The sequence below is a fragment of the Phyllostomus hastatus genome, unplaced genomic scaffold, assembly GCF_019186645.2.
Source record: "Phyllostomus hastatus isolate PE091 unplaced genomic scaffold, TTU_PhHast_1.1 phas_contig_1, whole genome shotgun sequence".
Taxonomy (NCBI): domain Eukaryota; kingdom Metazoa; phylum Chordata; class Mammalia; order Chiroptera; family Phyllostomidae; genus Phyllostomus; species Phyllostomus hastatus.
Window position 1 is genome coordinate 48,738,305 of NW_025333498.1, and position 144,179 is coordinate 48,882,483.

General features: G+C 35.8%; 1 protein-coding gene and 1 non-coding gene across 2 annotated transcripts; one reads left to right on the forward strand and one right to left on the reverse strand.

Moving 5' to 3' along the window:
* Positions 1-42,971: 42,971 nt before the first annotated feature.
* On the reverse strand, positions 42,972-118,272 carry SPOPL (speckle type BTB/POZ protein like). Its single transcript, XM_045857847.1, has 11 exons — positions 118,022-118,272; positions 66,626-66,747; positions 66,323-66,444; positions 65,918-66,069; positions 62,977-63,104; positions 56,776-56,953; positions 56,640-56,695; positions 54,291-54,413; positions 50,697-50,839; positions 50,554-50,607; positions 42,972-47,229 (listed from the first exon to the last, which is right to left on the reverse strand). Exons 2-11 carry the CDS (start codon positions 66,698-66,700, stop codon positions 47,085-47,087), a joined length of 1,176 nt encoding a protein of 391 aa, XP_045713803.1. The 5' UTR covers positions 66,701-66,747; positions 118,022-118,272; the 3' UTR covers positions 42,972-47,084.
* A 21,534-nt stretch (positions 118,273-139,806) lies between these two features.
* On the forward strand, positions 139,807-139,995 carry LOC123814351. The gene has a single exon (XR_006784891.1). It is a non-coding gene; the product is annotated as a U2 spliceosomal RNA (small nuclear RNA).
* Positions 139,996-144,179: the final 4,184 nt, after the last annotated feature.

Genomic DNA, 144,179 nt, shown 5'->3' on the forward strand with positions numbered 1-144,179 from the left:
TGTGGAATAATTAGTACAATCAAGTTAATTAGTACATCAGTTAACTCACATAGTTACTTTTGTTTGTGTGTGTGTTCCTTGAACAGATTTAAGTAATAAAGTATTGTTAACTATAATCACCTTCTGCACTTTAGACTCTTAGAACTTATTCACCTTTTAACTCAAAGTTTGTACACTATGATCAACATCTCCCCCTTTCACCTCCTCCCAGCCCCTGGAAACCACATAGACCATTCTAGTCTATGGTTCTACAAATTCAACATTTTTAGTTCTGAAGGTATAAAGAAAAGGGAACCTTTCTACTCTGTTTGTAGGAATGGTAATACAGCCATTGTGGAAAACAGTCTCAAGGTTGCTCACAAAATTAAAAATAGAACTAGTGTATTACCCAACAATCAATCGTACATATAGAGGCATAGCCAAAGGAAATAAAATCAGTATTTCAAAGAGGTAATCTGTTCTCCCATGTTCACTGCAGCATGATTCACAATACCAAAGATGTGGAAACAATCCAAGTGTCACAGTGGATGAATGCATAAAGGATTCTATTGTGTGTGTGTATGTGTGTTAAATATTATTTAACCATGAAAAGAAGGAAATCCTGGCATTTTCAATAACATGGATGAACCTGGAGAACATTATGCTATGTTAAATAAGTCAGACACAGAAAGACAAATGCTGCATGATCTCACTTATACGTGTTTTTTACTTTTAAACTATTTATATATTTCATTTCCTTTATAAAACCACAGAATTTTAAACATAAAGTAATCTTATAATGTTTTATTGGATTTGGCTCTACATGTAGTTAGAGCTTCCATCTGGTCAAAAGTGGGGACTCCAGTGTTTTATTCAGCATGCTCTCCCCGTAGCTTTACAGTGTGTTTCACATTTAGGAGGCAGATAATAAAACACCCTAGTTCAAACCTTCCTTTGGGCAGAGTCCTGGGAGTTTACTAATGGCAGAGTCAGAAGTCTTAGCAGCTAAAATCACAGCACTGATAGGCCTCAGTGTGCTGTCTCCTGCTGTTTAAACACAGCAGGTCACGCATGGAAACTTCACCCACAACTAAAACTTGTCTTGTGGGTCAATCACCTGGTTTGAAAACTAAGAGCTTCTCTGACTATGTTTTTCACCTGTGTACCAAATAGAAGGTGTCTCTTTGGTCCAATTTTTCCTCTAACTTAAAAATCAAAGGCCTCTAGTAAAATAGGTAGAGAAAATAAACAATTTGTCTAGCCATCCACCTGGTTTTTCCTAGAGAACCATTTTGAATTTCATTCTTTTTTCCCTTCTCTCTCTCCCTTAACCTAGTACTTTAAATTTCCTTTTGGCATTTTATGCTAATTACAGATTTGTGAGGAAAGATCACGCATATCAACCTGAATTTCCTCACATCTATAACTGAGGAGACTGGCATGAAGGGAAGTCAGGCAGTAGCATGGAGCCAAAGCAGATGCAGCCTGCCTTGGAGAGCTAGTCCCTGAGGCTTTGCTCACAGTTGGGCCCATGGCAGCTGGTGACACTCTCTGACCTGGCTGGCCGCCTCAGCAGAGAAAACCCTGAAAACATGCCTCTCCACTATCTCTTTAACATGAGTCTTCATTGCTAAATCCCTAAGAACATACTCTTGCTTGAAAGGTTTCCATCTCAGCCAATTCTGAAGTCTAAAGCAGCATCAAACAGGCCACCTGCTCTCTAGGGGAGAAAAGCAGCAGAAGTGCCTGGGAGCTCAAGCACAGGCCCTGCTCATGTTCAGGAGTTCCAACTGGCATAATCACCACATTTCCAAGCATTAAAGCAGTGTGCCAGCCACAGTGACACCTACAAAGATGATGAAGGTGTGCTTTCTGTTTCCAGAGGAAACAGAAAACATTCCTCTGAAAACAAGAATGTTTTCATAGGCCAAGTAGGTTGTGTCTCTGAATGACGGGGCAAACTAGCATGTCCCTGAATAATAGTGCAAATTTATACGCGATCGACAACCTACGAGAGAAGATCTAAACAAGCATTCTAAGGGGGAATAATTAATTATATCCGGATGGCTCAGGAAAAGGTAAAAAAGCCAGAGTAAACACCTATCAATGACTAACTACCACATGCCTCGCATCCTTCCCCAAACAACCAACACTACCTACTTACACCACCTCGCTCATGGGGACAGGGCTTTCCACTCACCGCTAACCTCAAAGGAACACATCAAGTTAAAAAGAACAAGTCCTTCCAAGGGAATGTGTCACAACTTAATTAACAGTTATATCCCAGGAAGATTCTAGCACCCCAAGTAACATTTTTACAAGAGTTAGGAAAAAAGTGTCAATAATTTCACCCAATTCAAATTACTTGATATAGGTTTAACATTTATTTAGTATTGGTCATAGTTTCTCTGTAAGTGCACAGTCCCTGACAGCTATTTCTCAGAAATTTGTTGCATAGCTAAGTTGCTGTGGAAAGATTTTAAGCATTACCTTGAATGTATGTAGTAATTTGATATTTAGAATATATATATTAGACTATAGATATAAAAATAGGCTAAAATACTGTAGAGAAGCAAAATGAACTTTTCTTAGTGTTCATGAATTACATCTATTCAGAAAATATTCTTCCAATAAATAATTGGTAGGACTAGTTATCTATGTCAGGTCTCGTATTAGGAAATTTTGTATCTGACCCTAAGAACTAATAGTGAAGTCAAGAATAGTCACGGGCACATAAAATACCATTTCAAACCAACTGTGATGAATATTAAAACAATGGGCTATATATACATTTGAAAAATATTAGATACCTACTTCCTACAAATACAAAAATAAAATTTGCATGTTTTAAGTATCTAAGGAATAGACCGTTAAAATATCTAAAGTAGGCCCAAGGTGGTGTTGCTCATGCTGAGCCCTATCCGAGTAAACCAAAACATAACTAAGTTTCCATGCTCAGTTTTCCCTGAAAAAAAATAAGGTCTAGCTCAACCAATCACTGCTTGCTTGCTCAGCACAAGTTACCTAACCTTGCTCTGCTTCAACCAGTCAGCAAATATCCAGTATAACATCCTTGTTCCTGGTCACTTTGGTCTATAAATATCTCTTGTAGTACAGCTCTTCAGAGCTTCTATCTGTCTGCTAGATTGAATGCTGCACAATTCATGAATCACTGAATAAAAGCTTACTAGTAAATTATCTGCAGAAAATTTCCCTTTACCAAGACCCACTTGACATTTTGGTTTATTGAACATTACACTCAATAACTGCAGAGTACACATGGAACATTCCCCAAGGTAGACATGTGCTCAGCCATTAAAAAAGTCTTGCTGAATTTCAAATAAATCAGAGTACATTCATTGATTATAATGGAAGTTAGAAATTAGAATTCAATAACAGTAAGATACTAAAAATTCCTAGATATTTGAAAATTAAACAACCTGATAATTAAATATACTTGACTCAAAAATAAATCATACAGGAAATTAGAAGATATTTCAAATTAAATGATAATAAAAACAGAATCTATCGAATCTATCTCACAAGAGAGAACTTGAGTGTTAGAGAGAACTTGAGAGTTACTTAGAGAGAACTTGAGTGTTAAATGCTTATATCAGAAATGAGATAAGTACAAGATAAGCAACCTAAGCTTCTCCCTTAAAGAGTACAAAAAGAAGAGAATATCAAACCTTAAGTAAGTAGAAGAAAATAATAAGAATAAATCAAAATCAATGAAATAGAAAACAAACCATTAAAAAATCAACAAAACTATAAATTAATTCTTAGAAAAGATTAATAAAATTGACAAGCCCTGAGCAAAACTGTCAAAAAGAGAGAAAACAGAAATTACCAATTTCAAGAATAAAGAGGGGATATTACTAAGAACTTATGAACACTAAAGACACTTTTAAAAGGATGTTATAAACAATGAAATATAGTCATTCCTCAGTATCTAAGGAGAATTCATTTCAGAACTCCCACAGATAGCAAAATCTGAGGATGTTCAAGTCCCTTATATGAAATGGCCTAGTATTTGTATATAACCTGTATTGGCACATAGGCTACAGCAGGGTGTGCCTACACATCACTTCATTTGCATGGACTCAAGGCACATGGCAATTGAAGTTTTGCTTTTTGGAACTTTCTGGAATTTCTTTTTAAAAAATATTTGATCTGTATTTTTTTGGAGTGCTGATTATACCAATAAATTCAGTAAATTAGGTGAAATGGACCAATACCTGTAGAAACAGTTTACCAAAATGTACTAAAGAAATAAAAAAGTTGTATAGCTTTGTATTTATTTCAAAAATTGTGTATAAATAAAAACATTTGCACCACAAAACTACTCAATGGCTTTATTGATGAATTCTATCAAACATTTAAGAAAGGAAAAAACCAACTGCATACAAATTCTTTTAGAAAATAGGGGAGTAGGGAGATTTCCCAATCTGTTTTAAAAGGCCAGCATAACTCTTATTCTAAAATTTAACAGGGATATTACAAGACAAGCAAATTACAGATGAATATTACCCCAAAACATATGTATTTATCCTTAATAAGATATTTGTGTATGAAATTTAACAACAAAAAAGAAAAAACAGCAAGAAGGGTTTATCTCAGGAATGAAAGTTAGTTTTACCACTTGAAAAACAATCAATATAATTCACTATATGAAAAGAATAAAGTAAAAATTGAGTTATTATCTAAAAAGCTTTCCAAAAAATATATTTGGCAAAATAAATTACCAAAGAATAATAGTAATTTTAAAATCTCAGAAAACCAGTAACAAACATGAACTTTCTCAACCTGATAAAGGGTATTTATAAAAAGTCATCTGCTAATATAGTACTTAATGATAAATATTGAATGCTTTTCCTCTCAGACTGGGAATAAGGAAAGATGTATATTCCCACCACAACCTTTCTACATTGTATTAGAGATCTAAGAGAGGGAATTAAAGCAAGGAAGTGTAATAATTGTATTAAGATTGAAAAGGAAGAAGCAAAATTGTTATTTGCTGATGATATGATTATATACATAGAAAATGCTATGTGATCCACAGAAACCTATTTGAATTAGTATATTTGGTAAGGTCATAGGATTTCAGGTCAATATACAAAAATTATCTGCATTTCTAAATGCAACCAATAAATAATTTTATCATCTAAAAGTTCAAACTACTAGGAACAAATATAATAAGAGATGTCTATACTGAAAACATGAAAACACTGTTGAGAAAAATTAAGATGCCTTAAACAGTGAATACCATATTAAGGATTTAAAGACTCAATATTGTTAAGATGTCAATGCTTCTCAAATTTATGTATAGATTCAATACAATCTCAATCAAAACATTACCAAGCCTATAATAGACCAGATACAGAAGCAACCTATGTGTCTATCAATAGGTGAATGGTTAAGAGGTGGTAAATATATACAAATATACAATGGAATGTTACTCAGTTATAAAAAAAAAGAAATCTTATCATTTGAGGCAACATGGATAGACCTGGAGGGTATTAGGCTAGTGAAATAAGTCAGACAGAAAAAAACAAATGCTATATGATTTCATTTATATGTGAAATCTAAAAAAAAATAAATAAACAAAACAGAAACAAACTCATAGATACAAAGAACAAATTAATGGTTGCCAGATGGAAGGGGAGTTGGGAAGTTGTATAAAAAATGTAAAAGGGCCCTGGCTGGCGTAGCTCAGTGCATTGAGCACGGGCTGGGAACCAAAGTGTCCCAGGTTCGATTCCCAGCCAGAGTACATTCCTGGGTTGCAGGCCATAAACCCCAGCAACCGCACATTGATGTTTCTGTCTCTCACTCTCTCTATCGCCCTCCCTTCCCTCTCTAAAAATAAATAAATAAAATATTAAAAAAAATGTAAAAAGGGATTAAGAAGTACAAATTGCCAGTTATATTTTAAAAGTATATAAATTATAGCATAGGGAATATAGTCAATAATATTTTAATAACTAAACTATGTGTGGTGTCAGATGGGTACTACACCTTGAGGTGATCACATTATAAAGTATATAAATGTCTAATAACTAAGTCATATACCTGAAACTAACATAATATTGTATGTTAACTGTAATCGGAACATTAATTAATTTAAAAGTATATTATCAAACTTTATTTCAGTAGACAATAACAAACAAATTCCAAGATTTACATAGGAATACAAAGAACTTGGAATAATCAAGACAATCTGGAAACAGAATAAAGTTGGAAAAATTTTACAATATGATTCAAGACTTTTTCCAAAACTACAACATTTTTTAAATGGGATATTGGCATACAGATAGTTAAACAGTTGAACAGAACAGAATCAAGACCTGATCATATTCATCAGTTGATTGGCTGATTTCCAAGAAAAATATCAAGGAAACAGGGGATAGGGAGTGATGAAAATGTTTTGAAACTTGATAGAAGTGTTGGTTGCACAACACCATGAATGTTCTAAATGTCACTGAATTCTACACTTCAAAATAGTTAATTTTATGTTATGCAAATTTCATCTTAACAATAACAATGGAAGAGCATCAAGGGAACTCAGTGGAGTAAAGAAAAGTCTTTTCAACAAATAGCACTGGAATAACAGGATATCCATCTGAATTTTTTTTAAAAAAGAACCTTGACCTTTTGCCACATGCCATTTGCAAAAATCAATTCAAAATAAGCCCTGGCTGGCATAGCTCAGTGGATTGAGCGTGGGCTGGGAACCAAAGTGTCCCAGGTTCGATTCCCAGCCAGGGTACATTCCTGGGTTGAGGGCCATAACCCCCAGCAACCACACATTGATATTTCTCTCTCTCTCTCCCCCTCCCTTCCCTCCCTAAAAATAAATAAATAAAATCTTAAAAAAAAAAGTTCCCCCTAAAACTTAAAAAAGAAAAAAATCAATTCAAAATAAACATAAATCTGTATGTACAAGCTAAAATTTGAATGTTTTAGAAGAATAATGCCTCTCTGAACTTGAGATAGGGAAAAATTTTTCAGATATAATGCAAAAAGAACTAATCATTTAAAAAAATTAAAAAATTGTGTTTCATTGAGATGTAGAACTTTTTGCTCATCAAAGATAAACACTAAGAAAATGAGACAAGATTTAAAGTAGGATGAGAAAATGCATATATTTGGCAGAGAATTTGCATCTGAAATATACAAGAAGCTACAAATCAATAACAAAAATAATTAATAAATAATTATGTTAAAATAAAATAAACAAATCATTAAAAATCTTAAAGTGGGCAAAACATTTTAATACTTTACAAAAGAAGATCTGTGGATAACCAACAACACTTAGTGATCAATATCATTAGTCAACAATTACACGCCAGGTAAAAATCACAAAGGTACCATTTTACACACAGTAGAATGGCAGTAATTAGAAGGTCTAACAATATGAAATGTCAAGGACATAAAACAACTGTAATTCTCACACTTTGCTATGGGAGTGTGAATAAGTACAACTGCTTTGGAAAACTTTAGAAATGTATTATAACCCATTGAATAAAATAGAAAATCATGTTCATACCGATACAAATAAATACATTAACAAATAAGTAAAAACTTTCATGAAGTGTAGATACTTGGATGGTTTCAAAGTAAGCTCCTCACAAAATGCTTACTGTAGTTGATCCTTGCACAACACAAGTGTGGGCAGGGTGTGGAGGAAGGGAGATTCGGTGTATCTGGCCCCTCTCAGTCAAAAACCCAGAGGATAACTTTTGACTCTACAGTTGACGCTTCCCATCTGCATCCTCATATTCAACCAACCCAAGGCCAAAAACAGCACTTTTATTGTCTTTAAGATTTTATTTATTTATTTTTAGAGATGGGAAAGGAGAGGGAAAGAGAGAGGGGGAAATATAAATGTGTGGTTGCCTCTCATGCACCCCTTACTAGGGACCTGGCCCACAACCCAGGTGTGTGCCCTGAGAAACAAACCAGTGACCCTTTGGTTCGCAGCCCAGCACTCAATCCACTGAGCCACACCAGGCAAGACAAAAATCAGCACTTTTAATCTGTAGTAAGGAAACTGCAGTTAGGAGAGCAAAAATACCGTTTCATCCCAGGTTGATTGAATCTGCAGATTGGAAACACATTGATATAAAGGCCAGCTCCATTTATTGAAAAAAAATTAACATGTAAGTGGACCCATGCAGTTTGACCCATTCAGGGTCAACTGTGATTTAAGAAGGATAAAAGAATAACATAATAGTAGAAAAGCCCTACAGACAGCATCTTAATTAAATGATCCAAATGAGTATAATCAGCAATGGCACAAATGGGGAATCGCGTGCCACCAGATAAGAAACAATAAAATTTGCTTCTTAGAGAGTCCCACCAGTGTGTTCCTGTGTGTAACCTGAATGTAATCATAAGGAAAGAAAGTAATCAAATGAGCCCAAATTGAGGGAAATTCTACAAAATTAAAGAGGCATTACAAGTAAATGCAACATGTGATGCTGAACTGTATCCTTTTGCCATAAAGAATATTATTGGGACATTGGAAAAATGAAGAATGCAGGATTATCTAAGTTTAATGTGTTGATGTGGATTAGCTGATTATGATGATTCTATTGGATTACATCCTTGTATGTAAGAAATTCACACTGAATTTCCATATACAGGTTATGGAGTATCAGGTCAGTGACTTCCTCTAAAATAATTTAGGAAAATAAGTTCATTACTCTGTAGTTGTAACTGCTAAGTTTGCAATTCTTTAAAAATTTTTAAGACAACTATATAAAATAATAGAATATAAAGTACATTCCAAATATGAAAATAAAAAACAAAACTATGGGTAGTTTTACATACACATCTATGGAAATCTAAAGAAAAAGCTTTGGATGAAGAGTTGGGGAAGTTAGGAAGGATTCTTATTTGTGATTAAAAGTATTTCTGTATTGTTTTCATTTTTATACAATGATAACATTTTAATATATTCCTTATATAAAATGGGTAAGAATAAATAAAATTATCACTGTTGGCAAATGATATGATTATATACTTGGAAAATAAAATTAACTTGAAAACTACTACAAGTGGTAAGAGAATTCAATAAGGTAGCAGAGTAGAAAATTAATATACACAAATCAATAGATTTCATATATACCTGAAACAAGTTACAAAATGTAACAGGATAAGAAACCCATTTTTAATTACAACAAAATAGATATAATTTGTAGAGGAAAAATAACAACGTATTAGTTCTGTGTGAACTAATTTAGAAATGTAATATAATCTCAAAAGTGTCAATAGGTAATTTTTAAAAACTAAAAAAGGACAGAAAATTGTACTTGAATGATTAAAATAAAATTTTAAAAATTAAAAAAAAATTTAAAAAGTGATTTTGAAGTTTACATGGAAAAGTAAACAGAAATAACTTGAAAACTTTTGAAAATGTTATAGAACTATCATGTTAAAAACAGATAGTAAACTCTTCATAGTACAATCAGTGAGATACAGCTTGCTGTCAGGATAGACAATGGAAGAAAATAAATATGGAATAAAACCAATATCCAGAGATAGACCTAAAAACACTGGCATCTGAAGGGACTTGTGACTAGATGGGCCTTTCAATACGTGGTGACAGGAAATCTAGACAGCCACCTGAAAATAAGGATGGCTAAATTTTACATTCTACAATATGTTGAGTTCCTAAGGATGAAATAATTAAATATTTTTAAAACCCTTAAAGTTACTAGAAGAAAACTTAAGCAAAATCTTTTATAAACTTAGAGGAAGGCCTACATATGATTCAAAATCTAGAAGCTATTAAAGAAAAGTTAGATAAATGGTTATCTTCACCTCCATAAAAATAAAAACTTCTACTCAGTAAAAACAAAAATATAAATAAGATCAAATTAAAAATGATTACATGAGGAAAGTATTTAGAAGTTATATTAGTAATATATTGCTAATCTTTCTAATACATAAGGAGCTTCTAGAAAATATTTCATAAGGACAAGACTGATAGCTTAACAGTAAATGAAGAAATGAGATAAAGAGGCTTTCTGCAGGAGGGAAAATATATTTCTTACATGAATAAAATATATAAGCCTTATTCATAGTAATAGACATACAAATTAAAAGCATATTAAAATACAAATTTTTCCTATCATATTAGCAAAAATTTCAACCATTTCACAGCACAGGTAGGACATTTCCATGTATCGCTTGGCAGACCACACACTGACCCTGTGGAGGCAACTTGGCTGTAACTACCAAAGTGCAAATATGCTCAACATTTGACTGGGCAATTACATTGTAAAGAATGTATCTTTTTTCAAAGAATGTATCTTAATCATACATCTGCACTCATAAAATATAATGTCAATTTTTTTCTTAATAATTATTATTTTTATTCTTCTAAAATTTATTTTTAATTTTTTAATTATAGTTTACATATAATAGTTTCAGATGTACAACATAATAATTAGACATCTACATACCTTAAGAAGTGATCACCCCAATAAAAATAATACTCATCTGACACCTTACATAGTTATTAAAATATTATTGACTATGCATTCCCTATTCTGTATTTTGCATCCCCTTAACTATTTTTATAAATGGCAATTTGTACTTCCTAATCTCTTTCACCTTTTGTAATGTCAGTCTTATTTGTTAAACCATTGCTTATAATAGCAAAGTATTTGCTGATGATATTAATAGTCATCTTAAAAATATCATCAACCTGAAAAATCCATCAACTGGGGCCAGTAAGTCATATTACACTCTTACAATAGAATATGTAATACTTGTTTTTTCAAAGAAGGAGAAGCTACAAATAATATAGTATGTTATTAAGTTTTTTAAAAAAGCAAGGCACAGAACAGTGAATATGTTTAACAATGTGTTTTGCAAGAAAAATAAAAAAATATATACACTTTTATTTGCTTATTAGAGGGAAAGATATTCTAGAAGGACACAAAAGCAACCATTAAAATGAGCATTAGGTTTGAATAGAGGTATGAATAGAGCAGTTTTTCTCTATATTACTAATTTTAATCACTTCACAAGGTGTGAGATAAAATTGGCTGACAATATTTAACTATTTTGACCTACAAAAATGGCAATTTCTAAAAGTTAGTATTACTATTGCCATTTTATAGATTTTGAATACAGGTGAGACTGTTGGAGAATATAGGAGATGGTACAATCTGATTAGTTGCATTAAATCAAAATATAGATACATGTCATCTGAGAATTGGTATGTTTTCTTTCATGGGACAAAGTTAATTCCTGATCTTCTGCCTTGGCTAACTGAAATCTCAAAAATATATTGACATTTAATGGTTGTCATGTTTTCACTTGCTTTTTTCTTCTTAATTTTTGTGCATGCTTAAAAATATTTTTGTAATATTACAAAAGGTATAGTAGCTGGTAAAACTGATAATCTCCATACCTAGGGAAAATTGAAGACCTAAATAGTAGAGGTATATATCCTAATGAATTAAGTCTTGAATTTAGAAAATTTTATAAGAGGTACAATAGTCTCCCCTTATCCTCAGCAAACATGTTCCAAGACCCTCAGTAGATGCCTAAAACCACAGCTAGTACTGAACCTCATACTATATTTTTTCCTATACACACATACCCATGATAAAGTTTAACTTAGAAATTAGACAATTCCATGGATAGAAGATTTATATTTACCATAGATCTTAGAAACCTCAGCATACAAATTTTTTTCTTATTGAGAACCTTTGCCTTTTCACTTAAAGGAAGCACTTTACAAAGGTTTCTCTTCAGCATAATCAGAGTTTCTGGCATCACTACTCTTGTGCTTTAGGGGCACTGTTAAGTAAAATAAAGGGGACTTGAGCATAAGCACTGCACTACCGTGACAGTCGCCTGATAACTCAGATGGCTGCAGAGTAACTAATGGGTAGGGAGCATCTATAGTGTGGAAATTCCATACAAACCAATGATTCACATCCTGGGTGGGACAGAGTGGAACTGTGCATGCTTTCATCATGCTGCTCAGAGTAGTGAGAAATTTAAGACATATAAATTGTTTATTTCTGAAAATGTTCTTAACATTTTGGACCAAGATTGACCGCAGGTAACTGAAACTGTGGAAAGCAAAACCACAGATCAGAGGGGACTATGGTACTGGAGGTCAATGAGTATACTGTAATAAAAGGATCAAGATAAACACAAAGTTGTTTGTTGCCATTTGGAACTCTGAAGATATCTCCCTCATGGTAGCAGTAAGAACAGGAAGACATAGCATATAAACTATTAAGGAGAACCTTGAAGACTAGGTGAGAAATGTGGATTAAACATAAATAAAAAGTTCAGATTGGACCTCAAGTTCAGAGTCCTGGAGAGACATATGATATGAGCCAACATTTTTCTATGATTATCTGGACCATGAGTTAATATTTTCTCAAAAAATCATCTTAAGGCAGGAATGGGGTGACAGCTGTACCAGAAGTAGAGAGATAAACTTCCATTTCACAATTCTGATCGGTACTTCCCTCTAAGTCCACAGTTACTCACTTGTATTGGTGGCTCACAAAGTCTCCTCCTCTTATTATGATGTTCTGATTTTACTATGGTTTGTAAACAATACATCAGACCCAAATGGTCTCTAGGCAAAAGCTGTCTCCTGCCTGACGTTATCAGTACTCATCTTGTCAAGGTGAACTGAGTCCACTTCAAGTCCTGGACAGTACAATGACCAGCGAGTGGTTCCTCACTCTCCCAGTCTTTCTTTTTTAATTAATTTTTTATTGTTGTTCAAGTACAATTTTCTGCCTTTTCCACCACACCTCCCCACCACCCCAGCCCTTCCTACCTTCCTCCCCCATTTCCACCCCCTTTGTTGTTGTCCATGTGTCCTTTCTAATTGTTCGTGTAAACTCTTCACCCTTTTCCCCCATTATCCTCTCCCCTCTGATCACTGTCAGCCTGTTCTCAATTTCAACATCTTTGGCTATACTTTGTTTGCTTGTTCATTTTGTTGATTAGGTTCTTGTTAATGGTGAGATCATATGGTATTTGTCTTTCATCACCTGGCCAATTTCACTTAGCATAATGCTTTCCAGTTCCATCCATGCTGTCGCAAAGGGTAGGAGCTCCTTCTTTCTTTCTGCTGTGTAGAATTCCATTGTATCACTAGCCATCAAAGATACGCAAATTAAAACCATAATGAGATACCACTTCACCGCTAGTCAGAATGGCCATCATAAACAAGGCAACAAACAATAAATGTTGGAGAGGTTGTGGAGAAAAGGGGATCCTGGTGCATTGTTGGTGGGATTGCCGACTGGTGCAACCACTATTGGAAAACAGTATGGAACTTCCTTGGAAAACTGAAAAATGGAACTGCCTTTTGACCTGGCAATTACACTGCTAGGATTTATCCTAAGAACCCTGAAACACCAATCCAAAAGAACCTATGTACCCCAATGTTCATAGCAGCGCAATTTATAATAGCCAAGTGCTGGAAGCAACCCAAGTGCCCATCAGGAAATGAATGGATCCTAGTCTTTCTTGAATAACAATGAAATAAAGGGAAAGGAGCCAGGGAAAAGAAGCAACAACAGATAAGTGGAGAGAAAAGGATTAGAGGAAGATGGCTAAAAAATATAGGTCTGAAGACTCTAAACAGATGGTCACTTAATCTGAGCCAATTTTGGGAAAAAGTTCTCAGCACTCTTTAAACAAAAATTCAAAATGCTGAGAGGCACAAACATTGATCAGAAAGATAGGAAATCACCAAACTTAAATGTAGATGAGAGAAGGAAATACATTTGATTACAACCAAGAGCTACAAAAAATATACCCATCATTCGAGGCCTTCCTACAAACCTGAAAATAAAGAAACATTTTAGAGAGGAAGGGAAGAAATGAAACAAGCACATGTCTGATTCAGGCAGAAGGAATATAGACCATGTGAGGAACATTTAATTTACAGATTAGTGAATGCTGCAGCTTCATCTGTTTGCTCCTCTTGCTCTTTGTCCCCAGGGCTTCTAGCTCAGGATGTTGATTCAACATGCTTTTTTAGAGTTGAGAAATTAGAGCATAGGTCTTATTTAAAAAGGCCATTTGTTTCAGCCTCAATAAAGATGAAAGTGAAATTTAAAATAATTAGATCTTCCTTAAATTGATTGGACCTGTCCATCTACTTTTTCACTATTTATGGTATTGAAAGTCATTTTTCTCCCAGTGAAAAACCAAGGAATTTGTCCTTAAGAAGTCAGAAAGATTGATCTGTGAAATTCTGAATATAGGATATCACAGGAAACTATACAATGTAGGATAACAATGATCCCTTAAATGAGAATTGATCCCATTATAAATCAATCTATTGGGCTAGCCTGCCCTTTACAATTCTATGAGAGAAAAAAAGATCACAGTGAAAATAAAGTTTGTTCCTAACTTCCGACATATGCTTAATGACAGATCTATAGAAGTTTACAGAGATTCTTTTTTTAAAGATTTTATTTATTTATTTTTAGAGAGGGAAGGGAGGGAGAAAGAGAGAGAGAGAGAAACATCAATGTGTGGTCGCTGGGGGTCATGGCTTGAAACCCAGGCATGTACCCTGACTGGGAATTGAACCTGCAATACTTTGGTTCGCAGCCCGTGCTCAATCCACTGAGCTATGCCAGCCATGGCTGAGATTCTTAAAGCTAGTAACACAAAATGAGTTGAACCAATTTTTAATGGGAGTTTATATTTGAAACATTACATTGTGAATATCCATAATGTCAACATATCACTACAACTAAGAGCACCTCTTTTTTTAAAAATCTCAGAAACAATTCAAACCCAATTTCTGAACTGTAAGACATAAAGAGGATTTCCTAGGTTTATCTTATATAAAAGGAAAAAAAAAGAGAAGAGAGAAATTAAGACAAACTCTTTACTTAGAGCAATATCAGAACATGACAAAGTTTTCTTTTGGTATCTCAGGGTCTTGTGCCCTGGTTGCCACATTTTGCTGGGAGGAAACAAAAAGGCTCAAGAGGTCTCATGCTAATTTGAAAGAGAAAGTCATTAAGCATAAGGGTACCCAAAGGCTTTGGCCAACATCTGCTCTAGGATGAAGCTGATCCATTTTGGAGAATTAAGAGTCTGTAACTAGGTACTAAAAGTAAAGAAGTCAATTTCTGAGAGTAGTCCCTTCTGTGGAATGATTCATTCAAGTTTAGTGATTAACCAGAAGCTCTTAGTGGCTTGAGAAGTGAACTAATGTCCTTTTTCTGGAGAGAACTGTTCTGTTCTGCATTATTTCATTGTTCAGGGTAGTATCAAGTTTTGTGAGGTCTGAAATTTATACAACATAGTGGAGGGCATTTTTTTTAATTTTTATTTATTTATTTTTAGATAGGGAAGGGAGGCAGAAGGAGAGAGAGAGAGAGAAACATCAATGTGCATTTGCTGGGGGGTCATGGCCTGCAACCCAGGCATGTGCCCTGACTGGGAATCGAACCTGCAATACTTTGGTTTGCAGCCCATGCTCAATCCACTGAGCTACAACAGCCAGGCATGGAGGGCATTTGTTAAAAAAAAACAATTATTAATACAACACTTGTTAGAAAAGTCAATATTCTGAATGAGAATTTACAATAAATTATAAATTTATAAAAGCTGATAAACAGACATCACAAAATCAATATAAGCACAATGTTTTTATTAATGATCTGCTACACACTAAACTTCTTTTTCATATACTTTTCATAACCTTTGAAGAGTTCTTAATATTGGCAGTTCTGCAATATATTATCTATAGACTTAACAAATACATAATTCAGTCTAAAACATCGCTGATGAAATTGGTATTACAGTATTAATAGTTTAAAAAAAACAAGAGGGTAATAGGGCTGGGTGAAAAAGGTGAGGGGATTAAGGAAAAACAGAGAAGCACCCCATAGACACAGATGACAGCATGATTCCCAGAGAGAAAGAAGCAGGTAGGAGTGGTCGAAGAGAGTATAGGGGGTGTATATGGTGAAGAAGGAGACTTGACTTTAGGTGGTAAACACACAATACAATATGACTATGATATACTGTAGAATTGTATACATGAAACCTGTATAATTTTATTAACCAATATCACCCCAACAAATTCAATAAAAATTTAAAAATGTAAAAAAGTCAGTTTCAATACTTGTTATTTGTAATGAGGTGAGTTATATATTGCGATGCATAAAACATGACTTCACACTTAGCTTTACTGTATCTGTACTACTACTATAGGTTTTATGCCCTACATACATAGAAATGTTGATAAATATCACACAAATTTCATCAAGAAAGAGAAAACAATTGTGCACTGATAATTTTATGTGGTGCCATGTATATCTTATAGAGCACAACTCCCATTTTTTGTAGGTAGTAATGAGAACCTAATTCACCTCTTAAAAATTTTTATGTCTAAGGGTTGGAAGACTTTTCCTATAGGAGGCCATTCTGTGTGGTTTGGGCCCAGCTCCCACTTGGAGATGCACAGGACCCACACCCATAAATAGGTTCTCCTGTGGGGAATAAGACCTGCAATGTACCTAGGCTGCTATGAGTCTTGCTTTTTGCTAAAATTCCCTCACCCTGAATTGAGGACATTTACTGCAAAGTAACTTCCTAAAAACAATGCTAACCCTTCCAAGGATGAGTGTAACCGGTTCAGCCACTATTACCTTTTCATATCCCTCTTCTGTGATGTGATTAGCAGCACTGGCTCCCTTGTTTTCTGTAAAAGGTAACCACCTAAAGCAAACATGTGTATAGTAAATGAGGACCATCATGTAATGAGCAGAGAAACCCAATAAAGGCCTGTCATGGTGGAGGCCATGGCTTCTGCTCCCCTTGAGAGAAAAGCCATGCTGTCCCTTTTCCTCCACCAGACTCAGTAGGCCATGTGAAAGTCTCATTTCATCCATAATGATGTGGACACTGCTGGCCGGTGTCTACATCATTTTCCATAGGGAATTTGGCTTCCTACACTGCAAACATTATTTCTCATTACTCATTCATGTCCATGCCAGGAGTGGTAGGGCATGTTTATATCATAATGCAACATCTGTCCTTGCACTCTTCTTACATTGCTTCAGTTGGCATGGTGGCCAGTAGGATTATTCCTGAAAGCCAATCCTATACCAGAACAGCTAACAATAACTTAACTGTACATGAACATGTGACCCACATACATAAATCCCATAAAAATCAAAACTAAAGTATTCCAAACTCATCTTTCCTTGGCTGAAGCCTGAAAATGCCTGTGGTCACTCCAATATTCCCTCAATATGAGGGGAAAATGGACTAAGAGGTAGAATCAAAAGATGCTAGTCTTAACCAACTGCAGTCAAAACATTTTATTTTGCAAATCTCATGAAAACACATGAATGTGCAATCACATTACCAACTTCTCTCCCAGAGCCTTGCAAGGAGCCCATCTGCGCAAGCTAGGGGCTTTAAAGCTAAAACTTCATTAGTTTCATGATAAGCCCACGTTACACACTGGCCACATTAACACAGTTTAGAAATAATGGGTTTGCCCCTCCATCCATGCTCATGGACAAAAACGGCAGTTAGGACTTCAGCATCTTTGTTCAACAATTGCTCTTGTACTCTCCTGTCTCAAACTCCCACCTCTTCTTTTTTCTAACCTTCCACATTATCTCATTGTTCTCCATTTGTTTTCACACTTCTCGCATCAGGACCATAAACTGATTGCTAATTGCCTCATTAGAAGGTGAAGAGTTTTGATCCTCTAAAGAGCAAGTTTTCTTAAGTTTAGAAGAGCTGGAGATTAGTTTAACTGTTGACTGATGAGTTGGTGGTGGTGGGTAGGTGATGAGAGCTACTTTTTCCAAGAGACAGATATGTGACCAGGTATGATAGTTGTATTCACATTCACTCTCTCATTCAGTCCTCACAACATTCTTATGAGGTAACAAAGTAATCAACATTTTTAAAATTTAGGCAATAAATTCAAAGTTTCAGTAATTTTCCCAAGAATACATTGTTAGTAAGCATTGGAGGATTCATCTTCAGTGATACAGACTCCCACTTGCTTAATTAAATCTGTGCTGAGAGCAGGTTGGCGGAGCCGCATGCTACTATAGGGCTTAGGTTGAATGTGTCCCTTCAGTGTTTATGTGCACACTCTAGTCACTGTCATCAGATACACCAAATCCCTCCTCTGGGTCCAGAGCAGTCTGGCTGTCTCTGTAAAACAAAGGTAATCATAGAAGGAGACTTTGTCCTATACTACCATTTAATTTTAAGCTTCCTTATCATCTTGACAGTATACTATCCAAAGCACAGAAGGAGTTCAGAAATTATAGGGATAATATGGACATGTGTTTTTCTTTAGATATAGCCATCAAATATTCATAAATAAATTTCATTATGTCTATTCACAGAGAAGAAAAAGGACACATTTTTGAAGGACTACATGTGCTTTTTCAGGGGAGTATGCCTGAAACTATGTAGATGAAAAAGAGAAATTCCAAAAGAAAATACATATAAAATAAACTGAGAAGTAAAGTATCAGAATATAGGGATGAACATGGCAACAGAAATAATCAAAAGAAAATTAATGGAAAACTTTTAAATGATTAAAAACATCATCTGACCTTCACCACTGCAAGCCCTCTGGGATAAGCAGCAGACACCGTGCTTCCATGTTCCTCTCGTACTGATGTCTTTGTAGAGAAATAGAACCAACTACCCTTCCATGTCCTACCACCCACCATCATCTGCTCTGATCCTATGATCCTTCCCTCTTGCTAAATGAACCAGAGAAACCATCTTTTCTTCTACTTAAGGCCACTTACTTTATTGAATATCATCCCAATGTATGTACTCCAAAATCTTACACAGTTCATTAGCCTGTTTCTTATATTCTTATGTTTTCCCTCTCCCTGGGATATTCTCATTAGCTTAGCAATTGTTTTGCTCTCAGAGTAGTACACATGTATAGTATAAAAATTCGAACAGTAAAATTAAACATATTATGGGAAGGAGCAGCCCCTACACTTTGCTTCTCAGAGGCAATCTCTGCCAGCTCTGAACTTTTCCCTTTGAAAGTCACCTTCCTCTTTCCAAACTCCAAATTGCTCTTATGCCTATTTGTTTGTTTGTTTGTTTGCTTGTTTGTTTCAGACATTAACTATTGATTTCCCACTAAGAAAAATTTGTGGTTATGGCAATATTTACTGTTCATACTATTGAGCTACTACAAAAACATAGCTCCTGGCTGAGTCACATAGCATGGTCTGATTGCATTTCCTCTCTGAAGAATTTTTTTTCATTCCCTGGAGTTAACAAATGTTTTCATTCATGTATTTGCTTAACTTTCTAGTTATCCATCATTAACTTATCCACAAAGTCTCTGCTAGAGTTCTCTAAATAAATATAAAACATCTAATGGAAACTCAGATCTATGGGAAGAAGCAAAAAGCATTGAAATAGAAAATATGTGGGTAAATGGACAATATTTTATTTCATTTTTCTTTTCTTAATTACATTATAAGCTATTGACTGTTGAGAACAACTATAACATGATATTATAGGGCTTTAATGTATGTAGAAATAAAGTATTTAACAAGAGTGGCACAAAGGATGGGAGGTGATAAATGAAATTAAATAGTTGTATTTTTTTATAGTTTCCAGGAAATGATACAACTTTGTAAGTGCACTGATAAGTTGGAGCACACTTTTCAATGTCTATAGAACAACTAATACATATGCAGAAAAAGTACATCTAAAGGTAAAAGAAAGAAATAAAATAGAATGTTAGAAACATCTTTTTAAAATCACAGAATAGAAAAGGGGGCAACAGAGGAACAAAAAATGTAAGAGAAATACAAAAAAGAAATACGAAAATAATATGTATACATTCAAACATATCATTAATTACATAACATAATTTAGGTAACATAGTATACACATACCAATTAAAAGCCAAAACTTCTTAGAATGAGTGAAAAAGTAAGACACAACTAAATGTTGTTTACAAAAGACTCACATTAGATATGAAAACACAAAGGGGTTGAAAGTGAAAGTGTGGAAATATATATGTACCATGCAAAGTAAGCTTTACAAAGCTAATAAACTATGTTAATATTACTAAAACAGACTTTGAGTTAAAGAGTATTATCAAAAATAAAGGGGAGTATTTTATTATAATAACAAGAATAAGTCATTAGAAAATCATAAAAGTCATAAGTATCTGCACATCTAATAAAAAGAACTTCAAATATAAGAAGTGGGCATTGACAGAGACTGAAAGGAGTAATAAACAAATCCACAATTAGACTTGGTGAGGTTGAGATTAACAACCCTGTCATTAACTGATGAAAAGGTAGACAAAAATTTGAAAAGATATATATTTAAGTAGTATTATTAACCAATTTGATCTAATGATATTTATACATTGCTACATGAGAAACTAAATAGTACATGTTCTTTCCCATACACATGAAACATTTACCAAGATAGACTATATGCTGAGTAATAAAAGAGTATCAGTAAATATCAAAGGCCAGAGTATGTCCTCTGGACACAACAGGATTCAGTGTTTTTAAAAAAGATATCTAGCCCTGGCTGGTGTAGCTCAGTGGATTCAGCACAGTCCTGAGAACCAAAAGGTTGCTGGTTCGATTCCCAGCCAGGGCATATGCCTGGGTTGTGGGCCAGATCCCCAGTAGAGGATGTGTGAGACACAACCACACATTGATGTTTCTCTCCCTCTCTCCTTCCCTTCCCCTCTCTATAAAAATAAAAATAAATAAAAATTTTTAAAAAGATATCTAGACACAAATCCTAACTATTTGAAATCAAGATAAAACACTTCTAAATAACTTATTGGTCAATGATAAGAAATCACAGGAAAATTAGAAAATGGTTCAATGGAACAATAATGAATCAAAACAAAAAGAGATTTGTAAGATAAAGTTACAAGATTGTTTTAGAGGGCACATTGTAGCTTTCCATGCTTATGACAGGAAAATTTTAAAGTGTTAAACCCATAATCCAAGTCTCTACCTTAAAAATCTACAAAAAGTTGAAAAAAATTATTGTAACTAAAAAAGAAGAAAGTAGTTAACAAGTTGGAAATCCAGTAAATGGAAATAAACAGTAACAATAGAAAAAATGCAAAAGGATATTTTAAAAAACAAAATTGGAAATTTAAAAAGATTAATGAAAACTGATAAAAATCTTAACATACCAATCAAGAAAATCAAAGAAAAAAAAATGCCAACATCAGGAATGAAAAAGGATTATCACTGTAGATCTTACCATCATTAAACAGATGAAAAGTAAATATTATGTTGCCAATTAAGTTTGACAACATTTATAAAATGGTCATAAGTAAAATACAACTTAACCAAAATGGGCACAAGAAAAAGTACAAAATCTTAATAGCCTCATATTATTAAATTGCTAAAAAAAATCTTTATTGAGAAAATTTCTGGTTTACATAATTTTTCTCATGAGTTCTTTTAAACATTTAAGAAGGCAACAATGCCATACCATACAATCTCTTTCAAAAAATAGAAAACAAGAAAATACTACCTAACCCATTTGGGATAATTTAACTAGGATGATTGTAATACCAAAGGCTAATACATTATTATAAGAAAAAACAAAACACACACCCCAATATCCTTCATGAACACACACAAAATTTCTTAAACATATATTAGCAAATGTAATATGGTAATATAGAAAAAGAATAATAATACATCATACTCAAGTTGGGTCTATTCCAGAAATTCAAGGTTGCTTTAAAATTTTTAATGTTTTTCAGTGCATTTCACCACATTAAGAGGATGAGAGAGAACACAGACAGCAGCGGGGTGACTGTGAGAGGGGTGGATGAGAGTATGCAAAAGGGGACTAAATGGCAATGGAAAAAATACAATAAAAAATTTTTAAAAAGAATAAGAGAAAAAGATATGTAATCACGTCACTACATTAAAAAGAGCATTTGACTAAATTTGACACCTATTTATGAGAAAACTGAGCAAAGCAGGGATAGAAGGCAATTTCCTCAGTCTGTTAAAAGCATCTGTGATAAACTAGCATCATACTTAATGAAAAAATAGTACACATTTTCCTCTTTAATTCAGTAACACCCATCACTCTGTTCAACATTGCATCAGAGGACTTAGACAGTGAAGCCAGCCCCCAAAATAAATTAATAAAAACCATAAAGAATAAAAAGCTAGAAGTAAACTTTTTTTTTGTCACACAGGACAAAAATTTATGTAGAAAATCATAAAAAATATACAAAAACAAAAAAAACCAAAAACCTCTAGTACAAATAAGTGAACAGAGAAGGCCATAAATATAGATCAATAATAATAAAAAATAATTGTATATTTATATCTTAGAAGCAAACAATATAAAATAAAATTTTAAAAATATCGGGCTTCTTACTTCCATTTAGTATTTAGATGGCTGCAAGAGCCTATCACTTTCACCCTAACCACCAAAATAAGCAGAGAGGTGAAGTACCATAACTTACCATAACTTTTCTAAATTTATCAAGAACTAGGAATGCAAAAATGAAACAAAACAACAACAAAAAATACCTAAGTAATGAAAATTCCAGAAAGTGACTAACTAGCTCTTTAAGGGAGCTGTTCCCACTCCAGGTAAAGACCAGAAGAAAACAAAATCTACCATAGCTATAAGGTGACACTGGCTTTTTTTTTTTCCTACTACTTAATGGCTGTGTGAGGACTGACATGACAATTAGAATTTTGAGAAGCCATAGTCACAAATCAAGTTAGGCACCAATCTGCCAAATCTTTCCTATGGTACCTTACAGAGTACTAGGACAGTATATCAAATCTGAGAGTAGGGCAGGGCAGGAAGAACACCTTTAGGGGTACAGAGCCTCTCAAAATGTAAGGCAGCCACTTACTGAATTGAATGATTAGAGCAAGCAAAATGAGAGACATCAATTCAAGTGCTCAGGACTTACCTATAAAATGTTGGCATCAGAACTGAAGAACTGAGAGAGCACTTTCCCTAAAACCTCCATCTCTAGGCACTCTAGACTCTCAGCTATGAAGGTGTGACGGTGAAATAAGGTATATTTCTCCACTATGTTCTAGACAGAAAGGCATCTTCCATGAAATTGAAGCCTGAAATAAAACTGAAGAGCAAATGATACTTCATAGCTGGCAGCTTGGCTATAAACTGTACACATATCTGGAATATTGCCACTGCTCAGAGGGGAAAACCTTGATCTTTTTTCAAAGTACTTGAAGCCATTGGTGAAATGCTTTAACCCAAATCTGCAATAGAACCTAGAACAGCATCACTACACATCATATTGACAAAGTCTTACTTAGTGGCATGACACAAGATCATGCACTTTTGGGGAAACAAATATCATTTACTGTAATTTCTATGGTTTTTCATTTATGTGTGCCATAGAGTCAAACATTACATTAAAAAAAATTAAGAAGAAAGAAAATGTGACTCATCATCAAGAAAATAGTCAATAAAAGTAGATCCAGCTATAGTTCAGAAGTTGGAACAAACAGTGACTTGAAACTATACTAAAAATGCTGAAGGAAATGGGAAACTAAATAATATATTTGAAGAGAACAAGCAACTTCTGAAGGAACATTGAAACACTGGAAGAATCAAATGGAAATTTTCTAAGTGAAAATTATATCATTAGGTGAGATAATAGTAAACTAAATTCCTTTAAAGAAAGAATCTGTGAACTTGAACATAGGTCAATAGATAGTACCCAAACTAAAATACAAATAAGATAAAGAATGGAAAAGAAAACCAAAATAGAGCATATGAGATATGTTAGGCAATATTAAATGATCTAACATACACAGTTGAAGTCACTAGAAAGAACAAAGAGAGAATGAGAAAGAAGAAATATTTAAAGAAATAATGACTAGGAATCTTTCAAAATTGATAAAAGATACCAACCTATACATCAGGAAACTCAGGAAACCCTAAAGAGTGTCAATTCAGAGTACACATACCTAAACATTTTATAGTCAAACTTCTGAAAACCAAAGATAAAAAAACAAATTTTAAAAGCAAACAGGGTTGGGGTGGGAAGACTTATTACACACACAATGGAAGAACTACAAATGTCACCAGACAACAGAGGTCAGATCACAATGCAATAACATCTTCAACGTGCTGAAAGAAAATAAGCTTTAGCATTTTACATCCAGTGAAATGGTAAGTTTTTAGAAAGGAGAAATAGAAACCATTTTCAGGCAGACAAAAGCTGAAAAAATTTTAAATGCTAATAAAAATTCATCAGACTAAATGAAATGATATCAGTTATAAACAGATACCTGAGGAAGAAAAAAATGGACAAAAAAGATAAATACAAGGGTAAATAAAAATAACTTTAAAATGTCCATACATACACATTTGTAATATTTTAAATGTAGTCAAAACATTATTACCTGTTTAAATTAAAAATTAACAATGTATCGTGCAATTTGTAGCATATATACATGTAATATATAAGCATACAAAAGCCCAAAATGTGAGGCTGAGTTTTATACTGCTGTATTTAAAATATTAGTTGAAGGTAGACTGGGACAAAGTTGCAAAATGTAAATTTTAGAGCAATCACGAAAACATATCAAAGAAACTACATATCAAGAATTTCATAATGGAAAGTATAATAAAATATTTTTTAAACTCATGTGATTCACTCCATAGAAAGCAGAAAAGAATGAGGAGAAAGCAAATAAATAGGATAAACAATAGATATCAAGATGGGAGAGTTAAACTCAATTATTTCAATTATCACTTTAGTTGGAAATGGACTAAATACTCTAAGTAAAATGCAGAGATTTTCACACTGCATAAAAGCAAGATCCAAATGTATGCCATTTATAAGGACATACTTTAAATATAGAGAAAAAGGTATAGTGGAAGTATTGTAAAGGAATGGAAAAATATGTACCATGTAAACAGTGTAGGGAAGGTTATCTGGCCTCATAAAAGTGACCTCAAAATGAAGAGTGTCCCTAGAGATAAAGAAAAATCTTTTATAATGATAAAAGGACCAACTTATCAAGAAGACATAGCCACTTTAAATGAGTGCTCTTAAAAACAAAGTTTCAAAATGCACAAAAAATTAACAGTTAAGGGAGAAGTAGACCAATTCACAGATAAAGTTGGAAAATTTAATATTCCTTGTTCAGTAAGTGCTACAAAACAGTAGACAAAAATTAGTGAACATATGAAAGATTTGATAAATCATCATATAAATGATAATTAGGTCAGATACTACTAGCCAGCATGATCTAATCATCATTTATAGCACACAACATCCACAATTGCAGAAAATAGTTTTTAAGTTCATATTAGAACCTTTATTCTGTGTCATAAAACAAGTACCAGTAAATATTAACTGATTGAAATCAAAGAGAATATGGACTGTGACCACCATAGATTTAAATTAGAAATCAATGAAAATATGATATTTAGAAAAATCCTCCCAAATGTAAAAAGCAAACCCACAGTTCAAAGAATAAATCCAAGGAATATTCTAAGCTGTTGATAATGAACATACAATAAATTGTGGGATGTAATTAAGGAGATGCTTAGAGAAAAATCAGTAGCTTTACATGATTATAAGACAAGAAGAAACTAACTTCCAGTCAAGATGGCAGGGTAGGTAAATGCAGTATTTGGATTTTCCAAAAACCACATCAAAATTACAACTAAAGTACAGAACAACCAACTTTCAAAATCATGTAAAATTTAGCTGAATGGGAGTTTGACAGTTAGGAAAGTAAAGAAAAAGCTATGTTGAGACTGGTAGGAGGGACAGAGATACAGAACAGGCTGGGCCCACACTCATGTGTGGAGAATAAAACTCGGGAAGGGCATTTCAGCAGCAGAGCACTCCACTGAGGAGCAAGTGATCCCAGCCCCACACAAAGCCCTCAAGTTCAAGGTTCCAGTGCCAGAAAGAGAAGTACCCATAACCTCTAGCTGTAAAAACCAGTGAGGATGTGGCTGAATGAGATGGAAGGCTCCTGGAGTCCCAGATAGTTCCTCTTAAAGGGCCCATGCACAGGCTTACTAGAACTCACTTCCTCTGAACTCCAGTGCTGAGGCCACAGCTTGAAAGGAACTAGGGACATACAGGGAGGAACTGAATTTCAGGGAATTAGGGTGTGGGCTAAGGGAGCAGTTTTCTACCAGAAAAATAATACTGATGCCATTGTTTCTTTTTGGAGGCCCCCACCACTTGCCAGCAGGTGGGCACCATATCTGAGAATCCATCAACCTAGCTATCACTGTTTGCCACACCCCAATGATTCCCTGAGGGCCTGCTCCACCCAAACTGTGGGTCCATCTAAGCTGTTTCTAGTGGCTTTTCCATACAAATGTCCTGTCTTACCTCATACATCAGACTTTCCTAAAACCTCTCAAACAAGGGGTACCTGGCCTCAGTGTGCCCTGTACCTCTCACCTATTGTCCCTAGGCCCAGCACTAGCAATAGCCAGCCTTCGTTCATAGCTGGACCTTGCCTGGGCACCTACAAGCATAGCACAAATATGAGCCATCTGCAGATCACTTTGTAGCTCATATTGGGTGGCCCAGAACAGAACACAGGCAGTGGCTGACTTTGGCCTGCACCTCCTAGGAGACCCCAGAGCCAGCACACCCAGTGGACAGCATCAGACCACATGAATCATCACCAACCAACCACTTCCATAAGCAACACACTCAAGATGTGGACTCAGTGGGCAAGAGAGCCCCACTAAAGTAAGTGCTGCTCTGTGGGGTGGGCCCCATACACAGCTAATCTTCTACAGTGGTTGGTGTTCACAGACAGTCCTTGCAGCTGATCAAGTTGGGAACAAATCCCCACATTGATGTGCCAACAGCAGTCAAGGCTGAACTACAACAGGAAGGTATACACAGCCCACACAGGTGTTGGGGGTGCAACTTAAGTGCCCATCTTGGGTGATCAAGAGAGGCTGCGCCACATACTACACACACTCCTGAAGGCCAATCTACCAAGCCTGGGAGATGTAACAGCTCTACCTAATGCATAGAAACAAACAGTAGAAATAAACACAGGAAGATTGCCAAAATAAAGAGACAGAGAAACATGTACTAATTGAAAGAACAGAATATGGGATCAGGATGGTGAGTAGTCAGACATGGCTCACCTCTTCACACAGCCACATCAAAATTACAACTAAGTGTCACAGGTTCGATTCCCAGTCAGGGTACATGCCTGGGTTGCAGGCCATGACCCCCAGCAACCGCACATTAATGTTTCTCTCTCTCTCTCTTTCTCCCTCCCTTCCCTCTCTAAAAAATAAATAAATAAAATCCTTAAAAAATTACAACTAAAATACAGAAAAACTGTCACACAGGAACATCAGAAATCTAGTTGAATGGAAGTCTAACAACTACAGAATTGAAGAAACCACATCCATCTAAACTGGTGGCAGGGGGAGGGGGCATGGATGTGGAACATTCTGGCCCCACACCCACTTGTTTAAAAATTCAGGGGGAATATCTTGGGATCGAAGACCCATACCAGCACCCCCAGCTCAGGATTCCAGTACCAGGAAGATAAGTCCCTACAACTTCAGCCTGCGAAAATCAGCAGGGATTGAGTCAGTGGAGGAGACTGCTGGAGCCCTAAACTGTTCCTTTTGGGGAACCCACATATGGACTCACCTACTCAGACTCACTCCCTTGGAGCTCCAGCACTGGCGTGGCAGCTTGAGGCACCAGTGGTATAAGGGAGAAAGTGAAATGTCTGGCATCAGGGTAAACACAGGCCATTGTCCCTTTGCTGATCTCTATCTCCACAAGGTCAGTAGGCTGGTGCCATATCTGAGACTCCATCAGTCTGGCTAACACTGTGTGACCCATGTTGGAGATTCACAGAGGCTCTACAGTACCCAACCTACTGGCCCACCCAAGCTGCTTTTTCATAAGAATGTCTGGCCTTGACTCCTAAATCCTATCAAATAAGCAACAGCTGGCTTCAGTGAGCCAGCCAGCTTAGAGTCATAGCTTGGCTTCACCTAGGAATCTCCAAGTACAGCACAAGTAGCAGCCATTTCAGATTATTTATAGCTCATGCAGGGTGGCCCCAAGTAAAACACAGGGCTGATCTTGTCCTGCACCACCCAGGAAACCCCAGGGCCAGCTCACCCTGTGAACAGCCACAGACCATGTTGGAGCACCACCACCCTGCTCCTGCACAGCTTATCCTTCATGGAAAGTGGAGGTTGGTGGTCAGTTGTCATAGCCAATCCTCACAGCTGACTGCCCTGGGTAAATCTCTCCCATTGATCTCCCAACAGCAACCAAGGCTCAACTACAAGAGGAAGGTGTACTCGGCCCACACAAAGGGCACACTTTGAATACTCAGCTTGGGTGATAGGGGATGCTGTGCCACTGAATCCTACAGGACACCTACTATATTAGGCCACACTACCAAGACATGGAGTCCAAGCAGCTATACCTAATACATAGAAACAAATACAGGGAAGCTGCCAAAACTAGGAGACAAAGAAACATGGCCCAAATGAAAGAACAGGTCAAAACTCCAGAAAAAATAGATAAATGAAATGGAGATAAGCAATCTGTTAGATGCAGAGTTCAAAACACTGTTTATAAAGATGCTTAAGGAACTTATTGAGGACCTCAGCAGCATAAAAAAGACCCAATTAGAAATGAAGTATACACTAATGAAGTGATTTACAGGGAAACAACAGGAGAATGGATGAAGCCTAAAGTTAAATCAATGATTTGGAACATAAGGAAGCAAAAACAACCAATCAGAAAAACAAGAAGAAAAAGAATCCAAAAAAATGAGAATAGTATAAACAGTCTCTGGGACAACTTTAAGAGGCCCAACATTCACCTCATAGGGGTGCCAGAAAGAGAAGAGAAAGAGCAAGAAATTGGAAATCTATCTGAAAAAATAGTGAAAGAAAACTTTCCTAATGGTGAAGGAAATAGACATGCAAGTGCAGGAAACACAGAGTGTCAATTAGGATGGATGCAAAGATGCCCACTGCAAGACACATCATTATTAAAAGGCCAAAGGTTAACAATAAAGAGATACTCTCAAAAGCAAGAGAAGAAAAGTTAGTTACAGGAAGTTTGCCAGATGGGAGGGGGAGAATGGTGAAGACATGAGGGAATTAAGAAGTACAAATAGGTAGTTATAGAATAGTCAAGTTTTCTGGGGGTGTAAAGTACAGTATAGAAAATGGAGTAGTCAAAGAACTTATTCACATAACCCATGGACATGAACAATGGTGTGGAGACTGCCTGAGGGAGTAAGGAGCTCCCTCAGGTATGTGTATGTGGTAGCAAAGGGGGTAAAATCAGGACAACTGGAATAGCTTAATCAATAAAATATAATTTAAAAAAGAACAGAACAACACTTCAGAAAAAGAACTAAAGAAAATGGAGACAAGCAATCTACTAAACACAGAGTTCAAAATGATGGCTATAAAGATGCTCAATGAATTCAGTAAGAACTTCAACAGCATAAAAAAAAAGCCATGGAAACTGTAAAAAAGAACCAGTCAGAAATGAATGATACACTAACTGAAATAAAAGATAATGTACAATGAATCAACAAAAAGTAGATGAAGCTGAGAATCAATTCAGCTATTTGAAATATAAGGAAGCAAAAAACACTGATCAAAACAGCAAAAAGAAAAGTTTCCAAAATAAGTGAAGATAATGTAAGGAGCTTTGGGACAACTTCAAATGTACCAACATTCACATAATGGGGGTGCCAGAAGAAGAAGAGAGAGAGCAAGGGAAAAAAATAATGACCAAAAACTTTCCTAACCTGGTAAAGGAAATAGACATACAAGTCTAGGAAGTGAAGAGCACTTCAAACAAGATGAACCCAAAGAGGCCTACACCAAGAACATCATAATTAAAATGTGAAAGGTTAAGATAAAGAGAGAATCTTAAAAGCAGCAAGAGGTTACCAATAAGAGAGTTCCCAAAAGACTGTCAGCTGATTTCTCAATAGAAACTTTACAGGTCTAAAGGGACTGGCAAGCAAATTTCAAAGTGATGAAAAGCAGGGACCTACAACCAATATTACTGTCCCGATTCTAAAGCTATCCTTTAGAATTGAAGGACAGGTGAGGAGCTTCCCAGACAAGAAAAAGCTAAAGGAGTTCATCACCACCAAACCTGTATTGCATGAAATGTTAAAAGGTCTTCATTAAGAAGGAGTGGAAAAAAAGGTTTAAAATATAAACAATAAAATGGCAATAGATACATATCTATCAACAATTTAATCTAAAAAAAGAAAAAAATGAAATAAACAGGCAGGACAGAAACAGACTCATAGATACATAGATAATTTTGATGGTTGCCAGATGGGAGGGAGGTTGGAGGGATTAAGTGAAAAAAGTGGAAGGATTAAGAAGTACACACTGGTTGTCACAGAAGTCATGGAAATATAAAAGTACAGCATGAGGAATATATGAGGAGGATACCCCCCAAAACACAATTTATTTATTTAAAAAGTGTGTATTTATTCTTATTTGTTTAAACTTCAGTCACCTTCAAAGTCTTTCCATTTGATACAACACACCTATCAAGTCATTTTTTTCCACTGCTCTAAACAGTTTTTGAGCTCTTTGATTTTGATACTTTTTACTGTTTCTGACACTTTTTGTTTTGCTTCTTCTATATTAGCAAAATGTTTTCCTTTGAGGCCTTTTTAAATCCAGGATAACAAAAAAAATTTGCGGGGGTAGGACTGGGTAAATTGGGAGGGTGGCATATGGGGGTCATGCCATTTTTGGTCAAAAACTGCTGAACACTCAAAGTGGTGTGGGCAAGTGTGCTTGTAAATCAGCCATCTGAAATAGGTGAATGTGCTGAGTCTTCAAAAATAATTCACTGAAGCCAAGTACAGCCTCTCACAGCAATGTCAGCTGGTGCACTGATACAGATGGGTTCCTAGAACACTCACCTGGGGCGAGGGGCTAAGCCTGTAGTACAATGGGTCCACCCCCCAGAAGATATTTCTGGGTTGGGGAGGGGGTTCCCCCTTGTATATAAAAATAAATGATCTAAGCTTCTACCTTAAGAGGCTAGAAAACAATGAAAAATAAAGCTAGGTGGGGACATCAATAAAATAGAAAATAGACTAATAGGCAAAATCAACAAAGTCAAAAGTTTGTTTTTGATATGCATCTAGCAAAACTGATCATTACTGATTAATTGCTCTACTAGTCTGTGAGCATGATGTATGAGAGTATAAGCCTGTCTTTGGCTGTTTTGTTTTACCATCACTGTATCCCCAGAAATTTGCACAAATTGAGTAAGGGCTCAATTGCATAATTGTAACTAAAGGAAACACTCCTTTACAGCCTAAAGTCTTAAATCCCAAGAGGAATGGATCAGATCAAGACACCAATGTGTTAGGTTCACCTATGCTTTAGTGTTTTAAGTTCACATTTGGAACAGATCAACATTTAACTATAATTCATTTTTTGGAAAATGCAAGAATAAATTTTACGGAAAATGTATCTTTCTAAAATAAGAATTCACACCATTCCAGCAATTGTATGCCACTTTATTTCCAAATGATTGTAAATGATCTCATCAGTAATGATGGTCTGCATGAGAGTTAAGTACAAACTAGCAAATGAAATATTACCTTCCCCAAGCTGAGTAGCCAATAGTCTCACTAATTTATTGTTCTTGATTTTACCACCTTTACCATTTTGGATAGCTTTAAAAAATCAATTTGTTGACTTTCCCAGAATATATATTTTTAAATGTTTACCTTTTTTTATCTCATTAACAATGTAATACACATACATTGTATGGAAATTTTGGAAAATGCAGTCCATCAAAACAAATGATTCCCAGCATTGCATAATTTAAAGACAAATAGTTTTATTATGTTTTTATATTTCCCTCAAGTATATTTTTATTAAATATTATTTTTCCTATTTTTTTCTTATCCTTCAGTATAATTTTGTAGTGAGTGCTCTTACACCTCAACTAAGATCATTCCTAGGCCCTTTCCATTTCATTTTCTGCCACTGTGATTGGGATGTTATGTTTCATAAATGATTTCTGCCTATATATGTATATATACATATTACTAAATTAGCTAAATTAGCTAATTACTAAATTAGCCTTACATTTTAAATTTAATTTGGGTCTTATAGGAAAAAATTATATATAATTTTCAAATATAGGCCTTTTCCATACTTATATTGAATATTTGTTTCATAGAACAAAATTTCTAGAATAATTTTAAATAATAAACATGTTGTCTCCCATACTTGGTTTGTAAAAATATCTTGTGTGAAATAAATGTGCAATTTTGTAGAGTTCAACTAATGACAATGGCTTTAGTTTACATTTGGTGTGGTGTAAAATTGATATCCTTATACTAAACCTTTCTCAGAGTCCTAAATTAACATTAGGAGACTTGGTTTGTTTTACTTCTATTACTACATTTTAGCTATTAGAATTTTATTTAGGATTCTATCTTTCATATTTTAATTGAAATGGGTCTGTAAGTCTAACTTGCTGGTTATGCAGTAAAAGAACAAAAGGGAGTGGGAATAAACACTTACTAGGGCTACTGCTACCTTTAGCACACTGCATTAGTGTCTTATATGATCTAGTTTATTTTTTTAAAATTTCTAACACCATCTGGTTTATTTTTTAAATATATTTTATTGATTATGCTATTATACTTGCCCCAATTTTTTCTCCCTGCCCCCCTCAACCTAGTACCTTCCATTCCCTCCAGCAATCCCTCCCTTAGTTCATGTCCATAGGTCATGCATGTAAGTTCTTTGGCTACTCCATTTCCTGTACTGTTCTTGACATCCCCCTGTCTATTCTGTACCTACCAGAGTGTACTTCTTAATACCTGCACATTTTCCCGCATTCTCTCCCTTCCCCCTTCTAGATGATAACCCTCCAAATTATCTCCGTATCTAAGATTCTGTTTCTTTTCTGATTGTTTGCTTAGTTTTTTAGAGTCAGTTATTGATAGTTGTGAATTTATTGCCATTTTAATGTTCATAGTTTTGATATTTATTTTCTTAAATAAGTTTCTTTAACATTTCATATAATAATGGCTTGGTGATGATGAACTCCTTTAGCTTTATCTTGTCTGGGAAGCACCTTATCTGCCTTCAATTCTAAATGATAGCTTTGCTGGAAGAGTAATCTAGGTTATAGGTCCTTGTCCTTGCTTTTTATCACTTTGAATACTTCTTGCCAGTCCCGTCTAGCTTGTAAAGTTTCTTGTCAGAAACCAGGTGACAGACTCTGCTCTTCTTTTGCTGTTTTTAAGATTCTTTATCTTTAAGCTTTGACATTTTAATTATGATGTGTCTTGGCATGGTCCTCTTTGGGTCCATCTTGTTTGGGACGCTCTGTGCTTCCTGGACTTATATATCTATTTCCTTCACCAAATTAGGGGAGTTTTCTTTCATTATTCTTTCAAAGAAGTTTTCAATTTCTTGCTCTTTCTCTTCTTGTCCCAGCACTCCCATGATTCAAATGTTGGTACATTTTAAGTTGTCCCAGTGGCTCCTTAGCCTAAACTTGTTCAGTCAAAAAAACATTCTGACTGAATGTTTTTTTCTTCCTTATGTTCCAAATCATTGATTTGAGTCTTGGCTTTATCTCCTTCATTGTTGATTCCATGTAGATTTTCCTTTATTTCATTTAATGCAACCTTCATTTTTGTCAGGGTCCTTTTTTTGCTGTTGAACTACCCAGTGAGTTCCTTTAGCATCCTAATAACCAGTGTTTTGAACTCTGCATCTGATAGATTGCTTATCTCCATTTTCTTTAGTTCTTTTTCAGGAGTTTTATGTTCTTTCATTTGGGCCATGTTTCTTTGTCTCCTCATTTTGGCAGTCTCCCTGAGGTGTTTTTAATGTATTAGGTAGAGCTGCTTTGACTCCCTCTGTCTTAGTAGCATGACCTATTGTAGGAAAATGCACCACTAAGTTGGATGGGGCAGAGCCTTAGGTAATCACCAGGGTGAAACAACCAGTGTAAACTAGGTTGATGGATTCTCCAACTGGTGTTGCCACTCTGTGGGTCTATGGGGGAAGGCTCAGAAAGGGGACAATGCTGCTGCCTGGTCTCTGGAGTTTTGTCCAAGAGGAAGCTGTCTCCTGGCACTCACCTTGATGCCAGGCACTTCAATTTCTCCCTGTATGCCACTGGTGCCCTTCCAGTTGCTGCCCCATTGCTGAAGCCCAGAGGGAGTGAGTCTACATAAATCCTAAGTTTATTGTGGGACTTAAGTTTATAAGTCTCCCTTTAAGAGGAGACTCCTAAGAATACTGCAGTTTTTTCTACCACCTACCCCCATTGGTTTTTACAGCCAGAAGTTATGGGAACTTATCTTACTGGCACTGGAACCACGGGTTGCATGGCCTGCTGTGGGGCTTGGATCCCTCACTCCAGAGGTATCCCTCTTGATTTTTATCCACCACACTTCTGTGTGGGACCAGCTGCTCCATTTCTCCAGGTCTCTACACCACTCCACACATCTCTGTGTCTCTGCCCCTCCTACATGTCTGGATGAATGTGACTTATTCTCTGGTTGTCAGACTTCCACATTACTCAATTTTCTGATGATTCTGGATATTTGTTTTGTAGTCTAGTTGTAATTTTTGCTGTGGTTGTGCAAGAAGGCAAGCTGTGTTTACCTACATTTCTATGTTGACTGTCCTCTCCTAACACTATCTGGTTTATACCAACTTGATTAAAAGTGCTCATTTATTTTTTCAGTATTTACTTCAATTTCCATATCACGGGAATTATCAGTTCCTAGAAAGTTTAAAGTAATTTCTATATAAAGCCAACCTAGTTCCAACCCTTCTGTGGAGGTAATTATTTTATAAATGTTTTCATTTTTTCCTTGATTTAGTCAATTTGGGCAATTTAGAATTTAAACTGGCTTTCCTGACTTAGTCCTCCCAGAGTTCTCTCACTTGAATTCCCATCAAAACCAGGTATACACACACCCAGAGGCACTGTATATCAGCAAAAAGCACTACCTTCCAGCTCAACCACATTTCAGTAAAATCATCACCCATCACCTCTAGCCCCTAAGCCTTTTTTGCACTTGGTCCCTTATAAAAACATTTCCTCCCTATGCCTGGCCAGCAATTATGCACTGTTGAGGTGTGTGAGACAACGTCCTTTATACTTCCCCTCCCATACGGTTATACTTTGTTATTGATTTCTTAAATTCCATCAGAACAAGTTACCTGAGATCATTGCTGAATAAGATTCTCTTCTAGTGGGTGTGTTTAACCTGTTCTATTTGTCATCCATGTTCTAGAGCTTTGTCATGTTACCCTTGCCTTCTTTTTTGGTGTCCTAATTGATCTCTCCCCTTGACTTGCCAAGCACAGGATGTTTTGTGCTTTGCAGAATATACATTGTCTATTTTAAATTGCACCAGTGGATAGTTAAAGCGTCTTAATTACTTTTTTAAAACTCTTAAATCTTCATAACCAAAGTTTAAAAATCAGTAAAGAGACATTTTTAATTCCTGTTTATGGAAGAGGAAGAATTTCACACTTTTATTTCCCAATCTGTTTCCTCTTGCCTCATTTCCTTTTTCTTTACAATAGATGATCACTTTTACAATTATATTCGTAATATTTTCATGTTTACATTTTCTAGTTCATATTTCTAAACCAGCCAAGTTCCTCAGGGTATCACGGCAGCCCCTCTGCAGGGAGATAAGCACTATCTCCACGTTTCTTAAGCGGGTACAGGAGGAGCAGGTGGGGAAGGAGAGTGCTAGAGGGGGTTGTGATCAACTTTTACATTAACATTTGTAAACAATGTTATAGTAAGTTAGATTTCCCCCTAAGTTTAATACTCACTGCCAGTCCTTTAAAGCCTCAACTTCTATGCTTTGATTAGTTTTGATCAATTTTCAGCATTACCTATGCTTTAGATACTACAATAGCATACAAGTATATTATTTACATACTAACTTTAGATGTGAAACATTAAATGGCTAAGGGTTCTTGAGTCAAAATTTATTTCACATAAAGTATTGTCAGAGATTATATGACTCTTAAATTCTTATTTATTGCTTAGATGCCCACACTGCTTATCTTTGTAATTTATAAGTGGCACAGTATGTCTGGGTTTGGATATCTATTTATGAGTACCACCTGGAGCACTGTACATTTTCTCATTTCTAAAATTTGTTTTTTTTAATTATTTTTTCCATTACCTTTTAGTTCACTTATACCCCTCTCCCCTCACAATCACCACGCTGTTTTCCATGTCCATGCGTCCTTTTTCACATTTGCTTCATCCCTCTACCCCCTAACCTCCCACCCCCAATAGCTATCAGCCTGTTCTCTTTCTCTAAGTCTGTTTCTGTTTTGCTTGTTAGTTCATCTTGTTCATGAGATTCCACATACAAGTGAAATCATATGGTATTTGTCTTTCTTTGACTGGGTTATTTCACTTAGCATAAACCCACATGTAGATGAGTGGATCAGTAGATGAGTGGATAAAACAAATATGGGACATTTACACAATGGAGTAATACTCAGCAGTAAAAAAGAAGAAAGTTTTACACTTTGGAGAGACATGGAAAACATTATTTTTTAAAAAAATTATTACCATCTATAATCATTGCTTCTATTCCAATTATGTATTTGGTAACATCAATATAGAAATACCGGGTCACCTCAGCTTATTATCGGTAAAGTCATGGCCTCCAGTCTCAGCTGGGCCATCTATGTTTTCTTTCCATGTTATTCCAAAACTCATCTGTACTTCTCAAACCTATGAACTCAGAAAAGTATATATAGTACAGGGGTCAATTCCAGTCCATCACGTGCTTTGATAAACACTTCTAATGGTACACATATGCACTAATTTATTTACATATTGTCTGACCAATATATAAATTCTGTGTGGCTGCTTCCACACAGAAATGGAATAGTTGAACAGGTAAAATATTTACTAAGTCCTTTACAAAGTAGGTTTGCTGATCCTGCTCTAAACCCATCACCTACAACCTTTACTCTGACTTCTCAAGGAATAATAACATAAAATCAGTATATCAAACTTCAGGCAAAAAAAAGAGTATAAATCTGACTGTGCATTCATGAAATTCCCCCTCACATGTTAGGGACAATCTTGTCTGGCATCTGATTTCATTCATCTTCTTTTCTTATAGGACCTCAGTAATCCTGTCTATATTCTGTTTCCTGACTCCTCATCATTGTCTTAACATACTGATACTTCTCCCATCGTAAAGGAAAACAAACCAACCAAAATAAGAAACGAGCCCGCAACCCCATCCCATAGCTACAATTTCCTCTTTGCCAAATGTCCCGTGTTGCCAAATGTCCCATGTTCTATGTCTGCAGTATTCATTTGCTCAATCCAGTCCTACTTCTTTCCCCACTCCAAAGATTCCTATCATTTCCAATCTTAAACCTTAAATTTGTATTTTAGCTTCCTGACTGATCAACAACAATGGACACTCTTCTTGGTTTATCTTTGTGATCTATCACCTTTTGCAAGCTGCTCTTTCTGTCCCTTTCTGCCCTGCCTTCTGTTCACCTTAGCTCAGCCTATACATACCAATTGTTACCTGTATATTGGGAATTCCTGATTTTAGAACCCAGATCACTCCCACATTTAACTTTCACAGATCCAACCAAAATGCCCAGTAGGACCTTTAAACTCAACAGGCTCTAAATCAAGCTAACTTTTTTCTCTCAAAACTGCTGTTACCCGTGTGCTCTCTGTGTCAGTGAACAGCAGTATTCTCCATTCAGTTTCTAAAAAATCCTGGGAGTTGCACTTGACTCCTCCTCCGTCCCTTCTACCACATGTGGTTATTTTTCGAGCTCTCTCAGCATTCCCTTTCAGATCTCTCCTTTGTCCATACCAGTGCTTTTACCCTAGCACAGAGGACTATCATTCCTCAACCCTTAAAAGGGTCTTTCTACCCTCTTTGAGCCTCCTACAATCTATCTGGAGATTGAGTTTTTACTTCCCATCATCCCCTCCCTCCCCTTTAGATTATCATGACATCACCCCACTTAAAATTCCTCAACACTCATAGGTTAAGTTTGACTCCTCCAATAAGGACTTTTTAAAAAAAGCATGACCTTCACATACTGGTTTAGTCTTCTCTTCCCTTTACACACTAGATTGTAGCCATGCTCATTTCATTCCTGTAAGTGTTCCATATAAACCTTGGTCAACTTTTGAGACTTTGCATAGTGAGTTGGGTAACACTCCCACTAAGCGTCCTAACTTCCACCCAAACTCAGTGCAGACACCATTTCCTAAGGAAGGCTATGTGGCCTATCCACCCCTACCCCAGCGTTGATGCACTTCCTGTACTTGTAGCACACTTCACACACTGGATTGTGTAATTGCACTTTCTTTCAGAACATAGACTTCATGGGGATATGGCACATTTATACCGTGTTTATCACTGTAAACATGATCCACACAGCGCCTGGCACTTCATTTAATTTGTTTATAGAAACCAAACTGCATCACCAGTATTTTCATCTCCCTTTTCTTGTCCTTGTGATCTAGGAGCACTTCTGAACCTTGTCTTCTACTAACTCAGACTGCTATTATCATCTCTGGTGATTATCAAGTTTAATGCATCTATTTTACTACTCTTTTTCAATTGCATGTTATTTTTATTTTTGTCATTTTTGTCCAATTTTTCTCATGTCCTAAAGATCTTTTAAGCACTGTAAAAGTATACATTCCAAACACCTTCAGCTATGGCAGTGAATCTATATTAGAGCAAAGTGAATAGTAGAGTCATCAGGACAGCGACTATTTTGGGTTTTGGTGCCACAGTTAGTATTCCTAAATATTATACTTTTTCTTTCATTTCTTGTATTTATTAAGGCCTGTCTTAAATTTGGGCAAAGGTAAGGTTAGATATTACAGGAATTGTTTGGCTGTTATGTCACAGGACTACATCTGAATCCTGTATAAAAGGATTAAGGGTGGAGGACAAGAGACAGGAGGTGAAAAGGAAGCTCTCAAAACAGGACTGACAAACTCTTTTTGCCACTATCCCTGCATAGGCATGCAAACCTCCATTGCCAAGAGAAAAAAAAATGTAGCAAAAGCATATTGTATGAAAGATTTCTACCAATATGTTTTCCATTTTAAAATAGTGATCAAAAGAAAAGGCACTCAGGCTACTCTTAGAAACAAATGATTCTGAGGTGGTAGAACAGACAGCATTCCCATGTACTTAATCATTAAAGGCACTGACTGCATTAGACTAGAAGATTTTAAGTTTAGGATATGTGAGCACTTGCTGTATTTTAATATAATCACATAGACAACATTCTTAAGTTTTTTGATCTTTTATTCTTTTCAGGGGAATTCACTGTGCACACACATGTATGTTCATGTTGGGCATATGAAAGGTTTTCCACCATGTACTGGTACTGTCACTTTGGCCAAGACTTTTTAGCAGTAATTGTGTCACTGTTATTAAGCTGGTCCAGGAATGTCCTGCCCCAAATCAGCTCTTTTAGAAAGCAGCAAATGATTAAGTTACTACTTGAAATTAAGAAGGGGTAGGCGGGCTCTGGAAAGGTCATCTTTAGTGCTACATTAAAGTTACATGACATTAGCATAACATTCAATATTGATGGTATGCATTTGCCAAGGCAGATACATATGCAATACCTCACAGTTAAGCAGTAAGTTTTTAGTAGGTTCCAAAAAATAACTAGATTGCCTATGTAGAAAACACAACTACTCTGCAAAATTGCAAATTACCATTTAAAATATATGGCTTTTCTTACAAAGCACCATAGTAATCTGAAGAAGAGTTAAATATTATTGTGATTCATTTGTTAAATTCCTTTACTCTTCTGAGTTTGATTTTTCTTTTACTTATCAATTTGTTGGTCCAGGATAGACTTAAGACATGTTTCCCTTGAATTGAACGAACAGGTGATTTAGGTCCTGGGATATTCTCTTGATGCTTTGAATAATTCACAATGTCCTTTCATTGGCATAACACTCACAGGACATGTGATGGTCCTGAGCCCATTTGCACTCAGATCCATCCTCTGTCCTCAGCTCTACCTCTCAGCCAGCTCCACCAGGCTGTTTTCCAGGCTCCTGCTGGGTTAGGCTAATAGAAGGGACTGTCAGGAACCTGGAAGGCAGAGGAAAGGAAAAGCCAGTACATTTACTCTCTTTCTGCCTTAGGCACCTTCCCCAGCAGCAACTGTCTGCTCCCAGGCCCCATTTCCTGTTGGGCAGTCCTAGCAGAGAATCAGCCTTGGGCCCAGGCAATATCATGTTTTCCCTCATGCCTGATTAAAAGTGTAATGGTTTCCTCTGGTTGCTCAAGCCTGCATTCTTCTCATCACCTGTGCAATGGATTCCTTCTGTGAGATTCTCTGTTGGAAGTCATGAGTGTGGTTTCTGTTTTTCTGGTTGGCCTAAGTACATTTGTCCTTTTGATATTTTCATAAGGGTCTTATCCCATTTAGAGGGGAAGGAATGATTTTCACAGGGAAATAGTCTCATTAAACTGAGGAACCTGACTCTGCTCCTCCACTTGGCTTGACTAATGTCATTGTTTCTCTGCTCCTTGCCTCCCATACTTGCTTCCACTTCCCATAACACCAACCCCCACACCCTGACCTCTCTCTTCATCCTCAGAACAAATTACATCTGTCTTCTGGAGTCATGGACCACAGAAGCATGATGATTTGATTTTTACATTTTTAAATCTTTTTATATAATGTTCTTTACAAGAATATCACAACTGGTGGGTAGCAGAAAGGTCACTGGATAGTCCATGCACATTTTGGAACTGTGTGACCTTGCTTGAATCACTTGGCCTCTTCCTGAATGACAGTGCTTTTGATAGTAGAAAAGGAAGATGACTTACTAGAGCCATGAGAAGTGAGATTAAAGCATATGAAAGGATTTTGTAAATGGTAAAATGCTAAACAAACAAGGTTATTATATAAAAATAGTAAATAGACTTTTTCTTGAAACAAATGTAATTTTAAAACTTAGCATCAAAGGTAGGTCTCAATTGGAATTTATAATGAAGTTTAATGGCATCACATAGACTTCATCTAAAAGGGGATTTCTCAGTTTCAGTTCTATGGATGTCTGGCTCTGGATGTCATTGGTATACACTGTAAAATGTTCAATAAAATCCCTACCTTTATCTGCTAATCCCTACCTTTATCAGTAACATCCTCCTCCTCAGTTTTAACAACTGTAACATCTCTAAACATTGCCAAATGTCCCCTGGGAGAAAGGGAGGAGCACAAGCACTCCAAGTGAGAAACACTGATCTAACCAAACCTATTTGGAAAAATGGCACCTCTTTTTGTCAAAAAAAAAAAGCTTTCTAAAAAATTTTGAGAAAGATCTTTTAGAAATGCAGATCAGTAATGAAACATAACCTCTTAGAGATCCATAAACCCATAACCCAAGGGAAGTCAGTGGTTACTGTGATAGCAGTGATGTGTCCTACGAAATGAGCACTGTGGTTGGATTGCCAGGCCGGGATGGGCTCTCTTCACAGTTAATACCTTTCGTTATTTTTACTAGGTATTAAAAGACCACACTACTTTACATTTGACTGTTGCATGTTGATAATCATTTGATGTCCTTTAAGGCAAGGAAAGTCAGACTAAATATTAGTAGGAACATATATCTCATAACATGACTCAGGTAATCTCTGTCTGTACCTGTATAGACTACCTTAAATAACAGCAGGAGTTAGAATTTTATCAGCATAATTGCTAAGTCATAATCAGTGGAATCCTGCATGTGATTACTACTCCTAATATGATACTCTTAGCTACCACTGAATTTCTAGGACACTGGAAACCAAACAATAGCTATTTAAAATCTAGAAATTATTATTATTTTTAAAATGTTGACTCAGCTCTCCAAACATGCTGTGTGGGTTAGCTTTCTTACTAGCTTAAGAAAATATTGACCAAAACAGACTGCAAAACAGAAGCAGTTGCAGTAATGGGCTACTTCTGCTGGGGAGACAGTAGAGATGTATTATCCTTGACGTGTGTATAGTGCTGAGCTTTGTGGGCACACATCTCCAATGAGTAAAGAGGGTAATTACTTTTTCAGGAGAATTAGATTCATTTCCTCATCTGTGATTTTGCATTCTCCTGGTTAATCTTCTTTTGGGGGACCATGGGTCCTCTTTATAGGACTTATTAACAATAACACCACTATAATGTTTTATTCTACTTTTGACATTTTTTAATTTAGTATTTTAATAAAAAACAATCTTATTGTTGAGGCAGGTGACAGGAGTTTAGGATACAGACAGTGCCATTAAGTTGAGCCAGAAAGTTAGGGCCCTTTACTTGCTGTCATACTATTGAATCTGAAGGACTCTGGATCAGGCCTACCTCTACACTGATTGTCATTTCCCCAGTTCATCACGTATTTTACCTGGTCTGCAACTTCCCTTCTACCAGGCTCCTGTGTTAAAATTTGAATTGGTAATCATTGCCAGGACAAAGCTTGGGCTAACATTCCATACTATATATGAGTATTCCCCGGTAAAATGTTCTTATGTTTTGAGAAGAAATCCATTTGAGGTTTCAGTGCATCTGTTTTTTAAGGTCTGAGAAACAAACAAAAACCTATCTAGTTTTCTACAGTCTGAACCATATTTCCCATTCTCATCATAACTAAGGAAAGACAGTGATGATGGGCCAGTTCAGAGTCCTTCCTTCCACATCTGATTAACAAAAACTACATGGCCTGGATGGAGTTACAGGGTCTAGATTTATCCTCTCACCTGTTAACAACCAGAATGAAACAAAAACAAAAATACAACAGACAAAATATATGAAAGAGTGGTTTTCAAGACACTGATATCAGGTAAAAAGAGTTCATAGTTTCAAATAACACAAAGTAAACCAATTACTTGTGAATAAGTAGTAACAACTTTATTTTAACGCAAAGTGCTGAAATGCAAAAAATATTTTCAGCAACAAGATACCAAAAGTATGTATCTCATTATTAACATGAGCTGATTAAAAATGAGGCTGAAAAGTTCAATATAAGCATTTATACATTTGACTTGAAAATCAATTTCCCCCAGAACTAATTTTTAAATAACTTTAGCAGATTTTCATTTTCAAAAGTGGGACTCAAGTTTTATCTTCATTCTAAAAATCTGATTGCAAAATTAACTGGGTTACAGTATACAATAATAAATTCTAACAAAAAAATTAAATATAAGAACTCCTTTCCAAACAAAGTCACAGAGTGCACGCAGAAGACATGATGTGATGGTATGATTCCTAGTGAAAGGGAAGTCAGTCTTGGATATGGCAGGCACTCAATATTTATTCAACTGCACCTAAAATTTACATCATTCCACAAACACTTAAATAGAGCTCATAATCTGTTTAATAGAGGTCTGCAAAGTACTCATATTTGTGTGTGAAAGTGCTGTCTTTATAATCTGAAAACACACTAAAACCCACCCACCCACCTTATTTTGCAAGAATATATTGAATATTTTTATTTTACCCACCAAAGAGGATAAAGGTCCAACTTGGAATAACTGAACATTTGAAGTATACTTGGCTATGATAAAAGCTTTGTGAGTTTAAAAAAACAACTTACTGAAGTTCCTAGTGTTTTATTTTAGTAATAATGGGTGGTGTCTATGATCCACAATTTAATAAAGAATTCCTGCTTATGTTTTAAAATTTATGCACAAAACTTAAATGGGTAAATAAATTAGTAATTATACTTTTGGCAATTTAAGATCTAGTTTTTAAAAAGCCAATTATATCCGTGACAACTTTTTAAGAGACCTCTGTTAATATTTTAACCTTAATTTTAAAATTGATGATGTCCTAAAAAGGCACTACATTGTCATGCAGTAAATTGGTCACACTTTTGACAATTATAATTTCCTCTGTCAAATCAATATCCCCCAGAGTAAAGCACATTTAAGTGAAATATTTCAGCTAGCCTGAACTTTCAACATTTAACTGAGTCCTATTTTCAGAAATTCACTCTCTTGAATATACCACACACAAGTCCAAGTGAAAACAAGTACAATACATGTACACTCACACACACATGCACGCACACGTGCACACTGATGTCCAAATAACCAGGTAATACATGCAAGGTTCTCCAATGACTATTTTAAGACAATGACACACAAGTACTCAAGAGGTAACAATGGCAGCCATATTATGGCACCTTCATATTTGTGCTCCAAATACCAATACACACATTAAAATTCAAAAATGAAAAAGGCACAAATACAGTGTGTTTCCCTATCTGAATCTAAAGAACAGTTTTCTAATGGTTACTTTTGTTATATGTAATGTTGACAAGCCAGTCACTACTTTTGAAGAAAAAGTTCTGTTTAGATGACGAAAAGGAAACAGGAGCAGGCTAATAATCAAAAGGCAAGACTGCTCTAGACAGAATCTGTGCCTGTTGAAAACAACATCTCTTCAAAGTGAAGAAAGGGCTGTTAGAGCACTTATGTCAGAACACAGTTTTTTTATCACTGCCTCAAGAACCTACAATACCAAAAATATACATAATAAATAAAAAAAATAAATCAACTACCATATGATCCTGTTAGTATAAACGTAGGCATTAGATTATCTGAAAAGTGGACATTTCTACAAACATGGATATTCTTACAGCACAGTGTTTGACATTTTAGGTACAAAATGTGCTATCAAACTTAAAAAAGTACTTACAATAAAATCCCTAAGATTTGCAATAAACATGAAAACAAGTGAGGGCAGGCTGAAATGTTCATTATATGGTATTATTACTGAAGTCACTATGATCAGAAATATGGATTCTGACCAGGCACGTTTCAAGCAGTGAATTCACAACCTGCCTATATACGTTTGATATAAGCGGGCACATCAGTATTTATATATATGTGACAAAAAATTCTATAGCCTGAGTAGTTTTGTTTTCTTAACAAAATTTTAAAGTAAAATAGTAGTGTGTATGGTATGTGTGTATATTTTTTAAATTGTACATTGTAAATTTAATGAATTCAATCTTATGGTGAATTTAAGAAAGTGAATTTCTGCTCCCTGTAGCAGGGCTACATAGGATGGAGTCCATTAACATGTAAGAAATCTTCCTTCTATCTCAAGGGACTCTTCCAATTTCAAATTTAACTTAACAAAACAAAGGCTGAATGAAACCACACAGAAAAGAATAAAGATATCTGAAAAAACAATATCTTTCCAAATTGCAGTTTGTTATGGATCACAAGTGCCTATTTGACAGTGTTGTTCAATGTAAATATGAATCACTCTTGCTATATTAGAACTGCTTCAGTGAATACCTAACAAAGAGATAACCCCAAAAATCTATTTTGAAACCTCAGACTTATTTTTTTCTGTTTATCCCAAATTCAAAAACTAAATAAACAAATTATACATATTTGAATCTGGGGACTAAAGTAATATATGCAAGTATATAGGTTTGTGTACCCTTTTCCAGTGACACACTTTTCCCCTGTGATCAAATACGAATTTTGCCTAAGTACACTGTCACTATTTCAGGAATTAGATGCAGTGACCTGACATAGACAGCTCCTCCTTCTCTGGGACAATGCTCCAGAACAGATTTCCACTGTGAACACTGAACAGGTTATGTGTTTAAAGCTGAAATTCATTTATAATAAAGAACTGGCCCATGAAAAGCAATTTATAAATAGTTTATCCTGTTCACATTGTGCAGAATTTCAGTATCATCCACGTTAGTACAGTAACTGAAACAGAAAGGAGAAAACTAGGTGTGTGTGGGGCAGATGGAGTTTCAGAGTGTGACTTGACATATTTCTAAGGGTTCTCTCCTTCAGTCTGCAAATAATATCAGTTCATTGTTTTTAGAATGGTAGACTATCCAGGATTCATGTATTGTTCAGCTGCCTTCTCTAAGGTGTGATAAAAAAGGAGTAAATTCAATAATAATTATCTAAAATTGAAACCAATTTAACTACAATGAAGGATATCTTTAACTATTATCACAAACTGCCCAGTTACCTCCATCTGTCTTAAAAAATTCTTTCAAAAGTTAAGACACAATTATTATACCTTATTAACTCCCTCAAAAGCAAAAAAATATATGTACCATTCAGCATACAAAAGTTACACATTAAAAGTGCATATATATCTTTCTTAATTGGCCCACTCATTAAATTTACATTTGGTCATCCTTACTTTTAACATGTACAGAATTCTTCATATAAATGTAGGTCACTATAAATTAAAAAAAATAATGCAGCACAAAACATGCTTTCTTCTTACTGAAATCTTAACCTCAACCAGTTCTCAATAATTGTAAACTTGGATAAACCCACCAAGAAAAGGTTTGTTATGCTTCTCTTAGTTCATTGAACAGTTAACAAACACCACAGACTTGACTAAAAACTAGGGCCAATTCATTGCATATTTGCCCCATGAAACGAAAAATAAGTTAGAACTGAACAGTGTATTGTCATAACTTACCTTGAAGGTAAGCAGGTTCTCCTGTGTTTATAGAACTTAGGCTGGAGACATTAATAGTTATCTCTAATGCAAGTGCTTTCAGGGAGAACCTATTTTTAAACTTTGAGATAGCACAACACAAACCCTATGAAATTAATTTTGCTTTTCTTAAGCTAATGGAAGATCCTTTTGAAACTTAGTATCTTCAGTTATCAGTATTACTGCATTATGGAGCTAGTGCAATCCTGCATAGCCTTAGTCAAAATTGACAAGGCACAATAAAAAATTAAAAGTATTACATGAACAAGAGAAGTCATTGGAGATAATTTAAGGCCTTGAAGTGAATTAGAGTATAGTCAGTCTAGTTTAAAGCTGAAGAATAAACCATAAATTATCCACCTGAAACGCAAGCAATATCCTTTTTCAGCTTCTGTTCTGTGGACAAGACAACAGCAACAACTCTTGCTTATGGTTTGTCTATTAGAACCCTTCTGGACCCGGAGGAATAAAAGTCAATCCCATTTTTCTACAGTTCATGGAGGATTTCAGGACTGTTTTAGCCGTTTGCGTGGAATGCCAAACTGTGGACACTGTGCAGATGCTAGTGCTCGGAAGGCTTCTGCTACTAAATGAGGGTGAGACTGAATCATGGACTTCCACCCTGATGTTTCCATTATGTCCGTTGCTTGGCTGAAAAACAAAATTAAGAGGTGTTTATTAAAGAGTACTTTTCAAAATGCATTGTTGCACTGTCAATTTTTTTAATTTATGGATTTTAAAATGTTTTGAACACTGCTTATGTATGTATCTGAACCATTCAAATTCATTAAATTATCATCTTCATCTTACTAGTATTTTCGATTACAGCTGAAATTATTAAATTTTTCTGGAGTTTCTTTTCTCTTGAAGTATGTGACACTCGTCCCTATAGTCCCAGTCCCATTGTTACCATTTCCGAACCAGCTCTTTCAAGAGCTCTTTTCCCTGGCTCAGGTTTTCGAGCTCCAACTTTTGCCCTCTAGTGTTTTTTTCCATTCATTCTTCACCCTATCTCACCCATTCTTCACAATGTTAGTTATCATATTCAATGATGACAACTACTGATTTGCTAAATCCTCAGACTCTCACAAGGTAAATTCCCAACTCCTTGTTCTTTTTACTTGGATGTGTTTCAAGATCCATAAATTCAGGATTCTAAGATAAGAGCTCAACACGTCTCTCCCCAAGCCCTAAATTCTTTCTTCCTCATTTCTAGTCAGCTAATGCTTCCACCATCATCCAGTGATTCAAGTCATGTTAGACTCTGTCCTTTCCAATCAATCATCAAAGCCCTATTTTAATTCCTAGAGATATGTTAAATCCTTAGTTAAGGCCCACATCATCTCACTTTACCCTTCTCTGTCTCCTGTCTCCTCTACCTTCTGCCAACCTGGCATCCAAATATAGTAATATCCTAATATTATAGTTGTCCCTTTGGAATACTTTCACTTTTCTCTAGTCCTTCCATTACCTATCAGGTTTAATCTCTTGCCTGACCTACTCCAGTAACTTTTTAAATGGTCAACTTATATTTATTTAACCTTTCTTGTCAATTACCACATCATCTCAACCTCTCCACAATTTATTTTCTCTGTGGAGAAAATGCTAAAAACACAAACTTAATCAGGCCCTGCCCTAGGTTGAAACCTTTTACTAAATTACTCTTTGAATAACTCCCTTAAAAGTCTTGATGTTAATTTACATGGTTTTGCAGGATCTTATCCCTGCCTACTTTCCCTAGCTTCCCATAACCAAAATTTTGCATATATGATTCCTTTTTTCTGGGATGCACTTTTTCATCTCTCCCCTCCTCTTTACCAGGGTAATTCCTACTAACGCTTTAGGTTTTTATTCACACAATTCCTTGAAAAGGCTTCCTCTGACCCCTAGATTAGGTCAGGTACCTTTGCTATATGCTCAGATGGCATACTATACTTTACCTATCATCATGCTTTATTTCAGTTACTTGTTTAATTCTTATTTATCTCCTGCTAAACCATAAACTCCATGAAGAGAGAGAAAACATATGCTATGTTCACAACTATATTCTTGATACTGAAAACAGTGCATTGGGCCATATTTACGGGGTAATAAATATAAATATCTATAAAATGAATGATCAGCTACTGCCTTCAGGCTTCTGTACTGTGATTCAAGCTATCCTTTCTATCTGCGATGCCTGTTATTTCCCTTTTAGTTCTGCTAATTACTATTCATGTTTTAAGACATGTCTGTCATCTTCAGTAAGCCATCCCTAAACCTCCAGCCTTTGTTAAGTGTTCTGTACACAGCTTCCTTTATAACATTATTTACCATATTATAATAAAATGATATGTTTATGTATTTGTTTCTTTCATTAGGTTTCTCAAGAATAGGAATTTTTCCTCATAACTGTTCTTCCAGGCAGCACATTAGCATGGGGTCTGAGATACAACAGATACTAAGTAAATGTTTGTTGAACTAAACAGTAGCTAATAATAAAACAACTTTTTTATTTACCTAACATAAGATTATCAGTGTGTCATTATGTTTATAATTTCAACTAGTTGTTTAGAATCACATAGATATCTCTCAAGATATCTGATTTTTTCATTTATTTAACAAATATCTACTGAAGATCTGTACATACAACAGCTTCTTCAGGGGATATAAAATACGTTGATTTTTTTCACATTGAAAAAGCTATACAATGTAAAATATTTTCTTAACAAAATAAAACTAGAGTTTGAAAGTAACTTAGTACAAAGGATTATAAAACTGTCATTTGTTGCTTATTCATTGTATTTTAAATTTAAATTGATTTTTATCTAGGTCATATACCATAATGATAATGCATTGACAAATATACAGAACAACCAAAGAATTGTAAGTAGTCATTAATTTTTACTTTAAAAAAAGAGAATTGCCCTGGCTGGCGTAGCTCAGTGGATTGAGCATAGGCTGCGAACCAAAGTGTCACAGGTTCGATTCCCAGTCAGGGTACATGCCTGGGTTGCAGGCCATGACCCCCAGCAACCGCACATTGATGTTTCTCTCTCTCTTTCTCCCTCCCTTCCCTCTCTGAAAATAAATAAATAAAATCTTTAAAAAGAGAGAGAATTCACGAACTGATAGGAATTCAGTTAACTTCACATACACCAAAACAGATTAAAACAATAGGAAATAATTAAGTCAACAAACACTCATTTTAATGTCTCCAACATTGACTTTTTTGATTTTTTAACATCCTTCTACCAATTTTGGTAATATGCAAAAATGGAATTTAGGGGTTTACAAGCAAAAAAAAAATCAAAAGATGCAAATTTCAACCTATCAACTTTACCCTTTTTTGTTTTGAATAATTATAAAGAGTAGAAGAGTATCTCTAAAAATGACAGAAGAAAACAAAAAGGGAATAATAAGTTCTAACAGTTCATATTTAAAAGGTCTGAGTTTAGAAAAGATGTAACTATGCTACCTCTTATAGTTTACCAGGGAAAGTAAAGAGCAAATTATTCCCATTTTTGGATATTAGGCAGTTGGCTTAATATAGCATTCAATATAAGGTACTTGGCTATCCTGAGAAGTAATGCACTAGCATGCAAATATAATGACTTTTTAGGCAAATCTAGAAGGTACATTACTCATAGGATAAAAATGACTATTTTCTGTATTTTTAGAAATGCATTCTGCAGGGACAGGAAAAGGATCTCTAGTAGCCGCTGAAATAGCTGGACTTGGCTATACAGTATGTGAACATATGTGCTAAAGAAATTAGAGCATCCATTCCAGTTCACATTCACAGCTGATCTACGAGGAAACATAGCCTCAAGAATCCACCAAGTTAGTCAAATTATTATTTTTTTAAATAACCAGCTGTTTGCTCCATATAACTAATATTTGGATTCTTACATATTGCAGATGAACAAAAGGCTATGTAGACACTTAATTTAATATAAAAAATCAATTTTAGGTCAGAAACTGATGTCATCTTACTTGTTGTTCCAGTTTTTCCCATCTTTACACCCAAGCTGTCGAAGTACACTGCACCTGCATTGAAGATTTAAACACACTTAAAAAAAACGTCCGGTGAAAAAAGCTGAAGGTATCATGCTCACTGAAATACAAGCATAGCTTACCTATTAATAAAGTCTATGGCTTGTGCTTTCAACTGTTCTGCACTGTGCAAATCTGCAAGGACAAGGGTATCAGCAACATTTTCTACTGAGAGGTTGCTACACAAAGCTTCTTCACACATGACCTTCAGCCGTTCCAGTGCATACTATCCAAAAGGAAAACATAAACATTAAACATTTACTTAAACTACCAAGTTTTAAATACATAATATTGGTGACTTAGAAATAAAGTTACAGCACATTATACTTTGAACTGAGAGTAAAGTTTAGAGAATAATTCTCTAAATTATTTTTAACCTAATATGAAGAAAATATGAATGAATACTTTCAAGAGAAAAAAACAGTTTTCTTCAGGAAATTTCAATTTCCATAGTGCAAAATACTGTGTATGTTAAAAATAGGGTTTTGTTCTTTTAAAAAAAATAAAAAACAAAACAAAACAAAAAAAACTTATTGCCCTGGCTGGTGTGGCTCAGTGGACTGAGTGCTGGCCTGCAAACCAAAAGGTTGCCAGTTCAATTCCCAGTTAGGGCACATGTTTAGGTTGCAGGCCAGCTCCCCAGTTGAGGGTGTGCGAGAAGCAGCAGACTGATGCATTTCACACATTGATGCTTCCCTCCCTTTTTCTTCCTCCCTTCCCTTCTAAAAATAAACAAACAAACAAACTTACTACTAAATACTCTTAATGAGTATAGTTCTCTTCTCTGCTAACCAGTACATTGCATATTGCCACAACTCGATCTTAAAGAATGAATTATAAAACTAAAGAAATCATACTCATAGCCACTAAAATCCTTAGTATATATTATTATAACATCTTTAGCAGCTTTATTGAGGTATAGTTAACATACAACAAACTGCACATATTTAAACATTATACTTTAATGAGTTTATGTAGCCCTATAATCACCATTAAATCAAGATAGTGAAGACATTCATCACCCCCCAAAGTTTCCTGCTACCTCTTTGTAAACCTTTCTTCCCACCCTAGGCAACATGGTTGGCATGCCCTCTACTGCTATACTTGGTATTTTGTGGAATCTTCCATAATTCAAATCATATAATTTATATTCATTTTCAACTAACTTCTTCCACAAAGTGTAATTATTTTGAGATTCATGCATGTGTTGCCTGTGTATCAAAAGTTCAATGTTTTTTATTGCTGAGTATGCCATTGTATATAGACATACCACATTTGTTGTATTCATTCATCTGTTAATGAACATTTGGGTATTTCCAGTTTTTAGCTATTGCAAAGAAAGCTTTTATAAGCATTCATATATAAGTCAATGTATGGGCAAATGCTTTCTTTACTCTTGGATAAAAACCTAAAAGTGAGTTTGTTAGATCATATGGCAAGTGTAAAACTTTTAAAGGAATGACCAACCAGTCTTTTGAAATGGTTGTGCCATTTTATATTTCCCTTTTGCAGTATATGACAGTCCTAATTCTTAATGACCTTGACCATACTTAGTATGGTCTTTTAAATTTTGGGGTACTATGATAGTTAAAGAAATATCTTGTGATAATTTCAATTTTCATTTCTCTAATGACTAATGATGTTGAGCATCTTCTGATATATTTGATTGATATTATTTCAGGAAATTTATTTTCAGATATTTTCCATTTTTTAGAAACAACACTGCTAAATAAGAGTTGTTGATCAAACATGCTTTGTAAATATTTCTTCCCAGTCTGTGATCAATCTTTAGTCTTTTTTAAAAAATTAAAAAATATATTGATTGATTTGAGAGGGAGAGACAGAAACATCAATTTGTGGTTCCAATTATTCATGCATTCACTAGTTGCTTCTTGTATGTGCCCTAACTAGGGATCAAACCTGCAACCTTGGCATATCAGGATGACACTCTTCTGAGCTACCTCACCAGATCTCTCCTGTGTCTTAAGAAGTTTTAATTTTACTTAAGTCTAATTATCAATTTTTTTCTTTTATGTAGTATGTTTTCAGTGTCATAGTTAAGAAGTCTTTGCCTAACCCAAGATCATGAAGATTTTCTACTGTTTCCTTTTAGTAGCTTTTAGATCTTTAGGTTTATCATCCTATTTTACACTTTTTATATATGACATGAAGTTCATTTAGAAAGTTCACTTTTTCAAATTAGTTCAATCAAAGTTCAATTTGCGGGGCATTTCAGTATCTGATTGTTCAGCACCATTTGTTGAAAAAACTATCCTTTTTCTACTGAGTTGTTCTTGCACTTCCATGAAAAATTAGATACCCATGTGTGTGACAGTCTATTTCTGTACTCTGTTCTGTTCCAGTGAATTATTTTTCCATCTCGTCACCAATGAAACACTGTCTTAAATACTACTGAAGCAGCAGAATAAGTCTTACTGTCTGATAATACAGACAGTATTAGTTTTTCACTTTGATCTTCTTTTCAGTTACTGATGATAGGTTCTTGCACTTACATATACATTTTTAAGTAAGTTTATTAATAAAAAACGCTGTTAGTAAATGTTGGTTCTACTAATCAATTATAAGAGAATAGTATTTTAATAATATTGAGACTTCTAGCCCATCCATAAACAAGATTATCTCTCCATTTATTTAGGTCTATGTGAATTTCACTTAGCAATATAATTTTTAGTGCACAAATCCTGAACATTCTTGTTTATGTATTTATTTATGCCTGTGTTTTTAATATATTTGATGTGACTGTATATAAATGGCATTTTTAATGTAAATTTTTATTGAGATAGTCATAGAGTCACGTGCAACTGTAAACAGACTCTATATATACTTGGCCCAGTTTCCCCCAATGTTAACGCTGTGAAAAACAATGATAATATCATGAGATCTATCTCTCTATCTACCTACCTACCTACCTATCTGTATATATACATATACATACACAAATGCATATAAATGGATGAAAGTGGCATGACATCAACACTTTTAGAGAAAGCTCCCAATGTGTTCCCAGGATTGAAAATGACTGGCTTCAATTGGGAGTAAAAGGGAGAAAGCTGTACTTGAACATGATTAAAATAAAAAATAAAAAATAAATAAAAAAAATAAAAAACAAAACTACTGGCTTCAAGATTTTCTGTTATTTTTGTATTTTCCCTACCTTCAAAAAATCACCACCACAAAAAAGCATCATAAAATTAAAATTGTTTTTTTCTTTCTATATTATCAAATTAAAATAAATTTATCAATCAGAGAACTGAATTAGTCAAAATATCCAATATTTCTTCCTTTCTGTAAACAGAGGCAAGGCAATATATATTAAAAATAAAAATATCTGAGAATTTCAATAAATTATATATGCTATTGTGTGTGTGTTCTTATAAAACAGTACATATAAAGTCAAAACTACTAAGTATATAATTTAATTCCCATTAAAATTCATTTTCTTCCATATAAAAATATTTTTATGTGCTATTGATTTTAAAGAATCTCATTTCCATATTATCCCACTGTATGCTATTTCATAATACTCTCAAGAGCCACCTACAAATAGTATAAATTAATTCAGTATTTCAAAGTATTTGAGGTTTTCATTTGATAACTTTCTAGATACATCAAAAGCCTGATGACATTTTCCAGCTCTTTAAGACCTATTTACTTACTTTGTCTGCAGCTGCCAACAAGTGGTCAGCCATTTTGTCAAGGTTTGGCGCTCTCCCCGTGTAAATGAATCTCATCATTTCTTTAAAAACCTCAGGGTCTACATCATTTATTTCCACTCGATTCTGATATTGAAAATAACACAAAAAATTAAAGAACATATATGCGCAAATGAACCAGGGAGAAATTTCAACAGTAATTTAAATGCCCCAAATCTGTGCAACTCATATACAGATTAAACTATGTTTTTGAAATTGAGGTAAGTATCGCATTGGCTCAAAAGTTTGTTTTTTTCCGTAAGGTGGCTCTAGTAGTGTTTAGTTGTCTTTAACTTCATTTCAATCAATTTTGTTATATTGTATTGTGACAGCTGTCATATCAGCATGCACTTAAAAAAAACTTATCAAAACTGGTGAATTTTTGTATAGCCCTTTTAGTACTGAAGATGAAAGAAAATATGTGACATCGTGGACATATTATGCTTTATTATTTCAAGAAAGGTAAAAAAAACACAAAAAAATGATTTGTGCAGTGTATGGAGAAGGATTGAATGTGTCAAAAGTGGTTTGGGAAGTTTCATGCCAGAGATTTCTCGACGGACAATGCTCCATGGCTGGGTAGACCACTTGAAGTTGACAGCAATCAAACTGAGACATTCAGAACAATCAATGTTTCACCATGAGTGAGACAGCTACATACTCAAAATATCCAAATCAATAAAGTTATCAGTGAAGAATGAAAAATGTGTTTTTTTATTTTACAGGAAAAAAAGCACATGAACTTTTTGGCCAGTCCGACACATCTTCAGTAAGGTATGCAGTAAAATGAAAAGGGCAGGTCTAAGAGGAGAAGTATAATCAGCCAAGCACTACCATGTAAAAATATAAACCCCAGTTTCTCTATTAAAAAGAGAAAAAAACACCCTGTTGGCCAAACAAAATACATCTGTGTTCAGTTTCTGACCTCTATCTTAGCAGATGAAGTAACTTTTTCTCTGCTGAATTTCTAAGTTGTAATACAATGCCTAAGATTCTATAACCAGCTTTAAGCAAAAGAAGGGTGAGGTATAAGATAATGCTAGAGCCCACTACACCTCAGAACCCCCCTTTTGCAAAATGGCAAGTAGTATTGCAGTGGGGTTCAGAATAAAGATTCCCTCGAATATAGAAAAAAACCCCTCCACAACCATGGTTTGGGGGATGGAGGAAGTGGAGGACTGCGACTGAGAGGTACTTCATATATCTATGGCAACTTGACTAGTTCAAGAGTTATGCTAAGTGCTCTGCTGTTGCTCTACCAGCTCTAGAGCCAGGAAGATGGGTGTGACTTTGACTTGTGATGTAGCTGAGGGCTTACAGTGCCTGCATGAGAATTCCTTGCCTGCCCTGGTAAATTACCAAAGTGTCAGGTGAGTAGGTCCCTGTCTGCTTGGTTACAGTATTATCTACTGGCACCTGACCTCTTTGCTTAACACATACTCAAGCCCAAAGAAGACTAGTTCCTTTTTTAGTCCTATATCTTTGTAAATTTGGTTTCTCTCCCAGGATCGATCAAGCTAAAATCTAACACTGAACAACACTACATTTTTTGACCCTTTGTTGACAATAGTCCTGGACACATCATTAATGTCTCTTTACTTGGAAATGATCAGAAGGCTGACTGATCATAGTGCCTGCCAAGACCAACATTCAAAGGAAAGGATGCCGCTATTTTGTTGCAGCATCCAGTTCTGCAGAAAGGGTAAAGCTGAGCCCACATAAACTGTGCAGCTGTCCAGCTGGAGCACTAATGACCATGTGTAATGCAACCAGCAAGGAATCAACCTCAGATCTTTAATCTCACAACATTTCAAGATGGCAGAAACAACTGGGAAAACCAAAAAGGTGATATCTTGATTACAGTTAACATATAATAATGCAGTTTATGTCATTTTTATTAAATCTAATAAATATCCACTTATTTTAGTGGTTAAAAAAATGCAGGCATTAATTTTGTTCTGGAAAACTAATTCCAAAATCATAAAGTCTAGAAAAGAGAAATATTATTCTTAACCAGAGAACTCCCAAGTAGCTATGGACAAAAACAGGCCTTTGGATAACTACCCTTTTGGACAACAACTATTTAGCTATTCTCCCACCAAATGGGCATCAAAATAGCTGTTACTTGGAATATTCACCCACTTTAGGTTATGTTACCTACTGATCTACTACAGAACACATTTTCCTCATCTTAGTATTTCTTTCTAAAATGACAGTTTTAACAATTTAGAACATGCACCATAAATTTTAAAATATACAATCCACTATTCCACATTTGCATAAATTCAATATTAGCCCTTAAACTATGATTACCTTTTTGCTTTCTTCCATTTCATGTTCAAACATTGCATTAAAAACTGGGGATCGAGCTGTAACAAGATTAAGCATCATTATTTAATGCACAAATTTATAAAAGAAATATACTATATTACCCAAAAGTAAAAAGTACCTGCAAGTACAGATTTATGAGCTTTAAATTCTTGTCCTCTCACAAAAAAACTGCAATCTGTAAATCTTGTATTTTCCCAGAGATTACCCAAATCTTCTGCTAGTCGACATTCAGGCACCTTCAAAGTATTCGTATTAGTATGCCCTGATATATTTACTGAATCCTGGACCACACTCACCTAATAAAAAAGGGACGGTAAGAAAAACATTTTTACAATTTCATATCAATAATTGGTTACTAAGACTATACTTAAATTTATCATTAAAATCATTTGAATAATTATATACACTCCTGATAAAAAATGCTAATACCTGAGAATTTACTTTAAGGATACAATTTAAAGGAGAGAAATAATACAAAAAATATTTTAAATGAACTATGTCTTTTTCGAGAGACAATTCTGTGTAAATAAATGGTTTATCAACTGTTTCAAATAACTGGTTACTGAAGTAATTACAGAAACTATTTCTCAACAATAAATAAATCATAATATGTCAAATTCAAATAAGACATTTTTGTGAGGTGGAGAAAATTTTTTCATTTTTACTTTCTCACACTACAGATCTATTGAAATTTAAAGTTTATTATATATACAGTAAATACAACATCACACTTACAATGAACTTTTACAGTATTAAAAAAGGTAAAACTATAGTCGACTATATGTAATTTGGGAAGTACTTTAAATACTGTTGCTACATGTTTTAACTCTAGTAAAACTGATTTAAAATATATAAATTGATTTAAATTTGAAAGTGCAAGAATTCTCACAAAAGCAACTATAGTTATTAAAAGTTCATGGGATCTTTATTTAAAAAAATCAATAGTAAGAACAATACAAATATGATTTAGTTTGATTTTCAGACCTTTTATTTACCTATTAACTATGTAATAAATTTGATATTTCAATATTGCTTTTATTCAGACTCCAATATAATACAGATTAAATTATCTCTAATTAAAGATAACCACTATCTACTAAATATAATCTTAAAACACTATTAAGTCTTGCATACTAGTTTTAAGAAAAGGTATTCTGCTATTAGGAATTTCAAATTACATTCAATAAATTAAAGAAAATACTACCTCAACAACTAAAGTATGTTTCAGAGTAAATGAACCAATTTTTTACAAAAGTGCTATATTAGTTATCCATTGTTTTAAGCTGCTAAATTCTGCGGTCATTTCTTATGCAGCAATAGATAACTGTGTTCATTTAAAAACATTTCAAATGGCTTTTATTAAATAAGAGTAAGTATAAATAAAAACACACATAAATACAGTAAATAATGTAGAAAATGTAAATCACAAATGTATAAATGAGACCAAACTACTAATGTGCTAACATAGAAAGTATAATAATCTAGTATAAAATATTTGGAGAATATTAACTCTCAGAAGTCCTCATTTATCTAGATGTATAAACATGCATCTCATGTGAATAAACAGGTAGTTCTAAAGAAAAAATTCTTTTTTTGAGGATATTTTTATTAATCATTTTGTTTTTTCCAACTTGCATTATTAACCTTTTGGAATCACATGTTATTGAAATCATCTAGTCTAATATCCTTATTTGGTAAAAAGTTTCCAAAGTGAGGTCAAGAGAGGGCAACTGAAATGAAGGGTCCTAAATCACACTGCTAGTTAATATCACTAGATATATCTCCAGATTCTTTTTTTTTTTTACAACTCTTTTTTTTTTTAAGATTTTATTTATTTCTTTAGAGAGGGAAGGGAGGGAGATAGAGAGAGAGAGAAACATCAATGTGCAGTTGCTGGGGGTCATGGCCTGCAACCCAGGCATGTACCCTGACTGGGAATCGAACCTGTGACACTTTGGTTCGCAGCCCCCGCTCAAGCCACTGAGCTACGCCAGCCAGGGCCAGATTCTTTTTTTAAAGCTCTTTGTACTAGACAATATTTTTTTGGTACATTTTTTAAATTAGTAGTACTACTTTAATGCAATTATGATTCAGAAGTATTTTTCACAAACCTTGTAAGATGCTTTTCTAAATACAATCACCAAAATATTATGTACATAAATATTGTTCTATTAAGTTTTTAATTACTAAAATAACTTCCAAAATTTTAATAAACACAAAATTAAAAAATCACTAATCCTCACTTGATTGCCCTGTTATACCATACATTATAACTTAATGATACATAAACCAGATATGTTGGTGTTAATACTCAGGGATTAGTTAGGGATCAGTTTTTTATCACATAGATAGATGGTATTTATTTGTTCATATCAAGCATTTCTCTTGAGATTTCTAGACAGAAGGAACTACATTAGTTTAATTACTTGCATAAAGTATACAGTGAAGCTTTAAAAATGTGATGATGTATTTAATTTAGGAATAGATTTCTTAAATTCTATTCATTGTATATTATCTTAACTCAAAATAGAATATTTAATGTAAAGGTTTGGCAAAAATCAGGTAACGGATGAAATAAAAGCTGCCCTGGCCAGGCGGTTCAGCAGGTTCAGCTGGCTGGAGCATTGTCATGGACACCAAAAGAGCTGTGGGTTCCATTCTTGGTCAGGGCACATACCTAGGTTTTGGGTTTGATCCCCAGCTGGGATGCACAAAGGAGGCAACTAATCAATATTTCTCTCACACACTGATATTTCACCCTCTCTCTCTAAAAATGAGTAAGTATATATCCTTGGATGATGATTAAAACAAAAACAAATAAATAAAAGCATCAAAAAATAAACATTATCTGGCATAATAGTGATGATGTTACATTTGTATTTTATATACATAATCGTAATTCAGCTGAATTTATATTACTGACATACACATCTACATAGTATTTCTTATAACCACCACAAATTTTAACTAAGACAATTCATACTCCAAAGGGTATTCAAGGGACTATTTATAAAGTACAAATTAATAATTTAATTAAATACTGATATGCAGGCCTAGCTGGTGTGGCTTAATGGATTGAGTGCCAGCCTTCGAACCAAAAGGTCAAATGTTCAATTCCCAGTTGGGACACATGCCTGGGTTGCAGGCCAGGTCCCCAGTTGTGGGGGCGTGAGAGGCAACCACACATTAATATTTTTCTCCCTCTCTCCCTCCCTTCCCGTCTCTCTAAAAATAAATAAAATCTTTAAAAAAACTGAAATGCAATCAATTCTGATAATTATTTTCTTGATACCTATAATTAAGAAATTGGTAAAATTTTAGTTTTTCTCTAGTACATATTTAAATATATGTAATAAACATTCTAACTCAATGGAACCTAGAGTAAAAAATTCAGAAAAAAGGCTGAGATTCTTTCCTGAGATTAAACTGTTGTTCTTTCAAAATAAAAGGGCAAATCCACAATACTCAAAATTGACTACTGCTGCAAAGCAAAACTTCAAACTCATTTGACAGCTCTTTTTCAAATTTGCTTTTGGCTCCACTCTGAGAATACAATTCAGACTAAAGACGAACATGCGGAAGCTCAAATCAACTATAAGCACTCTAGAAATCTGGGTCTTCTCTAGTGTAGTTTTAGATGACAACTACTTCCAATTTTTTAAAATCTCAATTCTCTAAATTAATTCTGAGAGCTAGGAATTTACCAAGGTGTATAGGACTACAAATTTTTCCACTCTACTTAACTACCTAACCATCCCTCACACTGGCTCCAAAGTGAGAAACTTCTTTACAGTAAAATTTCACTCATCTTACAAAATAGTGGGTCTCAGATCTTTTGACTTTCATAGACAAGTGTCCTATTTTGGTCTGGTGATAAAAACAATGTCAATTTTTCATTTTGGCATGAAATAGCTTCTTAGAGAATAAAACCCAACTTCCACCCATCATCACAAGTATTATAAATAAAAAGAATATCTTGGCAACAGAAAAATAGGATGGAGGAAAAACGGTGTCTTTCTAAATAAAATTAAATTTTATATACATATTTTTGTGTAAATCATGGAATGGCATGGGTCTGTAGACTAAGATATTTAAAAGCTTTTGGATTTCAAAAGATGAATTAATCTAACCAATTTTCTATTTTTCCTACTTACTCCTGAATTCCTACAATCCGTATCTCTTTGAGACAGGAGGGTGGAGCTGTTTACATGGCTAGAAATTTCTACCACTGGCTACTTGATTCACAGTATGGAACTTGCAAGATTAGGTTATGTCTTGCACAAAAGGGTAGCACCAAACTGCCTTACCTGTCTACAGCACCACTTGCAGGGGAGGGGGAGGAGGCAGTTCTTTACGTAGAGCAGTGCAATGCTTCCTCCTCTTCTGCAAGCAGTGCTGGAGATGCTGTAGAAGGAAGGGCATCAATGAGAGGTGTGGAAGAAATGGTGGAGGGCATGAGGAATGTTTGTTCAAAGTACTCTTTGCTTTTCTATGCTTAATATGGTGCAGAGTATAAATGTCTACATTGATAAAAAGGTATATAATACAGTATCCGAAACTGAATCTGAACAATGTCAACTTAAAATGTATGGCATGGTGGGTTCTATTTTAAGGTCACTAGCATATATAATCTAGCATGAAGATAAAAAGTATACTTCAAAAATATATACCAAAAAAATCTTAATTTCAGCCTTCATTCTGAATTTCTTGGTTGCTAGGTTCTGATACATGCTTGGGAAAATATCTGTAAACCATATTTCAATTCAACAAAAACAAACATCTTAAAAAGTTAATATTAAAAGTTAACAGTCTAAGTCTTAACAAAAAGAGTTTAACTAAAGTTTTCTATTTAGATTACATAGCTTTTAAAGCCCTTTAAATTCTAAGGTTACGAGATTTTTAAAAATCAACATGCTAAAACTTAAGATAATTGCTAGAACTCTGGAAGATTCTATATTAAGGATGCTAAGTTTTAGATACCCTATATTTATTCAGAATAGTTCTTATAATAATATCTACCTTTGAAAACAAATGTCTTAGTTATTTTAAAAGATTATTTAATGATAAGCTCTGCTCAAGACACTTGTGATATATGCCTTATCAACCAAACAATTGTGCTCATAACAAATTCATCATACAGTTCATTTAACTTGTCTAAATGAAAATAAGATGCACTGTATTTGCACTATGTAGTCTCTGGGGACATATTTCAATTACTTTTCTAACACAGCATAATGGCATACAATTAGTTTGTAACCTTGCCAAGAAATTTAACATGTTTTGTATAAAGAAATTATGGAAGTTAGTAATTACCAAAACTCTCAGCTGTCTACAATAACCTATGGAGATATATTTAACATTTAGTTTACTTGATTATAACCTTTCAATTGGCTTTGCTATGAAAATTATCAACTGCTGTATATTTTTTTTGATAAAACTATTTAACTAATACATATTTTCTATAAACTATAGTAGTAAGATAACATAATCCTTGAATTCATTCCAAAGATGAATCTCAATAATTTGTACATGTAAAAATACATGATGATAACATGCAGACAGGGGTACAACTTAAAAATTTGAGATGCTATTGCTTATAATGCTAATTACATCACTTGATTAAATGAACCCAACTGCTTGAATGAATAAAAAGCTTCCCAATCTTTTTCAGGAACTTTACTGTTCAAAATAAGGGTTCAGACTGATAAACCACTAATAATGTGTTTATGTTTAATATGATTAATCTGCCCTGGCTGGCATAGCTCAGTGGATTGAGTGTGGGCTGTGAACCAAAGTGTCGCAGGTTCGATTCCCAGCCAGGGTACATACCTGGGTTGCAGGCCATAATCCCCAGCAACTGCAAATTGATGTTTCTCTCTCTCTCTCTCTCTTTCTATCTCCCTCTCTTCCCTCTCTAAGAATAAATAAAATCTTTAAAAAAATATGATCAATCTGAATATGACAAAAAATATTCACCATCTATGTCAGAATCATTCAGAATGACAAAAATATTTAAATTTTTCATATAATGATATATACATCCATAGTCTTCCTAAGAGAAAGAAATGTTTAGTATATATTAGTATAACTGCATATACAATTTATAACTAGAAATATGACCAAATTTTTTCAGAGTGGGCTACTATATTGATTTCTAAGACAACGTCTAAGAATTTACTGGTAAAACATTTTCAAATGAAACCTTATCAATTACCCCAATATTATTTTGTATGACATAACCAATATAGTTATGGCTTATTATTTTTGCTATATCATTAAATATAATCATGAAGTTCCTTGAAATAAGAAATGTACCCACCTCACAAAATAATGTAAGCTTGTCATCTGGTAAAAGACCATTAGCATCATCAAGCAAAAAATCCCTCCGAATGAATTTTTTAAAACCCCAGTCCTTCCCTTGTACAAATCGATATGCTCTTTGGCTTTCTGGTGGAAAACAGAATAGAAATTTAAATAAAAAAGTATCTGAGAAACATTTTTGTTAATGGTAATATAGTAAATGAATATGTTAAAATAAGACTTGGTTGATACATCCATAATAAAAAGTAGAGATATTTGTGTACATAAATGTGTCATAAGAGTTACATCAGGTACAAACAGATCACTCCTCAGCATTACTCAAATTTTGGCCATCAATTGAGGTCACTTTCAGATTTCTGGATCTCTATGTAGAAGAAAAGCCAGATCAAATATCATAGAGAGGAAAGATGTAGGCCCTATAATAATAAAGTAAGACCAAAATGCATGGGCATAGGCATACTACTTGCAATCTACCATCAGAACCTGATTAGAAACATGACTCCCATTTCCTTTTTCTCCCTTTAAAAATAAATGCTCTAAATCACCAGGACACCCTTTAAGGTTTCCTGGGACACCATCCCACTGACTTAAGTTTTATTGAACTAGAAAACATCCATTAACTGACAAAAAAGCTAAATAAGGTCACTTATCACTCCCAGGTCTTCACACATAACCCCCTACACCCCTAAACGCTGCTTTCATAAAAATCTAAAAACCAGTTTTTAGTATAGTTTCTAACAAATAGATGTTTGAAGTAAATGTTTCAAATACCCATTATAATGTACACCAACTGTGTACAACTAAATAAACAAGATTCTCCAACATTAAGTATTCAATGTTACATAAAAAAAATGAACTGGAGGTGGAAACCAGTAGTAAATGTAATTGAAATACTCCAAGACATGGACCGAATGTGTGTATCCCATCAGAATTCTCATATTGGAACCATATATCCCACTTGTTTCTTGCTGATTTGCAGCAGTTCTTGGCAAACCATAAAAAATAATGATGAAACATGAAAGATAATGACTACTCCTAGAGTTGAAGTTGGAAGAGAAACAGAATCTAGAAAAGATATACAGGGGATTTCAAATCATTGTAATGTTTAATTTCTTAGGTTAGTTGGTGGGTCAAGTATATTTACTGACTTAATCTTTATCTCTTTGTAAATCTTTGTACATGTTAGACATTCATCCCCAGAGCAGTAGCATCAACATCACCAGAGAATTTGTTTAGAAATGCAAAATCAGCCTGTAAAGCCAGACATCTGGACTCAGAAACTAGGGGTAGGACCAGCAATCTGTGTTCTAAAAAGCCTACTATTATTGCAGGAAAAAACTAAAGTACATTACTGATGCTATCTTAAAAATTAAAAAAAAAAAAACCTATACTTGAGATCCAACTATTTTTTTAACTTTTACTTTTGGCATGCTATTTCTTGGCATCTATAGTATATGTCTGAACCAAATTTCAAAATCTTTTAAACTATTTATTGTTTATATAATTCTACTGCATAAATACTGGGACATCTATCTTCATCACTGTCTTCTATGAAAGTAGAATGTCTAATTTCTTTAACTTAGAATGTCCGACATTCACCCTTTATAATTTAATACATAAATAAGAAAGGAAAGAAGGAAGGAAGGCTGGCCATATATCCCAATGTGACGGTATTAAGAGGTCAGTGTTTGAGATTAGAATGGGAATGCTGCTCTTCCAAAAGATCTTACAAACTTCCCTAACCCCTTCTACTACATGAAGACACAATGAGAAGCTGATAGTCCATAACCCAGAAAGAGCCTTCATCAGAATCTAATCATGGTGGCACCCTGATCTTGGGACTTCCCAGCCTCCAGATCTGTGAGAAATGAATTTCTGCTGTTTATAAACCATCTCTTCGGTGGTACTGGGTTTGCCAAAAAGTCCATTTGTTTTTTTCTGTAAGATGGCTTAGTAGTCTAATAGTGCTTAGTTGTCTTTAACTTTATTCAAAACAATTTTGTTATTGTTAGGTTGTATTGTGACAGCTGTCATATCAGGGTGCATTTTAAAAAAAACTTACCAAATTGGTGAATTTTTGTATAGCCATTTTAATACAGAAGATGGAAGAAAATAAGTAACATTTTCCGCATATCATGCTTTATTATTTCAAGAAAGGTAAAAATGCAACTGAAATGCAAAAAAAGATTTGTGCAGTGCATGGAAAGGTACTGTGACTGATCAAATGTGTCAAAAGTGGTTTGTGAAGTTTCATCCTAGAGATTTCTCACTGGATGATGCTCCACAGTTGGGTAGACCAGTTGAAGTTGACAGTAATCAAATTGAGACATTAACTGAGAACAATCAATGTTATACCACATGGGAGACAGTTGACAGACTCAAAATATTCAAATCAATAAAGTTATTGGTAAAAATGAAAAATGTCTTTTAGTTTGAAGGGAATTTAACAAGTCCTAAAACTAAGAAAAACTGACTTCCTTTCAACTAGTGTTCAGGTCTATTATTCAAAAAAATTCTACAGATAAAATATCAAGACATTTAATATCCTTTCACAATAATCTTCAGATTTTAACTGGCAAAAATAGCAAGGGAGAAGAGAAGTATTTCCTCAACATCTATTACACATGGCAGGCATGAACCACGTACCTTACCCTTAATAGCAACAGTTTTTTCAAGTGATGAATGTTGTTTTAAAACATGAGGAAATTAAATTTTCGTATAAATTTAAGTATTAAAGTAATTTCACATGTCTATGAAGACTAATAGTACAGAAACTATAGCTCCACATTGCCATTTAAAATTAAGTAATAACCAAATTAAATATTTAAGATTCAGCAGATTTTAGTAGAAAAAAATACCCTCAATTTTTGTAGGCAAAAGTATAGAAGTCACAGCATGTAGTTACAGAGACTTCTTCATTAAGTTTTCAAATCACTTACCCATTGCTTTTGTTTCTTCCCTTTTAGCGTTCAGAAGGGAAAATTTGAATTTTGCTCGAACTTCACTTTTTGGGCAGCTGACTAAAAGCAAATATAAGGACAAGTAGTCTTTACTTTCATCATCTAATCCCTTTGGGTTTACCCTCAGGCACCTAAAATAAAACAATAGGCTCATATGGAGAAATATAATACTTTAAACATTAAAAAAAAAGAGGCAATATTGAAATCATTTGTTAATATCCCATCAATATCCCCACAGTTCTTCACAATTCTCTATACTATTAGAAAATTCTTACAAATCTAATATAAAATAAACTAATATCTATTAGGAAACAGTAACAACAAAACAAAGTAGCCAACGATAACATTAAAAACAAAACGCCAAGCCAAAAAAAAAAATCTTACCATTTCATTTTGTCACTTGGGCTAGAAGAGAATGTTGAACTTTTTAACACTTCACCCATTTCTTCTCGACAAAAACTGAAGTTATTAATGGTCCACATGTAGGAAAATTTTACTACTTTAACCTAAGAGATTCAGAAAAACACTTCCATAATAAATTTTATGCTTTTAAATTGTCACATGTTAACCATTCTATGACCTAATCTTTTAACATTTCTAATAACTATGCCAAGGTGCTTCACAATATTCTCAAAATACTATAAAACTTATAAGTGACATAAAGTAAGGTATTTCAACAACACGTACCTGTGTATAACACCAGCTTTCTGCTATTGGAGTAGACATATCTCCAGGGAGAGGTGGGGTGGGCTCCCGAGACATTGCCACTTCCAAGATTTATGCAATATCCTACAGAGCTGAGTGTTTTACTACAAAAAAAGAAAAAGTTTCATTTACTGATCAAAAGGTGTAACTGACTGAATCCTGGGGAAAAAAAATATTTAAACAATCATAAAACAACTGCTTTCCCAAATTAGATTATATGATAACATGTACAGATTTCATTATTTTTATAATTTTTAAGAAATAAAATCAGCCTCTGTAGCATAACACTAGAAATCAAACTTCATACTTGTAGATAACATATTATTTTATAAAGGGAGATTTACCAAAGTAACATGAATCAAAACTTTATCTAGCTTAATAGTACAATCATAAATATAAAATCATAAAAAAATGGGAACAATATCTGATTCACCTTCCTTCATCTTTTCATTGACCTATTTGCAAAAATCAAAATGATTGTAAAGTCAGAAGAGCCCTGAAAATTACAAATATTAGCCATATATTTTGTAGACACCAATGTTTTGACCAACTGAAACACAGATGTGACCTAACTGGTAATGCGGTATAAGAATAATTACATAGATTTCCACAAAAGTCTGACTCTATTATATTGTTATCCCTACCAGATAATATGTACTATATCATAAAATTTCCTCCAAGTTAGCTGTTCTCATACTACATTCATTTGGGTGCATAATTATTTCTTCATAACTTGGTAAGGACATTAGTAACCAGATGAAACTTGGAAAGTATATAAAAGAGGCAAAATATAAAAGGTACATAGCACAGTACTCTGCAGGGGCATTAAGGGGGAGAGGTTTCAGTATTACATTGAAACATAGGGACTCAAGTCTGGAGAATCCTCTTTTCATTTAAGAATAATTAATGAGGAAGGAAAACCACATAACTCCTATTAAAAAAACTACTGGGGGAAAAAAGGATTTCATCTAAAATGGAGAAGAAAAATACTTGCTCTATGGCTATACCCAATGAAACAGCAGTGTGAAATGAGAAAACAAAGACTGAAGAAAGCCACTTGAAAGATACATAGAATCAAAAAGACCTATAAAATCCCTGGCTGGTGTGGCTCAGTGAATTGAGTGCCAGCCTATGAACCAAAGAGTTGACAGTTTGATTCCCAGTCAGGGCACATGCCTGAGCTGCAGGCCAGGTCCCCAGCAAGGGAGCACATGAGGCAACCACACATTGATGTTTCTGTTCCCCTCTTTCTCCCGCCCTTCCCCTCTCTCTGGAAATAAAATCTTTAAAAAATAAAAAAAAAAAAATGAAAAAGACCTATAAAAGGTATGAAAAGATTTTAAACTACAAATGAAGAAGCACATCAAAATCTGCACTAGACTCGAAGTAGTGGCCTTCTGTAGATGAATCTTGTTCGACCTTGCCCTATCTGTTGATTAGGGATAAGCCTTTGTGCTTGTCCAAGGAGCGTATTATTTTTAATAGCTCCCAGTAGTTAAGTATATGTCAAGACTTGTCAGCATCCCAAATGGGCAGATGTCAGCACCTAGATACAGGGTAACTGGCAGCCAGGTTCTCAGGTAGCAGCTTTCAAAATTACACAAATATATACAGTCCTGTGGGACCACAAATGTAAGCTCTACAACCCATTAGAGTTAAGTGATCTGGAGGTGTCCCCTGGGTGGCAGTTATAAAAATAAAGCTCCAGCTGGAGCTTTAATAAAACCAAAGCTGGAGCAAGGCAGAGGGAGAGCACCAAGATGGTGTCCAGAACCTACAATCTTTGAGAGCAGCCATGTAGGACACTAGACGTGGGCCAAATCTAAAGCCTGGCCCTCAGGCCAAAGGTCCAGGACAAGCTAAAAGATCTCTTTTAGAGATTGGGAAGCGTGCCTCAGTCTGCTATCTGTGCAATGTACTGGAACTGGAAGCATGCCAAAACTGTCTCTCCAATTGTCACAATCCCATGGGACCTAGGAATGCAGGACCCCCACCCCTTGGCCACCAGAGCCCGATAATCAAGGGCATCCCCTGAATAGTCAGCACAGAAACTATAGATTCAGACATATGTGTGTCAAGCTGAAGAATATAGTAAGGAAACTGAAAAATACACTAAAGGGGTACAACAGCAGACTACATGAAGCAAAGAAAGGATCAGTAAGCTTGAAGGCAGTAGAAGTCACTTAATCATATTAGCAAGTAGAAGTAAGTATTTTGAAACGTAAAGATAGCTAAAAGGACTTATTATATAACATCAAACCAACTAACACTCACATGACAGGGCTCCCAAATGAAGAAGAGGAGAAAAGGGCAGAATTCTTATAGAAGGAAATAATGCCTAATACTTCCATAATGTGAGTTAGGAAACAGATAACCAGATCCAGAGAGCCTAGAGAGTTCCAAGTAAGATGAACCTAAAGTGACCCATACCAAGACACATTATAATTAAAATGCAAAAATTAAAGACAAGGAAAGAATCTTATAAGCAGAAAGAGAAATACAACTTGTAATACACAAGGGAACCCCTATAAGACTATTAGCAGATTTTTTGTATTAGAAACTTTTCAGTCAGGAGGGAATGGCACAATATATTCAAAGTGGTAAAAGGAAAAAAATTCCAACCAAGAATGCTCTACCCAGCAAAGCTATTCAGAATTGAATGACAGTTTTCCAGACACACAAAAGCTGAAGGATGTCACTGAGACTAAATCGGCCTTACAAGGAATGTTAAAGGAAGTTCTTTAAACTGAAAAGGGCATCACTTAGTAACCAGATACATCAAATAATACATCTCTCTGAAAGGCATATAGTAATGGTAGTAGATTAATCACTGACAAATTCAGTATAAAGGTTAAAAGACAAAAGCAGTAGACTATAATTGCAGTAATTAGTTAGGGAAATATACATGTTTAAAGATGTAAAATGTGACAAAAAACAGGGAGATTTAAAATGTTGAGTTTTAAAATGCAACCAAATTTAAGTTGTAAACAACTACAATAGACAGATACGAGTTGTTACAGGTAAGCCTCATGATAACCACAAAGCAAGGGTTATAGTACTATAAGGGTTATAGGGTTATAGTACTATAAATACATGGAAGGTAAAGGAATAAGCATATCACTAAAGAAAGTAATCAAACCATAAAGGAAGTGAGCAAAAGAAACAGAGAGGAACTATAGAAACAGACAAAAAAAACACAATGAACAAAATGGCATAAGTGCATACCCATCAACAATTAAATATAAATAAACTAATTCTCCAACGAAAAGACACAGAGAGGCTAAGTGTCTTATTTTTACTATACTTTTACCTTTACTATAAAGTAAAAAAGAGCTATTTATATGCTGCCTACAAGACTCATTTCAGAGGTAAAGACACACACACACTGAAAGAGAAGGTATGGAAAAAGACATTCCATGCAAATGAAAACCAAAAGGAAGCTGGGTAGAGCATTCTTGGTTGGAATGTTAGCTGATAGCTGTACTTATATCAGAAGAAACTAACTTTAAAACAAAGATTGTAATAAGATACAAAGAATTAGAAAATAATAAAGGACTCACTATAAAAAGTACATATAACATATTCATACACACATATTTATGCATCCACATAGAACTAAATTATATAAAGCAAATATTGCCAGATCTAAAGGGAGAAAGAGAGAACAATACAATAATGGTAGGGGTCTTTAATACCCCTTGCATTAATGGATACATCATCCAGACAGATAAACAAACACCAGCCTTAACTGACACCTTGGACCAGATGAACCTAATAAATATATAAACAACATGCCATCCTCAAATGCACATGGAATATTTTCCTGGATTGATCATGTTAGGGCAAAAACATCTTAATAAATTTAAGAGCAATAAAGTCATAACAAGCATCACTTCCAACTAAAATGATATTAAACTAGAAATCAATTACATGAACAAAACTGGAAAATACATAAATATGTAGAGATTAAATAATTTGCTACTGAACAACGAATGGATCAAAAAAGACAGCAAATGAGAAATAAAACCTTGATACAAATGAAAATGGAAATACAACATAAAAATTTATGGGATGCAGCAAAACCATTCCCCAGTGGGAAGGTCATAGCGATAAAAGCCTACAACCAAGAAACAAGAAAAGTCTAAAAAAAACCTAACCTAAACTTTATGACTCAAGGAACTAGAAAAAGAAGGACAAGTGAGGCCCAAAGTTGGTAGGAGAAAAGAAAAAAAAGCAATGTAAGAGCAGAAATAAATGATAAAAGAGATGAAAAAGACAACAGAAAAGCTCAGTGAAAGTAAGAGTTGGTTCTTTGAAGAGATAAATGTAATTGACAAACCTTTAGCTAAAGTCAGTAGGACAAAAGAGAGGACTCAAAATTAGAAATGACATAGGAAAGAAATATAGTAACTGATACCACAAAATACAAAGGATCGTAAGAGAATTCTATGCCAACAAATCAGAAAACCTGGAAGAAAAGGTTAAGATCCTAGATATAGTCAACCTACCAAGACTCAATCATGAAAGGATAAAAAATCGTAACAGACTAGTAGTAAGATTAGACAAGTAATAAAAAATCTCTCAGAAAACCAAAGTGTGGGACCAGACAGCCTTACAGGTGAATAAATATTCAAAGAATTAACACAAAATCTACGCAAACTCTTTAAAAAAAACAAAAGAAAACAATGCTTCTGAACTCATCTTAGGAAGCCAGAATTATCCTTATTCCAATATCAGACAAGGACACTAGAGAGAGGGAGAAAGAGAGAGGGAGAGAGAGAGGGAGGGACAAAGGGGGAGAGAGAGGGAGGGAGGGAGAGAGGGAGAGAGAGAGAAAAGAAAGAGAGATAGAGATTGATTACAGATCATTATCCCTGATGAACACAGATGCAACAAAAATCCTCAACAAACATTAGCAAGTCAAATTCAACAATACATATCAAAAGAACCATACACCATGGTCTAGAGATTTATTCCAGGGATGCAAAGCTGGTTCAACAGCTGCAAAGCAGTCAATGTGCTATACCAAATTGACAAGACGAAGGATAAAAATCATGACAAAGGATAAAGATCATATAATCACCTCAATAGATGCAGAAAACCATCTAACAAAATTCAACATTCATTTGTGATAAAAACTCTCAATAAAGCAGGTATATAGTGGGAATGTACCGCCATATAATAAAGGTCATATATTATAAGCCCACAGCCAACATCACACTTAGTGGTGAAAAGCAGAAAGGAAATATTTCAAATGGAACAATTTTTAAATTAATCATTTATGGGGGGGATCCAGGATGGTGACAGAGTAGGTGGAAGCTGCATTCCCTCCTCCCATGTCCAAACTGGAATTACAACTAAATTATAAAACAATCAACCTGAATAACCAATGGAAGACTAAACAGAAGTCTTATAACAAAGGATTTACAGAAGGCACATAGAGAATGGTAGGAAGGGCAGAGATGAGAAAAGGGCTGGCCCTGCTCCCACATGCAGCAGATTAGAACCCAGAGGGATATCTCAGCTGCAAAGCTTTCCTCTGAGAAGCGTGGGTCTCAACCCCACATTGTGGGCTCCCCAGCCCAAAGAACCAGAAGTGGAAAGAGGAGCCCATATAACATCTGGCTGTCAAAATTAGTGGGGAGACTCTCTCTGCCAGGTTGAGATGGAGAGTCTTCTAGAAATCCATGACACCTCTTAAAGAGCCAGTGTAAAAAAGTTCCTTCTAAGTCATTTACTCTGGGCTTTGGTAGAGAAAGAGCATATCGAAGTGAACAGGAGTGGTGCAAAGATAAGCTGAGTTGTGCAGCTTTGAAAAGAAAGCTGGAGAGAGCTACTAGGGTCCCTGTCCTGAGTACCTCTACCACACTGCACTCAGATATCATCTTTCCAGGGTTAAGTACTACTGTTCATACTGCATCGGCCTGGAAGAATACACTAGCCCAACCCTACTGACTCCATGTCCCCCAACCCTGCCAGGCCCACGCTGTGGAGAATCAGCTGATTGAACCCTCGGTATAGACTTTCTTGGTGGGCTCTTAAGGATGAACTCGGGGGTTGTCAGAGACTGAGCTTGTGGTTCTGAGGCAGGGGCCATTTTCCCTCCCCCTGAAGCATATAGAGCATCAGTGACCCATGTCTTGCACACCTGAGTGGCTCTGCACTCCCATGTGACAGTGCACCCCCCACAACAGACTCACTAGACCCACCTATGGAGATCCACTAGTTCCATTCTCATGACTTCTGGTAGCTCCACCTTCCTGAGCTTCAACTCTGCAATACTGTCAGCTGGCTGTGGCCAGCCTGGACCCCCAGTGTACCCCACATACTTTTGGAAGTCTTTAGAGGAGGTCAGGGCAGATTCTGGGGAGACTGAGTTATATGGCTCTAGGGTGGAGGCCATTTTTCCCTTGCAAGCCCTACTGGTACCACTGTTCCTGTGCACACACCCCCTTTCACACAGACAAATCTTGTTCTATATGAGCCTAATGGATTCTGCTGGCCTCACCCTAATTACTCTGAGACCCCACTTGAACAATGGCCCAGAGGCACCTGGCAGGTGGCAGACAACCTTGGTGTAACGAGATTGTTGCTGAGTAGCCTCAGACCCAGCACTGGCCCTGAGTTGGAGTCAATATCAATCTGGTGAACATCACTTATCCCAACCTAGTGACTCACTGGGAACTTACCCCAGGCAACTCGAATTACCGCCAGAGACTTTCAATGACTGAGACTAACAGGCAGGTGGAGGTAAATCTTGGGGTGTCTTGGGCCTTTTGCTGACCTGGCCCCAGATTCAGTGCTGGTGAAAACTGACCTTTGGGCACAGACTTGGCCTCTCCCAGGACCAACACAACACCACAAACTATAGACTGCTTTGCAGCTCCAAACAGGTAGCCCAGGGCAGGCCACAAGCAGCATCTGACATTGACCTGCACCAAAATTTCTCCCAAGAGGTCCCAGAACCAACACACCCGATGATGAGATTCAGACTACATCAGAGCACTAACTGATTATTTCCAGAAGCAGCACAACCAAGGGGAAATCTTGGCAGGCACCAGAGCCTACTGAGGCAAATTCTGCTTTGTGGGACCAGTCCCACACAGCAGCTTGTACACTATGGCTGGGGTCGATGCTCATAGTAGACAACCAGAAGGGCAACCACACCCAAAAACAGGCCAACATCAATCAAGACTCATAACAGAGGGTTCACATAATCCACACAAAGAACATTCATGGAGCACCTAACTCAGATAATCAGGAAGACTGTGCTACTGAGCCCCAGAAGACACCTACTACATAAGGACACCATACCAAGACTGGAAGGTATAGAAGATCAACCAAATACACAAAAAGAAACATGGAGGAAGGGCCAAGGTGGGAAGATGAGGAAACATGCCCCAAATAAAAAACCAGGAGAAATGTCTAGAAAAAGAACTAAATAAAATGGAGGCAAGCAAGTTACCAGAGTTCAAAATAATGGTTATAAGGGTGCTAAAGGAACTCAAAGGAAAAGATGGATGAATTCAGTGAGAACTAAAACAAAGAGTCACTAAATATTAGAAAAAAAAGACAAGGAGACCAAAAGAAAGAACCAGTCAGAAATGAAAAATACAATATCTGAAATGAAAAATACACTAGAAGGAATCAAGAGAGGCTAAATGAAGCACATCACTGAATCAGCAATTTGGAAGGTAAGATAGCAGAAAACACCCAATCAGAGCAGCAAAAAGAAAAAGAAAATTAACCCAAAATGAGAACAGTTTAAGGGACCTCTGGAGCTATATAAAACGTAATAACATCTGCACCATAGGGGTACCAGAAGGAGAAGAGAGAGCACAAGACACTGAAAACATATTTGAAGAAATAATGACTGAAAACTTCCCTAACCTGGTAAAGGAAAAAGACATACAAGTCCTAGAAGCACAGAGTCCAAAACAAGATACACCCAAGGGGACCACACATCAAGACACATCATAAATAAAATGGCAACAGTTAAAGACAAAAAGAGAATCTGAAAAGCAGCAAGAGGAAGAGAGTTAGTTACAGACAAGAATGTTGTCATTAGATGATTTCTCAATAGGACATTTCAGTCCAAAAGGGTTTTAGCATGAAATATTCAAAGTGATGAAAAGCAAAAACCTACAACCAAGACTGCTATGCACAGCAAGACGATCATTTAAAATTGAAGGTGAAATAAAGAGCTTCCCAGACAAGAAAAAGCTAAAGGAATTCATTACTACCAAACCAGTATTTCAAGAAATATTAAAGGGACTAAAGAAGAAAGAAAAACCGAAAGAGGGACATAGTTATAAAGAATGAAATCATAGTAAATATGTACTTAACAATAATCACTTCAAATGTAAATGGATTAAATGCTCCAAACAAAAGACAAAGGGTAGCCGAACAGAAAAGAAAACCAGACCCATGTACATACACTATCTACAAGACACTCACCTCAGACCAAAAGATGCACACAGACTAAAAAGTAAGGGGATAGAAAAAGGTATTTCACGCCAATGGAAAGAAACAAAAAAAGCTGGGCTAGCAATACTTATCTCAGATAACACAGATTTTAAAACAAAGGTTATAAGAGACAAAGAATAATATTATACAATTATAAAGGAATAAATCCAAAAAAGTAGATATAATCCTTGTATGCATTTATCCACCCAATATAGGAGCACCTAAATATATAAAAACAAGTAATTTTTTCTTGAGATTTTAATGAATTTATCAAAGCCAAACAGATGATAATCACCAATATAAAACAAATCTTCATGGACATAAAGAACAAGATTGACAGTAATATAGTACAGTAGGAGATTTTAACACCCTATTGACATCAATGGATAGATCTTCCAGACAAAAAGAATCATCAAAGAAATAGGCTTAAACAACATGCTTAAACAGATGGATCTGATACAAATTCTTTTCAAGTGCACATGGAATACTTCCTAGGACAGAGCACATGTTAAAACACAAAACAAGTCTCAATAAATTTAACAAAATTAAAATCATATCAGGTATTTTCTTTGAGCACAATGGAAAAAAACTGAAAAACAGAAACACATAGAGGCTAAATAAGATAACTAAACAATGGGTTAACAATGAGATCAAGAAAGAGAACAAAAGATACCTTGATACAAATGAAAATGAAACCACAACAATGCCAAAATCTATAAAACACAGTGAAAGCAGTCTTAAAAGGGAAATTCATAGCAATGCAGGTCTATCTCAAGAAAAACCTCAAATAAACAATCTAACCTTACACCTAAAGGAACTAAGAAAAGGACAACAAATGAAGCCCAAAGTGAATAGAAGGAAGGAAATAATGAAAATCAAAAGGGAAATTAAAAAAAAAAAGAGTCTAAAAGAAATGATGCAAAAGATCAAAGAAAACAAGAGTTAGTTCTTTGAAAAGATAAAGACAAACCTTTAACCAGACTCAAAGGGCAGGGGGGAAGGAAGAGGGAAACCCCCCCAAAAAAACAAAATTAGAAGTGAAAGAGAAGAACTGCCACCACAAAGTACAAAGAACTGTAGGAAACTATTACAAACAACCATATGCCAACAAATTGGACAATCTGAAGGAAAAAATTAATTTCTATAAACGTACAACCTTTCAAAATTGAACCACTGAGACAGAAAATCTGAACAGACTGATCACAAATAGTGAAATTGAAGCAACAGCTCTCAGCAAAAAGTCTTGCAGCAAAAGGATTCATATTTTTTGTAATATTTAGATGAATATTACAAAACAGTCAAAGACTAACACTATCCTTCTGAAACTATTCCAAAAAATCTAAGATGAGGGAAGACTCCCAAGTTTATTTTATGAGGCCAGCATTAACCTAATTCTGAAACCAGAAAAAGACACTCCAAGGAAAATTATAGGCCATATTATAAATGCAAAATCCTAAACAAAATATTAGCAAACCAAAGCCAGCAATTCTTTTAAACGACCATGTATCATATCAAGTGGAATTTGTTTCTGAAGTGGTGCGTGGTTGGTTCAACATCCTCAAATCAATTAATATGACACACCACAAACACAAGAACAAAAATCATATTACCATGTCAATAGATGCAGAAAAAACATCTGACAAAATCCTGTATCCATTTATGATAAAAACTTTCAGCAAAGTGGGAATAGAGAATATACGTCTACATCGTAAAGGCCATATATGATAAATTCACAGCTAACATCATACTCAATGGAGAAAAACTAAAAGCATTTCCCTTAAGATCAGGAACAAGACAGGAATGTTCACTTTCACCAGTCTTATTCAACACAGTTTTGAAGTCCTAGCCATAGCAATCTGACAAGAAGAAATAAAATCACTCAAATTGAAAAGACATAAAACTGCTATTATTTGCAGATGATATGATACTATGCACAAAGAACCCTAAACGTACCACTAAAAAAAACTACTAGAGCTGATGAATTAATTCAGTGAAGTAGCAGAATACAAAATAAATATACAGAAATCAGTCCTAGTTGGTATGGTTCAGTGAACTGAATTCGGGTCTGTGAACCAAAGGGTTGCCGGTTCAATCCTCAGGGCACATGCTTGGCTTGTTGGCCAGGTCCCCAGTTAAGGGCATGCAAGAAACAACTACACATTGATGTTACTCTCCTCCCTTCCCCTCTCTCTAAAAATAAATAAAACAAATAAAAGATTTTTTAAAAAAGAAATCAGTTGCATTTTTATACACCAATAAAGAATATCAGAAAAAGAACTAAGAAAACAATATCATTTCCAAGAATTAAAAAAGAATAACATACCTAAGAATAAATTTAACCAAGAAGGTAAAAGATCTTTCTGAAAAATTGTAAGACACTGAACAAAGAAACTGAAGAAGATACAAATAAATGGGAGCATATACCATGTTTATGGTAGGAAGAACTGACACTGCTAAAATGTTCATACTACCCAAATCAATCTGTAGATTCAACAAATTTCCTATCAAAATACTAATGGTGTATTTCACAGAACTAGAACAAAAAAATCCAAAAATTTTTTTTAAATATTTTATTTATTTATTTTTAGAGAGGGAAGGGAGGGAGAGAGAGAGAGAGAGAGAGAGAGAGAGGGAGAGAAACATCAATGTGCTCAATCCACTGAGCTACGCCAGCCAGGGCCAAAAATTTTTGTGGAACCACAAAAGACCCTGAATAGCCATGGCAATCTTGAGAAAAAAAAATTGGAGTTATCATGCCACCTGATATCCAATTATACTTATAAGATATAATAAAATCAAAAACAGCATGGTACTGGCATAAAAACAGACATATATAGATGAATGAGAGAGAGAGAGCCCAAACCTATATGGTCAATTAATACATGACAAAGGAGACAAGAACATACAAAGACAGTCTATTTAATACATGATATTGGAAACATTGGACAGATACATGTAAAAAATGAAAGTAGCCCACCTTTGTACAAGATACGCAAAAATAAACTCAAAATGGATTAAAGATTTCATTAAATGTAAGATTAGAAACCATAGAACTCCTGAAAGAAAACATAGGTAGTAAAATCTGACATTTCTCTTAGCAATAGTTTTCCTGATATTTCTGGATATTTCCTGATAGTTTGCTTTTGTTTCCCTCAGGCAAGGGAAACAAAAGAAAAATAAACAAATGGAACTACAGCATTCCAAAAAGTTTTTGCAAAACAAAGAAAACTATCAACAAAATTAAAAGACAACCTACTGAATAGAAGAATATATTCAACAATAATACATTTGATATGGTCTTAATATCCAAAATTTATAAAGAACTCATTGTAGTCAACATCAAAATCACAAATACAACTAAAAAATAATCACAGAAGCACTCTCCCTCTTGGGAGCATACCAGAGCATTCCCTTCCTCCTCTGTCACTCCCCAGGTGTGTTACCTTTACTCTCTCTTCCCTAAGCTCCAAAGGCCCTTGTTTTGCTTCTGTAACTTGTTTCCTGAGCCCACACAGCCCAGCTGGCTCACCACTTTTTTAAGATTTCTGTTTTTTAAGTATATTTTATTGATTATGCTATTACAGTTGTACCATTTTTTTCTGTTCTTTTTCCTCTTCCATCCTATACTCCCTTCCCTCCGGAATCTCCCCACCTCAGAGTTCATGTCCATGAGCTATATATGTAAGTTCTTTGGCTTCTCCATTTCCTATACTATTCTTAATCTTCCTCCTGTCTATTTTGTGCCTACCAATTATGCTTTCTTATTCCTTGTACCATTTTCCCCCATTCTCTCCCTCCCCCTCCCTACTGACAACCCTCTATGTGATCTCTGTTTCTGTGATTCTGTTCCTGTTCTAGTTGTTTGCTTAATTTTTGTTTTTTAGGTTCAGTTGTTGCAAGTTGTAAGTTTGTTGTCATTTTACTGTTCATAGTTTTGATCATCTTTTTCTTAGATAAATCCTTTTAACATTTCATATAATAAGGACTTGCTGATGATGAAGTCCTTTAACTTGACCTTATCTGGGAAGCACTTTATCTGCCCTTCCATTCTAAATGATAGCTTTGTTGGATAGAGTAATTTTGGATGTAGGTCCTTGCCTTTCATGACTTTGAATAGTTCTTTCCAGCTTGCTTGGAAAGTTTCTTTTGAGAAATCATCTGAGAGCCTTATGGGCACTCCTTTGTAGGAAACTGTCTCCTCTTCTCTTGCTGCTTTTAAGATTCTCTCTTTATCTTTAATCTTGGGTAATTTAATGGTGATGTGTCTTGGTGTGTTCCTCCTTGGGTCCAATTTCTTTGGGACTCACTGGGCTTCCTGGACTTCCTGGAAGTCTATTTCCTTGGCCAGACTGGGTAAGTTCTCTTTCATTATTTTTCAAATAAGTTTTCAATTTCTTGCTCTTCCTCTTCTCCTTCTGGCACCCCTATGATTCAGATGTTGTAACATTTAAAGTTGTCCCAGAGGTTCCTCAGCCTCTCATTTTTTTGAATTCTTGTTGCTTCATTCTGCTCTGGTTGAATATTTCTTCCTTTTGTTCCAAATCATTGATTAGAGTCCTGGTTTTCTTCCTTTCACTGTTGGTCCCTGTATATTTTCCTTTATTTCACTTTGTATGGCTTTCATTTCCTCCTTTATTTTGCAACCTTAATCATTTCTGTGAGCATCCTGATTACCAGTGTTTTGAGCTCTGCATCTGATAGGTTGGATCTGTTCTTTCATCTGGGCCGTATTTATTTGTCTTGGTGCACCTGTTATTTAAGGGGCAGAAGCTGAGGTATTCACCAGGGCATGGCAACCCACTTTGTTGCTTTGTGGGGCTTTGTGGGGGATGGAGTTAGAGAGGGAACAATGCCCCTTGCTAGCTTGCTCTGCTCTTGCCCCACTTGCCCTCAATTCCCACAAAAGGACTGTGCCGTTTCAGGTGCTGATTCCCAGGTGGGTGGGATTGTGTATGTTCTAGGATAGTATTGGCTCTCCTGTGAAACTTTGAGTTTTTCCCACTGCTACACCCCCACAGGTTTTTATAGCTATAGGTTTTGAGGCTTTAGTTTTCTGTGCTGGAACTCTGGGTTGCACAGTTTGTCTTGCTCCCCAGTTGTTCCTCCTGGCTTATTTGCATGCAAATATGGGACTACACAGTCTACTATCTGCCAGCTGCCACCTTGCCACACATCATCTCTGCCCAGGCTGCCCATCTCTGTCCCTCCCACCCATCTGGATGAATGTTTCTTCTTTAACTCCTTGGTTGTTAGACTTCTACACAGTTTGATTTTCTGGCAGTTCTGGATGGGGTTTTTTTGTATTTAAATTGGTTGTTATCCTCTTTTGGTTGTGCAAGGAAGCGAAGCATATCTACATACACCTTAGTCTTGGCTGGAACTCTTCCTCTGTAACTTTCTGAAGAAACTTTCCCTTATAATTTGGATAAAAATTAGCAGAGAAATTGAATAGACACTCTTCAAAGAGGACACATAGGTGAACAATACACATATGAAAAGGTACTTAACATCACTAGTCAATAATAGTCACTAAAATGCAAATTAAAACCACAATGAGATTTCACCTAAAACCTGTCAGAATGGCTATCATAAATAAATCCACAAACAACTGTTGACAAGAATGTGGAAAAAAGGGAAATATCATGCACTATTAGTAGGAATGCAGACTGATGCAGCCACTATGAAAAACAGTATGGAGGGTCCTCAAAAAATTAAAAATGGAACTGCCTTATGACCCAGAGTCCACTTCTGTGTATAAATCCAAAGGAAAAAAAACACAAAAATTAATGTGAGAGAATATATGCAATCCTACATTCACTGCAATGTTATTTATAATAGTCAAGATATGGAGGCAACCAAAGTGCCCATCAATAGACAAGTGGATAAACAAGTGGTGGTCCATACATACAGGGTCAGGCAAAAGGAGGTTTATAATTGTTTGGATGGAAAAATAATAGAATAATTAAGAAATAATAATGCAAGAACTCACAACTATAAATCTATTTTCCCTGTACACTGAACTATTACTTGACTGTAAAAAGGAATGAAATCTTAACATTTGTAATAGCATGGATGAATCTAGAGGGTATTATGCTAAGTGAAATAAGTCAGTCAGAGAAAGACAAATACTATACAGCAAACTGGTGGCTGCCAGAGGACAGATGGTTTGGAGGACTGGGTAAAAGAGGTGAAGGATTTTAGAGGTACAAATTGGTAGTTGCAAAATAGTCACAGAGATATAAAGTACAGCATAGGGAATACAGTCAATAATATTGTGATAACTATGTATGGTACCAGGTGGGTACTAGAAATATCTGATGGAACACTTTGTGAAGTAGGTGATTATCTCAGCACTGTAGTGTACATCTGAAACTAATACAAAATAATATTGAATGTAATCTGTAATTGAAAAATAAAATGTAAGCTTCTTTAAAAAAAATCCTTTATGATGAATACTAATGTAATTTCACTTTTTAATAATGGTATCTATACTAATACTCTCACCCAAATATATTTATGTAACTTCCTAAATATTTATGAAGGTTCTTCACATACAAAAAGTTCCTGTCATGTAATATACTTGAAGCACAACACAATGACCTGAGAAATCTCCTTATATTATAGAGCTGCAATAGCTCTTAACTATCTGGTGCCACTCTTAAATTTATAGATGAAGACTAAGATAAAAAAAATGAATTAGACTACAGAAATAACCTGTCAAAATTTACACTTAGAAAATTAGAAGACAAAGATCTCCCAATATTCATTTCAGCGCTATTTCCAGTATTCTATTTTTCCTTTATTTCAAAAGAAAAAAAAATAAGAAAGATAGACTATCTACTATCTACTACATTCAAAACGCTCAGGACTTCCTATTCTTATTCATACAGAAAAGCCTGAAGAGAGAGACAGGATAACCAAAATAAGATCTCGAGGATAATATAAGACAAGCAATCTATAATGACTAGTAAACAAGTAAAGGATTCCTCCATGTTTTAAATATGCCTCTTTTAAAAACATTAAATGTGACATTTCCTAGTTTTATTATGAAGAAAAGCAAGACTCTTGTTATTAGAATAAATACTTATGAGGTCTATCCAGAAAAAAAGTCCAACCATTGTTAATATAACAGAAAACACTTTGCACAACATCAATGTAATCTGGCAGCCAAGAAGAGTGGACTGGAATGCACATGCGTGAACAATGACAACTTCACCATATTTAGTCAGTGGGGACAGGAGATGCCATTGAGTGAGCATGTGTACTTTGTTGCCCTCGCATTCAAAATGACTGAGCAAGTAGAGCAATGAATCTGCATCAAGTTTTGCGTTAAATTTCAACATTCCTCTGGGAAAACTATTTGGATAATTCAGAAGACCACAGCATGGGTAACTGGCAGCTTCAACAACAACAATGTGCCTGCTCACGCACCAAGTCTCATACAGAGTATTTTGGCAAAACATCAAATCACCCAGGTGACTCAGCTGCCCTGTAGCCCAGATTTGGCACCCTGTTACTTCTGCCTTTTCCCAAAACTAAAATCACCTTTGAAAGGGAAGAGATTTTAAACCATCAACAAGATTCAGGAAAATATGACAGGACAGCTGACAGCGACTGAGAGAACTGTGTGAAGTCCCAAGGTGCCCACTGTGAACTGACTACAGATATACGCTACACACAGATGATCCTCAAAATATGTCAAGTAAAAAATACCAGACACAAAAGGCCACACATTATGATTTCATTTGTATGAAACATCCAGAATAGGCAGCTATATACAGAAGACGTATTAGTGGTTGTCTAGGGTTATAGGGAAGAAAAAGTAGGGATTGGGTGTTCAATGGATATGGAGTTTCCTTTCAGAGAAATAAAAATGTTCTGGGACTAGACAGTGGTGCTGGTTGCACACAGTAACTGTATTAGAAATCACTGAATTGTATACTATAAAACTGTTACGATAGTAAATTTTGTTATATGAATATTACCTCATTAAACATATACATGCACATACATGTTCATATTCAATATACACATATTTCTTTTGTGACTGAAAAGTAATGGAAGAAATTATAAAGTTTCATCTCTAACAACTGAGTCTAAATTGACCACTATTACAGAATAAAGTACTAAACAAATTTTTAGTGAATCTCAAAACTATTACCCTTTTTGAATAATTATCTTAAATTGTGCAATATTCCTAGGGTGTCAGCTATTGAGTTTCTAGACAAATGGGATATATGAATTATCAAGTAGCTTATTTTAAAAATCACAGTGTCTGAAGAATAGTATCAAAATTCTATAGTTATAAAATATGACTATCATGTTTGAGATCATCTGTAATCTCTTTTTAGTGTTATCTATAATGAGCGCAAGTCTTCTAAATGCTAACTTAATCACTGTAATGTTAACCATATAACATTTTTATTTATTAATTATTCAACTAATAAAATGTTCGTCACTCTACAACTATAAAATACTATGTTTATGTTAAAAGTTAACTTTACTGCTTCATAAAATTATAACTGAAAATATTGTTTGAAGTCAAAGCAATTTTATGTATCTAATGACAATGATTACATAATGAAAGTGAATGAATTATGACTTCATGTGAATGCAGTTAAGCATTTATTATATGCTATATATATTGTACATTATAATGGGCCTTCAAGTATGAAGATGAATAACATAGTCTCTACTTTGGAGAAGATTATAATATGGTTAGGAAGATAATGCAAGCTAGGATAACTTTCAATATGATAATATGATAGTGAAATATGGAGTATTTTTTTAATTGTCACTTTATTTATTTTTAGAGAGGGAAGGGAGAGAGAGAGAAACATCAATGTGCAGTTGCTGGGGGCTGTGGCCTGCAACCCAGGCATGTGCCCTGACTAGGAATCGAACCTGCGACACTTTGGTTCGCAGCCCGTGCTCAATCCACTGAGCTATGCCAGCCAGGGATAATGGAGTATTTTTAAACCAGGAAGGATATCATGAAGATAGTCCCTGAGCTGGATTCTAAAAGAAGCAAACATATACTTTCTAACAGTGATAGGTATAGAAAGACCACAAACTAAAGCACATATTTTAATAGCAAGGGTTATGCACAGAGACCAATGAGAATGATTGTTTTGTCATGAATTATGTAATTTTACAGACATCGGGCCTCTCCTTTGTCTATTAAATGATTATAGCATCTTATTTCTCTATGGCCGGTAAGTGATAACATGAAATACAGAGTGTGGCAGAAGTAGGCCTGCTTGAGTGTGGTTGGTAGGGTAATAATATGCGTGTAATAATTTATACTTTAATTCGAACATTTCACCTAAAATATCATATGGGGTGCTTGAGTGTGGTATTGTTATGTTTCAGAATTACATGGTTATGATTTTGTAACAAAAGATTTTGTAATAAAAACAGGGTGTTACTTGTGCCGGGCCCTGTATATTAAGTCCTTAGTTACACATAAGTAAGCACTAGAATAAACCCACAGAAAGAAAAACTTCACAGGTGACATATGAGGGTAAGTAATTTGGGCAATGGTGTTAAAAGTGGTAATACCCAAGTCAAATAATTAATGTATATTAAGAAGTACTTAAAAGCTATCATGGGGTCTTCTTCTGAGTATGATGGAATAGCTGGCAGGTGAACTAAGTTCTGCTATGAAGTAGAAAACCCTGGGGGGAAAAAAACTTTCCATTTAAAGGCATCTAGAGCTGCTCAAGCAATCAGGACAGGGGTTCCCAAAATTCCAGAGAAGGGGGAATAATCAGAAGGTCAAGCTGATGGAATACAGCTACTTTCATTTCTAAGAGTATCTGCTGATTCTAGCTACAATGCAGAGAATCCAGGCTTTGCTCAGGTTGAGGGCTTCTGTCAAGTGGTAGAAATATTACTTAGTGAAGACTGTTGGCTTTGTGGGGTAGGAAATAAAAATGGATACCTGAGGGGCTAATATCTTCATGCAGTCGTCCTTTAAGATTTCTGCCGAAAGCTCACCATGCATGGAGCAGGGTGCCAAGAAGAAAGCCCCCAAGGAGCACAGCAAAATTTTCATATATCTCATATTGCTGAGAAAACAAGGATTAGAGTTCAGGATCTGACAGAGAGAGAAGTCCAAATAAAAACTTCAGGCTGTCATTTAGAAGGCCTGAAAAGCTAGGCTGTACAAGTAGGACAAACCAAATGTGCAAACAGCCTTAATTCAGTCTTGATTCACACAGTCCCTGACTGACTCAAAGTTATTAGACTCTATGCTTTACAACTAAGAGCGGAAAGAATGAGCCAGTCAAAGACAAATACCATATGATCTCACTTATATGTGGAATCTAATAAACAAAATAAACTGATGAACAAAACAGAACCAGAGGGATGGATACATGGAACAGACTAACAGATCTCAGAGCAGAGGGGAGTAGGAGAGGACTAGATAAAAGATGAAGGGATTAACCCCATAAAACAGGTATACATACACACAGTAGTGTAATGACAGCAAGAGGGAAAGGAGGGGCGGAAGATGGATAAAGGATGGGAAACTAAGGACATCTGTAATAATGTCAACAATAAAAATAAAGTAAAATAGAAAGACATCAATTTTCATAATGGTTGGTATTTAATTAATAATTACCAGATGCAAAAGACAGATACACATGACTGAAAACTGGAAGAAAAAAACAGTACCAAACACAGACCCAAACTTTCAGACAGTCAGAAGAACTCTAAAATAACTGTAATTAATATGTTATACTAGAGAAGAAAAAACTAAAAAGATGATAAATAGTTCACCAAGAATTTAATTCTTTAAGGAAGCATCAAGTAAAAATTCTAGAACTGGAAAATGCCTGAAATTAACAACTAATGTATAAGTTTAACAGCAGACTAAACAGCAGAAGATAGGACCAGAAAACTTTAAAGGTCAGTAAAAGATATCTGCACTAAAGCAGAAAAATTATTAAAAAAAAAAAACAACAACAACAAACCCTAGAACAAATATGAGACACAGTGAAAATCTAACATATGTGTGAATGGAGCTGCAAGAAGAAAAGCTAAATAATTGAACATTTTTCAAAACTGGTCAACAAAACAATAATTGTAACATTTTATGAGGCTTAAATCTATCTACAGTTAACATGCATAACAATAATGTAACAAGTGTTCTAAGTTCTAGCATTCTTGGGGAAATGGCAAGCATAAGTATTGGTATTAGCTATAATAAGTAAATGAAGCATATAAACACTAGGGTAACCATTGGAAGAAAAGTGAGATAGCACAACTAAAAACAGACAAAAAAAGGAAGGAAAAATATAGAAAACAAATACATAGTAAGATGGTAAAGGTATAAATACATAATAATTATATTTATATGTAAATAGGTAAAGATATAAATACATAATAATTGTACTTATATGCAAATAGACTATATACTGTAACTATCAGACTGATTAAATAAAGATAACCAAAGCCATAACTAATTGCAATGTCAGATCTTGTCATAGTAAAAAAACAGTAGTGAGAAAACTGGTAAAAATCTGATTCTAGTCTTCAGTTAGTTGACATTAACAGTATTATAGCAATGTTATTTCTTGGTTTTAATAAGTTTTAATATTACTATTTTATTTAATATAACAAAAAGGTTTTCACATTTAATTAGTGTTTAATATGGTATTAACATTACAGGAAGCTGTGTGAGGAAAAAAACAACTATTTGCTGTGGAGGAACACTTAAATATACGTGTATAGAAAGGTTTAAGTTTTAAAAGGATGGAAAAATATATACCTTACAAATCCTATCCAAAACAAAGCATGCACAACTATACTAGGCAGACAAAAAATACTTTAAAACAAGAAGCATTAGAAAAAGTAAAAAGGAAAATAATAAAATGAGAAAAAGTTCAATTGTGAAATCATAATTCTGTGACTGTATATAATAGGATCAGTTTCAAAAAATCGAAGTGTTAAATCTATCTGATGTTATTAACCAATGTCACCCCAATAAATTCAATAAAAAATCATTTTGGGAGACTTTAATTCATTCCTCTCAATAATTAAAAGGACAATCTTAATGACTAGACAGAGACACATGTATGTGTACATTGGTCTCTGTGTATATATGTGTAGGGAGAGAACATGGGACCCAACAGCAAAAAAAAAAAAAATTCTTCCCAACTGCACAGAAAACATTTACCAAAACTGGCCATATTGCTACATGATATACAAAACCTTGCAAACAAATTTCAGATCATTGAAATCACAGAGGAATTAAATTAACATCAATAAGCAAAAGGTAAACAGAAAATACATTAAGTCCCAAGAAATTAAATAACTTACTAAATAATCTATAAGTGAAAAAAGAAATCCATGGAAATCAGACAATATTTTGAACTAAATAACAATAAAGATAAGAAATTTCCAAACTTGCAAGACAAAACTATACTGATGTATAGAAAATCTGTAACTTTTCATGCATATACCAGTAAAAGAAAGCAGAATATCACAATCTTAGGCTTCCAATATAAAAAGCAAGGGGGAAAAAAGTCTAACATAATGAAAATATTAATAGAATAATAAAGATATAGACAGAAAACAATAAGGAAACATGTACAAAGAGAAAACACAAAGTTAAAAATTACAAAGCCAAAGTTAAAAAATATAATAAAATTAACAGATTTTCTCAGATTAATCACAAAAAGAGAAGGGACACAATTTATAACACCAAAAATGATTCCCTAAAAGATAATGAGGCTTTACAACAACTTAAATGATAATTTAAATGAGAAAAATCTTTTGCAAAATGTAACTTAGCAAAGGTGACACACCACATGAAAATCAATCTAATTTTGATTAAAATTTAATTCATTATTAAACCTTACCCCCAAAGAAAACTTACACAGATAGCTCCACTGCACTAGCTCTTCCACATAATGGGAAATGAAAACAAACTTCCCATTTTGTTTGATAACGCCAGTGAAGCTTTTATACCAAAACTTGTCAAGCACATTATATGAAAGGAAAATACAGAAAACTCTCTCATGAATGGGAGTGAAAATCCTATACAAAGTAATACCAAGTCAAGCCTGGTATTGCAATAAAAAGGTATAATAAAGCATAATATTTTATCACCAATGGGTTTTTTTATTCCAGTAATGCAAAGGTGATTAACATCAGAATATATTAATATAATTTTTCTTATTAACCAAAAAAGGGGAAAATGATCACCTTGATGAACACTGAAAAAGCATTTGATAAAATTCAACCCATTCGGGATAAAAATCTCTTTACACACTCGGAATAGAGGATTTTTTTTCAATTTTACAAAAGGTATAAGAGTTAGCAGTGAGATTAAGAAGGACCACTATCAGAACTTTAATTCAACATTGTACTGAAAGTCCTAGCCAATACATTAGAGCAAGAAAAACAAAAAGCTTAAGAACTGCAATAGAAGAAATAATCATCACTCACAGATAACATGATTGCACACACACTAATAGAATTAACAAGTAATTTTGTCCAGATTGCTTTATATAAGGTTAACATACAAAAATTCATTGTATTTCTATATGCTAGCAAAAAACAATCAGAAAACAATAATTTCAAAAGATACCATTTATAAAATAATCCAATTCCCCCAGGGAAAATCTAATGAAGGATGTTCACAATCTCTACAATAAAAACTGCAAACAATATTGAGGGACAAGAAAACACAAAGCATCCTGAAGAACAATAAAGCTGAAGGGCTGTAATGTCAAGACCTAAGTATAAGAAATAAGTATAAAATACCAGGACAAAATATAGCCACTGAAATTAAGACAGTGTGGTATTAGTATAAAAATAGAGAAACTGACCAATGAATGGAAAAAAATAAAGAGCCCAGAAACAGACCCACACATTTTAGCCAGTTCATTCACAACAAATGTAATAAGGAAGTGTAGTACAGAAAGGATCATTTTAGTAAAAGGTGCTAAGTCAAATGGATAGTCATATAGAAAAATGAAATCTTGACTTCATATCATATACAATGGTCAATTCCAGACATACTTCAGATATAAATATGAAAGATAAAGTTTTTGGGAAAAATGTGAGGTAACATCTTTATAATTCTTGGGTACATAAATATTTCTTAAGCAGGACACAGGGTAGAAGAAATTTGCAATAAGGTATCTGATATAGAATCTGCATCCAGTATATAAAGAGAATTCCTGCAAATAATCACAAAACATGCAGGCAATCCAACAGGAAAATTGTCCAAAGACTACATAGAGAGTTAAAAAAGAGGGTATCTAAAAAGTCAATGAACATATGAAAGAAAAGGTGTTCAGCTTCATTAGTCATCAGAAAAACACATTAAGACAACAGTGTGACACTACTACTCACACAAAAGAATGGCTAAAACTGAAGACAATCTAAAAATTGTTGACAGGTATGGAGAACTGACTCTCTAAAATTATGTTAATAGTGAAGTAAAAATTAGTATAACCACTTTGGAAAACTATTTGCAGTATCTATGAAAGCCAAACAAATAAATACTTTATAACCCATCAATCCCATTGCTGGATATATATCCAACAGCTTGTACTCATATGTGCAAGAGTATCTGTACAAGTATGTTCACAGATGGACTCCAGATATATGAAAATAAAGCAATTAAAGCACCTGTGATAAACAAAAACTAAAAACAACACAAACATCCATTAATAATAGAATGGATAAATTGTGGTACAGTCTTATAATGAAATACTATACAGCAATGAGAATGAACAATCTATTACAACATGCAACATGGATGAATTTCATAGACATAATATTAAGCCAAAAAAGACAGACATGTTACATGCTTCCAAAGTTTTAAAACAGGTAAAACTGACTTCCCATATCATGTTAGGTAAAACTAACATGATATAGGAAGTCAAAATAGCAGAGGTATAAGTGTTAAGATTTTGAGGACTTACAGATATCAAAATTTGTAATTTAGAAAGCAATTCAATAATAAAGGGAATTCATGTAAAAGAATAAAAAGCTTTTGGATAACTTAAGAATTTGAGATACTAGTGGGAGATGTTTGCAAACATATTCAAAAAGACCATAAAAATATACATCATATTCATTACAGCTTTACAGAACCACACACACAGAAAAAATACAATGAGTGTTACCTACTGGCTTCCTATGATCCTAATCATTCAAAGAGCTCTACTACTCCAGCAAGAACTTCCTAAAACAGAACAAAAATCTCTAGTAGCCAAACCCCTGCAAATGTGCTTGCTACTGATCCAGCATATCACCAGCAAACTGCTTCACCAAAAGTTTTCAACTCATAAAACAGCGATTTTTCTCTACAAATGCACCTTCAGGATTACAATCACTGTGAAATTTTATTTTATAGCAAACTACTGTGTAGTCAATTTTGCAGAAACTTATCTGTTCTGTGAGGGAAAAGCTATCTAAAATGCGTAACATTTTCCTGAATAGAAACAATGTAATAACACCAAGTACAGATTTTTTAAAAGACTTTTTATAAGCCAGGCTTAAGTATATAATTTGATTCCTAAAATAACTCTATGAAGTAAGTATTAACTGCTTCTGCCAATGTTATACATAGGTAAACTAGACTGCAAAAGGCTCTGTTACCTACTCAAGATTATAACACTAAAATATTGCAATGCCTGCCTGGATTTCGATCTAAACTTCCACTAAAGACCTATGTTCTTAAGACACCCTTTCCAGCAAGATAGTAACCGTCCCTTCCCTCATCGCGCCCCCCCCCAAAAAAGCCTCATTTTTAAAAATCCAGAACAAGGGGATTAATACCCTCTTCTAAATTCTTGTGACAGATCTAGATACCTGGATGAGATACTGTACCCAATATGGAACTTTGAAAACAGTTCATTGCTAAAGGCAGTAAACACTTATTTGTCTCTTTTAGTTCCCAACACATCAGTGAGATGACAACAAACATTTACAAAAGAATGAAGGCACAAAAGGGCTGGAACATAAGAAAGGATGGTATTGGTAATCAGAAATTGGGAATTTCAAGGCAGATAAATGGGAACAAATTAGCAGAGAAATTAAGGAAGAACATCACAATCCAAGATACTAAGAAGTACCTACCCACAGTTGTTTCAAAGAGACCCAAAGAAGAACCATCCCTTCATCAAAAACAAAGAGCAGGAAAATGGCCAAGTGTTGATCATCAGGTTAATGATTTTAGGAAAAGCATTTGGGCTACCTGAGAGAAGTAGGACCTTCCCTTTCCCAAGGCTGGCAGTTGTAGTTTTTACCATCATACCAAAGCCCATGAATTGCACTATAAAGGACTGGGCCACCTGCCTGGGTACATTCCTTGTGAAAGTATTAGTGCCTGAGAGACAAACAGTATACAGAATGAACTATCTCCAAATATCCTAACAGACATTAGGGATAGGGAGGTGAGAAGAGATAATTCCTAACAGAAATTAAATATTAAAGTACTCTAAACAAAATGAAGCACTCCTTACTTTGATATGTGTAGAGGTTCACAAACCTACCCATACAACCTACAGTAAATGATCACTATGTTGAAAACACTTTGTCCACTTATACTGAGTACATCCATAGCCTTCCCTTTTAAGAAAGAGGCTTCTGGGAAACAGACCTACACAACTTTAGAGAAAACCATGCCAGCCAGATACCATTGCTTATCAACTTAATTCTTCATCCCCAAATATTAATGGAAAACCCAAGACATTTGGAAAAAGATCCAAAACCAGGAAACAAAACAGACCAATACAAGTAACCCTGGTAGAAATGGAGACAACTTGGGGAATGGTATACTTACACTGTTTTCTCATAAAGTATACTTATTTGATAGAACAGTAAGAAGCTGCTTTTAAAAAGTGGTTGATACATAAATAGAAAATAAAAGATTAAAAACTACTTTTAAGGACACAAAAATGTAGGAACTATAGTAAGCGAAGTTAGGGATCTGGAGGTCAGACTGAAAAGATCCAACAGTCACCTCATATGCACTCCTGAAGGGGATTAAAAACAGAAACAACAGATATATAAAGAGAAAAAAGAACCAGCAGACTATTTCCATAATCTGAAGAAAGAAAGGAGTCAGAGATAGGCCTCACCAAGTATCAAAATGCTTACTAAAAAAACATGTATACCTAGACACATCCTGGCTAAACTTTAGGAGTTCCACCAAAAAAAGAGAAAATCCAGAAGTTCCCATGTTATTTTATACATTAGCAAATCACACTGAAATCTGAATGCTCTTAAGACACAGGATAAATACATTTAAGGTTTTCAAGGGAAAAATTTTGAACCTAGAATTCCATATTAAAATTTACTCAATAATGAAGGCCAAATAAAGAATATTTTCAGACAGCAAATACTTGAAATATCCATATCCTATACTGAAAATTACTCAGTAAGATATTCTGAACCCAATAACTTAAAACATTTTTGTATGGCATAACTTTATGAGTAAAAAAAAATGACATGTGAACATATTCTCTCAGTATACATATTTATTTTATAAAGCATAGCAAAAAAAATAAGGTAACAACAGATAACAATTTCTAGCATATTCTGACACCCCCCCTTTAATGTGGTTGCCTTATTTTGAAGACCACAGCTCTGTCCAAACAAAACAGAAATCCAAGGTGGGGGTAGATGGAAGAATCATGGATTGAAGAAGCAATAGAACTGAATAGGTCTCAGAGGAAGAAAAGAAACTAAAAAGGAATGAATGAATGAATGAATGAAAGAAAATCCACTAGTATTTGACACTTGGAAAAAATTTCAATTGCTAAAGTTTTAATGTACAGAGGACTACACTTCCTTCTGTCAGAACATTCTACTTTGTTCTACACTAAGTGTTTATATAATCATATTATAAATATTTCCAGATTTAAAATTTTTAGAATTGACCTGTAAATAAAGCAAAAAAGAAATTTTAGTTACAGAATAAAATGCAAAACCTTTGATGATGAAACATTAACAACACATAATTGGGAGATTATGGGAATGAGGAGAGGAACTAGACTATCATTTACAGAAGTAGATTACCCAGCAGGGGTGTCCAACCTTTTAGCGGAGTTTCTGCACCACACTGGAAGAAGAGTTGTCTTGAGCCACACATTAAATACATTGTGACACATAATCACAAAAAAATCTCATAATGTTTTAAGTAAATTTACAATTTTGTGATGGGCTGTATTCAAAGCCATCCTGGAATGCATGTGGCCCCTGAGCCACAGGTTGGACACCGCTGGTAGAGCTAACAGATAAAAACAACATTATCAATAGAAACCTCTAGCAAAACTAAAAGAAGGCATAACTTACAGTGGGAATTGGAACTAGTAGTGGGAAGGTGGCTTCATATTCTTGTTCCTCTTTTATATAATCTCAATACAATTACAACTTCTATTTTTAAAAAGGATAAACAGAGGGGGGAAAGCCTATGCTCATTTACAAAACTGAAATCAATTACTCATTGCCATTGCCAACTCACATTAAAGAGTCCTACCACCTTCATCACCCCCCTTCAATTACTGCCTTTTACTACTGAGTTTTATGTTTATGGTTGTTTTTATGTGCACTATAATCTCTGTGAAGGTTTTTTGTGTTTTCTTCATTCCTGTAATGTAAACCCTAGCACGATGCTTAGTGTTTGTTTAATAAAAAGGAGGAGAACTAATTATACAGTCTGGGGGAATTAATGAAATAGCTAATTCGGACTAGATAAGGAAACAAAGAAACCACTTTATAGTTTCACTTAAAAACAGTATAAAGTTGACTAAAATGTGCATTACATGGATAGAAAATTTTCTCTTTGATACAATAACAGCTGTGATTCTCAGTAGAATGATTTGAGTCAATGGCAACATATCTGAACACACATGCTACAGGGAAGAATCTTCAACAGAAATAGAATGAATAATAATGCAGCAATGGCAATATTCTGAACTTTCAAGAAAAAAAATTGGCTGGGAAGACCATTCCTCCTTCCTGGCTATACAGTCTTACATAAAATGAAAGTCAAAAGGGCTGGGAAAGTGGGAAGAGGGGATGGGCACCCAGAAGTCAATAGCTAATAATATTACACAAGGCCTCAGTTTTAAAGCAGAAAAAACTATGAGACTTGACAAATATCTCACTTACCTAGACCCCTTGATTTTGTCCTATTTCGGCTATTGGGGCCTAGTGAAATAGATGTTTTACAGTTTGAATTCTCTGTTCCAAGTAAAACACTTTCCTTCAAAGTCTGGCAAGTTTAAAATTTATGTAAGTCAAAAGCAGGTGAGCCCTGACCAGTGTGGCTCAGTTGGTCGGGCATCGTCTATGCAGTGAAAGGTGGCTAGTTAAATTCCGTCAGGGCACATGCCCAGGTTTTGGGTTTGGTCCCTGGTCAGGGTACGTGCAAGAAGCAACTGATCGATGTTTCTCTCTCACATCCATGTTTCTCTATTTCCCTCTCTTCCCCTCTCTCTAAAAATAAATAAATGAAATCTTTTAAATTATATTTTATTGATGACGTTATTACAGTTGTCCCAATTTCTCCTACATTTCCCCCCTCCACCCAGCATCCCCTACTCCCTCAGGCAATACACACACACATATTTATGTCCATGGATCATGCATGTAAGTTCTTTGGTTACTCCATTTCCTATACTGTACTTCACATCTCCATGACTGTTCTGTAACTACCTATTGGTACTTCTTAACCCCCTCACCTCTTCACCCACTCCTACCTGGCAACCATCAAATGAAATCTTTTTTAAAAAGCTGGAGAAATACCAGAAAATATTTCGTATGGTCCAATGTAATATTCCCAGCCTCTAGTGATTACAAATGGTAGACTTACAAGTTTATATTTCTTTCTGGCAGTGATTCTCGAATCTAAGTGTGCATTTAGCATCCCAAGGGAGGCTTGTTAAACTAGAATGCTGGGTCCCAACCCCAAAGTTAGTGAATGCTTCAGAGGGTCTGGGGTAGGTCCTGAAATTTGCATTTCTGATACAGATCTCAGGTGGTGCTGATCACTTGGAAACACTTCTAGTCTGACGGTTAGAGTAGAAAGTTAGTAATACTGCTAATAAAGTATCATCACTGCCCTCACTATCCATTTGTCCTCTTTGTCTAAGTCTTCCATTTTACCTGAAAATGGTAAACTACCTTTAACAATGGTAAAAATGGAGAAAATCCCTGGGATCTACATTTTGAGAGAATTAAATTCTATTCCTAGACATTTTATGTTTCAGACCACGTGCCCTTTGGCAAATCACTGAATGTTTGGCTGTACAAGTCAGGGACAAAAATCACTAAGTCCCACACAGTTCTACCATAAATTAGCACAGTAAAACTCATACACTATAGACTAAGACTAAGACTGACTCCACAGCACCACATAATTTCCTCACACTTACTTTTTTAAAGTTTTACTTAAAAAAAAAAGTATAAATCATTTCAGAAACTGACTGCTTTTCCAATATATTAAGGACACTCTGGACATTTGGATACATTTTTCAAAATCATCACTTGTAAACAACTACATTTATATGTCGTAGTAGTTGCTACAAGTTCAACTGTTCTCTTATTACTTGTTAATAACTTATATACAAGGGATGATAACACAAATGTAAGTCTATCTGAATATGCATTATTAGCCATAGCACCTTTATATACTTTAAAGTATATAAAGCAAATATTTCACTTTTCAAAAGGAGGCTATTTCCCGAATTCTGTTTTATAAAGACAGAATTGGGATTTTTGAAAAAATCAGCTCTATTTAGTTAGCATGACAGTTCATAACTATGGTCATTAAACCTTATGAGGTAAAATTTTAAAATACAGTAATATATAAATTATAGTGAACTAAAAAGGGAAGCGGCTACAAGTCAGGAGAACTATGGACAAGTTGTAAGACCTCTCTCTTTTTTTAACTATTCACTCATTTATTCATTATTCTCTTTCTTTTTCTCTTATTCACTGATCCATCTGCATATTTTGGAGGAAACTACACTGAGGCGGGCTCTGTGAAAACAAGAAGGGACAATAGGAAGACAACCTCTGACCTCATAATTAAACTAAATCTCAGAGATCCTCTGGGTAAAACCTATGAAAAACTTCAAATGTGCTGAAGAAAATAAACAAAACAGTAAACATCTGATGTCTGGTTTGGTAAAAATTTCAAATACCTAAAGCCAAGTATCACCCAAATATATGTGTGTATGTATTTCTAGGCAGCTCAAGCATAATAAAAGGAACAGGATCATGCAGATTCACTTAACAGCAAAGTATCACCTTCAAGTCTACTATTAGCATCTAAAAACAAACTTACATGGGCATTAGCCTACAAAATTTTGCAAATTTCAGCAACTGCTTTAAGTTCTTATAAGACACAAAGAACCAGAAATGACCAAGCATAATTTGTAAAATGTGTGAAAGAGCATAGAAATACATATATTTTATAAAGATTTGACAAAAGTTAAATTTTTAAAGTTAATTCAAGCTCTAATTTATAAATTATAGCAACACACTTCTTTTTACCTAAATCATAGTAAGTTTACTCGATTAACAAGCTATAGATAATTTAATCTTATCCCTTCTTTAAAAACCAATACTGTATTGGAATCTGTGTATCTTTAAAAAAATTATTAATTTTTACTTTTCAATTACAGTTCACATTTAATATTACATTAGTTTCAGGTGCACAATACAGTGGCTAGACATTTTTATAACTTTTGAAGTGATTTCCCCCCAAAAAGTCACTCGCCCACATGACAACATATGTAGTTATTACAACATTGTTGACTATATTCTCTGTTATACAATTTTTGTTAACTGCCAATTTGTACTTAATAATCCCTTCATCATTTTCATGCAGTCCCCTAACCACACCTTCTTGACAACCTTATGTTTGTTCTCTGTATCTGAGTTTGTTTGTTCATTTATTTTTTTAGGTCCCACATAAAAGTAAAATCATGTTATTTGTCTTCCTCTAACTTAGCATACCCTCTAGGTCCATCGATTTTGTCACAAATAGTAAGATTTCATTTTTTATGGCCCAGTAATACTCCACTGTATATATGTATTAGTTCTTCTTTATCCATTATCTTTTAGTTGAAGCATTTAATCCATTTACATTTAAAGTGAGTGTTGACAGGTATGTAATTATTGCCATTTTATTGTTTTCTAATTGTTTTTGTAATTCTGTTCCTTTCTTATGTCTTCCTTTCTTCTCTTGTATGTTGATGACATTCTGTAATCCAGTATTTGAATTCTTTTCTTTCTTTCCTGTATAGATTTGTAGGCTTTTGGTTTGTGGTTACCATATGCTTCCTATGGCAACTATGTTTATAATGATCTATTTTAAGCTGGTGATACCTTAAGTTCAAACACATTCTAAAATCACTACTATTTTTTTACTCACCCCTTTCACAGTTACATTTTCGTTATTATTTTTTACTTCTTTTGTGTGTGTGTATATTTGTGTATACGCCTTAATTTACTGTTGTAATTACATGATATTCATAATATTATCTTTTAACCTTTGTAGTAATAGCTTTAGTGTTGATTCACTGCTTTTAATGTTTGCCTTTGTCAGTAAAATTTTCTTTGTGACATTTTCTTACTCATATTTCTTTATTTTCTTTCTTCTTCTTCTTCTTCAAGAAGTTGTTTTAACACTTCTTGTAATATTGTTTTGCTGGTGATGAACTTCAGCTTTTTCCTGACTGGAAAGCTCTTTACATCTCCGATTATAAATGATAGCTTTGTTGGTTAGAGTAATCTTGGCTGCAGGTCCTTGCTTTTAATCACTTTGAATAGTTTGTGCCAATCCCTTTGGCCTGCAGAGTTTCTGTTGTGAAATCAGGTGACAGTCTTACAGTGACTCCTCTAAGTTAGTAGGTAAAAAAACACTTTTCTCTTGCTGCTTTTAAGATTCTTTGTCTTTACCCTTTGGCATATTAATTATAATGTGTGGGCCTCTTTGGGTTCATCATATTTGGGACTCTCTGAACTTTCAGTTACTCCCTGAACATCCTGGTGCTTTTCCAGCTGCTGTCTCTTCACTGGATCTTGGGGCTAGAGTTTGTGAGCAAATGAGTCTATTCATGGTGAGCCACCCTTTAAGAGGATACCTAGGTCAACAGCAGCCTTCTGTTGTCTGTAATGAGTCCCTGCTATTTTCACAGCCAGTTGTTGTGAGGATTCCTCTTTCCAGCACTGCTGTCCCAGGCTGAGAAGTCCAGTGTGGGGCTGAGACTCTTTGCTCCCCAGGGAGACCTCCTTAGTGAGATATCCCTCCCAATTCTTAAGTACCACATATGAATGTGGGATGAGCTGGCTCCGTATCTCCACCACTATTACTGGTCTCTGCCCCTCTTACTAATCTCAATATGGATTTTTTTCTACATACATATTTATAAGACTCCTGTTCAGCTAGTTTTCAGGTAGTTTTCAAGGGTGACTGTTCTGTATTTTAATGTGGTAATGGGAGGAGACAACACAACATTGACCTATTCCACCATCCTGACAAGAAGTTGATCTATCTTAAATGTCACCCGTTCCATAAAACATTTATTTATTGAATTTATTGGGGTGACACTGGTTAACAAAATTATATAGGTTTCAGGTGCACAGTTCTACAGCACATCATATGTACACTGTATACCACCATTGGTATACAATGATGGTAAAATTGTTTACCATCAATTTTATAAAATTTATATTCTAAATTATATATAGAGAGAAACAGAGGAAGAAAGAGAGAAACAGTTTGTTCTTCCTCTTATTTATGTATTCATTGGTTGATTATTGAATGTGCCCTGACATGGGATTGAACCCACAACCTTAGTATATTGGAGTAACAGTCTGAACAACTGAGCTACCTGGGTAGGGTCTATAAAAGTTTTCGTAATCAACATATGTCCCCCATTCCATTTTTCTCAGTAAAATGAACTACTTCCCAGCTATCCAAGCACTTTCATCAGCAATGCCTCTCATACAGAATTAATATTTATTGTAGTTACTAGTGCAATTATTCGTAAGAGCTTACTTCATACTTTAGAACTTTACTCTTGCACATATTATCTCACTCGATCCTCTAAATAAGCCTGTCTTCTATTTTACAAACAGGGAGACAGAAACACAGAAACAATGTGACCTAAGGTCACAGAAATTAAAAAAGGAAAAAAAAAGACCACTGGCAAGGTGTAATAAATTGATTTTCAGGATTTAACTGAAAATACTGTTATTTTTCTGGAGAAAACAAAACCTTCACAAACTGCTAGTGGAAATGCAAACTAGTACAGCCTCCAGAACAGGCAGTATGAAGTTTCCTCAAAAAATTAAAAATAGAACTGGTTTATAACCCAACAATTCCACTCCTGGGTATATAGTTGAAAAAACCCAAAGCACTAATTAAAAAAAATATATGTACCCCCATGTTCAATCCAGTGTTATTTACAATAGCAAAGGTATGGAAGGAACCCAAGTGCCCATCAGTAGACGAATGGATAAAAAAGTTGTGATACATATATACAATGGAATTACTCAGCTTTAAAAAAAAGTAACATAATTTCACCCTGGCTGTGTGACTCAGTTGGTTGGAGCATCATCCTGTAAACTGAAAGGTTGTGGGTTCAACTCCAGTCAGAGCACGTGCCTAGGTTGCAGGTTTGGTCCCTGGTTGATGGGCAACCAATCGATGTTTCTCTCTTGCATTGATACTTCCCTCTCTCTCTCTTTCCCTCCCTTCCCCTCTCTCAAAGATCAATAAATACGTCCTTGGGTGAGGATAAAAAGAAAAAAACTTGCAACATGAGACAATGTGGATGTGGATGGACCTAAAAGGTATTGTGCTAAGTGAAATAAGTCAAATAATGCCATATGTTTTCACTTATATGTGGAATCTAAAGAACAAAACAAACAAAATAGAAACAGACTCATAGATACAGAAAACTGATGGCTGCCAGAGGGGAGAGGGGTTGGGGAGATGAGTGGGAAAAAATGAAAGGATGATGAAGCACAAATTGGGCCCTGGCCAGTATGGCTCAGTGGATTAAGTGCTGGACTGCAAACTAAAAGGTCACCGGTTCAATTCCCATTCAGGGCATATGCCAGGGTTGCGGGCCAGGTCCCCAGTAGGGGATGCCTGAGAGGCAACCACACATTGAAGTTTCTCTCCCCTTTTTTCTCTCTCCCTTCCCCTCTCTCTAAAAACAAATAAAATTGAAAAAAAAAAGCAGTACAAATTGGTAGTTACAGAATAGTTACAGGGATGTAAAATTCAGCATAAGGTATATAATCAATAACACTGTAGTAAATATGTAAGTTGCCAGATGGGTACCTGAATTATTGAAGGGATCATTTTGTAAATTATATAACTGTCTAACCACTATGCTGTATATCTGAACTAATATAAAATAATATTGAATGTCAAAAAACCTACTAGTATTTTTCCAATTCATCAAATATGCTAAACTCCTTGAAATTACTGTATTTTCATCTCTATGTGACCACTGCTTAGTGTAGAACTTGGCAGATAATGAGCAAAGACACACTGACTGGATGTGAAGTCAACAACTGGAAAAATATTACATATTTACTAGATAGTAAATGTATTATTTTGCCTTCTAATAATCTAAGTACCAAATATATTTTAGTATTACAGAATAATCCAGGGAACACCATCAGATTAAGAATTTGGTTTCCATAGGGTTTCTGCCCAAGATAGAGGCATAGGTATATACACTTTGCCTCCTCACACAACCAAAAGGAGGACAACAAATTTAAAAACAAAAAATAACCAGGACTGCCAGAAAACCAAACTGCATGGAAGTCCCACAACCAAGGCATTAAAGAAGAAACATTCATCCAGACCAGCAGGAGGGGCAAACACAGGCAGCTTTAGGAGGGCAGGACTCAAGGCAAGGTGGCAGCTGAAGGACCAGGGTAGGTGAGATGGCAGCTGGAAGACTGGGCAGTACAATATTCGTGTGCAGATAAACAACTTTATTTCCCCGCAGTGGAGCCCTGGGTTGCATGGGGAACAAGACACACAATGCAACCCAGGGTTCCAGTGCAGGGAAATAAAGCCTCAAAACTTCTGACTGAAAATACTTGTGGGGTTTGAGGCAGCAGCAGAAACTCCCAGCCTCACAGGACAGTTCATTGGACAAAAAACCACACAGGATCTTAGACAGTAAACAAAACCACCCATTCAAGGAATCAGCACCAGAAGGGCCCAATTTGCTTGTGGGTACCAAGGGAAGTGACTTAAAGTGGGGTGAGAACCAAGCAAGTGGCATTATTCCCTCTCAGTGCCAAACACAGCCAAGTGGGATGCCCTGCCTTGGCATATACCTAAGGTTCCGCTCATTGTAATTTAACAGATGCACCAAGACAAATATGTCCCAAATGAAAGAACAGATCAAAACTCTAAAAATACAACTAAACAAAGAAAAGATAGCCAATCTATCTAAGGCAGAGTTCAAAACACTGATAATCAGGATGCTCACAGAAATTGTTGAGTATAGTTACAAAACAAGAAAAAATGAAAGCTAGTGAAATAAAGAAAAATGTACAGAGAACCAACAGTGTCAGGAAGGAAACCGGGACTCAAATTAACAGTTTAGAGCAGAAGGAAGAAATAAACATTCAACCAGAACAGAATGAAGAAACAAAAATTCAAAAAAATGAGGAGAGGCTTAGGAACCTGAAGGAAAACTTTAAATGTTCCAACATCCAAATCTTAGCAGTGCCAGAAGGAAAAGAGGAAGAGCAAGAAGTGGTAAACTTATTTGAATAAATAATGAAGGAGAACCTCTCTAATCTGGCAAAGGAAATAGACTTCGAGGAATTCCAGGAAGCTCAGAGAGTCCCAAAGAACTTGGACCCAAGGAATCACACACCAACTCACATCATAATCATATTACCCAAGATTAAAGGAGAGATCATAAAAGCAGCAAGAGAAAAGGGGACAGTTACCTACAAAGGAGTTCCCATAACATTATCAGCTGATTTCTCAAAAGAAACCTTGCAGGCAAGAAGGGGCTGGAAGGAAGTATTTGAAGTCACAAAAGGCAAGGACCTACATCCAAGATTACTCTATCCAGCAAAGTTATCATTTAGAATGGAAGGGCAGATAAGATCAAGTTAAAGGAGTTCATCATCACCAAGTCCTTATTATATGAAATGTTAAAAGGACTTATCTAAGAAAAAGATGATCAAAACTATGAACAGTAAAATAACAACAAACTCACAATTATCAACAACCAAACCTAAAAAAACAAAAACAAAAACAAACCCAGGAAACAACTAGAACAGGAACAGCTTTACAGAAACAGAGATCACATGGAGGGTTATCAGTGGGGAGGAGGAAGGGGAGAGTGGAGGGGAAAGCAGAGGAAATAAGAGGCATAAATGGTAGGTACAAAATAGACAAGGGGAGGTTAAGAACAGTATGGGAAATGGAGAAGCCAAAGAACTTGTAAGTATGACCCATGGACATGAACTAAGATAGGGGAATGCTGGGGGGGGTTGGGGGGGGTTGGGGGGTTGGTACAGGGTAGAGAGGAATAAAGGGGAGAAAAAATGGGACAACTGCATGTAATAGCATAATAAAATATATTTTAAAAAGAATTTGGTTTCTAATATTAGACTTACATTCAAATTCTGAAGCTATGTGAGTTCTTTGGGGCTCAGTTTTCTTATTTGTAAAATGGGAATAATAAACGATAATCATCTGAAATGATTGATGTATTAAATGGGAATGAATGAAAGATAGTACAGTGTCTGGTGCAGAGATAGTACTCATAATATATATGTATTAATATAAAACTCAAGGATAGACCTAGTTTACAAAACAGTAATAATCTCATGAACTATGAAGGAGAGCATAGTTAAATTTGCCCAAATATGTTTCTTGAGGTTTCTTTATCACCTGGCTTTCCATTAGCTATTACACATCAGCTACTAACTTTGTTGCTCTTACACTACTTCTCTCTAACACACAGGTGCCAAACACAAAACCCAAGGGCTGAACCCAGCCCTCCACCTTGTTTTATCTGGCCCAGCACCTTGTTGCTACCCAGTGGCAGTGCCAAGCTCTTGCTTAACTGTTAATAGGTACATTTGTATAGTCCTAAAATTACATTTGGCCCTTTGAACGCAACAGTGAGGCTGATATGGCTCCAAGTGAAAACGAGTTTGACACCCCCTACTCTAACAGATCCCATCTCCCTTTGAATGTACATAATGTGGAGGTGTATTTGGAAAAAGACAGACTGATGTGCAAAATGTCTCTCAGGAGTTGTGTAACCTTCAAGGGAACTGTCTGGGGTAATGGAAATGAAGTATATCTTGATATGCTGTTATTACACAGGTGATACATCTGTTAAAACTATTGAAATACAACATCTGTGTATAAAACAATGCAAATTTAATTTTTTGTTGTTGTTGTTTTATAACCCTTAAACAAGTTATTTTCATTTTCTGGCCCTTAACTTTCTCATCCTCAGAAAAGGAATATTCTTCACTCAAAAAGATTATAGTGAGGCATGCTTGCACAGGCGTGTACGCAAGCTCTCTCTCTCTCATTTTCTCGTTTCTTTCTCTTATCCAAGGGTCCTTATTTTGCCTCTAACTTGTTTCCTCAGCCCACACAGACCAGCTGGTTCATGTATTCTACCTTTGTGACTTTCTAAATAAATTTTCACTTGTATTAAAAAAAGATTATAGTGAGTGTGAAAGAAGTTCTGTAATATACTTATGGTGGCATCTATACAGTTACTTGCCAATTCTGGATCCATAATATTAACCCCAGGCATTTTTCAAAATCACCCGAGCCCTAAAACATTCACCCAAAATAAAAGTTATATATTCTCCCTCTCTTTTTTTCAACCTCTTTTGTTTTAGAAAAATATGGCTAAATATCTGTTTAAAACTTTTGCCCACACAGCTTCTCTCTGTCTCTCTCTTTTTTTTTAAACAAAATCAAGTCTTTTGCTTTTATTCTTCTCCTTCTGCTCATTTACTGATGGCTAAAAGTTCTTACTTAAATTACTAAAAACTTTTTATCTATCTTGCCCTAAGTCAATCTACTACAATTCCTTCCTCAAGAGCCTAATGTGCCAATACAAGGAAACAATAAAATAACCAGAAGACAAGAGGATATTGCATTAATTTTGCAATATTCTCTTCTCCACCTCTAAAAATCAAGATTAGTCCACCAAATATCCCAGCTACCCTTAATCACCCATTATAAAACTACCATCTATTAAAAGTTATATAACTCATTTCCTATATTACACTTTGAGATACAAACATGTCTAGTTAAAATTGGGGTAAATAAATCCGTACCTTGAAAATATAATTGTGTTAAAATAACAGTTTCTTTTACTAATTTTCAAATCACTTTTTTAAAGTGTGTAAGCAATTCCTTGTTCTAGAATTCCAGTATACTGGAACAATTTCACATTCATCTAGCATTTATTTACTTAACAAACACTTATTAGGTACCTAAATAGGCTGGGCACTAGACAAACAAAGATAAGCTCAAAGCAGCAAACACCTTACCAAAGCAGGTAAGTAGAATTACTAAAATAATATCCTTTTCTTACAACTGTGAAGGACCTAGAAAAGGAGTTGGAAGTAGAGTTCTTCCAACTCCGCACTGTTCTTCCAGACCACTTTCCTGGTCTTCTAAAACCATTTGGCAATTGCATGAGTCCAATATTACACTTTCTTAATGTCTTCTCCTTTGCTTTCATCTATCCTCTCTTCCAGTTAGGCTCCCTTATGGAGGACCTGAAAGCTTGTCTCCATTGTTTTCTTCACCAGTCCTACCATTACCTTGCATAATTTCACTCCTATGGACTTCTGACCTACCAGCAAAGTTCCTTGACCTTTCTGAATGATCTCATCCACTTAACATTTTAGCGATCTTTTCCAAAATATTCTGACTTGGAACTTACTGCCTAAAACAGCTTAATCAACTATGAAAATAAAGCTCAGTATATCATTCTTATAACAGAACCTATTCCTCAATTTTTTTAAAGATTTTGTTTATTTATTTTTAGAGAGGGGAAGGGAGGGAGAAAGAGTGAGAGAATCAATGTGTGGTTTCCTCTCACATGGCCCCCACTGGGGACCTGCCCTGCAACCCAGGCATGTACCCTGACTGAGAATTGAACCTGCGATGCTTTGGTTCACAGCCCGCACTCAATCCACTGAGCTACGCCAGCCAGGGCTCTATTCCTCAATTTAATGTCATCAATTTAATCCCAAATATCTCTTATAACCAACACTTCATTGAGTCTTTCCCATTTTCAAGTCATTATCCTCATTATGGCTTCACTTCCATATCAAACCCAAAATCCAAAATGCATCATTTCAAAGACTCTCTAGCAAGCATGCTTAACATTTGTCCTTTTTTTCTTAAACCACAACCATTCTGTGAACTCTCCACTCTTCTGCAATATAGCTACCCAATGTCTGCTCCTTTATTTTCATTGCCGAGCAATGGCATAGAAAATCTTTAAAAAGCAAAAGAGCAACTTTTCAAGTATATATTTTCATTAGTTACAGTCTTCTGTTTTTTCACTAATTGTTGTCAAAGGGTCTGTTGCAAAATAAAAGTCTTACCAAATAATGAAATAAATTAAATTAGAAATTCAGTTCCTCAGTTATACTGAACTCATTTTAAGTGTTAAATAAACACAAGTGCTTTACGGCTACCATAATGGAAAATGGAAATTTTAAAACATTTCCATCAATGCACAAAGCTTTATTAAACAATGCTGCTCTACACATTCTATGACAGAACTACTCTACCACTATTTCAGTTCACATAACCTCTAATTTCCCAATGAAACCACCTACTGCCATCCTTGTGATATCATGAATTGTGCAAGCTGCAGCATAAACATTAAACAACAGGCTGGGACCAAAGTGGTACGAACAAGAGCAGTGGCATCAAATCTATTTCTCACCATCACTTGAGATGAAAAGGAGTTAGTTGTCCCTAGTCATTTGTGTCCTAGTCCACTTCCAAACCTGGAGATCCCCACCCCAATACTGAGGAAGGTGTTGGTCACACTGAATCTGAGAAGGGTTAGGGAGAGGTATAGTTAGTAGATTTCTTTCGGATTTTGTCACTTGTTAAAGATAGAAGTCATTACTGCACATGCATCTCACCTATCAATAGACTAGACCGTGGCAGCAGCTGGAAGTAAAAATCTACCAAACCTACTCAGACTCATTTTAATATAACTGTTAATATTAATGTTTTATTAAAAATATTTATTACAAATGCTAAGTCTGAGAAAAGGATGCTGGGGAAAAAAAGGACATAAAAACTATTACTAATCTAGGCAAAAGCATGATAAATCATTAACCTTGAAAAAGGTTTTTGGACCTCTACATTATAAAATCTAGGGGAAAAAATTGACAAAGTCACATGCCTTAGGGTAAACAGCAATAAGGATCTGTATGTCAGTATCATTACACCCTGCATGTCCATTACCATTAAAATGGCTTAATTTTCCTTGAAAAAAATCTTATCACATAGCCATGTAATTTACAGAAAAAAAATGAAAGAAATAAAGACAAAGAAATTAGAAGAGAAAAAGAAAAAAAATGAAGCAAAATCACCCAGGAAGAGCAATGTATGAAGAGATCCTGGATTTTAAGCCAGTCTTTTATGAAATAAAATAACATATAATCAAACTAGACTTAAAAGGAAGCTATTGCCATCTAACTACCAGCCCTACCTCTCTTGTAAGGAAATGCTTTGTAAGATAAACTGAATTGTTCTTGTACCTCACAGGAAACCTTTAAGGACATGAATGCCAACTCAGGTCCTCAGATGATCAGTTAATAATTCCAAGATTCTTATGACTAACAATAATCAGTAATGCATATGAATATGCAGAGCACAAGCAGTTATCAAACAGCTGTACTACTGTTCCAAGGTAGAACAGTACTTGCAACAATAAGAAATAAAGTCATATAAAAATGTTGAAAAGGGAAAAAACTATGTGTTTCTCTGTAGCTACAACTTTATATGTGTTTTAACTAAAATCAACTAATTGTGATGCCAAAAATGTACACGAATGGTGATTCCCTACATATGATTCTAACAATCTACATTCATTGAAGAATAACAACACACTAACCATAATCCTAACACTGAAAAGAATTCACAGGCAGAAATATGTTTTGCATTCTTGGTTTTCACCACAATTGATATGCAAAACACATATTAACAACACTGCCTCTGTGACACAAGGAAAAAATCCATAAGTAACAAGAAATTAAATGTAAAAACACACTGCACGCTGTGGGCATATGGTAAAATTTTCTCAATTTTACTTTCAAGTTCTGAAAACTGAGTAAGTTCTGCTGTGTTTACAGTATTTCCCTTATTTAAGGGTGTAACAAAATCTCACCAAATAATGAGTGACCTATAATCTGGGTGGACAGTCAAGTAAAATCAAGTGCATTTCAGCATTGTATAATTAAAGCTTTGGGTCAATGTTGCAAATCATTCAATAAAAGAGCCTATAAATCTTGTCCCCAGCTTGCAAAATCTTAAAACCTTTCCATGTTTAGCAATAGGCAGAAATGAACCATTTGTCAGAAAGGCAACCAGAATTATCTGAATGGAGTTTGTGAAAATAAACATGTCTCCATTATTTTCCCTTGGTGAGCACATGGGAGGAATATGAGGATATGAATAGGAAAAGGAATTCTTTTTATTTTGAAAAACTAGCCTATCCACAATTCAATACCTCTTTATACTCACCAGGATGCCTAAATAAATAAAACAGTATCAACCCAATGCTGCAGAGTAGTTGGAACAAATGGAACTTTCATTCACTACTGATGAGACTGTATAAATTGGTACAACCACTCTGGAAAGCACTGAGTAATATATAAACATAGCCCTGGCTGGTGTGGTTCAGTTGACTGAATGCCAGCCTACAAGCCAAAAGGTCACCAGTTCAATTCCCAGTCAGGGCACATGCCTGGGTGAGGGGCCAGGTCCCTAGCTGGGGCGGTGCGAGAGGCAACTGAACAAAGTCTTTAAAAAATAAAAAGTAAGGCCTTCCAGCCAAGATGGAGGTGCAGGTAGGCAGATATACTTTGCCTCCTTGCACAACCAAAAGGAAGACAACAAATTTAAAAACCAAAAATTACCAGAACTGCCAGAAAATCAAAACTGTATAGAAGTAGCCAACCAAGGAGTTAATCATTCAGACTGGTAGGAGGGGTGGAAACAAAAGCCGGGGCAGAGAGGACACGTGGTAAGGTAGTGGCTGGTGAACCAGGAGGTCCCACATTTGCACAGATAAACCCAGAGGAAGAACTGGGGAGCAAGACAGACTGCACAACCCAGGGCTGCATAGCAGGGAAATAATAAAGTATCAAAACCTCAAAACCTCTGGCTATACAATTCTGTGGGGGTTGTGGCAGTGGAAGAAACCCTCACCCTCACAGGAGTATGCTGGAGAGACCCACAGGGTCCTAGAATGTACACAAACCCTCCCATCCAGAAATCAACACCAGAAGGGTCCAATTTGCTTGTGGGTACTAGGGGAAGTGACTGAAAGCCAGCCCAGAGCCCAGCAAGCAGCACTGTTCTCTCTCGGACCACTCCCCCACATACAGCACCAAACACAGCAAAGTGGGTTGTCCTGCCTTGGTGAATACCTAAGGGGCTCCACCCCTCACAATGTAACAGGGGCACAAAGACAAAGAAATATGTCCCAAATGAAAGAACAGATCAAAACTCCAAAAATACAACTAAATAAAGAAAAGATAGCCAACCTATGTGATGCAGAGTTCAAAACACTGATAATCAGGATGCTCACAGAAATGGTTGAGTATAGTCACAAAACAGAAGTGGTGAAGGCTCTGCAAAGTGAAATTAAGAAAAACATATAGGGAACCAACAGTGTCAGGAAGGAAACCGGGACTCAAATTAACGGTTTAGAGCAGAAGGAAGAAACAAGCATTCAACCAGAACAGAATGAAGAAACAAGAATTCAAAAAAATGAGGAGAGGCTGAGGAACCTGAAGGAAAACTTCAAACATTCCAACATCCAAACTATAGGGGTGCCAGAAGAAGAGGAAGAGAAAGAAATTGAAAACTTACTTTAACAAATAATGAAGGAGAACTTCTCTAATCTGGCAAAGGAAACAGATTTGGAGGAAGTCCAAGGAGCTCAGAGTCCTGAAGAAGTTGGACCCAAGGAAGCACACACCAACTCACATCATAATCATATTACCCAAGATTAAAGGAGAGATCTTAAAAGCAGCAAGAGAAAAGGGTATTAAAAGGACTTATCTAAGAAAAAGATAATTAAAAATTTGAACAGTAAAATGACAACAATTCATAACTATCAACAGCTGAACCTGAAACAAAAACAAAAACAAACCAAGGAAACAACTAGAACAGAAATAGATTCACAGAAATGGGGATCACCAGGAAGGTTATCAGTGGGGAGGTGGAGTGGGAGAATGGGGGGAAAAGTACAGGGAATATGAAACATAAATGGTAGGCACAAAATCGACAGAGGGAAGTTAAGAATAGTATAGGAAATGGAGAAGCCAAAGAACTTGTATGTATGACCCATGGACATGAACTAAGGGGCAGGTGGGGTGGTGGGGGAGCAGGAGGCTAGTGGGAGGTAGGGTTCAGGGTAGAGGGGATTAAAGAAGAAAAAAAATGAGACAACTGTAATATCATAATAAAATATATTTTTAAAAAAGCAAAACTAAACATAAACAGATTCTGATTGATCAATTCCACTACAGGATACATATCCTACAGAAATATATACATGGGCACCAAAAGATACACAAGAATATTCTCTAGGGACTCCATTCTCTGTGGCTCAAAACTGGAAATGACCTAGATGTTCATCAAGAGTAGAATGGATAAATTATGGTATATATAGTCATACAACAGAAGAGAACACTATAGAACAACAAACATGAGTAAGCTAGTGCTACGCACTACATGAAGAGGTAGCATAAAATGTTACAGTAAGAAGCCAGATACAAGGGTGTACATGCTGTATGATGCTATGTGCATACCTTTGAATGTATGTTTTATGTCAGTAAAAGTTTACTTAAAATTAAAAAAAGCAAATAAATATTTAATAAATAAGCAACCCTGATGCCTAGATATTCTCAATAAAAATCCTGTTCCCAGAGCTATGTTCCCATCATCCTAAATTTGGGACAGAACACTTTTTCGAATCTTCCCTCATGCTAATTTAAAACCTTTTTATATTAAAACAAATAATACTGGATTAAGGTAATAGAATGTAAGAATTAAATCCCTTTTAGGGGAAACTAAAGTTCTCCACTTCCACCACCATACTACCTTGATCACAATCGATCTTTATATCCCCTCCATCAGTCAAGAGATCACCTTTTACAGACATTTATTTAGTAGAAACATTTGAAACGTAATAACCTACTCCAACAGGGTCATTATGAGGATTAAAAAAAAGAGTGTATATATAAAGATTTTAGCACTATGCCTAAGCACTCAATGAGGATTAATAAACCCCAAATATAAGTCATCCAGGTCAAAGGCTATTTCCCAGTCATCACTGTAAACACAAAACCTGGCATTTAATAATCAATAACTATTTGTGGAGTAAATGAATGATGTGAGCTCAAAACAAAAAAAGAACGAGATGAAAACAAGGCAAAAGTGGGCATGAGGAAAAGCTCAAAATAAGGTCATAACCTATTTTTCTTATCAGGGTGTATAAGAAGAGTTTTAAATCTCAAGACAAAGCAAAAATCATATACATATAAAACCATTAAAATAAAACTGCCTCGGTGTTACTTTTTTCACATATGCTTCACAAAGCATAAGTGAAATGTTTTAACTAAAATTAAAACACTCCTGAATAGCCCTGGCTGGTGTAGTTTAGTGGATTGAGTGCAGGCCTGCGAGCCAAAGTATTGCCGGTTTGATTCCCAGTCAGGGCACATGCCTGGGTTGCAGGCCATGTCCCCAGTATGGGGTGTGCTAGAGGCAACCATACATCGATGTTTCACTCCCTCTCTTTCTCCCTCCCTTCCCCATCTCTCTAAAAATAAATAAAATATTTTAAAAAAACACACACACTCCTGAATAAATCCCTCATGAGACTGACAGAAATTATAAGTATATTACAGGTTATTTTTTAAGACATCCATCCTAGCACATCAATATTCTGACTATATGTGTCATAACAGAGATGAAAGAAAAGTACATTTCAGCTGCACCTTTTATAAGTATTATTTTTATGGAACTAAAAATGGAATTTAGATATCAAAACTGTCAAGACTGCAATCTTACATTAGTTTTCAAAGACAAATCAATAATATACTTCCATCTTCATTTTGTGTACAATATCAATGAATTATTTGATAAGAACCTTTCCCCCTTCCTTTTAAGCACATCGTCTGCTGATATATATCTTGGGTCACAATTAGCATTACTGTTTTTCATTAACCAACATTTAACCAAAACACTGAACTATGTGAAAAGCAATATCCTAAGTGTAAAAGTAAATCACTCAATTTTTATAACAGCTCTTGAAACAGGTACTTAATAATTTCCATTTTACAGATGACAACACTGAGGCAGAAATGCTCAGTAACTTGCCTAAGTAACAAAGCTAAAGCTTTAGATGGCAGACCAATACACATTGATAGTCTCTATGCTATACTGCCCAGTGCACTCTGAAGTACAAGTAAAGCAGAATTAAACGTATTCTGACTTCACTTGATGTTGGGATTAGCTACTTTGAAGACTTCAGGTGATAACCATAAAATGATGCAGCACTAATGCCTCATTTCATTAATTCTAAGATACCCATTTTTTCATATTTTAACATTTCTGAAAATTATAGCATTTTACAAGTGTAATTGACAGTGCCCTCTCTCTTTGGGGTACATAAAATAATGGTGCATATGGTAATTGATGGCAAGTACAACTCAAAGCTTATGATATTATCTACTCCTCATAGATTAGTAATAAGAGGTAAATGAAATAAAGTAACTAAGCTAAGTACTGTCTGGTACAAGTGCCTTAAATTGAAAAATGTAGTTCTTCCCTTTAAACCAAATGACCTATAAGGAAATTCCATGTAAAGATATCTTTGCACTAGATTAAGTTGTTTCTCCAGCCCATGTTCAAATAATCTAGGTTTCATTAAACAATCTGATGAAGAAAAAATTTTTTTATAAAGGACTTGGAGTCGGGTGAGGAAAAGAGACAAAATGACAGTGGAAATAAAGACACCTGAGGGAAAAAAATCAACAGTGAAGCAGCAGTACGATCAGAAATGACAATCTGTTTGGTATGTGCCTATACCCCACTTGAGCTTCTTTAAGAAAATGAAACATACTAAACTGAACTGCCATGTTGAATAACTGGTCAATAAAGGTTTAAACTGACCCTAAGAGTTGCCAACAACAAAATATATTAATGAAATTTGATTTATTAAATTTTTGATAGTTTCCTGTGTTGATACTTGCCTTGACAATTTTAGGATGAACATATTAAATAGTATTTTGTGTTTGGTTTTGTTTTTGTGTGATAGTATGAAAACTATACCTTTCAAGGGAACTTCCCACAGTAAAACACCAGAAATTGTATCCAAATTACAATGAAAAAAAATGCCTTAAGACAATTGCACTCTTTACCTTAAATATCAATTATTCGGGGGGCAGAAATAACACATGAAAAGAGGAGTACAAGTGCATTTTACACAAGGAAAAAAACTTAAATTTATTTCAGAAGCCATACACAAACAGAAAACATTATTTTCGATAAGAAATCTCAAATATTTAAAAAGCACCACACTACTTCTCAGTTTCACTACAACCTTTGAGATCTTGCATTACTTATATGAAGGTATTGCAAAAGCCTTCTTCTTTGGTTTTGAATTGATATTCCCAGTAATTTTTATTCCTATATCTAATAAAGGGCGAAAGGCAAATATGAAAACCCCAAAGGAGTTTGGGAGGCAGGGACAGCTATTTTATTAGCACATTCATGCTGCACATATGACTTACATATAACATACTGCACATATGGTGGAAAAAGTATTTCCACCATGCTTTTGCTCTGACTACATAAACAATCCATGGAATATTTGCAGAAAAAAAGTTTAATCTGCTATCTTTTACCTACGTAAAGTTCTATTTCACAACACTATTCAGAATGTAATGCTAATAATTACTCTGGAAAATGTTGCCTGTTTTTAAAAACCATAGTAGTATATGAAAAGCATACAAAGAAATTTAGTAAGATTTAATAAACTAAAAATCAGGAAGAGGGCAAGAGCAAAAAAACATTAAAGCCAGTAAGAACTAATAAAAATAAATTTTAAATTATAATTTTATTAATATGAAATTTAAGGAAGGCATTTTTAGATGTTTCTACAATAACAAAAAAAGGTATTTCAGAAGCAAGTTTTAATATAGCCCATCCCTTTTTATTTTACAGCAGGTGCCTCCTAGAACCTTTATTTGCTATGTTTTTAAAGCTCATTTTAATATCATTTTCCCTTCTAACACACTATTTTTTATGAAACTTTGATCTTGCCAATTCAGGTTTTGCCAACTATAGTTTTCTTCAGAAAGTAATCCCTACAGATAAACAGTTTTCTAAGATAAGTCTAAGTCTAAGGATGTTGAGACAACTAACTAAAACAGCATTTAAGGCATCACGGGACTGTTATTATTGTACTGAGCCCAAAAGCACCATCATTGACCATATACCTGAGGTTAACAGTAAACTCATAGCAATCCTTACTGAGGCCTTCATTTACAACTCTAAATTTGAGAAAAAGTTACAGGTACTGAATCATTAGTTACTTAATGATTCTATAAGTATAGGTGTAATATATAAAATATATAGCTAACCAGTAAAAATAAAACACCACCTTGCCCTGGCCAGTGTGGCTCAGTTGCTTGGAGCATAGTCCCACAGACAGAAAGATCGTGGGTTTGATCTCTGGTTGGAGACCATAGAAGGCAATTAATCCATGATTCTCTCTCACATTGATGTCTCTGTCTCTCCTTCTCTCCCTCTGTCTCTCTCCCTCCTCTCCTTTCTCTCTCTCTAAGAGCAATGAAAAAATGTCCTTGGGTGAAGATACCAAAAAAAAAGATACACACACACACACATACACATATATAGATATACACCACCTTGGACAATAAATACTACAACAAAGAAAATCTTTAATTTTTGAAGATATGCAAAAGACATCTCCATGTTTGGTGACGACATGAGTGGTGATAAATATTAATTAAAACAACAAATAGAGAAGAGGCACAAGTTCAAGAAAAAAAGTTTTGACAGCATGGCCAACCATACTAACCTACCACCCATATGCTACATCCACAATTCTTCGCATTTGCATGCTTTTAAAACACCTAGAATATAATTTATTTAAAATCTTCTATCACTGCATTGCAGTCTCCGACTCTCCGTTTGTCTTTTGGAAACACTCTGCCAAAGTGCCATTTTCCTTAGAAAGCCTTCCTTAATGCACAATTTCTCTGTGCTTCCCAAGCAACCTGAATAAAGTGCTATGACAGCTCTGGTCACACTATAGTAACAATATTTAAATGTCCATTGTCTCTAGTCTCTAAGGACTAATGACATTCCTTAAAAGTTTAGTATTCAATGTCTAATAAATAGTACTTAAAATACATATTTTGTTTGATTACGTCCCAAGTGAGAGTTGTACAAATGGAGTTTGAGATGCATATAAGAACATCCAGGTGATCATAAATAGAAACATGAGTCTCAGCCCGGGAATGAAGATATGGCTGATGCTATAGATATGAATTTATTCTAAATTTGGATTGTTACTTTGGCAGATTAAAACAAAATTCATAATCAAATAGTTTATAGATAGACTACTAATTTTCTTCATGTTGATAAATATAATGTGTACTTTTTAGTTCCCAACTAAATTGACTTCTCAGCTTCATTCAATGTACTTAATTAGCCACTCCCTCCTTTTTCAAAAAAGTCTATTGCCTTGGTCTCAAAAAAATCTGACACCAAGGAAAATTTCCTCCAACCTCTGGTTACACCTTCTCAGCCTCCTTTACTCCATTATGTTTAAATATTGAAGAGTCAACCCTGGCTCGTGGTTCAGTTGCTTGGAGCACCATCCAGTACACCAAAAGTTTGCAGGTTCAATCCCAGTCAGGGCACATGACTAGCTTGAGGGTTGATCCCGGGTCAGGGCACCTACTGGAGTCTCTCTCCCTCTCTCCATTCTCACTTTCTCTCTAGAATCAGTGAACATATCCTCAGGTAAGTATTAAATGATTAAATAAATAAATATTTAAGAGTCACAGTGGATACTATGTCCCTGTATTTTCTCTCTAAATCCCATATTTTGCCATATACAATGTGCACCCACATTTTTGTTCCCATTATATATGGATTATTATACCCATGGTATGTGATCATTATACGTATACATATTTTCCCTTCAAAATTTGGGCAAAAGTTCATGTTATACATGGCAAAATAGGTACTTTCTCCTTAGCAATCTGACTCCATACCTCCCACACCAAGACATCAATTATAAGCTATATACTGACTATTCCCAATTGTATTATGTTCAATACTCACGCCCTTCCACTGTTGGTGGGATGGCAGACTGGTACAACCACTAGGGAAAACAGTATGGAATTTTCTAAGAAAACAAAAATGGATCTGCCTTTTGACTCAGCAATTCCACTGCTAGGATTATATCCTAAGAATCCTGAAACACCAATCCAAAAGAACCTATGCACCCCAATGTCCATAGCAATGCAATTTACAATAGCCAAGTGCTGGAAGCAACCCAAGTGCCCATCAGTAAATGAGTGGATCAAAACACTGTGGTACATTTACACAATGGGATTCTATGTAGCAGAAAGAAAGGAGGAGCTCCTACTCTTGGCAACAGCATGGATGGAGCTGGAGAGCATTATGCTAAGTGAAATAAGCCAGGCAGTGAAAGACAAATACCATATGATCTCACTTTTAACAGGAACCTAATCAACAAAACAAACAAACAAGCAAACTATAACCAAAGACACTGAAATTAAGAACAGGCTGACAATGACCAGAGAGGAGGGAATTTCAGGGGAAAAGGGGAAGGAACACTTATAAAGGACACCTGGACAAAAACAAGGTGGTGGGGATAGAAACAGGAGTGGTGGGGAGGGCTGCGGAGGTGGGCTGGGGTGGGGGTAAAAGGCAGAAAACTGTACTTGAACAACAATTAAAATTTTAAAAAATCAATAAAAAATACTCATGCACTTCCCAGAAACTAACAAAACATTGATCCTTTCCCAAAATCCCCTATATTAGACACAAGAACCACTTACCCTGGAAACCAGCCTTCTCCTCTCCCCAAACCCCCAAATCTAAGCCATCATCAAATCCTATCAATTTTACTCTAATAATATTTGTCAATCCAGTTACTTTATCACTACCATGCCGGACCAAGACTCCATCATCTCTTGCCTAAACTACTCTAATAGCCAAACTCAATTCTACTCAAAAGCGTGGTGTGTGGACCAATACTGTTCTACAAACTATTATTATTAATCTGAGACAGTAAATACAGAAACTAAGTGGAAGCATTTAGAAATTTTTATAGCAACTTGACAAGGTACAACATCCATTTTATCACGTTGCCAAAGTACCAGTATAGATTAGAAACTAAAACAAAACAGGTCCTTAACCAAAGATACTGAGTAGCATCTGCCTGTCTGGTCTCTGTTTTTACAGCTGCCTCTCCAATATGTCCTCCACAGAGCAGCCAAGTGATGTTTTTAAAACAAAAATTCAAGTAAGTTACTCAGCTGTTTACCATTCTTCAGTGCTTCCCATTTCTCTTAGAATTAAATACAAAATACTTAAGTTTCCAGTTAAAAAAAAGTGGATTCAACTATAAGGAAAAGCTGGGAGGATGAGTATTACAAATGAAGAATCTAGGCCCAGGATTCTTCAAATACAGACAAAGCATCAAAACCTCCAAAGTAAGGCTGAATGACACTATTCACAGAGAAAGAAGCCAAAAGTTGAGATGAGCAAATGGTGAATCTTACTTTTACTGGATCTACTGCTCAGAGGGAGAAAATCCTACCATCCCCTTCATGTGTATGTAAACTCAAGCAGAGGAGGAATTAGGAGAAAGGGTAGCAAAAGGGAATAGAAAGGGGAGAAGTCAAGACTTGGACCAAGAACCCAGAGCTATAGGGTTGTACCTTGGTGGATTTGAGAGAACTTGTGCTTGGAGTTATGGAGGTTGAGGGCATGACCAGTGTGGCGTGGAGGTACTGAGTGGTGTGACTGGGGAGTCAAGAATTCGACCTAAAATGGGTAACAGGGATGACAATGTTGAGTGTACGCGTTTGAGATGAGGACGTACCGATGGGAACTCTTGTGATGGGGGGGGCGTTTCTCGCTTACAGCACCACTCAGGGTGGGAAGGACAGACTAGGTGAGAATGGGAGGGCATGGAGGTGTACGGGTGTAGAGGAGGACTGGGGCTGTGGGACGGGGGCCAGACTTGTGGAGGAAACTCTGGGGGGTCCTGGTAGGCGACAGTTGGAAAATCAAAGGGTGTTTGGCGGGGGGTTGGGAGATAGGAGTCCCCAGGGGAAGTGGAGACTCGCGTAGGGAGGGCGGTCCGGGGGGACCAAGGGTGGGGCGGAGCGGCGGGGGAAAATGACTAGCCTTGAGAATGAGGCAGGCGCGAGCAGGAGCGGGGTCCCGGACCAATGGGATGCCCCCACCCCACCCCACCCCCGCTCCAGCGCAAGCGAGTCCGCGGGGTGGGGGCCAGGGCTGCAGCAGAGACCCTGAAGGGGAGGAGCACCTACCCGGACGTGCGGCAGGGTAGCGAGCAATCCCGGCGGCGGCTCCTCTCCTGCTGAAGCGACAGTGGCGACTGCCACCGGAGCCCGAGGCTGCCGTGGAGACAGAGGTGATGGCGGCGAGTCCCTGTGGCGGCCGCCTCCGCCGAACCGCATCCCTCCTCCCCGTCCCGCCCTCCTTCCCTATCTCCCGGTCCTAAACTTCTTCCCCGGGATAAACAAACCCGCCGCCAGGGGCGGCCACCTCCGCCGCTCCCGCCCCCGAAAAACCCCCCCACCCACCCCCCACCCCGGGCCCGTCCGTGCTCCGGCTTCCGAGTTGCGTTTCCAGCCCTAGTCCCAGCCCGCGAGGGCGCGTGCGCGCTGCGGTGCGACGGCGGCCGCTGCTAGGTTCTTTCTCCTCAACCCCCCCCCAGCTGCGCCGGCCACTTCCGGGCCAGTCCGGATCTGCCGCCGGGTTTTAGAGGTAGCCGCCGTTGTTGCCACCTTCAGCGCTTGGCACTGGCTTCCTCCTGGCCCAGCCACTTTGAGGAGGTAGAAGGACCTTACCTTGGGAGGACCCAGCTTAGGCCCAAACTGACCCTTCCCTGCTTAAAAAGCCCACTTATAAGGCCTACTAACTCGTCTGGTCGACCCAAGTAGGGTGTGAAAAGCAACAACCGTTTCTGCTCATGATTTCCTGGGGACTTCCAAGGCTAGAAGAACTATATGAACTGCTGAAACAAAAACAGCATTATGCAGTCTCTAACGAGAAAACCAAATGAAGTGCCACCGTGGAATGGCTTTCCTTTGGACGCGATGAGCCTTAAATGGAAGTCCAGGGCCTCGGAGGGTAGGGGTATGTCACAGGGCAGCCACGGAGCAGGCGGCAGCCCAAGACAGGGCGTTAGCAAACAAAGTGCTCTCTAAGCAGAGGTTTGATGAGATGAGGGGACTTCCTCATGGAGTTTAGGGAAACAGGTGGTAAAGAACAGAACTTTATTTAGCAAACAATGGGCAAAAGATAATTGATCTAATTGCCAAGAACATTCTCATTTATACAGGTTTGAGGGACCTAACGATTCAGGCCTTGCCAGAGCTGGCACGAGTATCATTTAAGAACCCCGACTCATTTCACTGTAACTGGGCATAACTCAACAGACTGCTTATCTGGTTTCCCAAGAAGAGGGTGTGGGGAGAGTGGAGGAAAATCACTTATTTTACTATATTGAGCACTGTAAGCAGACTTGTATGATCTTTTTTTTAATCCTCTAAACTTCTTTACAACTTCAGGGTCGAAATTCTCATCTTACACAAAGCAACTGAGGATCAAAAAGAATTAACTCATCCCAGTGTTACTGAGGTTTGAAATCTGTGAAATTTGAAGATCCCCATTACTTCAAATTACTACTACATTGGCAATCTTACTCATGTATTTAACACAAAACATATGTTACAAAAGAAAAAGAAAAAGATAAGACAAGCCTAACCATAGAGTTCAAAGTTAGGCCAAGAGTTTAAAAACAGAATCAGAAGTGAGCACTGGTGTGCTGGCAACTGATGGGGAGAAGAAATATTAGTGTAATATTAGTGTGGGCCTGTGTTTTAACTTCATGGTATGTGACAGATACAGTGAAAATTTACTTTTGCCCAGACTTTTTAGTTATTTCAACCCCTTACTAGTATATCCTGCCCTCTCTTATGCTGGTCAATTTAGCACTAATAAATGTAACATGCTGAAGGAATCAAATTATAATAAATCCTTGAAGTAGAATTTCTAATTGGAGTTCAGGATTGAGTGGGACGGATGACCGTTGACACTTGACTGGGTTCTAATCAGGGAGTGGTTCAATGAACTAGACTATTATAATAGGCTTTAGTTTATTGCTGCTATATGTGACTTTTAAAAATAGGTTAGAGCTTTATTACTGGTGTACAATATAGTGTACTTAACCCCATCATGTATCAGGCTTACATCACTTAAGGCATTAGCCATTAGGATCACCCAACTACCTAACTCCTCATAACAAGAAATTATGATAATCATTTTGCTGCTCATTTGTCAGTTTTCAATAGGAAACCAGAGTTTTCACTGGATGCATCTGACTTTGAAGTTTTACTTATTGTACTTAATAGCTTGGTAGTTACTAAAGACCGGAAGAGCCATTCTCTGAGCTTAAGGAGCACAGGTAAGGGCCACACTGTCTGAAGAGCCAACCAAGCAGCCCACTTTGATATTTTAGGGACTGCAGCATCTTATTCCTCTTTTCTAAATTAAACATCACAGATGTTCCCATTTCAGGGCTGGGTACACACAATGGACTTGACAAACAATCCACAAATGCATTATTATCTTCTGTTTAGAGGTTTAAAACAATAGTGATATGCTTGTTAGTAAGCATGATATACTTCATGAATCCTCAGTGATAACTCTTTTAACTTCCCTGGACATTGTGCTCATCCCCTTTCCATTATGTGGTCCACCAAGCTTTTCCTCTCATAGTGATCTGTCTTCCCTTATTTTTCTAAACTCCCATCTTAAATTTTCTTCAACGAAACTAAACTCCTTACTTCTATAGCCTAACACTTTTGATCAGACTCTTAAAATTTAACTTTTGGAATTTATGTGGAAAGGAAAGACCAACTTGTTGACTAATTTTTTTCACTGTTTTAATTACAGGCCTGTTATCTGGAAAAGATCACTAAAACCTTTGTTTTAACTCAAAAATTATCTTACACATGATTTCATTTTCTCTTCCCATGTCTTCATTTCTTTTTCTATCTCTGGATTTTCACCTTGTTTGTGAATTCCTATTTTGTAGTACCTTTGCATTGTATGATACTTTTTAAAGATCCAAAAACTTCAGAACTCTAGCGTTATCCCTACAACCTTGTGCAGTAATGCCTACAGCAAAAAAGAGGCCAGTAAGTTTGATATACTTATTATTCAGAAATCATTCCTAGGAAACTGAAAACAGGGCCCACCCAGAATTCTGAGAACAAGATCATTTTTATGCCTTTGTTTAGGTCCTCCATTGATACCACTATTTTCATGTGCCCAGCTACATTATGTCAAATATTTCAGGATGCTCCATTGTTTCAAATTAAATAAACATTCATATATTTAGTGTTTTGGTCCTCTGCATAATCTGTTGAGTCCACTATAGGAGAGGTGATTTTTGTTGTTTTTCTTCTATAACCATGTGAAGAATAAGGGTTGAGTTGCAGTTCACTAGTTGGTGTACTGATACATTTTATAGCCATTTCATCAAATATTAATTTTAATAAGGTTTAAAACATATTTGAGGTTCTTAATACATTAATAATCCCTAGATTCTGGATCAGTAATGTTCAATGAATGAGAAATGGCAATACCACTACCTAGGCAGCATTACATCTTGAGAAATCTTGGTCACCTACTTGTTAAATCCTCTATTTACAATATAATAGGAGAAAAACAAAAATCATCTCTTCTACAAAGTTACCCAGAGCTCCTATAGCATCCCTCCAGGCATGCCTTGAGAACTCTTGTTCCAGGTCACTTACAGTTGCTGGGTATCTTTCACTGTGCCAGGATCTAGGCGGTCACTGCTGCCATAATCTAGTAGTCTCTGATGACCTCTCTCTTCTTTAGCTTGGCCCGCTAAGCTCTCTATCCTCTGCTGGTGCCCAGGCCCTGCCCCTTCTCTGTTTTCAGGTAACCTGAGAAGTTGCAGTTGATTCTGAACCCTGGAAAGAGTCCCAGGTGAAGCCTAGGGCTCTCCACTGTGCTCTTCAACCAGTGGCCACAGCCTCTGCAGCAGTCCCAAACGGCTCTAGGGGTGCGGCTGCTCAATCTCCTCTTTTATCTCTGCTCAGTCATCACAATGTCTCCAGTAAGGGTCTTTGATCCCCTCCCAGAGAGACACACCCTTCTGCCTATCAGGGCAATTTCTGGCTAGAGGATTTAATTTAAACATCTGCCCCTGCAACACCCACTGGATGGTTCCTTGTCTCCTTTAGCCTGTTCTCCCTGAAAATTGGGGTCACTTCATTCCATTCCCCTCTGACCCTGACTCAAGAAATGGCAACTCTGTAGCTGTATTCTCTGGCCACATTAAGGGGTCCTGGCTGTAGGGTAATAGGTGGCCTCCTGTTTCTCTCAGACTAAGGCACCCCTTCTCCCAAGGGGGAAGCATATAGAATTGGGCTCTGTTCTCACAACGGCAATCTAGAAGTCCTAGAAAACCCATTGGGTAAACTTCTGTGGTGTTCCTGGGATGGCCCTGCAGCCAATCAGGCACTAAGTGAACCTCAGAGTCTTGGAATTTCTGTGCCTCAGTGTTCTTTAACTCCCTGATTTTCCACTACTCTGCTGCCTCAGAAGCACTGAGTTCTCCCGCTCAGTCCTCGCTCCCCTTCTACCACTTCCCTGCTTTGGAAACTAAGCCAGCTGTCTAGCTGTTGCCAATTCTGCATTCATACCCCAACACAACTCTGAGTGGCCACTTGCCTCCAGATGGTTCTCTCTGCTCTTCAGAGCCCTTTGCTGCCAACCTGCCTGCCAGATTGGAAACCCTGATATAGCCATTTCCAAAATTAGAAACCATACTGTGCCATCTCTAGGGACACCACGTCTGTACCTCCTAGCACCTGGTAAAGCCTAACCTCTGCCACTGTCCCACACACCCTTCCCTCAAGACTTCTTCTTTTCCCCTCCCCTACATTTCTGTCCTTGGTGATTTGGGTTTTGGCTTCCCCACCTTGCCTGCCCATTCTTGCCTGACCTTCTCTGTCTGAACCATGCCAGGACAAAGAAGGGCCAACTCAAGGGCTACATAAACCCTGGATGTGGGGCTTCATGTCACATACTAACACTGGAAAAATGTAGCCATATTCCACGTGAAAAAGACAATTTTTGTTATGCAAAATGAAAGACATAAAATTTTCCACTTGAAATATTTATTAGTTTAATATTATAGTATTCTTTGTATTTTAGAGCCAAGGCATTTTCTTTTCCAGCTCTCAAGCAATTTGATAAAACCTGGAAAAGCTTATGGGCCTTGGGCACTGTGCCTATAGTGAGAACCTGTGCCTTAAAAGGATTAAGCAAATGGCTTGGGAGGGAGGGAAGCATTTACAAACTTGACTCAGTTCCAAGCCCCTCCCACACTCCAATCATCCCTTAAATCTTTCTCTTCCCCAGCTTTTAATAACCGGGCTTCTTTGATCACTTGCCTGTGTCACTCACCCTTTACTCTCACTGCTCACATGGGTACTCCCCTTATTCCAAATGCCAGCTGGCCTGCCTGGATTTCACAAGATCACCAGCTCCTGGATAGCTTTTCACAGGTTCCTCCCACCTTTTAAGGACCTTGATTATTGTCTTAAAGCCCCTTTCCCCCAGGAGACTGAAGCTTCAGACCAGCTTTGGTATTTGTTTCTTGACCCTGTAGATATGACCATGTTCTCCACAGAGTGCTCTGTCTGCAGCTGCATCCAACTCTTTGCCCATCCCCCACTCCAAGAGGCAGGTCCAATACTACATTTTGGATGCTTCATTTTTACCCTGTCTGCTGGGACTGACCAGTGGACCTCACTTGTATTTGAAGCAGGATAGCTACACACTTTACATTTTCCTACTTAAGTGCCTGCTCACATTTCTCTGTGCTTTAGGTGTCTCCATCGCTAAAGGAAGCCTTTCATGCCTGTTACATACCGCATCACTGATACATTTCTCTGGAGGCTTTCCTGATCACTCATTATGCGAATTGAGAACATGTACAAGGAAACAAAAATGTTCCCAGAAATTACCCCAGACTATATCTCATCTAAATATTAACCATTACTTAGCTGAAAGAGCCATTAGAAGTTTGGATTTTACTTTCTAGGATTTCCAGTTTTTACACTAGTGGTTCTACAATTTCAATATACTTTTTAAAGAATGAATTATGCATATTCAGACCACATAGTGAGCCAGGTAAGAGGGAGAGCTGTAGCATTATATTATTGCCTCTTTGTCTTCCTCTTCAATTTTTTTCCTCCAGAAAGAAAATTCAGCTAGCTTTTTTTTCAGCTACAGTCTACCATTCTGAGAGAACAGGTGATATGTTTTTATTTTTCTGTTGTCAAGAGCTCATCAAGAATTTGCATCTATTTTGAATGTGGAGTCTACTGTATGCAAAACATGGGACAAAATTCCAGCTTCCTTTCTGAATATCTATTTGAGCTATTTTCTATTTCTTATTTCTTTAAAAAAATTTTTTTCATTTATTTGAGAGAGAAGAGAAGGAGATAAACATCAATGTGTGAGAGAAACATGGACAGATTGCCTCTCGAATGCCCCCAACAGGGGATCTAACCCTCAACCCAGCAGGTGCCTTGACTGGGAATTGAACCAGTGAACTTTAGGTTTGTGGGACAACACCCAACCCACTGAGGCACACCAGTCAGGGCTATTTCTTCATTTCTCTCAGTTGTAATTACTTAACCATAAAAGGTCTGGATACTTACATAAAATATTATTATGCTCCATTTGTCAAGTCCTTCTCTCTTCTGAGTTTGATTTTTCTTTTATTTATCAATTTGTTTGGTCCAGGATAGACTTATGTAAGACATGTTTTCCTCGACTTGAATGAACAGATGATTTAGGTCCTGGAATATTCTCTTGATGCTTTGAACTAATTCACAATGTCATTCCATTGGCATAATGCTCACAGGACATGTGATGGTCCTGAGCCCATTTGCACTCAGATCCATCCTCTGTCCTCAGCTCCACCTCTCAGCCAGCTCCTCCAGGCTGTTTTCCAGGCTCCTGCTGGGTTAGGCCAATAGAAGGGACTGTCAGGAACCTGGAAGGCAGAGGAAAGGAAAAGCCAGTACATTTACTCTCTTTCTGCCTTAGGCACCTTCCCCAGCAGGAACTGTCTACTCCCAGGCCCCATTTCCTGTTGGGCAGTCCTAGCAGAGAATCAGCCTTGGGCCCAGGCAATATCATGTTTTCCCTCATGCCTGATTAAAAGTGTAATGGTTTCCTCTGGTTGCTCAAGCCTACATTCTTCTCATCACCTGTGCAATGGATTCCTTCTGTGAGATTCTCTGTTGGAAGTCATGAGTGCGGTTTCTGTTTTTTTGGTTGGCCTAAGTACATTTGTCCATTTGATATTTTCATAAGGGTCTTATCCCATTTAGAGGGGAAGGAATGATTTTCACAGGGAAATAGTCTCATTAAACTGAGGAACCTGACTCTGCTCCTCCACTTGGCTTGACTAATGTCATTGTTTCTCTGCTCCTTGCCTCCCATACTTGCTTCCACTTCCCATAACACCAACCCCCACACCCTGCCTTCTCTCTTCATCCTCAGAACAAATTACATCTGTCTTCTGGAGTCATGGACCACAGAAGCATGATGATTTGATTTTTACATTTTTAAATCTTTTTATATAATGTTCTTTACAAGAATATCACAACTGGTGAGCAGCACAAAGGTCACTGGATTTTCCATGCACAATTTGGATCTGTGTGACCTTGCTTGAATCACTTGGCCTCTTCCTGAATGACAGTGCTTTTGATAGTAGAAAAGGAAGTAAGATGACTTATCAGAGCCATGAGAAGTGAGATTAAAGCATATGAAAGGATTTTGTAAATGGTAAAATGCTAAGCAAATGCAAGAGGTTGTTATTTTAAAATATAAATGAAACTAAAATATAAATAAAATATATCCCTAACTGATATAGCTCAGTCATTTGGGAATCGTCCCACAAACCAAAAAGTTCCAGGTTCGAGAGGAAACCCATCCTGCTTCACTTGCATATTGATGTTTCTCTCCCAGTCTTTATCCCTTCCTCTCTCTCTCTAATAAATAAATAAAATCTTTTAAAAATAAGACTAGTTACTTTTTTCTTGAAACAAATGTCATTTTAAACCTTAGCAGCAAAGGTACTTCTCAATTGGAATTTATACGAAAGTCTAATAGCATCACATAGCTTTCATCTAAAACAAGATTTCTTAGTCTCAGTTTTGTTGATATCTGCCACTAGATAATTCATTATTGTACATCCTAAAATGTTTCTGCTAATGCCACTAACACTCTCCTCCTCAGTTTTGACCACCAAAACATCTCTAAACATTGCCAAATATCCCCTGGGAGAAAGGGAGGATCAAAAGCACTCCAGGTGAGAAACACTGACCTAACCAAATCTATTTGGAAAAATGGGACCTCTTTAAATTTAAGTTGTTTGAAAAAAGATAAAAGGTTTGCTTTCTGAAAAAACATTTTGGGAAAGATCTTTTAGAAATGCAGATCAGTAATGAAACATAACCTCTTAGAGATCCATAAACCCATAACCCAAGGGAAGTCAGTGGTTACTGTGATAGCAGTGATGTGTCCTACGAAATGAGCACTGTGGTTGGATTGCCAGGCCGGGATGGGCTCTCTTCACAGTTAATACCTTTCGTTATTTTTACTAGGTATTAAAAGACCACACTACTTTACATTTGACTGTTGCATGCTGATAATCATTTGATGTCCTTTAAGGCAAGGAAAGTCAGACTAAATATTAGTAGGAACATATATCTCATAACATGACTCAGGTAATCTCTGTCTGTACCTGTATAGACTACCTTAAATAACAGCAGGAGTTAGAATTTTATCAGCATAATTGCTAAGTCATAATCAGTGGAATCCTGCATGTGATTACTACTCCTAATATGATACTCTTAGCTACCACTGAATTTCTAGGACACTGGAAACCAAACAATAGCTATTTAAAATCTAGAAATTATTATTATTTTTTAAAATGTTGACTCAGCTCTCCAAACATGCTGTGTGGGTTAGCTTTCTTACTAGCTTAAGAAAATATTGACCAAAACAGACTGCAAAACAGAAGCAGTTGCAGTAATGGGCTACTTCTGCTGGGGAGACAGTAGAGATGTATTATCCTTGACGTGTGTATAGTGCTGAGCTTTGTGGGCACACATCTCCAATGAGTAAAGAGGGTAATTACTTTTTCAGGAGAATTAGATTCATTTCCTCATCTGTGATTTTGCATTCTCCTGGTTAATCTTCTTTTGGGGGGACCATGGGTCCTCTTTATAGGACTTATTAACAATAACGCCACTATAATGTTTTATTCTACTTTTGACATTTTTTAATTTAGTATTTTAATAAAAAACAATCTTATTGTTGAGGCAGGTGACAGGAGTTTAGGATACAGACAGTGCCATTAAGTTGAGCCAGAAAGTTAGGGCCCTTTACTTGCTGTCATACTATTGAATCTGAAGGACTCTGGATCAGGCCTACCTCTACACTGATTGTCATTTCCCCAGTTCATCACGTATTTTACCTGGTCTGCAACTTCCCTTCTACCAGGCTCCTGTGTTAAAATTTGAATTGGTAATCATTGCCAGGACAAAGCTTGGGCTAACATTCCATACTATATATGAGTATTCCCCGGTAAAATGTTCTTATGTTTTGAGAAGAAATCCATTTGAGGTTTCAGTGCATCTGTTTTTTAAGGTCTGAGAAACAAACAAAAACCTATCTAGTTTTCTACAGTCTGAACCATATTTCCCATTCTCATCATAACTAAGGAAAGACAGTGATGATGGGCCACTTCAAAGTCCTTCCTTCCACCTCTGATTAATGAAAGCTATATGTCCGAGATGTAGTTGCAGGGTCTAAATTTACCCTCCCACCTGTTAATAACTAAAACAAAACAAAAACAAAAATACAACAGACCAAATACATGAAACAGCGGTGTTCAAACATTGTATATCAGATAATGAAGGACAGTGATCCTTGAAGATAGGAAATAAAAAGATGAGTCCCTATATTGTCTCAGCATGCTAAATTGAGAGAGTTTTCAGGTCATGACTTACGGAAATACAACTTAGGTGAAGCCCAGTTAGAACCATGCAGTGAAGAGACAGAGGTGAGAGTCCAAGAAGATCAGGACAGTGAGAGTTGATAGAATTGGTGACAAAGAAGAGAGAGCTTCATAGAGAGAGCACTGGCAGTCTATAGAGGGACCCCTGTCCCATTTCCACAGAGACCTGATCACATGCCTGTAAGGAAACTACATGAGGCCCTTGAACAGTTCATCTGGAGCACACACAAGGTTAGGAGTATCACCTGGTTCTACTAGAGAGACCAGAAAAACTCAACTTAAGAAGGTCTAGTCTCATTAGTGGGGAATAGTTAGCTCTAGACTGAGAACTGCTCCCAATCTGCCAAACAAACCATAAAAGAAAAACCTGATGTGAAGTAACTTAACACCTTTCCTGAACCATGCTTAGGATTTATGAGAATTCAAAAGTATCCAGCACCCAACAAAATAAATCCACAAAGTGTGCATGCAATAAAAAATAATAGGCATGCAGTCTCTCTCCCTCTCTCCCTCTCTCTCTCTCTCTCTCTCTCTCTCTCTCTCTCTCTCTCTCTCTCTCTCTCTCTCTCTCTCTCTCGCCAGTGACTTTCCCCCTTTCTTCCCTCAAGGCACGTGCCTTTGCTTTCTTTCTCCTAAGTTCCAAGGGCCTTTCTTTTACATCTTTAACTTGTTTCCTGAGTTCACACAGCCCAGCTGGCTCACCTCTTTCACAGCTCATTTCTACCCCTGTGACTTTCTAAATAAACTTTTGCTAGTATTTGCAGGGGTGAGGGGGTGGGGAGGTGGTAGATCATAGACATGCAAAGACCAAGGAGAACACAATGCATAATGAAAATAATCAATCAGTTAAAACTGACTCAAAATTGACACAGAATATAGCTAGCAGTGAAGGACATTAAAATAATTATTGTGATTATCTATTCTATACATTCAAAAAATTAAGCAGAGATAAAAAATGACCCATCAAATTTCTAGAGATGAAAACTACAATGTCTGAGATAAGAAATACACTGGATAAGATTAATAAGAAACTAGATATGGCAAAGATAAGATTAGTGAATTTAAAGGCATAGCAATGGAAACTATCCAAAATGAAACACAGAAAGAAAAAAGAATCCAAAATAATGAAAGCATATAAGTGAGTTGTGTCACAACTTCAAATGACCTAATATGTGGGTAATTAGAGTCCTCATGGGAGAAAAGAGGTAGGGAAAAACCTTTCCAGATTTAGAAATTATGAACCCACAAATCCAAAAAGCTCAATTAAACCAAATCATAAGAAGCACGAAGAAAATTACACCAAGCCATACCCAAATTGTTCAAAAATAGTGATAAACAGGAAAAGCCTAAAAGTACCCAGAGATAAAAGACATGTTATGTAAAAAGCAACAAAAATAAGAATGACATGAGGTTTTAATTGTAAACAATCCAAATGAAAACCCCATGAAGCAACATCTTTAAAGTAATGAAAAAATTTGTCAGTCTAGAATGATATATCCTGATAAATATATTCAAAGACAATACTGAAATAAAAATATTTTCAGACATACAAAAGCTGAACAGATTCATTACCAGCAGACACATACTATAAAAAATTATAAGATGCTTTTTAGACAGAAGGAAAATACTACCAGATGGAAATATGAATATACACAAAGGAATAAACAGCAAAGTAATTTTTAACTTCATGGGTAAATGTATAAAACATTTTTTCTTATTCTTTAAATCTTTTAAAAGAATTTATTATTTAAACAAAAAAACAATGTTTTATGGGGTTTATAACATATGTATAAGCAAAATGGATGGCAGCATTAGCATAAAGTTTAGGAGGGAGAAATGGAAGTGTCCTACCACAAAATTATTATTGTGGAGCTTAAGCGTGTAGGGAACTGCTTTGAGAGATGTGGAAATGTAGCTCAGCACCCATGTGGAAAACCAGTAGGGGGCAAGTTGGTACTCAGGACCACACTCGTGAAGAAGTTCTCCCATGGAAAATCAGGCCTGCATTATACCTAGGCTGCATTGTGACTTGCTCTTGCTAAAACTCTGTTGACTTGAGTTCAGGCAGCAAATGCTTGCTTCACATCTTTAAAGAAACTTCCTGAAGTCTGTGATAATTCTCCCAAGGATTGAAGTGTAACCAGACTTTTACTCTTATTATTCACTTGCATTTGCAACATTTTTTCTTGTTAGTCTGTAAGAAGTAATCAGTAACATCCCTTCCACTGCTATCTGTAAAAAGTAATTACCTAAAGCAAACCTAAATATAATGAATGAAAACATTCTTTGATGCATGCTATTAGAAAGCAAATAAAAGCTTGTCAAGTCAAGGGTCAGGGCACTCTCCCCTTGAGAGTGGCTGTGCTGTCCCTTTTCCTCCACAGGACTTGGGAGTCCATGTGAATTTATCTTATCCATAACACTGTGAACACTGCGGACTGGTGTCCATGTTGAAGTCGTATATCATTTGAACACAGATTGTGACAAGTTAAAGCAATCATTAAAAACTAAAGAAAGACTTATAGTGTATGGCCCAAGAAAGCAGAAAAAAAATTAAGTCATATAAAAATATTCAATCCAAAATAAGATAGAAAAAGAGGAAAATGGGAACAAAGAACATATTTATCAAAGATAAATAGAAAACAGATAGAAAAATGATAGAATTAAACCCAAGTGTATCAATAATCATATTAATTATTATAAATTATTTTAGCATAAATAAAAACTATTATTGCCAGATTAGATTTAAAAGCAAGATTCAATTATATGCTGCCTATAAGCAGGATGCCAGAAGAATGGAAAAGATATACAATACTAACACTAGTCAAAAGAAAGCTGAGGAAGCCATATTAGTATTAAATAAATTTTCAGAGCAAAAAATATTACCAGCCATAATTCTTTATAGTCCTTATGAAATTAGATCTTTTTAATTGGAAATAATCCAAATGAGAACACAGTAGAGCAACATCTATTGTCATTTTGCAAGAATTATGATGGTTATTCATAAGGATTAAATGGCCAATTCATTAAGAAGACATGATAATATTTATGCACCTAATAACAGTGCTTCAAAATATATGGGGGAAATATAGAATTTTAAGGGGAAAAAGACAAATCCATAATTGTACCCAGAGTTTTCAATACTTTTCTCAATAATAGAATAAGTAGGCAGAAAGTGAACAATGAATGGGGAGACTTACACAGTGCTCATGACCACCTTTTTTTGATTGACCTTTATATAACACTCCACACAATAAAAATGGAATACATATTATTCTAACATTCACACAAAGCATTTACTAGATAAATCATGTTCAGGGCCTCAAAACAAATCTCAGGAAATAAAACAGGGTTCTAATCATAAAGCATATGTTCTCTGACCACAATGGAATTATACTACAAATCAGTAATCCAAAGATCATTAGAAAATTCCAAAATATTTTGAAACTAAACAATTCACTTTAAAATTACCCATTATTCAAAGGAGAAGCCAAAAGAGAAATTAGAAGTTACTTTAACCGAATGAAAATAGAAACACAACTTATAAGAATTTGTGGGATGTTTCTCTTAGGGAGAAATTTATACCATCAAGCACCTGTATTAGAAAAAAAGAAAGATCTCAAGTCAATGAACTCATTTCTACCATAAGAAACTAACAAAGTGAAGGAAATTAAAACCAAGTAAAAAGTAGGCATGAAATAATATACATCAGAGCAGAAATAAAAAGTAAAAAACAAACAATAGAGAAAATTGATTAACCAAAAAGGTGGTTCTTTGGGAAGATCTACAAGGCTAAAAAATCCATAGTATGATCAGGAAAAAAAGGGAAATACACATAGTACAATGTCAGGAATGAGAGGTAGTGTCACTACAGATTTTACAGACAGTGAAATGATACTAAGCAGCTATTAGAAACAACTTTGTGCTGTACGTTTGATAATTTAGAGGAACAGATATATTCCTTGAAAAACATACTTAAAAAAAGGTAACCTGAAAAAACTCATAACAAAGAAATTAGGAACTTTCTTTTCAAAAAAAAGAAAAAAACTTTTCATAAAGAAAATTGCAGGCAGACCTACATGACTTCATAGGTAAATTCTACCAAGTTTTTAAGGAAGAAATAATATAAATTGTACCCAATCTTTTCCAAAAAAACTTTTTTGATCCTCACCCAAAGATATTTATTGATCTTAGAGAGAGAGAGAAACATCAATGTGAGAGAGAAACATCAATTAGTTGTCTCCTGTATGTGCCCTGACCAGGGATTGAATTGACAACATAGGTATGTGCCTTGACCAGGATTGGAACCTGCCACCTTTTGGTGTACAGGACAATGCTCTAATTGACTGATCCACCCAGCCAGAGCTACAAAAAATTTGGAGAGTAAGCACTGTATGACAATTTGTTCTATGAGGTCAGTCTTATCCTAATATCAAAACTAGATAATAACATTACCCAAGTAGCTGTGAAAAAGAAAAAAATACATATGAAAGGCTAATAGTCCCTGATTTTAAGAATTATTGTAAAGCTACAGCAATCAAAATATCATGGTAAATAAGTTCATCAAGATTTCAGGGTACAAGATTAATATAGAAAAGTCAGTGTATTTCTATAAACCAGCAATGAATAATATGAAAATTAAATTAAGAAAAACATCCTATTTACAATAATATCATGAAAAGATGCTCAACATCACTAGTCATTAGAGAGATGCAAATTAAATCACAAAGATATATCACCTCATGCCTGTTAGAATGGCCATCATTAAAAAGATAAGAGATAACAAATGCTGGTGTTGATGTGGAGGAAAGGAAACCTGTACGTTGTTGGTGGGATTGTGAATTGTTTTCTGGCCACTGTGCAAAACATGGAGATTCCTCAAAAAATTAAGAATAGAACTACCATATGATCTAGTAATTTTAGTAATTTCACTTCAGAGAATATATTAAGAATATATCCAAAGGGGGGAAAAACACCTACTTAAAAAGATATCTGCACCCACATTCATAGAGGAATTATTTATAATAGCCAAGACATAGAAACAAACAAGTGCCTCTTGATGGAAAAATGCATAAATAAGTTGTGGGGGGTGTGTGTGTGTGTGTGTGTGTGTGTGTGTGTCCATAAAAAATGAGGGAATCCCACCATTCGTAACCATGGATGGATCTTGATGGCATTATGTTAAGTGACATAAGTCAGACAGAAAAAGACAAATACTGTGTGATCTCACTTATATGTGAAATCTAAAACAAAAATAAAACAAACAAAGGAAAAAGCCCCAAAGTCACAGATCAGACATGTGCATACCAGAGGCAGAGAGTAGGGGAAGGGGGAGTTGAAAGAAAGTGGTCAAAAGGTACAAATTGCTAGTTACAAATACTAGATATGCAATATACAACATGATGGCTATATCTAATACTGCTATTTGATCTACAGGAAAATTAAGAGAATAATTTCTAAGAGTCCTCATCACAAGAGGAAGTATTTTTTCTTTTTTCCTTCATATTGTATCTACATGAGATGATGATGTTAGCTGAAATTATTGTGATAATCATTTCACAATATATGTAAGTCAAATTATTCTGTACAGCTTAAACTTTACATTGATATTTGTCAAGCTGTAATCATAAAGTCCGATGAGGAGGTGGAGAAACAGATATCCCTGGTACATTGGTAGTGGGAATGTAAAATGCAGACTCTTTGGAAAACAGTCTGTCAGTTCCTCAAATTTCCAAACATATAGTTACTATATGACCTAGCAATTCTACTTCCAAGTACCTACCCAAGAGGAATAAAAACATGTTCACACAAAACCCTTTACATAAATATTCATAGCAGCATTATTCATAATAGCCAAAAGGTAGAAACAGCTCAAATATCCATGTACTGATGAAGGCATAAACAAAATGTGGAATGTCCATATAATGCAATAATACTTATATTGTCCATATAATGCAATAATGTCCATATAATGCAATAATAATCAGCCATATAAAGAATGAAGTTCTGGCACATACTACAAAATAGATAAACCTTGAAAATGTGCTAGCTAAAAAGCCACACATTGCAAGATATCATTTGTGGTAATTGTTCAAAATAGGCAAATCCATAGAGACAGAAAGTAAATCAGTGATTGCCAGGAGTTGGGGTTAGAGGGTGGGGTGGAGAAGAGGGAAAGTGACTGCTTATAACTATGGGGTTTTATTTGGGGGTATTGAAAATGGCCTGGAATTAGTGGTGATGGTTGCACAACCTTGTGAATATATTAAATACCACTAAATTTTATACTTTAAATGATAAATTTGCTGTTTGTTAATTATATCACAATAAAGGTGTTTCAAAAACTAATGTAACCAAAAGGGAGCCAACTCATCTTCCCACCATCCTCCATTTAACGCCTCCCATATTCTCCTTAATCCATCCCACCACTCCAATGACATGATATTCTCAAGGTCACTAATGACCTGTATTTGTCAAATTCATTGTCAACCTCTGTCCTGAGTTTACTCAATTTCAGCAGCATCAAAAATAAGTTTATCACTGCATTCTCTTTGAAAAAACATTTTTTCTAGAGTTCTATGAAATCACACTCACCTAGTTTTCTCTTGCAGATGTGTATAACCAGCTGTGTACTAATAGTCTTCACTTACATGTCTAACAGGGATCTAAATCCTAAAACGTACATGCCGTAATTCCCACATGTGCACATCAGGCCCGTACCTACTCTGTCCTGGTCTTTCTCATGGAAGTTAACACACAGTCATTTACCCAGACCCTCAGGCCAAAAACTAAGGAGTCATTTACCACATCTAATTGCTTTCTTTCCCCAATCCTACCACATTCAGTCCATTGGCAGGTCTTAATATTCCTAAAATATATGCTTAATCTGTCTTGCTGTCTAGTTCCTTATTCAATAAGTGGAGCTATAGAGCAGTACCTTGAGGGATTAGATTCTTGGCAGTCTTGTGGGCCATTGTAAGAACTTACATCTTAGCTCCAAATGAAATTCTGGATTTTGATCAAAATAGTAACATGATCTAGCTAAGCTCTTAAAGATCACTTTGATTTCTGTGTTGAGATTAAAATGTTGGATAAGATGGTGGGAAAAATGAAAATAGGAAACTCAATTAGTAGGCTACTACAATTTTTAAAAATGATGTTTGGGACCAGGATGCTGGCAATGGAGGTATAAGTGGTAGTAAATGTGGAGAATGAGAGAAAGAGAAAAATGAAATAATTATACCAAGGAGTATGGTTTGAGCAACCTGAAGAATTGGTATGACATTTCCTGAGTAGAAGAAGAACATTTGGTAGGAGGAGATAAAAAGTTTGACTTTAAACATTACCAGTTAAACCATTTATCAGGTATTCAAATAGAGTTATCAAGTAAGATGTTCAATATATGCATCTAGAATTCAGAGGAGAGGGCCCAGCTAAGGAAGTTAATTCTGCGGTTGTCAATATACAGAGTCTGGCAGAAGTCTTAGGTGTGGTTGGTAGGGTAATAATATGGGTGTAGTAATTTATAGTTTTAATTTGAACATTTCACCTAAAATGTCATATGGTGTGCTTGAGAGTGATGTTATGTTACAGAATTACATGCTTATGATTTTGTAATAAAAATTTTGTAATAAAAAGGGGCGTTATTTGTGTCAGACCCTGTATATGTGGAATTTAAAGCCATGAAACTGGATGAAATCACCAATGTAGGCAGCATGGATGGAGAAAAAGCCATGAACTGAGCCCTGGTGCCCTCCTCTAATTAGAAGTCATGGAATAAGGCAGAACCAACAAAAAAGGCTATAACAAAGTGGGCAGTAAAGCAGGAAAAAAAACAGGTGAGTGTATTATAAGTTCATATGGTGAAATTGCAGCATACTGGAATGTTGAAAACAATGATCCAGGAGAAAGGGAAAAATTGGTGATGCAGGCACAGAGATGTGACTTGCTCGAGGGATGTCCTTGCCGGAAGGATTAGGTAAGAAAGTATAGGATTAGGACATTAGAAAGCATGTTGGTCTAAATAGGGATGGGCATTTTATTCATAGTAACAGAAAAGAAGGCAGTATGTAGCATAGATACCAAGAAATAGGTATTGTGGTGAGCAGTTGTAGAGGTTCTGTTTTGAAGGATAGATAAGGTCACAGGAAAAAGAAAAGAGAGAAGGTAAAGAAACTAAGAGACCATAGTAAATATTATAATCACCAATAACTAAGATAGTAGTGCTAAAATGACAATTAGTGAGGAGCTGAAAACTTTAAAGAATAAGAAGGAGCCTTCAAGGGTCACCCATACAATAAGGAATAGTGGTATGGTGGGAAGATATGAGATTCAAAGATGAAGTTTTGGGTAAAGAGTGCAAGAAAATGATCTGGAAGCAGTAAAGAACAGTAAGAAGGACACGTAAGTCCCCACCAGGCATAGTGTTGTTATGAGGTACCCCAGAGAAGAAACTGACACTGCTTGAGAGGGCCACAGGGGAAGCTGTTTTCCCAGAGAAAAGACAGGGCCATGTGGAAGTGCATGGATTAAGTTTTTGGTTGTCGAAATGACTAGGAGTTGGAATGCTATGGAAGTTCAGTGTCCAAGGAAGAGGGATGCCAAGAGTCCCAAAAGGTAGGGGCAAATGCAAATACCATGCCAACTAGGAAGCTAAAGGTGGAAAGCACATTGAGAGAAGAGGAGGAGGGTTCTCTCAATTGGGTTCCTACAGAAAGCAACATGGATTGTAAGTAGTTTATTTGTAGATGCTGGAGAAACTAGTAAAGGAAGTGGGAAGTGATTCAGGAAAAAGGAGTCAAGCAATGGTATACTATTAAGCCAAGTACCTCCGTGGGTAACTAAAGCATAACCTTACAGGAATTTAAAATGGAGAAACTTAAGAAGAGAGCAAAATGCACTCTTCACAATCTCAAGGGTGAGAGAGCTGAAGTAAATACACACCATCATCTCAGAGTAATTGATTGAGAGCTGCATATCTGAGGGATATGGGCAAGGCACTGATAGCATCTGTTACCAGGATGTAGAATAAAAGTTTATTTGTAGGATAGATTATAATAGCAGAACTGCGGGGTCTAAGGACAAGTACATTTGTAATTTCAGTCGACGTTTCCAATATGTCCATCACATAGAGTATACTAACTTATATACATACCAGAAGTGTATGAGTGTTTATTTCTTTATGCCCTGCCCCCAGTCTATATTCTAACAGACTCTGTTTTTTTGCCATTCTTCTAGTTAAACAAGCATTCCAGCATAATTTTCATTTTCATTTATCTTAATTAGGAGTGAGGTTGAGAAGTTTAACATATACACATGTAAAATCCTTTTCTATTTCCTTTTCTACAAACTGCATTTTTTTCAGATTATCAGTCTTTTTCTTATTGACCTTTGGAAGATCAACCCTTTATGATATGAAGTTCAGATATTTTCCCAGTTCATTGTGTGTCTTTGGAATTTCCTTATGGAATTTTGTCAATTTTTCTCCATCTCCACTGCTGGACCAGGCCTCCATCAGCTCCTACTTGGACCAGAGCCTTGGCTTCCTACCAAATCTCTGCTTCCACTCCTGCCTCCTGTATACTATTCTGTCTGTACAAGATACAGTGGCCTTTGTAAAATATGAATCACTTCATACTATATTCCTACTCAAAAGACCCCAAGGGCTACCTCTCAGAACACTTAAAGCTAAACCCCACACTCAGGCTGCTATGACTCTGCATGATCCACATCTTGCTTACTTCTCTGAACTAATCTATAGCTCAGAGAATGATCTTCTTTCAAACCCTTGAACAAGCTGAAATTGTTTGCACCTTGCAGCTTTTGTGCCTTATGCTCAATATTCCTTCTGGCTGGAATGCCCTTTCCCCAAATTTCACACGATTTACTTTCTCCCTCATTTGGCCATCTGCATACATGCCACGCCATGAGAGAAGCCTCCCCGATCCATCAGGGTCAAAATGGCACACACACCTGTACACATACCCGCAGTGTCCAGGCCTCCTCTGCCTCTTTGTGTTGTCTTTGTTTTAGTACTTAGCATAAGGCCTAGAATATAATAGACTTTTAATATTTTACACAAAACATCCCTCAGAATAAAAGGATATTGTCTTATATTCAGATTCTTATCTTTCATATTTTAGAGATTATCTTCTAAATTAATTCATTTTAAACAAATATGATTTGGGGAATGCAAACCAAAATAGCCAAAATCAATGCTAGTTTTAAATGCTTATTCAGGTCATTTGAACTGTTTTAAAGGACAGGAAGAAAAGAAAACACAATAATGTAAACAGATTTAGTTTTGGGGGTTTCTTTTGGGTAGACAACACATTATAATAATAAGGATAATCATGTAAAGTTAAAAAATGTAGGAAAATGTAAATATTATAAAGATAATGAGAATAAAAAAACTATCTTAATATTATATAAATAGGTACTTAGAGCTCAAAATAAAAGTTAAGTTGATAGCATCCTATACACATTTAAAGAATGTTCTCACTTAAATGATTTTGATAAAAGTAAAATTAATATGCTTTGAAAACCACTAGAAAATGGTAAAAAACACCTTCACTTTCTTGAGTCTCCCTAAGAAAGACATTTGCCTGAATGATACAGAGAGATCTGATTAAGAAAACAGATCACTGGGGAGGAGAAGGTAGTCACTGTAGGAGGAGGTTTCCTAGGCAATTGGGGGCAGTCTAGGATGTGATTGGCTGAGAACCTGAATGCCTCCAGAACCAATGGAAATAAAAAGAGGGCTGGCTCTCTGGCTCTTGAGCTGGTTCTCTCTCAGGCTCTGGCTCAGGCTCTCAGGTCCACTCTTCCTTGAGGATGCCTGGATGATCCTGCAGCTGCCTGCATTTTCCAATGGATGGTATTTTGTATGGGATGGAATTGCACACCCTGCCATCAGGCTGACCTGGCAGAGGGTGGTGGCAGGTGTTTCTTTGGGTGTTCTAGAAGGAACAGGCTCTGAAGCAGAAGACTGCCATTCTTCTAAAATTGTGTAGTTTTTGTATATTGTTTTTGGTTGGTAAAGTAACCCTATAGAAACAAGATAACTAAAAAATAACAGAGAAAAAGATAGCAGAACTCAAGGATTAGAGTTTAGCCTCAATTGATACCCTTAAGTAACATGCTTTTGAATAAAGACTTCTTTCCTTTACCACCAAACCTTTGCCTCTGAAATTGTTGCATAGAGGGAGGCAGCTGGCAGCAGGACCCCAAGTATTGTTTGGTAACATAAAAAAGGAATTTGATTCACAACAGACTTATTAAATAAGAAACAAATTTTTGTTTTTGTTAAACTACTAAGATTTGGGGATTTTTTTTATTAAACAAAGCATAATCTAGGTTATATTGACAAATACATTACCTGCTGTACCATATAACCTTGAATTTCAAAATAAAATCTAAAGGCAGATTCATATGTTATAGTTATGTCTTTTTATTCTTCCCTACATTCTTTTAGGGACAAAGCAATGTATAAAATGATACTTTACACATATATAAAAATTCTATTGTGTGTTTACATGTTTATGTGTGTGTGTGTATTTAAATCTCAACATGTGGCCCAGAACTATCGTCACCTATAAATATAAAATTTAAAAACTATTGCTTCTAAAAACTAAAAGTAATTCATTAATTTCATCAATTGTATAGAGTTTATACTAGTTTTTTTTTAATTGATTGTAGAGACAGAGAGGAAGGGAAGGGGAGAGAGAGAGAGAGAAATACCAATTTGTTGTTCCACTTACTTGTGCATTCTTTGGTTGATTCTTGTATGTGCCCAGAGATCAAACCTACAACCTTGGTGTATTGGGACAACACTCTGACCAACTGAGCTGCCCAGCCAGGGGTATAATAATTTGTTTTAAAATATCATAACCATAGTGTTAAAAAATCAATTAATAGATCTTATTTTTTAAATGTCTCCATTTTAAAATCATTTTTCAGTCTTTTGGCTAATATCAAGTATAGTATTTGTTCTTATAAGTTTACTATCTGATACATCTTCTATCTGAGGACATTGTATTAAATGTATTTGTGGAGGAAGAAGATGGAATAGGAGCTTGCTCAGTCCACTTCACACATTAACCCAGTTTGCAGTACTTCCAGGAATGGGCACCGCCCCCCCCTTGGGAGATAAAATTCATCATATGAAAAGGAGAATCCATTTGCAGTGATTTTTACCTTTCCTAGCAGGTGTCCTGTCAAAACCCTCAGCAGAGCCCTGGACCAGTGTAGAGATCAGTTGGTTAGAGCACTGCCCCAAGTGGAGCAATAAATAGATGTTTCTCTTTCTCTTCCTTCCTCTACCTAAAATCAATTTTTAAAGGCCTTTATTTTTACAAGAAACATGAAAACTAAAAGATTTTATTCTAAAACAAGCAAGAAAAGAACATACGTTGTCATGTGAACATGGAATTGGTGGCACTAATTTACCAGATAGAAGTCTTTGTCCACACTGTTAATGTAAATAATCAAATCTTCATTTTTATGAAATGATAGTGAAACTGTATCATAGAAATATATTCTTTAATTTTTGTAATACTAAACTATATTTTTCATATTCTTATTTTCCATTGAATATAAAGATTTCCCAAAGACTGGCTGGAGATGCCATCCAAACTTCTTGAGGCTCTCTGTGAATGTACCATTTTCCTCTCCTTGGTGCATGTTGCATGGTTATATTCTCCTTTGGAAAAGTGGGGTTTTGACTGAGTATGCTTAATGAAGAATAATGGCATTGCCTGGAGCAAAGGTAACATAGTATAAATTCCATCATTCTTGTTTGGATATGTCCAATCCTAGGTTTCCCATATTCTCCTTTATTCACCCCCTCTAGACTCATCCAGGGAGGGACACAGGGACCACAGCAGTCTTACAATATTGCAGCAGCATGTGCCACCATATCTTTCTGTATAGTGATTTCATTTTTGTTTCTCTGATTACAATCCTTGTCTCTATAATTTCATCTCAGACCAGAATATATTCACTACAATATATAGTCACTCTATATAATTATATGTATTGCTATAAGGATCTAAATAATTACTAATAATGTTTCCTAACATTATTTGCTACTTTCTTAAAAAGAAAAATATGTTTTATTGACTACAATATTCTACGATATCATTGTTTTAATTATAAAGTTGTTATTATAAAGATACTCTTTAATCATTGTCATCTAGATTGGAAATTTCACAGAACTCAATTACTAAGTTAATGTTTATGACCTAGTTTATAATAATATGGATTAAATCAGCCACTGTTCCAGAAAAGAAACAGCATGGTGTGGTCCTAGATCAAGGCCCTCCACTAGAGGCCATTGTCCTGAATTCCCATGCCCTCTGAGTTGCAGTGGGACCTTAGCATAACATTGAACTTCAGTGCATAAAATTAAAGCATGGGCATAATTACATTTTATTGTGTAGAAAACAGGAGATAGGGAAAAATTATATCTTCAGGCCCCTTCTAACACTATAGCCATTGACTGACTTAAAATCAGGGCCAGTCATGTTAAGAATTGAAGGAATTCCTACCTTTTGCAATAGCAGGGATGGAACTGGAGGCTATTATGCTAAGTGAAATAAGCCAATTGGTGAAAGACAAATACCATATGATCTCACTTATAAGAGGAATCTAATGAACAAAATAAAGAGCAAAAGAGAACTAGAGGCATAGAATCATGGAACAGACTGACAACTGTAAGAGAGGAAGGGAGTGGGAAAGGTAGGGACTGACTGAAGGAAGGTGAAGAGACTAGTCAAAGAACATATGAGAAGGACCCATGGACATGGACAATAATAATGAGACTGATTATGGAAGTAGAGGGAGGTCTGGGTGGAGGTGAGCAAAGGGGGAAAAGGTGGGACAATTGTAATAACATAAACAATAAAATATTTAAAAAAGAAGGCAGTGAACTCTTAAAAAAAGAATGGAAAGTTGTAGAAATTACTTGATCTCTTTTGGATGGAGATCTATTTATCCAGAAATAATATGTCTATCCAAACCCCTGGCCAGATAGAAAAAAACATACCTATTCTTCTAAAAAGAAAAAGAAAGTATCCAAACTACCAAAGGATCTTTTTAATTATTATTGGTAAATACTATGACTCCAGGAAATAAAGAAAAAAGAAAGAAAAGCCAATGAGTGAATGTTCTGTGAGCCAAGACAGCTTTTTAAAATTTTTTTTAAAAGATTTTATTTATTTATTTTTAGAGAGGGAAGGAAGGGAGAAAGAGAGAGAGAGAAACATCAATGTGCGGTTGCTGGGGACCGTGGCCTGCAACCCAGGCATGTGCCCTGAATGGGAATTAAACCTGCGATGCTTTGGCTCACAGCCTGCGCTCAATCCACTGAGCTATGCCAGTCAGGGCCAAGACAGCTCTTAAAAGTCATGACTTCATATTTTTTCCTCACAAATGTAAAAGAAGGATGGCTAAGGATTTATTCCAAGTTTTCCAGCTCCAGGTTGAATGTACTGTGGACTAAAAGGAAAGCAGTAAGTCTGGATTGCCGAAGAAAGCTCGTTCAGTACTCCAAAGCATTCTTCTACCCACTGTCTTAAGTCTTCTCTTCCCAAAGAAAATAGAATGACAGCACATTTAGATTTGGAAAAGTACTGATTGATAGAACACTCCCACTAACACTCTGGGATCAGTTGGGATGGAACAGGGGGAGGAAAACACAAACCTTCAGCCAGTTCATTAAAAACATTCTGTTTGAAATCTTTTTGATTTGTGGCTTTTCTTGATGACTTCTCCAGACATCTGTTTTTACTCCCCCGCAAGTTATTTCAAAGGATAATGAAAGGTGGGTAAAAAAGATTTTTCATGCTCTATGGGGAAAAGAAAGTATAGATTATTTTTGTCCTTGCTTTGATCATTCTTTCCATGACTCTCCAGGAAGCTTCATAAACTATTACTGAGATCAAAACATAATTCCTGTTATCACTCTGAATGACTATCTGCCTGACTGAATGTGCAGAAGTTTCTTTCCGTTGGCCTGATCCAGAGCACAGTTTTTAGAAGTATATAGCATAGACCTCCTATAACCCTGTTCATTAAAAACTCTTGATTTGTCACTGACAACAGTTCCTTGGATTCTCAACATATATAACAGCTGTGAAATAAGACTCGTGTCATTTCTTTCTGTGTAGCTTTGGACATGTCCTTGTTATCCCTAATGATCTAATTTTCCCTACTTTTGTTGTCCCCCATTTCTGTCCAGTAGAGACAATAATGTCCTCCTGCTGGACCAGACTGACCCTGGTTTCCTAACAGAGCCTGATGAGGTCAGGAGATCAGAGCAATTTTGTTTGCACGACCTATCAAAAGAGCTTAGAAGTACTGTGTTTTGCTGTGTATAATGTGCACCCACATTTAAATACTACCCATGTGTAATGCACATCCTTATTTTTCCCTCAAAAATTTGGGCAAAAAAGTGTGTATTATATATGGCAAAATATATTCTTCTTTCTTTGTAATTGACATGGAAGTAGAAATCTCTTGGATTGGAGCATAAGACATTTTGTTGCAGGTGTTTTTCCCCCTCATTACCCACTGTATTAATCCAAGCATGAATTAGTTTTGCTTTCCTTGCTGGACTTGAGATACTCCCCGAACTGGAATTTACCAGGCTGACCCCAACTCCCTGTTTGACTAGCATCAAGTCTTTTTCCCATGGCCCTGGCTCCTGGCAAGGGGCTTGCTGTGAGAGAATGATAATCAACATCAGATATGGATTCTTTTTGTTGTTCTCTGCCTAACTGATGGGGACCCTTATTTACCCAGCCTCAAGGCTGCTATGTCCTTTGGCTTTTGAATGTCTGACTTCTTGGCTACTCCCCCAGAAGTTAGCTGCTCTAGACTGGTTGGCATTCCCATGTCCTACTCTTCACACTGTGACGTCTCTTCCTTTTTCGGTTATACATGTTGCTAAAGTACTAGGATGTCTCATGTCACAGCCTGCCCAATTGATGATAGTATGACACTTTTTCTTATATGCATGTGTTCTGTTATATAAAAATAAACCCACTAAAAATAAAGGCATTGTATCTCCAACTTTCCCTAGAATCCTCAAATGCTGATGTAGAAGAAAGTAGTCTTGAAGCCACTTGAAGCCCTTATAGTGCCCACTCAATTGACCCTAGAAAATTGTAGTTACTATTTATAACCTGTCCATTTACTTCAGGATCTAGGACATGCCTGAATGACACTTCATATGTCTACATGAGGATAATAGAAATCACTGCTCAGAATTCCATTACTTGATGATTTCTGGATTGCCCAGAACTTCAGAAGGCATTCCT

Excerpts from the sequence above, each read along its gene's own strand:
- SPOPL (XM_045857847.1), bottom strand. The coding sequence starts at position 66,700 with ATGTCTCGGGAGCCCACCCCACCTCTCCCTGGAGATATGTCTACTCCA. Across the intron at positions 66,445-66,625 it reads AAAGCTGGTGTTATACACAG|GTTAAAGTAGTAAAATTTTC; the intron begins GTACGTGTTGTT and ends TGAATCTCTTAG. Across the intron at positions 47,230-50,553 it reads GGGAAAAACTGGAACAACAA|CCAAGCAACGGACATAATGG; the intron begins GTAAGATGACAT and ends TTTGTTTTTCAG.